We start from the raw sequence: 125,272 nt of genomic DNA, 5'->3' as shown, positions 1-125,272 counted from the left end.
ATTCCTAGGTGACTCTGAGTGCACAGGAAAGCACATTGAACGGTCAGCAGCAGTGAGTGTTGGCGAGTGATGCAACATGACGTAGCAGCAGTGCTACAGCTGTATGTGTGAGTCTGTTGACTTAGGTCAAACAGGAAGTTGAGGCCAATCTGGAATACCCATACTCACACGCATACACACATACGTATACAAGTCACGAGGCTCCGATACACTTGTGGGTTTTACAAGCTTTTCTGCAGCACACATAGACATAATTAATAGCATAGACATCTGTTTTTAATAAACTGGCTCAACAGTGTTTTTCCTGCAGAGGGTGACTCTCCCCTCACAGTTACATTCACCACTCTGGATCCAAAAGCCAGAGAATTTTACGCAGTATGAGTTTATTATGATTCACACACAGCTTTCATGGAAATAGACAGTCATAACTACAATAAAACAGAATTTAAAGTTCTTTAAAAAAAACTGGAAAATATATTTCTTCCGGCGCCCCCCGTGTGTGGCAGCCTGTTACAGTAGCTCTGCTCGTTCTGAGTTATCTTATATATATATAATGAGTAAAACCATACATTGCACAAATGTTTGCTTCTGTTACATCGGTGTATTTATGAATTTGTTTATTTTCTGACAGGGGTCAGAAACAACTTGCTTTAGCTTGAGTAAGGGCATAATTTTACTTTTTCTGGATTTCAAATCCAAGTTTTTCACTAATATTGAAACTACACTTGGCTTCAATATGACTGGCACAACCATACCCAAGCATGGATCTTGAACACTCCCAACAACAACAGGTAAAGGTGCCTCCGTGACTGATAAAAAAATAATGAGTAAACTGCCCAAATAAGCCGCATGTCTGTGCTTCACCACAGTTTTTCTTTAGCACAAACTCAGTGAAATTGAATTCTGTTTTATTATATAGCACCAAATCAAAGCAACCGTTGCCTCAAGAGAGTTTAGATTATAAGGTAAACACAGTACAATAATTCAGAGAAATTCCCTAGATTGAAACAATCCACTTTGAGCAAACACTTGGCGACAGTGGGAAGGAAAATCTCCCTTTTTACAGGAAGAAACTGCCTGCAGAACAAGGCTCAGGGAGGGTCAGCCATGTGCAGCGACTGGTTGGGTGGTGGGGGCTCTCACATTTTAATGAAGATTGTGCACGAGACGCAGGGGACTGCAGACATGAGGACAGTCACAACCATGCCTGGTGTCCATATGACCAGGAAGGGTTGTGCATTAATCATCAGATGATTAAGGGGACAAATTAGTTTAGAAATTATAATCAACATCTGACTATGTGGGTTTTTTCTCTGCAAGTCAGATCTGATCAAACCACAGGTTTACTCTTTAATAAAGCTGATTGTTCAGACTCTAAATGAAACGCTATCAGTGATACCCACTTTTCTTAACCTTAACTTTGAATCCTACTTATTTGGTAATAGTTAATAAAGCAAATCACGTTGCTGAAAACACTTCATTTAAGAAATTTCAAAACTAATTTAAGTGTTTATGCAATAGAACTCTGATGGATCCAATGCCAAATAATTAGCTAATTGTATCCAATTACACAGAATATTAACTATAACGTAACAAAAGCAGTTTTCTCCTTTGTGGAGCTCCCATTAGTGGCATCAGGCCTGTTCTTTCTGAGGAAAACCAGACTAGCTGACCATCCAGTCCCGCCCACGTGCCCACGTACACCATGGAATCCTGGGAAAGAGGCAAATCATCATGAGACAATGTGGATGTTCTTCCATCCTTCGTCAACAACAAGCCTTCTATCATACAAACAAAATGTGTGTGTGTGTGTGTGTGTGTGTGTGTGTGTGTGTGTGTGTGTGTGTGTGTGTGTGTGTGTTGGGCAGAAAAATGAAAGTGTTCTGAATGAGGTCAACGCACCAAAGAAATGTTGCCGTCCTCTCCTGTCCTCGCTTACAGAAAATGTCAGACTGTTCCAGGAGCTACTGAGTGAAATGGTTATTTCTTTATTATATGGGTCTATATGAAGGCAAACAGTGCATTGTAAAAATATATAAGAGATTCATACACCTGGAAGAAAAGTGGGGATGAAAAGTTTTTTATTGTAATTTTATTTGTATGACTTTTTTTCTCTTTTTTGCACATTTATGTCTGCTGTACTTGTGTCTGAGGAATGAAAGAAAAGGTGGAAAAAATTAAATGTTGGATGCAAAATGTTACTACAAAGGTTCAGGTCCAGCTCCTCTCTACTACAAGCTACTACGAGATGTTACATTGGGAACAAAGCCTCATATCAGTTTTGTCTCTACAGCTTTTCTCTTAAAAGGTTTTCTATTTGGTTAAAATTGTGTCAACTTGAACCCAACCAAAAACCCTGGCCCTGAACCGACATGGACTGATGGTGACCTGGTTCACTTCCTCCTGCAGTTCCTTTGAAATTCCTTGAGAAAATTGTTACTGATGTCATCCCTCTTGGTTGGACAGTCATTAAGGAGGTGTTGAAATGTGCATCACAGCAGATTTTTCGTGTGGGTCTGATGAAATACGGGCAATCACTTATTATTACTTATTTTGTTTTGCTTCTCTGCTTGCGTGGTTTATTACCTTCTCTCCTTTCTGTCTTCCCCCATGTGACCCAAAAATCAATCTCAGTGCACTGTCATCAAGGATATCTCATTTCTAGGAAGCAAGAAAGAGGAACTAGGAGTGAAGATGCACAGACTTATCCTTCACAGAAGTCTACTTACTAAGACTTAGTCTTTTACTAAGAAATTACAACACAACAGGAACACATGATACATAAGAATACATAAGAATGATGCGTCACCTTCTGAATACAGTTAAAGATAAAACGTTTAAATGTTTAATTGACATTTCTTAAAGGTGATCGCTACAAAAGCATGGCTACTTAACTTAATTATACTTGTTGCTTCAGTTCCTCTCTCCTTGTGTCTCCGCATAAGGTAAGTAGGTAAAGAAAGAACTCGAGGTTGTAGAAACTGAGAAATGTAATGGGTCTCATTATATACCTCTGCATCATGCATTCTGAAGTGCATTCCAGCTCATCCTCACCACATTTCATGTTATTCCTTTTGTTGTTCTCTTTTTTGATAGTAAGTGCTTTGGATCACCATCATTCACCGTGTCAGGCCATGACACGTCACAGGAAAAGTGATAGCGACCTCTGCTGGTTCAGAGTAGACCTTTGACCAAATGAGCTGATGCTGTAGAGCTCAGGGTAGCGAAAGGGCTTGGAGCACCAACCTGGATTTAGTTGATCTTATGTTTCTGGGATTTTTCCCCCTTTAGATCTTGCGAGACTGACAGGTGGACACTTCCCTCGGATACTTTGAGGCAAATCTGTGCAGGATGACTGGTCTCTATGGCTACAAGGTTGTTTCATTGTTCATGGTGTTTTTAAGGTGTGTGCACTGATATCAAGTACAAAATCACCTCTTAACACACCTGTGTACACCCACCCACACAATCATAAAGGACATATTAAAGACATTGCAGCCGACTCACCGTGAGAAACTATTTTGTTTCACATCACGTGTTTGAGTGGAGACTTTTCAAACAATCAACCCTGATAGGACGTCCTGAGCAGGTTATTGCTTCAGATTTTTAAAGCTTTGTTTCAGCTTTAGGCCATTTCAACCATGAAAGTGTAGAGGTGGAAGAACTGTAAAGTTGATTTTTGCACTTGAACAACGTTTTTTAATGCTGTGAAGTCTGGATTATTTATTAATTATGTAGAATTTTATGTGATTCAGTCATGGCCAGTTCATCAACAACCACTAATTAAGCTAACATGCATGCATGCCTTTGGACTGTGGGAGGAAGTCAAAGTACCTAAAGGAGGCACAGGGGAAAATACCACAGAAACTCACTTCTTTCACACTGGGTTCATTTTTCAGCCCTGGAGGCACCCTTGTGGTTTGAAGTTACCTCTTTAATTCCAGCCCACACAGGTGATTCTCAAGAAATCATGTAAGGGGTTTACTTTTCAAATATTCCTCTGAAATGAGAGAGACATACATTTTTTTCCTCTTTCATTCTGAGATGAGTGGGAAAATTATATGACAAAGGAAACCAGAGGGGATGACTTCAAATGATTTAGGAGGAACTAGACAACAAATGAATCCTCAGGTGCATAGGACTTCTGTCTCCTCCTGGGGTCAAACAGAAGATCTCTAGCATGTTAGGCAAATGTGTAAACCGCCCCACTAATCTACTGAATGAGTAAGATTTGATTTCTCCTTTTTCCTAAATAAAAAATAATTTTGTGCAATTTATATATATTTTTAGTCTGTAAATAAGGCTGTGTGTACATGGTATCTTTGCCTCTGCACATTTAATCAGAGAATCTTTCCCAACCAGGTCATTTTCATCAGTGACCTGATCACTTTTGCACATATGTGGAAACCAACATATCAATGAAACATGTGACTCTTTCTCTCTTGTATGTGGCCAGATACATATTGTGTGTTAGTACTATGCCTTTTTACTATGCCTACTTTATAACTGACATATCTGTCCTGTAAGGTAGATTTCTGATCCAGGTGATGTGTAACAGCCTCTTTAGGCACAAATCTTACTTCATATGTTGGTGCTACAGCTCCACCTGCCGAATCCAACAGGTAAAACAATAAAGTGGATTATTAGTATGGGTTAATTTTTATTCAAAATGTGCCAAATATAAAGGCGTAATAATTCAGATTTAAAATAAGAACTGAGAAGGCTTGATCCAGGATCACGCACATCAGATTGGTAGGTTTGATCGAAATCTCCCTCGCTAATTATCACTAAATAACAAACTAATAAAATATCAGACTTGCTAATCAAGAGCAGACAGTTACTTCCGATTACAAGTAGAGAATAATAAAACAGTTCACCCTTAGCAGAGTTATGAAAATGGAAACTGTCCAAAGAAGCCAAAATCGATTTTTGTACCAGAGCGTAAACATGTTTTTTTTGGGGGGGAAAGAGACTGGAATTCATTGTATCAAGTTATCATCGATCAAAAAATAAGCTAACATGCATGCCTTCGGAATGTGGGAGGTAAAGAAACCAGAGACAGCACAGAGGAAACATGCCAACTCTACACGGCGGTAATTTTTGGTCCTGGAAGCTCTGCAAGCAGGCGAACCTTATGGTTTGATGTTACCTTTTTAATTTCAGGCCACACAGATGATTCTGAGGAAATTGAGCAACATGGTGTAGGTTTACGTTTCAAATATTCCTCTTGAAATGATAACAACAGAAAAGTATACATCTGATCTTTCCGGCTGCCCAGTTTTCCAGCCACATAACTGACTACAGATAAATATATGAACTGCTCTATTTATAAGTGTTTAATACTTTGTTGCCCTGTTCAGAAGTCATCTTTTTTTGTAAAACAACCCTTTAGCAGTCGGTTATCCACATTACACTAACATCTGCATGGAGCAAGGCATTGCTGGAACTGTTCCTGGCTTTTTGATGCCGTAAAGTTGTGTCTTTAGTACTTTTATAATCTTACTGATCAGTCAAGTACTTTTAGCAAACCACATTTAACTACACGTACATACAATGCATACAATACATATTCATTTTTATTTATTTACACCTTAAGCACTTTACAGCTCACATCCGTGGAAAATTTAGCACCAGATACTAGTAAAACTAACATGCATCTTTCTGACTCTGGGACGAAGCCATCAGGAGGGACGTGGAAAACATGTCAACACCAGATAAAGGCTGTTTTTGGCACTTCCAGATCGGGTTGGATGGTTTATAGTTACCTTTTGAAATCCAGCCTACACACATGATTCTAATAAAATCTTTGAACATGGTGTGGATTTCAGCACATTTTAATATTAGAGCACATTTTAATATCATTTCAATATTTCCCAGAAAGCTTCAGTTTGTCAACCATATCACTTACTTCAAACATCACTTTGATGGACCATATAGACCAGGGAAGGGCAACTCCAGGCCTCGAGGGCAGGTGTCCTGCAGGTTTTAGATGTGTCCTTGATCCAGCACAGCGAGTTGCCCACCCCTGATATAGGCCCTACATTTTTTCTACATTAAAAAAAAAAAAACTGTTCTGGGCATTCAGCCAGAGACGTGTAGCGGTTGATAGGCAACAGTTTAGTTTGGTTGTGACGCACTTTGACGTCACAACCAAGGGATATTATATCTCTCTACCTCTATCTTGCTATATATATATATATATATATATATAGATATAGATATAGGTGTACATATATATAAATATACAGCACTTGTAGGGCAATTGTTCAACAACATTACACCTGAGAAGTGGGATGAGTTTCTGTCAGGTTGCCCAGACGACGTCACCACAGAACAGCTCTCTAATTTTGTAGGAAACATGGTGGACCTGTGCTCGCAGTCGACAGCTGCAGATCTGAGGTCTTCCCAGGGCACCCCTGCACTCGACGTCTCCTCTGTCACTGCCACTGCTGGCAGAAAAACAGTCAAGCCAAGGCAGACGGTTCTTGAAATTGCATGTGGATGTTGGTTCAAGAATAAACTCAAAAACCTGTGGCTGTGCTGCAGGCAACAGTCAAGTCCTGCCAGCCCCGTAGATGCAGTTGACCGTGCCACAGGATAGCCAATCAGTGTACCAACTTGGGAATTTCCTAAGGATTACGCCGTACACCTAGACATTTTGATGGTGTCATTTTACAGGCCAAAGAAAAAGCAGTGCTCCTCCCTGGTGAAACTTTCAAGGTACAAATGTTTGACAAACTCTGGCCTGAAGTAGAGTCTAAAGAAATGAAAATCACTGAAGACAATATCGAAAATGTATAAACAGATATAATTACAATAATCCATAATTATGTGGATATGCATATTATACAGTTTTTATTGAAATATAAGTCCTCCAGAAAGGCAGGAAAATCCCTGTAACTTACTTTAAAATGAAATATGTTCCCTAAAACGGTAGACAGAGCTACAGACCCAATGGCACCCTTAGCCAGTTAGCTAGCAGCTATGACCAGCACTACTTATACTCCCGAACGCTATCGTCTACACTGTATACCCAACTTACTGTTTTTGTTGTATCAGTCTGCGTCTCCCAATTAATTTCTGTTTCTCCTGCACCGCTTAGATGGCAAAAATGCGCGTGCTCTTTGCGAGCTCGTTCTAGCTCGTAACCAGCATCAAGGGTGATCATTGGTTAATGGTAGTCATGTGACTGATGCAAACCAGATCCTTATGTTCAGCAAAACTTTGATTAATAGTTAAATATTAATAATAATAATTAATAAATCCTGTGCTGTCATGTAACCGGCTCTCCGAACACACATGAGAACAAACTGATTTCAAAGGGGGGAAAAAAAAAAAAAAAGAAAGCTCAAATTTTAAAAATTTTTTTTTTTTTTTTTTTTTTTTTTTTTAAATGCATTACCTCCTTAAGTCATTGTATGACAAGATGGATGGTGTCATAATATTTTAGTATACTTTTGAACTGAGGAGAATAAAGAGTATTTTACTTACCAATGTTGTGTACTAAGCACAAATTAATTTAAAAAGTTTCAATTTGAGTTTCAATTTAAAATTTGCCAAAATGTTTGAGCAAATGTTGTATTAGGTCATAATTGTAAGGTTAAGGATATAAAGAAGCACATTTAATGAGTTACAGTGAAAGGAATTGCCTGTAATATAAACAGAACTTTGGATTTTTCTATTGATGGAAAAATTCTGTTAATGATAAAAAAAATATATATACTGTGAATAAATGGAATTTTCTGTTTTATAGCTGAAGGTAATGTCCATAAATAGTACAGAGTATACTGTAAATGTACAGAATTTTCCATTTTATCATTTATGGAAAAGTCTGTTAACTTCCTTAAACTGAACAAACAAACAATAAGAAAAATCATTCAAACTTCTGGGGTGTGTGAGCTGTTTTAGCAACACTTTGGTTCACTATTGCATGATGTAGAAGGCCTTGATTTTATTTAAGTTTTTGTTGAAATTCAAGCAATTCAAGTCTTTAAAAGTGTAAAAAGTGAGTTCAAGCGTGAATCAAAGTAAAATAAAATTTCAGGTCAAAAAAGAAAACAACCAAAACCTCTATAGTTCCTGGGCTAAAACAAGTCATCACTGAAATTATGTTCACTGCTCTCTTGGCAAACACACTGTGCTGCTGCACTTCTGATATATTAATGAGACAATACTCTATTTTTGGGAGGCTAATGGATAGAAAAGGTGAAAAGAAGAGAAGTAACAAAGGAAGACCGGCCAACAAGGACACAGTGGCTTCTTGTTTAGACAAACTTTACTTTATATGATGCTATTGCTCCACCTGCCATAGCCAGCCAGCAGGTACCATCAGAGAGATTAATTTAATTTGAAAGTGGTTTTCCAAATAAGGTTGATACAGTCCAACCTTGATACAAACGCAAAAAACAAAAACAAAAACCCAAGCAACATTTTGTATTTAAAATATAATAAATGCATAATAAGGACAATGACAAATTAAAAACAAAGAAATTTATTTTAGTATCACAAAAATTTTTTGCAAGCTTTCCCTAAACAGTTACATAAAATATATAAAATCATTTATTTTTCACTTCACCATTTATTCACAAAAGAACCTGAAAGACTTTCTCGTGCATTTTAAAAAAGAAAAAAAAAAAGAAAAGAAAAAAAAACCACACACAACAAAAACAAACAAACACAAAACAGGAAAATAGGATGGTAAACTTTTAAATATATTCACGCTGTCAGTCATAAACAACTGTTCGAATCTGCAGTTAAAACTTGGTTTTTGGGTATACATTTTAGAAGGCATGGCTGGGGGGGGGGGGGGGGGGGGGAGCAGCAGCATTTTCATCTTTGATTTGCAAGTCAAAATAGTTTTACAACAGGTGTTGCTTGATGTCAGAGGTGTAGATTAATATAATATCAACTGGAGTGAGAATCTGCAGTATTAGAGCAAATATTTTGTATATTGGGGCAACATTCACCAGACATCCCACAGCTCAGCCGCTTGCTAAATGTAACAGAATATGACATGCAAACCCAAAGTTCACACATTTAAAGGCGATTTTACCAACATACCCCCGTTTTGCCTTTTCAAAAATGAGCTGCATATCCTTGGATAATTTATAACAGTTTAGTTCATAGTACTCACAGCATAGAAAAACAAATATGCATATATAAAAAAAAAAAAAAAAAAAATTCCTTGTCAAAGAGGAGAAGAGTTAAGTGGATATTGATCTAAAACTAAATGGATAAGCCTTCAAGTCATTCCATTGTGGCTATGAAGAATTAAGCAGCAGATAACTCGAACCCTAGACATATTAAAGTAAAACTACGTGCATGGAAAACCCTACAGTGTTGATGCTGAAAACACAAAAATGATCCAGCATCTATGAAAATGCAATGTGCGCAAATTGCGGTTCAGGTGATTTGCATGAAACCCAAGCTGCAGCTCCAACTAAATGAAACCTGTTGTTAGCAATACACGTATGAATCAAACGTGCAACATTCACACTTCAGGTTTCACCCCTTTAAAGTGCTCAAAGTTTCCCGGGGGGGGGACTGTGCTGCAAAAATAAAACAACACACGTACACAGAGCAGAACAAGGAAGGAAGAAGGCAATAGCTTGTGGTAAGTTTAAAGAATCTCGTGGTTAAAGTCAGGCAACCAGACCAAAACTATAGTCTATAATAATGGCTTTAACTTATTAAATGATAGTAACAAAATTGCAAAACAATTCTTTTTAGCGGTTAAATGTAAGCCATGAAGACTTTAACATGCATTTTGAACCTGACAACCAGTTTTTGCTCTTAGTGCGTCATCCCTCATCTTTAATATAAAGCTTTTTTTAAAACATCAAACACAAAGATTTGCAAAAATGCTACAATGAAAATCAACTGGATCTACTTTCTTTCCCACTACTGTCCGTTCTTGACCATTTCATGGCTTGAACAACAAGATGTTATGTTAATCAAGTTATCAACAGCAAGCTGATCATGTAGAGCCTTTGGCACAGGGGAGGCAGATAAAAGTGCATTGATAGTTTGTAAAACTAAGGAATAAAACAAGAAAAGATACCTGGGCAGTTATTAGAAGCTGAAGTGTTATGTTCACGATTAAAAGTCCACCTTCTTCTAGCTTCTCAGTTGTCTTTATCCAGTTTCCGCAGTTTTGTATTTAAAAAGGAGCTCTTTGCTTTGAAGCTCATTGGCTAGTTATAAGCTGTTTAATCCAACACCGCCTCAAATAGTGATGTTTATTGCACATCTGGATCAGTCTTTAAATAGCAGCCGGAAAAGCTGTTGCTTTGTGTGATTAAGGAGAATTTTTTTTTACGTGACATGACACCAATTTTTATAAAAGACTTTGCAGGACAAGATGTCACTCAGTTAATTGCGGAAGGTGAGGAGGAAGATAATGACACCAGTCAGAAGCACCATCATCATCACCACAGATGTTAGGAGTAAGGCACGACACACCGGGTGTCTCGTCAGTCTGAACACAGTGCCGCGTGAATGACCGTGACCTTCTGCGTTCCCACTGGGAATGCCCACGTCCAGAGAGCGGTGGATGGATCTCAGAGACGTTAGCGACTGCCGAGGCCACCGACGTTGTCCGTCAGTAGACCTTAAAAACAAAAATTAAATAAATTCAAACTAAATGTTTTATGCATTTATTTAAATAATTTAGTTCTGCGCAGTTACCAGTGCAAAAATATTTAGAAAAAAAATACACAATCCATCTATACACACACCTTTTGCTGATTAATAACTGATATATTGCTCCGACCCAATTTCACAGCTCTACTATCACCAGTAAAATACATTTCAGATAAACAGCGCGACTTGTTGATTTCACTCCAAAACAACATTAAGATTAATATGAGTATTAAAATATTCCTGCTATTCAGTTTTTCCTTTGCAATACTGGGGAAATCTAGTAAGAAAATAGTTGAACTTTCAAAGAACCACTTGGACAAAAAGGCAAGAAGAAGGCTTTCACCCTCACTGACCTTTTGACCTCCAGCTTCCCTTTGCTGCGGAGGAAACGGATGCTGTAGACTCTCTGCATAGCAGCTGGAAGGTAAGACAAAACATCTGAGTCTGTGGCCAGTTTTGGCAGGCCGAGGGAAGGCAAGGGTGTAAAGCTGCGGCACAGCGGACACTGAATGGCGTTGGGCTCGGCCGACTTGACGTTCATGCGAGCCAGGCACTCCAGACAGAATGTATGCTTGCACTGCAGCATCTTGGGGCAGCGGAAGACATTGTTGAATTGACTGAAGCAGATGGCACACTCCAAGTCTGGACAGTTTTCCTCAGAGCACTGAGTTGGGAGGGGAATGGGATGGAGGTCTGTGGAGGGGATGATCACAGAGATCTGATATGAAGACGGGGTGCCAAACGCAGAGTAGGGATTTGCTGTGAAACCAGGTTCTGGGGTAGAGACTGAAGCTAGATCAGACTGAGACCTGGCTCCAACACTGAAGTCTGGATTTGAAGCTGGAAGCGGGAATGTAGAACTTGGCGATCGGACCAGGGTTTGGGGACCTTCTTGGTCTGATGAGGCCTCGCGTGGAGGAATGTTGTGGCCTGAAACTGTAGCAGAACTATTATCTGGGTGGATGACTGGAGAAGACTGATCGCACGATGGCGCTAAAGCCAATTCGTGGGGTGAACTTCGAGATGCTGCGGCACCACTCAAATGAGAATCAAGATATTCATTTCCGTAGGGATTCATGTCTCATGTGCTGACGCGCTGACAAGCTGACAACACAGGAACAACAAAGCTGCAACGAGATGAAGCTTGAGCCTTCAGCAGTAACCAGGGACGAGACGCATCAGTTATGGATTAACAGACTGGACAGAGGGATGCTGCTGCTCCCTAATCTTCAGATCATCACACCCTTTCCACACTCTAAAAAGGAAACACACTGTCAATAACCAAAACTACCACTATTAAATCTTATTGCCTCAATTGAATCTAAACACCGACATTAGCATTTCCCCTGTGTGAACCATTAAAATAAAGTTATTCCCAGTTTGATGCCAATGTTCCCTGCCCTACACTAATATCTTTTTAATATAATTTATAATAGAAATAACATTTGGACATTTTCTTCAGTGTGGTTCTACCAGCAGAGCAACAGCCAAGGTCAAAGTCAGATACCTGTAATATCGACTGGATATTTTGTAACATAGCAACCAGAGTGTCTCAGCTGACAAGATACTCCAGATTCCGAAGCACTCACAGCTGGAGTTTTTCAGCATGGTCAAAAAAATGTTTTTGTGTTAATGCACTCTTAGAAAAACCTCTTTAAAGAAAAAAAGAAAAAAAAAAAAAAAAAAAAAACCTCTAAAATTTTTTTTTTTTTTTTTTTTTTTTTTTAAAGGGACAGGGATAGCTCAGTAGGTAGAGTGGTGGCCCCATGATCAGAAGGTCGGGGGTTCAAATCCACTGAACGGCTACCCTGAGGTACCGTCCCTACACACTGCTCCCCGGGCGCCCAGTGGCTGCCCACTGCTTCACTGAGTGAATGGGTTAAATGCAGAGAGGAATTTCCCCACGGGGATCAATAAAGTATACATCATCATCATCATTATTATTATTATACTGAAAGACCAACTGTGACCCAAGAAGCGAGGTTAACACAATATTTATGTAAACACAGGTATCGAGGGGCATAAATGTGTACTGGATACTATTGTTTAAATACTGCAATCTGAAGAGGCAGAAGTAGCTTACGCATCATATTTATGGCTGTTGTGGGCACTTAACAATTTTGCTCACCTATATCAGTGCTGCTGCTGGTGAAGCAGACACAAGAGTGCTTCTCCTTAAAACATCAGATCTGCATAAAACTATATTCAACTATTTTAAAACTACCAATTTCCAAGGGCCTGTGCATAAAAAAATACGCCACTTTCTTAGAAACTACAGAAAAGGACAAACTGACAGTTTGCGAATTCAAAATGCAACAAAAAGCACCAAAAAGCACAAAAGCTTTTCACTGAAGCCATTCCAGCTTTGCAGGCAAAGCACACTTCTACATTCACATTCATGCTGTCTCAAACACAAAGTCCACATACACTTCTCTACCAAACTTTTGACCACACGTTTGATCTTTAAGACCTCAGTCTGAAATTGATTGATTGATAGGCAATTTATTTCAACATGTGAACAATATACAAGTACATTTAGAAAAGAAATAAGAGAGAAAAAAATATACTATACAAATTACATACAAAAAACTATTCTGATTAATTTATATGTTGAAAGGGAGTGGGAAGAAGTATACACTTATTTAATCCCACCCCTTTGCCATAAATTATCAGTGAATATTTAGTCAGCTTCCTTACTGATATAATTTGTAATAAAAATAGTGAACAGATTTCTGATATACTATATACTATAATATCACATCATGAATTTTTGTTTGTTTGTTTGTTTTTAAATAGAGACATTCACTTAATTTAAATATTTTCCTTTTCTTTATAGATCGAGAAGATCATATTTTTATAACTCTTTTTGAACAGTTTTATGTTTGGACATTGCTTTAATTCCATATTCAGACTGTTCCATAGTTTCACTCCATGAACAGAAACACAAAAGCCTTTTCTTGTAGTACGTACCTTCATTGTTTTGAAGTTACAAAAACCCCTTAAATTATAACTTCCTTCTTTCAAAAAAAACATACTCTGAATATTACCTGGCAGTTCTTTATTTTTTGCTTTGAATAGAATTTGTGCTGTTTGGAATTTCACTATATCGTCAATTTTCAATATTTCAGACTGCAAAAATAGTGAGTTTGTATGTTCCCTATAACCTGCATTGTGGATGATTCGAATTGCTTTTTTTTGAAGAGTAAAAAGTGAATGTAATGTGGTTTTATAGTTGTTGCCCCAGACCTCTGCACAATAGCTTAAGTATGGTGAAACCAGTGAACAGTAGAGAATATGAAGTGATGTTCTGTCGAATACCTGTTTTGCCTTGTTTAGTACTGCAATGCTTCGTGATACTTTGGAATGAATATATCTTACGTGAGCTCTCCAGTTAAGTTTTTCATCTATTATTACCCCCAGAAATTTATTTTCACTGACTCTTTCAATATCAACACCATTTATTTGAATCTTTGCATTTGTATTTAAACTACTATTTCCAAATAACATAAGTTTAGATTTATTCAAATTTAATGATAATTTGTTTTTATCAAGCCAGAACTTCACTTTACTTATTTCATTAGTCATATCCTCCAATAAATTCTGCAGATCATCACCAGAGCAAAAAATGTTTGTATCGTCAGCAAAGAGAACCATTTTTAATACTTTGGACACTTTACAGATGTCGTTAATGTACAAGTTGAAGAATTTTGGACCCAAAACTGACCCTTGGGGTACACCACAAGCAATGTCCATACATAAGGAGCAACCACCATTTATTTTCACAAACTGCTTTCTGTCACTTAAATAACTCCGGACCCAATCTAAAACTACCCCTCTGACACCATAACGTTCCAGTTTTCTTATTAATATATCATGATCTATAGTGTCAAATGCCTTTGTCAAGTCTATGAATAACCCAGCCACATATTGCTTGTTGTCTATGGAATTTGTGATGTATTCTATTGAATCTAATAGTGCCGATGATGTTGATCTGCTTGATCTGAATCCGTACTGACTCTCAGTGAGTAGTTTATGTTTATCTATAAATTTTTCCAGTCTGTTTTTAAACAGTTTTTCAAGAACTTTTGAGAATTGAGGTAGTAAAGAGACAGGCCTGTAGTTTGTGAAATGGTGTTTGTTTCCAGATTTGTATAGAGGTATAACTTTTGCTATTCGACCAGTTTGAAATGATAAATTACAGATGTATGTAAATGGTTTTATAATAGCCTCAATGACTCTTTTAACCACTATCATATCAATATCATTACAATCCAAAGATTTGTGATTTTTACATTTTTTGACAATTTCAAGAACTTCATTTTCATCAACGGCTGTGAGAAACATAGAATATGGATTTCTGTCAATCAGTGTATCGGGTTTTTCCTGTGCTTTCCCAGGATGAGTGATTGTTCTTGCTAAATTTGGTCCAGCAGTTACAAAGAATTCATTGAGACTATTTGCCACAACATCCATATTGTATTCTTCATGGTCATTACAAATGAAATACTTGGGATAGTTCTTTTGTCCAGTCCCACATTTTATAACACTGTTCAGGATTTCCCATAATCTTTTATTATTATTATTTCTATTTATATCTAATTGCTTCTTATAGTATTCCTTTTTACTAAATCTAAGTATATTAGTTAACCTATTTTTATATCTTTTGTATCTGATTTCAGCATCTTTAGTTCTCGTTCTTAAGAACTCTCTGTATAGAGCATTTTTCTTTATACATGCATTTTGCATGTATAAAGAAATTGACACAAATGACTTTAAAAATATACATATAGGGTGCTCAAGACACCTGGAATAGTTTTTAATTTTCAAAACTAAGGATTTCTAGCAGTCGACATTAAAAAAAACAAACAAAGAAAGCGCTTACCGGTACCACCTCCTGTGGTTCTCTCACATCAGCTCTGTATTAAACTGGCAACATGTTTCCACTGGTTTGCATAGCTTTACGTAAAACTGAATTACAGTCTGTGTTTTAATAAACAACATGGTGCTAGAGCCACGTTCCACAGAGTATCCAACTGCACAGGAATTTGCATTGTCCGGTTTATTTACAAAAGGCAAATGTCATGCAAAATAACACCGGCCTGCTCGCTGTGACAGTCTAAAGCACACTGAGCAGGAATCACCTCAGATGCTTTAACGTGTAACTGAACTCCAAAAACTTTTACATGAGTCATCCTCTATGAGGTTAGTATTTTTTCGTATTTACATAAAGACTGGCATTTCCTAAAAGAGTGGACACAAATATGAATGAGTCACAAAAGCCAGTCTGTGTGGCGTTTTTAAAATTACCCCCATAAGGAGTTCATCAATATGGATACATATAAATAATGTTGCGGCATTTCAGATGTTTTCTTATATTGCAGTAGGCCAAGTTTTCAAGATGGAAACGATGATCCACAACAAGGTGTTAGGTGAAGAGTTAAGTGGGGCATAAAGTTAGCTCGGAAAACCAAAACAAAACTTGAATCTTCATCAACAACAAAATCAACACATTACACTCTTTAACCATAAAGAGGATAAAACGATGACACCATTTACTTCATGTAAAACAGCTGGAGTGGGAATTAAAAGACAGCAAAGATCAGAAACGATCAGTTCTTTCGTCACAACTTTACACAACACAAAGCCGAATTCGACTTAAACCTCTCTCGATGTGTAAAACCTCTACGACAAGTCGTTCTGCCCAGTGTATGCGCTGGTGTATAAACAACAAACGTAAAATTGTTTGATTTATGAGTGAGGTGTGGTGAGCGTGCAGAGAAAACTGCTCTTACCGCTCATAATCATCGCTATTTGCAGCCTTTTCTTGCCCCACGCTTCACCATTATGAGTCGGTGCCTCGGATAAAACGACCCTTCGGGTTTAACTGTAACTGCCAAAGTTGGTTTTGACTTCTGTCCAGCTCAACTTCTCGCTTTCGTATTTGAATGAAAGGCGGAAACGGCTTTAGTCAAATCACCCACTGGCCCAACACTCCGGCTAGGCTGTTTAAAAGCTCATACACACCTGAACACAGTGATGCTGATTAAAGGATCAACGGAGAGGAGAAATTTTCCTCCTGGTTTCACACCAAGTTTCAGCTTACGCTCAAACCAATCACTTGGAAATCAGTGTATTTCATTTCCTCCATCGTTTCCAGGTATTCATTAAAGCGAGTTTTACTACCCACCTTCGTAAATGTCATCATCTTTATTCACTGTAATATTTAACTTTTGGGTGACAGCACAAAGACAGAGGGAGGAGAGGAGAGAGCAAAGAAAGACAGAGCAAAAAGAAGCGGGTAAGAGTCGACATGTAGTCAAATTCTCCAATTATTATAAAGCTGTAGCTTCTATTTCACCCACATTCAATTCTGATGATTTCACATAACTTAGCAGTGTTTTGTCCTGTTGTCAACTGTGGATCCCCCACTTGCTCTTATAATCTTAAGATTATATTTTTGTTATTTTCTAGTTTGTAGCTGAGTGAGGAGGATGAAGAGAGGGAGAGGAGAGAGGTTGTACCAGGTGATTGAGGGAGGAAATACTGAAGCTAGCTGGAAAAACAAGAACTAGTTTTCACAATGTAGTTTTTCATGCGTTTCATGGATGCTTTGCGTGCTTTGCAGTAGCACACTTAAAAGAATGCCAATGGACACTGCAAACAGAGCATACTGATATGGATGGCAGCATTTAACAGGATTAACTATAAACAGGATGGCTGCCACTACATTGATGCCACGGACTACAAATCTGTTCTCCATGTGTGAAACTGTGGCACATGATGCTCTGTGCTTAGTCTGTGCAGTAAAGGGAGGGTTTGCATCAATTCAAAAACTTTAATATGAAACAACTCTGTTACCAGTTTGCTTCGTGTGCAGGTCTGTGGAGTGGCAGGGTGATTTTCCAGTGTCTACTGAATAATGTTACTTTAAGTGCTTGATAATTTAGTGGACTGCCTCTATGTGATCTCATCTCTCGTCTTATCTGCTTTGCCACAAATGGTTCTTTAAGTTTTTCCTCTGGTTTGACAACTAAAAGCTCCACCCTAAAACAGGTGGATTAGATTGAAATCTGATCATTCGCTATGAATTATTCTTAGACGCTAAAATATCCAACTAATTATGTTGCTTTTCAATGTAACATTGTGATATTTACCCAATTGAATTGAGGTTTGCAAATGTGAAAAGGGTTGATTACATAGTATTAATGACAAGGTACATAGTGTGTTTGGTGACTGACATAAGGAGAAGGATTCATGTAGTATCGCCCACTATCACAACTCATCTATTCTACTTTAAAACTTTTAGAGAAAAGATGTGAGGGCCACTTTTCAGATTCAATGTATAAAATCTATAGTGCTGCTGAATGTTATGGAACTGAGTGACACTGAATGACAATGAGGGGAACCATTATTTTGATTTAGAGAGGGGACTGTCCCTTTGAATGATGCTCTGCAGCTTTAGTTAACTACCTTTGTTTTGGGTTTTTTATTATAACGTCTCAGACAGTGTATGTTGGCAGGAGCTCTCTGTGGTAATTTATTAAAACAAATGGAAAACAGCAAGCAAAACCAGAAAGTAGGCAGAGATCAAGGTTCACAAAAATGTCATGACATCAGAACAGGTTAAAAAATCAGCAGGTTAAGGAACATTTGAGGCGGTTACGATAAAACGGCTGTTGTAGACTGAAAGACGAAAAACATCTTCTGCTTTTTCTTATGTTCCAATTATGTGCAAGTATAACTGCAGTGGAAGAAAACTCCAGCTATAGTGTCACTTTGCAGCATTTTTATTACTTACTATTAACTTACTGAGAAAGTAGTGCAACGTATTAATAACAAAAACAAGTAAAGAGTGTAACGATGAAGTATGTTGATCTTTCAAATCTTTTTATTGCAGTAAAAACGTTTTAAGGTACAAAACAACATGAAGGAGATATCAGAAAGAGCAGTGCTAAGTTGATTTTTGTCATGTCTGAGAAACAATTGTCAAAAATCCCTTATGTTACACTCAAGGCAGCAGATGCAGTAATAATAAAAACAAACTCATAAATGCTGGAATTTATATGTATGGCTACCATTTTTTTTTTTTTTAATATACCACTTGGAAAAGGTGTTTTGGACTGCGACTACCCTTAATTAATTTATTATGGATCAATAAAACAGACAAAACTCTGTTAAATTATGTTTAACTGTTTATTTTAACAAGATTCTTCCCTCTTCCTAATTAAAGATGCCGTCCAAAATAAAAGCCATGCTTGTGACACGTGCACAAGCATCAAAGAGCTCTGGAGGATTTGCATTTTATTTATTTACTAGATGTCAGAAAAAATGGGAAGTTGGATCTAATGTAATGAAATTAGAAACATCTGACTCAAAGCTCAACTTGCTCTGTTGATTTTGACTTTTGGCTAAAGGTCAATTGCAGTATCATTTTCCAAAACAACAGAAAATGTTTTTTCCGTTTATACTAACTCTGAACTGTTTCTATAAAGAATGCCTGTACTGTAAATAATGTAAATAATAACTGTGATATAAACCAGTTTCACCACACTCACTTCCAGCATTAATTTCTGTGTGACTTTGTAGTTTATTCTAAAGTCACAATGTATGAAGCCTTTAAAAAGTATCGTTGGGGGTTAAATTTTACAGAGTCAACATTCACAACCGGACAAGGAACAAAAAGGGGAAATCGGACATTAAACATCATTAATTTACAAATACCAAACCAGTTTTGGACCACTGTTTAAGCTTTCAGTGATCGTTAATATAACAAATAATTGAAAATCACTGTATAAAATAACATTTTTCCTTTTTGAACTTAAAACATCTGCAATCAGCTTTGATTTGTTTTTTTAACAGCTTTATCTTTGATCAAACATTCTTAGTTGCATAAAATAAGAAAAGTAAGAAAATATCATTTTATCTGAATAATAAGGCAGCATGTGCGTTTTCTTTTGCTCCAATTTTTAGCAGGCTGATACAACACTTGAAGAAAGAGATGGTGATAAAGACAAATGCAGACATACATTACAACTTAAAGCAAATACATGAAATTCAAATGAAAGTGATTACCAAGCACGCGATCTGATAAATACAATGAGGTATAAATATTATTATTTATACAGCACAGTCCATAGGAATGATCTGAGCAGTGTTTTTAAACCCTGTTCGGTTTTAATGCACGAAAAAGACAAAAAACAAAACAGGTGCTCAGTGGCATGAAGACAAATGTGAAGCCAAATGTGTCCCTGAACGGATTAAAGGATTTCTTAATCAACTCTGTAGTGTGTGTACATTGTGATAAACCTCCCAAACACAGGTAGATGTTATCAAGTTTCTACAGCATGTCTTACTTGGATTAGGTTCTATGCAGCCATCAGAGTCCACTTTCTTGTTCGATGAGGAACAGGTTCCCCTTTTGGTTTTGCTAGTTTAATGGCAGAGGAAAATCGGACATTAGTGAGGAGGCACAATCTGCCACAGAAGGTGTGTTTCAGACACACCGGGATGCCGGAACTCAATTCAGTCTGTTAGAAACAAGCTCCAGACAACATCTGGATGCATCAGCTGCTGTAACCAAAACGTAAATCAAAAGGAAGGAATATAAAGTTGCACTGCAGAAAATTGAAGACCACTTTGTGGAAACATAAAGAACAATCTGTCCTTTAATTTTTGGTAAAAAATAATAAGCCGGTAGACCGGAAACCTTTGGGTTGGTATCCCCGTGCTGTTCAAGTAGGATATGCCCTTTAACTTATTTACATTACCACTATGCTCCACATGTTGCACCATTTGATGACTACAGCACAGCCACATAAACATGAAAGGGTTTGTTAATGTATAACTGCAAAAGTTATTTTTGGTCCACTCTCTTATAATGAGATAAAGTTTGGGTTGATTTTGATTTATAAGATATTGACGTAAAAGCCTTGAACACCATTCCCACATTTGTCACCAAGCTGGGAATGTTTGGAGTCATTCAACCAAGGAGTCATATCTTCTCGTTAATTCTGTTTACACGCTGATGAATACTGATACAATGTCCAAAATATTTGTATGTACTTTTCACATATCTCTTCAATTATCTCGTGAGTTCCTCACATTTATTTTGCAATTTATCCTTAAAAGCAGCAGACTGGGATCATTGAACAGGTGTTTAATATCAATCAAATGTGGCAGAAATCAAAAACGGGCAGTGGGCTGTGGGGCTTCATAAGAAATTGACCTTTACTAATAATTTGTTTTAGGTAAGCAATAACTTACTTGAAGCAAAGAGTATACCTCATTATACTCCAGGATTTATTTTATTATTTAAATATCTAAACAGTTTGGATGTAAATAAAAAAAAAAGATATTTTTTGCCAAGTTTTCCCAAATTTGGCAAGTTTGGTGAAATGCTTTCAGCACACAAGAAAACAATAAACACAAATAAAAACAAACAAACCACAAAGTGTAAACCTGGAATATTATGGCCATATAAACATTATTATTGCTTTTTATTTTGGTGTATTATGGGGTATTAACAGTGGTGGGTAGTAACTAATTACATTTACTCAGTTACATTTACTTGAGTAACGTTTTGGAGGAAAAAAATGCTTTCAAGGAGTTTTTCTACACTGTACTTTTTACTTTTACTCGAGTAATAATATTATGAAGTCTTGTTACTCTTACTTGAGGAAGAAATTCTTGCTACTCTACTCAGTGTGAGTAACTTAATTTAATGAATAATAAACAATAATAAACAAAATAATAACCAAAAATGCACGAGACACAGACACAGACCTACAGTTTATGTCAAAGTGAGACTTCTTGTTTGTACATAAGGTTTGTTGTTTTAATGTTATTCTATCTGCTGAGCCTGTTGTGCCATTTGGAGAAGTAAAGTATCACCATGTATTGTTACTGGAAGTACTTTACCCAATTCTAGCAACATTTATATTACCATCTCTAAATATTAGTTTCATAATGATTTTGAAAAGATTAGATTTATTATTTTGTAATTATGTTTTTTTTTTTATATGTAGTATTTTTATTTTGCTTTTCAGTATTAAACTTCAGATTTTTGTCTGTCTGATTGGCTCATTTTTAAACATTAAATCAGATGTTATTATCAGTTACTCAGTACTCAAGTAGCCATTTTCACTAAATACTTTTTTACTCTTACTTGAGTAATTTCTTGGACGGCTACTTTTTACTTTTACTTGAGTAAAACTATGTTGAGGTAGTGCTACTATTACTTGAGTACAATGTTTGGCTACTCTACCCACCTCTGGGTATTCAGGGCGCTCAACTTTAATAAAATAAATAAACTCATTATGGGGCAGAGACCTCACAAATTTAAATTTTGTACAAATGTTGCTACAACGCCAACGACATTTCTCTCCATTGAAATGTTTTAATTCATTTTTGGATCAATAACAGTGTTTAAATAAGTCTCAACTGACTCTATCAACATACCAAAATCTACTTTCTGTGACTTTTTGGTTTTACCAAACCTTAAATTTAAGTGATGCGATTCCTTGACATTTCTCTTATAAATTTATGAGTTTTCTTCTCTGAGTATTACACCCCGCTCCACCCCTGGGCCCTTAATATGGTATTGTATTAGAAGAAGCAGTTTATGATACGTTTGGTTATTCCCCACTGCCACTGTGACACAGCCAAAGTGCTGACCGCTTGTACAGCTTTCAAATTAAGAAAATAAAATGCTTTAAAAAGATTTTAAAAAGTCAATATCTTGTGCAACATGGCTTTGCTCGTTATTTCCTCTGCAAACACTGCTTTCCAGCTGGACTCCCAGGTGGACTGGGTAGCCTGTAAACATGATGACATATTGTTTCCTTTCCTATTTGAAGACAAAGCACCCGGTTGTTATCTATATTGACAGAAAGCTTTCATTAATCACCCTCTCATCCGCTGGCATCTTAAGAAGACGATTCATATACCCATCATAAGTGGCTACATTTGTTGCTGTAGTTCCCTTTGATGACACCATTTCAGAGAAAAATGTAAGGAGCTAAAGTCATGTACTCTTCAAACCTCGTCTTCTGTGTAGGTATGAAAAATCTTTGACATGAACTTCTCTGGAAAGCCCAAGCAAGCTCTTCATTGCAACAAATAGGACCTTTGAACACTTCTGGCTGCCAACATCATGTAGCTCTCCAGTCAGTAGTTAATTATTTGCTCCCAAATTTCTCCACAGAGTCCTAAATGTGCTGTCCATCAGGGAGCAGAATCTGTGATTGTCCTATACATCTGCAGGGAAGTCACCTCCACGTCTGGGACCTTGTTATTCTGAGGACGTCCCGTTGGGCTGTAACCGGCCGATCGTCCCATTGGACTGAAGCTAGTAGTGGTGCGGCCTGCGTGGGTGAAACCAGAAGATCGTGTCAGGGCAGGACGCCGCAGGAACCGACCCGATGTCACCAGGTCCCCATAGCCCTGTGCGTGCGAGAAGGCGTAGCCCGAACGGCGGGAGCTGGTGCGACGGATGCGGGCACGTCGAGTTGGTGGAGCAGGTGTTGCTTTCGCCTGCCTCACTTTGAACATAACCTAACATTTGGGGAGGAAATGAGACAGTTATAATGCAGGAGTGGGTGTTTTAAGGAAACATTTAGTTAAATAAGAAGCCAGAAGGTCCATCTTAAACATATTGTATATGTGAGAAAACCTTTAAAAAGACAAATCCTTTGAGAAACTCCTCAGAGAGCCGTGGGTTTGAATCTCAGGAGTAAACACATCTATCCAAATAAACTAGTTAAAGGATGAATCACGTCTTGTTTGTCTATCTTGTATCTCAGGTACACAGAATTCAGGTTGCACCCTCAAACTGCAATTCAACTCACTGACCCTTGATTCTCAATAAGCTCTGCTTTTTAACCTGTACTTGTTTTTGGCAAGTTAGCTGTTGAAGTACGATGAATTAGTTTCGAGTAGTTTTCTATGCCATGTTTCTAGATTACTTTGTTGTGAGTAAAACGTTACTGTAAAATGACCTTTTCCCTGTTTTTTGACACTTGTTTATTAGCAATAGTTTAAAAAGGACACTGAAGATGATTTCCTCAGAAACCGAAAGTCACACTGAGAGGAGGAAGCGTCTCACTGCCCTAAACCAGCTTCCCGGCAGATTCTTAAAAAGTCTAACACCTAAAAAAATGGAGGTGTGAGTTTCCCATGATAGTCAAGCACAGCAGGTAGAGCTGCATCTCCTCTGCTACCTTATCATTGATGGTGGGGCAGAGCTGAATCATCAGGAAACGGTTGGTAATGACGGGAAGGACACACAGGATGGAAGTGAGGAAGATCGTCAGCCAAACGTTGGGCTGGTTCAGGGAGTTTCGTGCTGTTCCTGAATAAACACACACATACATAAGGTTTGTATTATTACAGGTGTGAAGAGTTTTTATTTACAGTACTCCTGGCCCAGACTTTTATCCCTATATATGAATTCTGTTCTATTTTATGGATATCAAATTAACCTGTTAACCCTCAGAGCAATGAAAACATGAAGAATATTGGATTATTCTCCTAACAACAGATGAGTCATTAGAAAGGATAATTAGTATTCGTGGAGTCCACAAATAAAAAAAGGTAATAGGTGTAATAGCTCCACTTTACTAAAGGTTACAAATGTTCATGTTGAGGCAAAATAATCAAAACAAAAAGAAAATAACTTGGGGTAAATATCATTTTAAATGTTTAGACACACGTGAACATTTAGTAAGACCAGGCTGTCCTCACATCGAAATACTCATTTTAAGAGATTGTATTACAGGTGATGTGTTAGAGTGCAGTATCTCTGTTCTCAAATTTATCCTTTCCCCCCAAAGAGGTTTTTTAATTATCTCTTATAAATATCTTGTTATTAAAATCATTTTAAATAGTCTTACAATTATTTTTCCTAGACAACAAGCCAGGTCGCCACAGATCATTGTGACCCAAAAAGGCTCCATTGCCTTGTCATTTCAGACCTCCTTAAATACTGACACCTCAGTATCAGAATCAGAATACTTTATTCATCCCGAGGGAAATTAGGGGTTACAGCAGGCAGCACGCTAATGGCGCATGCGCACTCACAAAGGAACCTTCTGACCAACTTTACACAAACATCACATTGGGGAGACATGTCAGAAAGGTAGGCTGATAGGAAAAAACAACGAAAATACACTACATGAGGTAAGAGGAGGAGAAAAAAAAACTCCACTCAGACTGAGCTCCTGGTGGGAGAACAGTTTGATAACAGAAAAAACACCTCAGCACAAAAGCACATGACTATCAATACACCATAGAAACACGAGACAAGCAACAGGGGCGGGTAAAGGGTAAGAGAGAGCCGGCGTAGACAGCGCATCCGGTCCTGCAGCATCTGCGCTGGTCCAGTTGACTGCTATCTTCCCCGGTAGGGCACAAGCATCGAAGGCGTTGGAAAGGGAGGGGGATGAGTGAGTGCTTGTCAGTGTAAGTGTGTGTGTGTGTCCAGAGTTCAGCGGAGACAGTGTCCTTCGCACTATCAGGCTAAGTAAACAGTCTGCCAGCCAACCCAGGTGGCCTTCATGGGACGGGAAGAATAGTCATCACACAGTCGTTATCAGGGAGTTGTTTTGGTGGGCTCCAGCCTTATATATAGAGGTATCTACTGTAAAACACCAGGGTGAAGCAGTGAAAGCTCTTAAGCTGGGCATGCACTGTGCGATTTTTTTCAGTCGCGTTATTCAGCTCAAACTGTACGATTGACTCGCAGGGGTTAGAAGTTCGTAGGTCACGATGCAGGGTCTCCCACTATACACTATGCCACTATGCTCTGATGCGACCTGAGTGCTCACACTGTGCGTCCATAAAATGAAGGTTATAACACAAAATCTGCCTCTTGCTCTCTGTCTTTCACTCACACAGACACGCACACCACCACCATCAACTCTGCTAAATTGCTAATGAAAAACATTAATCGGGCAGCTGTGATTGAGCAGCATTGTCCATCCAACTATTTTCATGGTTGTTGTGGTCGTGATAATTTTGTGAGGCCACATCGAAATAGCTCAGATGAGCTTGCCAAAGTTCTACAAGTTGTGCTTTCATCGCTTGTGTCCAGATCACACGCCGCACTGCCGTGCTGCGCCGTCTTTTCACTTTCATTTCTGTGTTTGCGTGTGCGCAGTGTGAGAGGCTGCGCTGACACCCTCACGGCGGCAGACAGGATTTCAAACAGGTTGGATTTTCTTACGACCAAACGACTGATGATCGGGAGCTGGTCGTGAGGTGTTAATCACTTCTCGTTACCCCACGTATACTACACGATGCACGACACATGATGAAGGCGAAACTCGGGCCAATCACCAAAACGGTCGCACGACTGAAAAATCGGCTCAAAATGGGCCAGAAATGGCACAGTGCATGCCCAGCGTTAGAGGATTGTGTGTTACTTTAAACGGTGTCTCAGCTTTTCCCAGTCTAAAGACACTCAGACTGTCAAATATTGTTGCACATTGTGGTAGCCTAAAAAGAAAGGCCTTTAAATCAAGAAGGAGATTTTATGTAAAAAAAAGTAATGTTTCAACATTTTAAAGTATTAAAACAGAACTGTTTCAATTTAAGAAAAATTGAATGTTGATTTTGTATATAGAGAATAAGCGGGGAAAAAAAGAAGTATTTATCCCAAATTTTACAACTTTCCAAGACTATGTAGATCAATTTAGTGAGAAAAACAAACATGTTGAAAGCCACTACCACGTGACCTCATAAAGCAGACGTTCTGCAAAGATACCAAACACAATTCAAACACTGTTAGTCTTATTTGAATTACTTGAGATTAACTTTAGCCTCATATAAAAGAGTGAGCAGCCGGAGCAGACATGCAGTCAAAAAAAACACATTGTTACATTTATGGATTGGATACTCAAAGCTGTCAGAGATGGCAAGTTTGTCACTCACCTATGAAAGGGAAGGCTGATGGCAATATGGTGAACATGCCGTTACTGTACATGGTGAATGTGACAGCAAAGTACATCGCCAGGCTTCCCAACACGAAGAACGTGTTAACTGCCGTCCAGTAGGACATCTCAAACCCCAGCTATGGGCAAAGACAGCCAGCAGGTTCTATAGTTATATACGTTTTATAATAAACAAATAAACATTTGAAAAATTATGCAAAAGAAAGGTTTCTGGATACCTGGATGCTGACGGCAAACAGCAGACATGTCTGAGTGAGGAGGGCGAAGGACTGGTAGTCAGCGATGTCCTTCCCATCATCCCTCACTGTGTCATACATAGCAGCATAGGGGATAAAAAAGAGCACCAAGGAGCTGTAGCAGCTGTGGAGGGCGCATTTGAAGAAGGACTTCTTGCTGAAGTACAGGTTGAGTTGACCTGGAACATAGAGCTGAGGATGCTGGAAACTCCACACATCATTCACATCCTAACCAGCAGGGGGAGACAAAGACATTAGATCCTTTTTTAGTTGGTTTGGGTTTGTTTTGGGGGGTTTTCTTTTTCTTTCTTTTTTTTTGGCGGGAAGGAATTCATTTGAGCTCAGATTTATGGCCATGATATTTTCATGCATACAGATGATCCCATTACCTGATCAAATAGACTCATTCCCAGTACAGGTAGTGCTGTGTACATCAGATTGTAGAGCGTTATAAACCACTCATCATACACAGTCTGAAAAGCAAAAACAGAAGTGGACCTTTAACCAACTTCTTCAATTTTGGACTCAATTGAAATGAAGTACATTAACAGACTTCACATTATCATTCAAAATGTGCAGCATCATATTTGAAATTTGTAAACTGATGTTATTTTTTGTATCTCTTATTTTCCTTTCAAAATAATTTGGTATTTTTCTTATTTACACTGACCGTACCTAGGCTCTGGTGTAACTGGTGTTATTCTGCTTCATGTCTCATTTTTTAAAATTACTGTATAAAGACAAATCGTTAATAATATGTCTGCTGTTCAGAGTTTTAGTACAGTTTGGGGGTTTTTCTACCCCTTCCATTCTCATTTACATACTAAAATTCAGATCTCACTATGACTTCTCTAACTGGTTTGTTCTGCCTTTTCATGACACACAATGAAGTGAGTGTTTATATATAATTATTTACAGATTGAATGTCATATTATGTTTAGTCTAACTTGACTACAAGGAAAATGCAGGTTAAAGGCATTTCTGCAATGGCTCGATCATAATTTTGTAACTACTCGTCTCTCACCTGCGCAGAGAAACCACAGAAGAAGGCAAACCAGAAATGGACGAAGGTGAAGGTGAAGTTTTTGTAGAAGAAGTAGCGCAAGAACTTGCACATGCGCAGGTAGGACCAACGGCCGTGCACCAGCAGGAGGCGCTGCAGGAAACGGAACTGGGCAAAGGAGTAATCGCTGGACAGCACAGCCTGCATGCCCTCCTGGCCTGAGATGCCCACACCTATATGAGCCGCTGTGTGGGGAGAAAAATGAGAATGAAGAAAGACTAATTAATATATATATATATATATATATATATATATATATATATATATATATATATATATATATATATATATATATATATATATATATATATATATATATATAAAAACAAACTTGGGAAAGCATTGGAGAACAAACAGGAGGTTCATATGAAGCAGTTTGAGTTTCTTCTGCTACCTTTGATCATGCTGACATCATTGGCTCCATCCCCAATTGCCAGTGTGACTGCCTTCTTGTACTTCTTGACCAGCTCGACCACCTGAGCCTTCTGCAGAGGAGTCACCCTGCAGCAGATCACTGCTTTGCACATGCATGCCGTCCTTAGGAACTCCAGCTCCAGGCTGTGCTCCAAAGCGTATGCCTGAGGGACAGAGGGGGTAAGAAAAAGGTGAGCTTAGAAGAAGACAGGCAATAAAAAACGTGTGACTGACAGAGCCATGACTGTTAACAAAGACTGGAACATGAGCACAAGAAAAAGGTCGGGCTTTTTTTGCATCGCTGTTTGATGATTTTAAATCATAATGTCTTTCAAAATAAAGTTTCATGGATAGAAAAAAAAAGTTCCCCACTGTAGCTACAGTACTTTTATTTTATTGGACTTCCAGAAGAGCTTGTTTCATCAAATAAACACATCTTTCATACTCAATAAAAAATTAGGCTCTAAGTAAGAAACTGAGGACAGCATTTGCATACGGCAGCAACTCGCCAGTTACAAAGTAAGCACATCTTTTAAAGTTTGAGAGTGACAGCATGCACATAAACTGAAATTGTATGTATGTACCAAACTATGTCCATTGATGACCAGGCCGTACTCCCCATTCACCACCTCATCTGTGACCACTTTCACACCTTTATCCATTTCGGGTAAAAACTCTGAATTCTCAGCTGCATCTGGCTTCATGGAGGTTCGGGCATTTCTAGAAAAAAAATCAACAGTATATGAAAACCTGTCATAATGAGATAGTAAAACATGTTTAGTCTAAGATTTCCTCTGACCTCAGTTCCTGCTGGACATCCTCAAGTGAGTTGCCCGAGATGATGAAGACATCATTCATCTCTTCCCGTAGCAAGTTGCATGAGTAACCAATGTTCTCTGCGGTTTCTGCAACACAGACAATCAACATCACCGTGTGTGGACTGGAGTCTGTTCCCCATACGCATTAACTTTCATCTTATTCAAAGTTATGTACCTTGCTTGTCACCGGTCAAAACCCAGATTTTGATGTCAGCCTTAGACAGCTGCTCGATAGTCTGAGGTACTCCATCTTGCAACTTGTCCTCTATGGCTGTTGCTCCAAGCAGCTGAACACACACAGAACACACACATAATCAGAATGCTGTTCATTTTACCACACAGTTATGTTTTTACAGTATGAGCTGCCTTTATCGTCTTACCAGGAGATCCTTCTCTATCTCCTCATACAACTGGTCCAGTTTGCCCTCTCTATCCTCCAGTGCAGTGTTGGCCTCATGGTGGCGCTGTATCCACTGGTTAAAGTACTCCTCATCCAGATCCTTGTAAGCAAGAGCAAGAGTCCGCAGCCCATCCCCTGCAAATTCCTGCAGAAATTCCACATGCGTATACTTATATGGATGAACGCTGGATACTAGAAGGTACACACACACACTAATACACAAACGCACACACAAGCTCAAGGCATTTGCACATATAAACAAAAGTCAAACTCTTGCTCAGTTCAAGATTAGAGGAGCAAAAATGACAGCGAGAAATTAATCAGAACTTTCCCAAAACTTCCCTAAAAGAACAGACGTAGAAGAAGGAGGAATAAAGAAAGGCACTTTGAACATGGCAGCTTTTTCTGACGTACCTGCGCTACAGCTCTGGTGTTGTCCAAACACAAATATTTAAAACAAGGCAAATAAAGTCAAATGAAGCTGTGGTGGATATCTATCCCCATTTATGATGACTATGAGAACTGCAATTTATCTTATATCAAACCCACACAAACAAACTCCTTCCATAAAGCATGAATTTAAATCTTTTATTTCCTTTCCTGTCAGTAAGACAAAGAACGTACCGACACGTTTGTTTAAAAATAGTGCTATACTTACAGCACTTTACTTAAAGTATTATGTGAGAGGTTGTGCCTGTTACCTTTACAGCCTTATATTGCTCAAGAATTAATGTGTACTCAACTCCACTTAACAATCCACTAGTTTGAACTGCTGCTTTAAAATGAACTTAAAAACATCTATTATGTTATGTCTCTTTATTCTGTCAGTACGGCCTCAAATTTGGGTCATTAGTGGAGATTGAACCTGGTTATCTTTGCACTCGCTCAGACATTTTGGACAGTGCAAAGTATTATACAAATTAAGGTTTTTCATCATGATTATCAGAGATACTTGTATATAAATTTAATAATTTGTTGCTCCGGGGAAGCAAGTTCATCCCAAATCCAAATGCATGTAGGGATGAACTACGTACAAATGCAGTTGACATAGCCTAGCAGAGTCAAATATCTCTCTTTGAACACACACACAGAAATAATACTAACATTAAGATGCTCTGTCGTGACATCCATCAGCTTGCTGCAGGACTGGTGCAGCCTTTCGTAGATGATTGTGTCGGCACCTTTGCAGTAAAGAGACAGCTTGCCCTCTGGACTCCTCACTGCATACAAAAATGTACATACATGAAAACAAACAATGTTTCAAATTGCAGTGGAAAAAAGAGCAGTCTGTATGAGAGCTAAATAGGAAAGCATATACAGATATATAGATACATATATAGTATGTATATACCTATGACTGACATCCTCTTGCGGACATTGTTGAAATCCAGGATGGCCAGGAGTTCATAGTTGCATTGCTTTCCCATTTCCACGATGGAAATACTGTCTGGTGTTCGTGAGCGGAAGACAAATCCAAAGTTTCTGGCTGCGGTCACCAGAGCCCCCTCATCTGGCGACTGGGCCTGGTAGAAAAGCTCTCCTGGAGAACAAAAAGTTTATATTTAGCAGGGCAAATATGATTATTTATTAAAGTTCATAATTCTAGCTGCAGCAAAAAATGCTTTCACGTTGATCAGTTTCAAGCCAGAGCTTCTTTCATTGGAGGACCTCTACAATAAACTGCTGAATAAAAAAAGGACTGGAAAACACACATACTGCCTTTTAACTGCTCACTGAAACATCTGTACCGTCCTCACCTTCTTTCTTCTCCTCGGCCATGACAGTGTGGCAGAGAGCCAGCAGCCTGAAGAAGGCGTGGACCTCCGTGTTCTCCAGCTTCACCGCCTCCACCAGAGAATGGTCGTGGAAGACGAACCGAGAGTCGGCTAACGGATTGAAGGAGAAGTCTACTGTGTCTGTATACTGCAGGAGTAAATGTACAACAAGAAAAAAAGAAGTAAGAAAGAAAGAAGGATAAAGCAGAGAGGGAAAGAAATGTAACTGGACCTGCTTAGGCTGATGAGGAGAGGTGAGAGGAGTGCACACTGAGTCTGTTATAAGAACACTAAAATGTGTCAGAAACTTTAACTAATTTAATAATATAATCCTGTGAAATCACTGTAAACCTGGTAAAGAACTAAAGTTGTTTAACTGTCTAAATATAGAAATCACAGAAAGTAAAGGAGCAGCAGTCTAAAAGGAAAACTGTTCAACATACCAGGGACCAGGAATTCTGTCCAATGTTTCTCTTAACTACCTTCCTTAAACCTATCCAAAAATTCTATTTCAGGGAAACCAAACTTTACCACTGCATTGGAGACGCCATCTGTCAGTCAGTCATATGGACCAGTAAACTATTTTTTATTTATTTAATTTTGAAATCTGCATATGTAAACTCACCTCATTCATTTCTAGTCTTTGGCCTGTGTAGTCATAAACATCTCCTGCAGAGCAGAATAACATTTTTAATCAAACTTTATTATACATGAAGAGAATGTATTGAACAAAGCATCAGCTGACGTAAACCTTTGTGTGCGTGAAAAACCATCCAACTTCTCCGAATAAGGAATCCAAAAATGCATTTTTAGAAAGTCTCAGTAGAAAGTCTTCTTGTTTCAGCTTCATGACTAAAACTCTTACCATAGCATTTGCCATTAATAGTGCACTTGTTGAAGATCATGATATTCTGGGTGAGTGTTCCAGTTTTGTCACTGAAGACGTATTTGATTTGGCCGAGCTCTTCGTTCAGAGTGGTGGTACGAGCCTCAGCAGGGGTGTCATTGCGGGCATAGTACATTTTCCTGTCCCAGTCGATGTAGAAGCTGTTCCCCAGACGAATGATCTCCACACTTCAAGCAGATATTGAAAAGAGGCACGTGTAGTCATATATGCGTTTTTTTGCATTCATTTTGTTAAATTCATTGTAAAAAAGTAACACAAGGTAATAAAAGCATCATTTCACACTTATTACCTCACATAGAGAGAGATGGGCACCACAGTGTTGAGGATGATGACGTAGGACCAGAATGTGAGGAAGGATGAGAAAGCAGGATCATCCTCCAGCCTTGGCAGGAAGACAGTAAACTGTGAGCCCTCATTTCTTTCCCAGATGTAGTTTCCTATCGCCAGGACAGAGCACATGAAGGCTAGGAAACCAAAAATCTGCAGAAAGAGTAGAAAGAGGCTTTATTTTGTCATTTAGGAATACAAAAAAAACCTGTGTTGGTGTATAAACTTCAGCTACAACTCAGAAACACAAATGTCGTAGATCCAAAACAGAGACAACCATGATCTGCTTAAGCTTGAAATAAAAAGACGTGTGAGTTTGTGATGATGTCATCTGAGAGGAGTTTCAGATCTAAAAACAAATGGTGCAGAGTCCCAGGTACTCTATGACCCCTAGTGGAGGTCGTCCTGAGGGTCGTTGACCCACTATTGATCATGTGAGTTGTCACATGAGCCATGGTGTGAAAAAAAGATGTGGGTCAGTACCATCACCACGGGTTCAGGGGGAAACCACTACGGGATCTTCCTCGACCTCATCATGTGACGTTGCGCATACAAGCTTGTATATAGATGTAGAACCATCTCTCATTGCCGGTAATGATAAACTACCAAAAACATGATAATTTTTTATTTTAATCAAAAGTTTGGAGTTACTTTGAAATACCATTATAAATTTTTTAAAGAAAAGCTCATTTGTTTCCATTTAATAAGTTTATAATTATCGAACTACCTCAGCACAGATGAAAACTGTTCTGTTGTTTAAAGAAGCATTTGACTAATTAAGCATGTGGAGCATCAGTGTTTGTGGGAAAGATTACCAATTTAAACTGACCGACTTCAAAATAAAAAAAATGGGGTGATCTTGTTTAAGAGGTTAAAGTTATTTCATGCATATTTTGCACAAATAAAGGGAACATTTCATACAACCATGTACAGAAATAAATACATTTATGGATGCTTTATTGATTCCACAAGGCAAATTGTAGTACTTAATGTAATTTAATTATGCGGTTAAAAAAAGGGCAGACTGTAGTTTAAAGTTTGGTTTAAAAGTTTTACATTTTTAAGAATGAGTGGTACTGATTTATCCAACTAAATTAATGGCTTTGTCTTCCTTTGCTGTGGTAGTAGCTACTCCATTGCACCTTGAAGCTTTAGCAAACTATGCATGCATCCCCTTTACGGTCTCGGATACATCACAATTTTCTTGCTTTCTCCTGTTCGCGCTGCTCTACTGCATCAGATCTTTTGATTTTAAATAAATCGTTAGTGTTGGTGAGGAGAATGTCCAATAAAAAAAAAAAATTGTGGTGCATTAGCAGAAGGGAAATAGTGTAATGAACTGATTTAACTGTAAACTTAAACTTCAGTACCTCAGCAGCAGTCAGCTCATTTCTTCACAAATCTCATTAAAAAACAATAAATTATTGATGACCCTGAGATGTGATAAAACAAATGCACTCACAAAGAGGACTAAGATATTCATTAGACGGTCTATACTGGTCCTCTTGAACGTGCTCTTCCCACAGTTTTGCATCAGCTTTGTTTCTGGACCTGCAAAAGAGAAACAGAATGATCTGAAGTCACAAGTTTCATAATTCCCACTACAGTAGTTCCCTATTAATGTGTGTCTGACCTCCAAATAGCACCAGTCCAAAGCACCACTCAGTGTTCCTCAGGGTGCAGCCTCGCAGCAGGATTTTCTCATTGTCAAGTGAATATTTCTGACCTGCGAAGCTCAGCACTCCTGTGAAGCGGTCGAGGCGGTTGTTGGGGGGTTCACAGCGGACCTCACCTTGAGGAAAGGAAAGACACGGCCAGGTTTAGATTTAGAAAGAGTATGACATCTACCAATTTGAAAAATCAAAATACCTCCATAACGTTCACAAATTGTCTTCAGATGAATTAAAGTTAAATGAAGGTTAAAAAAAAAAAACATGGGTTAGAAAATACGTGAGCCTAACATGAACTTTTTCTTTCTTTGCGTTTTCACTTATTCACTTTCATCTGCTTATCGTTGCTTTATTTCTGGCACTTGCTTAATTTTAGCTCTTTTTTACTATATAAGACGAGTTCAAGATAAAACCTTGATGAGAATAAAGAAACAGTGTAGAATAACTATAACTGTAATAGTAACCGTTACATGCCTCGGCTTTATTTAATTTTTTCTCTGTCTATTGTTTTGGGCATAACTGGTTTAGAAAATTACCAGCGTTAATAAGCATTAATGGAAAGAGTGGCATTGACTACATTCATAAACATGTATTTTGTGTAGTCAAAACATGTAAAACTACAAGGAGGCCATAAACAATAAACAACATTTCCAGATTTCTTTACAGAAACTGTGAATGAAGTTTAACTTATTTATTATGTCTTACGTTGAGTATTGCGTTGGGTAGGTTGCCATTTATTTATTATATAAATAAAACCTTCTATGTATACTGTGAGGAATAACCTTAACAGGGTAAGTCATTTTTATTTATATAGCACATTTACATTTAACATCAAAGTGCATTACACTGAAAAAATTGTGTGTGTGTGTGTGTGTGTGTGTGTGTGTGTGTGTGTGTGTGTGTGTGTGTGTGTGTGTGTGTTTACAGTCTCACCGTTAAAATCTGCCAGTTTTTCAATATCATCCCCCAGGTCTCCCGTCACTGGGAGGGCCTGTCTCACCTTCAGGTTAGTTTCTCTGAGGAAGAGAAGCCGAGAAAGTTAAAAAGAGGAAGAAAGAAGACGGCTGCATAAAGCGGAAGTGAAAACAGAAGGATGTGGTTAGATGTGGAAAAGGAGGAAAAATAGACGAACCCATCGAGTTCTGCAGTCTCAATGTACACAAGGTTGAGTGGTTCACTGCTGGAGAGCAACAAGAGGTCTGCCTGAAATCACAAAGAATTTATGAATGGTAAAAATGTATGTGATCAATGACAGGATTTTATTACTCAACTAAAAACTTACGTTAGGTTTACTGACATCTCTGATTGTTCTTTTGTCTTTTAGAAAACGTCAAAATTACAATATGAAAAACTTCCCCTAAACCTAATTTGGTTATGAGTCTGTTCCTTTGAACAGACATGCTAAAAGTTCACCGAGTCAACCCACAAGAACAAAATAAAACATCCAGAGGAAGTCAACAATAAACTGTAACACAATGAAGTACAGTTTATATTCTATGTGTTGGGGAAGAGAAAAACGAACAAATAAGAAGTACTTCCACCCTCTGATGCTCTACTTACTGTAACAAACTGGTTGTTTTCTAGTTTGATGATGTCTCCCACTTGCACATTCATCCATTTCTCACTCCGTAGCCTGAGAACAGGGAGAGGTTGGTAAGTGTGTGTGCACAGTATCACTTTCCCTTTTCTTTGAAGATGGTCAGGAAACAAATGCTCTGAGGGCTCACAAATAACCACTGAACACCAAGGTCATCCTAATATTAGTCATTTTCCTTTTGCTGGATGTTCCTGCCAGTGTCCTGTATTATCTCTCTGTGTATTTATCTGCCAATAATAGCCAGAGTTTTTAATAGTTGGCTGGAACTGGATGCTTTGCCAAGTTTCCCATTACATGTTTCTGCTCATATTGGTGTTTCAGATTCCCACAGCTGACATATTTTTAGGATGATCTCTTTCTAGTTTGTAAGTTTTCTTAATATTTGCAGTAATCTTTAACATGTCAAAACAACGTAAAGGAATAATTTTCACATCAGTTTTTCAAAGATTGTAAATAATTTTCATGTATTTTTTTGTTATCATTATATAAACAGTACAATATTTTTGTTATCAGGGTTTTCTGTGTTTTCTGTATTACTGTAGGTCTTTACCTTACAATAAAAAGCACCTTGAGGCTACTGTTGCTGGGATTTATGTATTGAAAAGGTTTCTTGGATACTAATGGCACTATTGAATTTTTTAAACCATTATTACTATTTATTGTATTAATAAAATGATTATTACAACCCTGTAATCAGTTCTTTTTAATAGTATTCAGCATTTTCCTTTTTCTGATAGGATATACTTCATTTTTCCTCAAAGTTGCAAAAAACTGAAGTACAGGAGCAAATATTAAACACAACTTATAAGAAAATGGAGCTTAGGAAATTACAATAAAATATGACAAGAAAAAAATCACTCAGTAATTTACTGATAATTTCTAATTAAACAGAAAAAAAGTACACAAAATATAGGAGAGTAAATCTAAATGGAAAAACAGAACAGAATGTAAAACACAATAAATACAGGTACTGTGGTATGAGTTTGTTTCTGAATCTCAGTAGCACAGCTGCTTCCCCAGTGACTAAACACAGAATAATGAACGGGACATATGCTTTAGTGAAATAAACTATTTACTCCAGTCCTAAAAATGAAGTGATCTTTATTTTGCGTATTTAACAGAAGGCGGCCTTGTGTCAGCAGGAAGTAAACTTTTTCCTGCAGCTGCTTGTGGACTAAACAGTGAGCAAGGCAGCCAGGAGGAAATGAAGACATATAAGTTAAAATATTTTTATCCACCACACCTTTCCTAAGTAAAAATACAAATGGGGGCTTTATCTCTTATTTGATTATAACATCATCACATCATGGTATACAGGCCTTGTGATAACATCCCATACGGCAATTTTGAGACCTTAAAACAATTAGAACCTCACTTGATGTATAATGTTTAATTGTTCTGATAATAGCCAAGCGCAGTGGATATTTTTGAACCTGTATTTTCCTTTTTGCGCTCCAATATAGCCACAGGAAGCAGCTGCAGGATGGTGGGCAGCACTTGTTTTGTTGTTGCTCTTACGTCTACTATTTCAAATATGTGAGCTATGCTCTATTTGGGATCTCACAGGCACATAAGTGACATTCCACCTTCAGAGCTGAAACATCAAATACTTTGAATCCGTGCATGAGGATATGATTCATAGCACCCACACAAACACACACAAACTTACTTTCTATCAATAAGGACTTGGACTTTTCGGTTGTTAACTCGATTGTCGCTCCTGTGGCGATTCTGGGAAACAGAACAAAATGACAGGACTGAGTCAGAAAAGGTCACAGGAAACTCAAACTGAGTTCACTGATTTGTTGTTGTTTTTTTTATGACCAAATTTCTCTTTAAAGGTATCAGTCACCAACTAACAGAGTATGCGAGAAGAGATGATAATGCAGTGACTGTACAAAATGAAGAGGGTTTTAGCTGAGTTAAACCTCAGACTCTTAGGCAAACGTCTACTTCCCTCCATGATGACACTTCTTTGTCTCGTCTCATAGACTTACTATTTATTTCTGTATGTGAGACAGAGAGTCTGCTACTGAGCTAAAACTGAAGGGTGGCTTCCCTTCTGAAATTATATTCAGATTACAAAAGGGTTAAATGTGGTTTATTGATTGGAAACATTTACTGTTACTACTTGTTTCAAATATGAATAAGGCCCAGCTCAGATATGGCAAACTCAGTGAAGCTTTGCACAGAGCAGAAACTCATCTGTACGGCAACACATTAAAGAGATGCTGATCAGGCTGTTGAAGAGAAAATGAAGGTTACAGCCACAATAAAATAAAGTTAATGTTGAACTTGTTCTTTCTGTGTTACAACCTGAAGAGGTTCTGTCTGGATTTTATGTTCTGCTTTCTGGGAAGTCAAAGTCTTATTTTTTTTCACCTTTTACATTCCACCTTGTTATCACCCGACCTTTTTATTCTAATTCTTTGTGAAGAGATCACATCAAGATAGTGGTTATCCAAAACTGTTAACTTCTGTTGTCAATTCTCTGGCAATTGCTGATGGCTGTTGATCAGTTGAATTTATGACAGTATTTTTTAAACAGAAAAAAAACCTGCAATTAATTGTTTTAATGTAAGTAATTTCTAAAACCAACAATTAGTTTTCTAGCAACAACTCATATGTGAATTCTCTCATCTCCAATTATCTCATTTTTTTGAACAATTTCTTGTGTTATATTGAGTTCCTGTACTTTCTGCCGTTGTCTGATATTTTTTCCTAATGTTTTGATTATCTTGCTTCCTATCTTTAGCTTTTTTATCTGCATTTGTAAGTGTTTGCCCTACCTTTAATTAGTTTGTCTTGTGTTTAGTTACTTTTATTGTTCATTTACATGCCTTTGTCCCTTTGATTTGTCTGTATATCAGTTTTCCCTCCTCTGCTTGGATTATTTGAACACGTCTCCCTCAAGAGTCATTCTGTTGGGTCTTTTCCTTTTGTGAAAAATTTAATGGCAATTTAAGTGATTTAATAGAATAGCCTTTATTGTCATTGTACACAGTACAACGAAATTGGAGTGCCACTTCCTTGGTGCAAGATTCAATAATAAATATAAATGTAAAATATAAAAAGTACAATAAAACAATCGCAAGTACTCAAACAATAGTAAGTATGATATATACTCTCACCAGTATAAAGCAGGAAGATCGAGCAATAATTACTCACTATTGGGATGTAGCATTACTTTAAATTCATTATTACAAAGTTTGAAATCTCTGCAGCTGACTTGAAACTAACTTGTAAAACTCTCCTTTTACAACTGCATTCCAAACACCAGCCATAGTTTGCTTTTGCAAGGTCATCTACCTCACCACACTTGGTCACACCTGGAATGCTGAGATCAAATTAACCCTGAACCAAGTGACCCTGTGAAAGTAGCAGACGTTTACCAGTCAGGATCTCTGCTGCTTAACAAAAAGACTTCTGTTTCTCTTCCTTGAGCCAGTCTTAATGGTTTGGCATTAAGTCCTTTTCCACTCACATGCAAACACCGGCACACATGCACATTTGTCTGGTTGACCTTAACTGCTGAAATCATTGTTTTACAAGTGCTTTTTTTTCTGGTTTGCTTCTCACAAGTTGATAAAAGAATAAGGAAACATTCTGACAATTAAATAAAAAGCCGTATCCCTTTTGAACTTGCAGCTTTCGGTCATTTGTGTTAAGCACATTGGGTTTTGTTTAATGAAATGTGCTGTCATTGTTTACCTGACTGGTAAACTGTCATTGCCATTTGTAGAGTAGACGTAGAGAGAGGGGAAGTTATTTCTTAATCAGTTTTAACTCCCAGATGACGGAATTGGCTGAAATTTTCGCAAAAATGTCTGAAGAAATATTCAATTGAGCAACAGTTTGGACATGCGTCCAATCTCTTGATTAAAAGACTGGCTTGAGTGCAGACAGCTGAAGGAAGCTGAAATAATGAAAATGAGTTGGCTATGAGAATGTGGCAGCACGCCTCTTAACTGGCACTAGAAGGCATGAGCAGATCACTCCTGTCCTCGCTAACCTTCCCGTCAAATATCACTTGATTTCAAAATCCTTCTGCTCACTTTTAAAACTCTAATTAACCTGGCCCCTAGCTACTTAACTGGTCTCCTTGATCCGTACAACCCAAAGAGAGCACTAAGATCCTCCAGCCAACTGCTCCTAATGCAACCAAGGTCTCATTTAAAAACCAGAGGTGACCGTGCATTTGCCATCCCTGCCCCTAGACTCTGGAATAATCTCCCAGTCGAAATCCGTACTTCGGAATCAATTCAATCGTTTAAATCCCATTTAAAAACACACTTGTTTAACTACGTTTTTGAAACAAATTAGTTTGACTTTCATTTGGCCTGCACTACGCCATGTCAATGCAATTTAAAGTATAATTGTACTATTTGTTCTTTGTTCTGCCCGCGCTGCGGTTTCATTGTGAAGCACTTTGATGAACACTAGTCTTTTAAATGTGCTATGTATATAAACTTTGACTTGACTTTGACTTGAATAAACAGTAAAATGATTACACTGAACAGTAAGCCATTAAAGCGAGTTGGAGTCCAGAGTAGAGTTACAATAATCATATCTACTCTTCTCTCAGCTTCATTGGCAGCTCCCTCTCCTCACTTCTTTATGTTGCTGCCTTTATTCAACATGTTGTTGAATGTATGTCTTTTAGGCAACAGAAGTGCCTGGATAGAGTGGAGGCCACAAAATAATGTTAAATTTACCAAATATTACTTGCTCTAGTCTCACATCAGTACTATCTAATATCACACAGACTATGCACTAGAGAGATGGTAGATTATAGTGTGAAAAAGGTAATTTTATGGTAGGACAGACAGCCACTACAGCAGTTTTAAAGGACAAGTTTAAAAAAAAATCGAGTGAAACACAGATAAATAAGTCGTAGACAATATGTGTATAATGACAATATGTCAGGTGTCCTCTTTTTGTTAATGATTGATGCAAAGTCTGAAGTGAAGCGAGGTGGGATTCTCATTATTCAGTTTCTGAAGGAGATTCTAGTTAAAGTTTGACATGGGGGGCAACGCATAATGAGTGACTAACAGTTAACATCAGATCCAAAATCCTATTATTAAAAAGACAGTTGCATAAAAGTTGTTACCTGAAGAGGCATTGAGCTTGAGATGGGCTGTTTGATGTTTATATAAATTGACTGAATAGAGAATCCCAATAGTGATGGTTGTATGGTCTTCTTTTGGGTGTTGGGGTGCGTGGGGGATGTGTTTGCATCTTCTGACATGCCTGTTTTGCATTTGGAAGCTTAAAAGTTAGAGTGCCAAATCTCATCACAGATACGGTAACTTTGCAGATTGCAGTCGACTGAATTCTGTTTTCTTACCCCTCTTAATTCAAGCTACTTGGCTGCTGTAGAACAAACAACTCTGGCAATATGCCGAGTGTCCAGGTCTATTTACTCCAGAGGAGGCTGTAAAGATTTGTGAATGGAGTCCAATATGAGTGGATGAGTCAGTGAAGCTCACTCCTGTCTTATGACAGTGACAGTGAGGTGAGTTGCTGAGGATTTCGTAAGCTTTATTTTCGGTAAGTGTTGCGCTCAGCCTCTGCTAGCTGCTGTTAGACGGCTTTAGTGAAACTCTCTTTGAAATGGATCTAACCTTGTTGGACTCAGAGGGAAAGTGTGATTTTTAGGACGCTTCAGTCTAGCATTTGCTGCCAAAAGTTAGCTTATAACCAGCTATTGTCTTTGTTTAGCCACTCGCTGTTAGCTGTCTGGAGAAGGGAGGGTCGCATGTCTAATCTACTGACAATAAGTAACTGTGACAGTTAGAAATGAATTAATTCTAAGTTTATGAGAAGGATAATAACAACTGATAACATATCTGTACTTGAGGTTTAGCAGGGTGCAGAATTTAAAATGTAAACTGAGAAATCTGTATTGCAAACTTAGAAGATGTGGATACAAACGTAACCTTTTTATTAGTTTCTAATTTTTCTAATAGTACAATAAAGGACATGAATTATTTTGGTTGTAGATGTTGGTTTTTTCATTGCTATCTAGCCTTAAAAAAGCAGAAGACATTTTCAAATGTGCTCACAATGTCATCAGTTGCATCCTTGGCAGCGGTGACCGTCAGCACGAGGATCAGGGGGACGACAGTGGTGAACCAGGACAGCGAGGAAATCTGAGGAATCACCTGAAGAACACAAAACGCAGAGAAGAAAAACTTTATTTAAACTCAGGTTGGAATAAAGTAAAGAGCCATGGGCGTATGTTTACTTACATAATGAAAAGAAAGGTGTGTATAAAAAGGATTGTGTGCATTATGCCCATTTTAAACTTGAAAAGAGGATCTTACTTTGTCAACACAACTTTTTATTAAACAATATTATTGCTATTTTTTTCTGTTTAATTATACATGTGTGTTGTGTTTGCCGAGTAGTGTTTGAGTTGCCAAAATCTGCTTCCCATTGAAATTTTGTTTCAATAGGAAATCTAAATAAAGCTATTTTCTGTTTTGTGTACTTTGGTGGATTAGATGCACTTATTAAGAAAAAAACAGATGTTGGTTATTAATCAATTTAAACTGCAGTGTCTAAGTTCCTTTGTTATGGTACAGTGGTCACTTTAAACTCTGTCGTGCAACGTGACTGTTTAGCACATAATGAGGCAATTTCCTGTTTTTGGATTACTGCACACCCTTAAATATCACTGCAGTGCGAACCGTGGACAAACCTTAAGATTCCTTTGATGTTTTAGGAAGTGATTCTGACAGTAAAAGCAAAACTGAACATATATCAAGTTACTGATTAAACATAAAGAAGTTGTTTCAGAGGTTAATTTTTCTGGTTTCTTGGACAAACTGGGAGAAGAGTTGGAGTCTAAGAACAAAATCCTTTTTCGGGAATAAGTCATTACATCACGTCTTTGTGTTATCTGTGGTTCTGTTGATTCGTGCGGCTGAGGATTGTTTCCTGTTTCTTTGCGTAATTATTCTGTTCCCCTTTGTTTGCATCACGCTGTCTCTGGGAGTTTGGTGTTATTCCCTCTTTCAGTTTTATTTTGGACGTCAGATCCTTATGTGGGTTTCTGCATTTTTAATTCCTTCTGTCTTTCTTTTCCTTCTTTAGTGAACAATTTAATTCATGTATCCTTCATTGTTTTCTTTGAGAAGTTAAAGATTAAAGTGTCATACACACTCCGTAATTAGTGTGTCAGGCAACTAACAGTGAGACAGGTTTGCTTAAAACTCACCTGGAGCACCAGCAGGAACAGGAAGTAAGCGTTAGCAATCCTCTGGAACTGCTCAAACAAGTTGAGAGGTAGGAAGGTGAAGAAGTTGTACTTGGAGGTTTTGATGGCATTTGTCTGTAAAAGACAGAAAGAAAAGGAGATGTGACAAAAATTTAAGAATAAAACTGACAGCAGAGTTACTTTTGAGAAATTCTGGAGTTTGTTGAATGAAAGTATTTGTGTCATTTTTTAAGGAAGCGCAAAGTGTTATTAAAGTTATTAATAGACCTAGGAAACAAAATTAGCTGTCCCTACTGTGAATTTGATGGTGAGCCTTCTGTTTAAATGAGGGTTGTAGTTGGAGAATGATGGGTGGAGGTGTCGGGTAACTCTGGACGAATGGTTAAACAGCCAGAGCGTTTTGTGAATCAGGTCAGTTTAGGTGGACTGATCTTGTAATTGCATCTTGGGCTTCCCCGTACTTGCTATGACATTTCTGCTGCATGGGCGCATGAGACTGAAAGTCTTCTGATGTGGGGGTCTACACAAAGTGCAAATGCAAGTGGTCAGTGTGGGATTTCCACAGAGTGATCTGTGTAGCCCGAGTGCTTGAAATGGCACAGAGGTACACAAAGAGATGAGCTTGACGGACAAATTAAATAAGATATGGCATGGTTTAAGCGTTTTCTGTGAGGAGTTACATCTTGGAAACTACTGGACAAATAAAGCCTTATATCCGAAGCATCCGGTCACTGTGTGAAGCTCTTACTCTGTGGACTGCACTTATATCAATCTATAAAACCTTAATGGCTTGCTTTATGGAAATTGGGCTCTAAGTATAAATGGTGATAAGACAGTCAAATGGTAGGTAATCACATTTAAGGCTTTTAAGAAATATTTGCCTGTGCTTTTGGTCATTTGGAAACTGAATGGCTAAAATTATGTTTGGGTCCAAAGGCAGGTAGCATAAAGGAGAGTGAGAGTACAGCTTGAATATTCCTGAAAAGATTCTCAGTAACACCAACTAATTTAATAATCAGAGCACTCTGTAATCAGCCTGAGAAAGTAATAAAGTTAGAAAGCACCTGTTCTGAGTGAGACCTCATATCCCTGATGCAGTTCTGTGTCTACTCTTCTCAATAAGACATTTTCCTATGTTTTATTCAACAAACTAAAAAAATGAGCCAAGCCTCTCTGCCTTATTTCAACAAACTTCAGTGACACATCGTACCACGGTCGCGACACCAACAGAGAATGTTTGTCATGGATTATCCTGTTACTCTGGATCTTTACTGAAAAAGCAGCAAGTCCAGCAGCATCTGCAAACCAATGTGAAACATTATATTGACTTTAAGCACAGTCAGACTTTGTAATTATTGATTAAATTAGTGACTGAAGATGAGATTAACTCATTACCAAAGGGTAAGACTTTGAGCAAACAGCCACAACTGTAGCCACACAGCTACAGTTAAGTAGCTAGGGGCCACATAAAACATATATGAGCATTCACTAATTTGGGTTGTCTTACTATTCAGTTCAGTTAAGGTTTATTTACATCAGGGGTCTCAAACGTTCGGCCCACGTCACCTACTTGCGGCCGTATATTGACGTGAAGAACTATAAAGCAATTTGGCCTTTGAAGTTACATTTTTGTTAGAGAGGATGTGTTTGTTGCTGAGTGCAGCGTTAAAATAAGTTCTTTAAAAAGCAAAAAATGATATATTAGGAAGGCAATATGAGCAGAGAGCAGAAACATGTTGAGGGATTGGTACTACTTGAACACTAAAGTGGCCTCATGTGAGATGACAGTGCCAGCAGAGGCCCCACAGCTTGAGTTTGAGACCCCTGATTTACATGGTGCCAAATCACAACAACAGTCACCTCAAGGTGGTTTATACTGTAAGGTAAAGTCCCTACAGTATTTAGAAGGAAACCTTAACAATCCAACGACCCCCTGTGAGCAAGGACTTTGTGACGGCGGGATAAAAAAAAATCTCCCTTTTAACAGGAAGAAACCTCCAGCAGAACCAGGCTCAGGGAGGGGCGGGGCCATCTGCTGCTACTGGTTGGAGGGTGATGGGAAAGAGAAAAGAAAGAAAAGAACTTTCAGAAACAGGACAAAACACAGACTAAGGGAAAGAATGTAATTACATGTTTGCAGTGGTATATACAAAAACATGGTGAATGGTTCACTGCTTAATGGTTTCCTACCATGTTTTTGTCTATGTGATTACAAGTCATCTGTGATTAAGTAGCAGCATACACACAGTAATTTACTTATCAGTAAAAGTGACGTGACTGAGGCTAAAAGCAGAGGTTCTACAGAAAAATAGATAAATAAATAAAATAGAAAAATGCTTTGCCTCACAAACGCTCGAGCTTCTATCACTGGTAAAAACAGATTCCTTAGCTGCTCAATGGTTATAAACTTTAGTGTATTAAACGATTCATTTTGCAACCTGTTTGTGGCATTAACCACTCTCAGCGTTGCTCAATTTATATTTTTTTGTAGATATTTTTAGGTCGTTGTAGGACAATGTCTCACTGATAATTACACTACATTTCCTAGGAGCATCTCTCAGATTAAGTAAAATTAACCCATTTAAAAATGTTGAGGTTAATCTGTTTGAACCAAAATACATACACAGGATTAAATATCCTCAGAGAAGTCTTTGTCTACGGTTTAATCAGATCAGAATCTGTAATGAAACTCCTCCTTAAGTATCACAGGGTTTTTCTAATGGATGTTATGTGACTTTTCTGACGTCCCTACAGATATCTGAAAGAGTGAGAGGCATTTTGTCTGCACCAGGTGGATGTTATCAAGAAGCCCCACCGCCTCGCTGGACTGCAGCTCACGTGTCACGCTATCTCTGCATTTCTTCCCTAAGAACAACCACCCACACGCTTGAAAGTTTGTTTTGACTGTAAAATGTACAATTACCCAAACAGAGGAAATGACTGTTTATGTCTGTTTTCATTTATTTGCTAATGGCTGTGTCCTCTTTAAGCCGAATGTTAGCATACAGCTAACACACAGCTTAGCGTTAATAACATCTATTTGAAACACCTTTTGAAAATTTTATTATTTACAAATTTTTTATTCTTTTTTTTTTCAAGTAACAGCATCCTCCATAAAGAGGATTCTAAATTCTAAAAGAACACACTTTATATGATGTCTGCTTTGGATACATTTTAATGATTATGTTCACAAGACTAAAAGAACTTCTTGTTCGCGTTTTGGTTTTTAAAGCGTAACATTTATTGATACACTGGTTTGGCCTTGACAGCAGCAACTCAGAGCAGAAAATGAAGGCATTTACTCAACAACAACCTCAGCTCTTTGGTTTTGGCTGACAGCCCGTATCTTGATAAAATCCAGACACATAAACACAGCCCCAAGGAGGTTTTTTTCCTGTTGTTAATATCGAGACTGACAGAAATTGTGTTTAACAGTGTTTTGTCTAAAAGATACGTGGGCGACAACATCTGTTGTTGATCTCCATCTCTATTTTAGTCATGTTTGTAGTGGACAATAGAATTTCACTTTGATGAACTGTGAGTGGAAAACTCACCAATAACACACACGCAGTGTATACTCTATTCAGCACTTACCGCATATTTAAAGGAGAGATTGTACTCGCGGTCGTTTGCTCTGATTTTCCTTTCCAGCTCTGCAAAAGAAAAGACAAAAATGAAAAAACAAAAAGCACGACCATAATTGATTTGTATCTAAATATTTTTTTTAACTGCGAGTAGATTTTTATCTTTTTCTGGCATGAAAAAATAAAAAACTGTGTAGAAACTATAAATGCTATAAATTTGTGAAACGCAAATAGCAGTGATTTTTTTCCCCCCACTAGTATTTTGACTTGTCAACAATGCAATAGGGCCTTGTTTAATGATACACTGCTTTAGTGCCAAATTTAGAAATTCTTTCAAATCCAGTAATACAGTATAACTTGTTATAGAAAAACTAACTTTTATGCCCTCTTTTTTACCCCTGTTCCGTTTGTTATGATGAACGCCTGTAAAATTGGAGGCAGGTGCTTTGGAGTCTGACCTGAACCCCACTGGAACCTATTTTATGCTGAATTGGTGCTTTTGGTGGTGCAACACCAGTTCTGTCCTCATGCCATAATGGAACCAGTCCATATTTCAACAGGTTTGCAGCATTTTATAGCATCTCCTAATCTTTGCTAATTTAGGAGGGGAAAAAATAGCAAACTGAATCTATGAGCTGCCTCCACCCAGTCTTCTGTTTGCTTGTCAATAACCCAGCTTCCTTTCAGTCTGCCCCGAAGCCAAGCTAATTGAATAAACAGTCTCGGGACCTGTTTATCTGCCTCAATGACTCAATTAGGGTTCACCAGAACGATCTGCTGTAAAGCAAGTTCGACATAGCTGGGCTATTTTTGAGTTTGCTGGCTCGAGTATGCAATAGTAGTTATCAATTTCTTAGTAAATCCAGGCTTTCTGCTAGTGGGCACACTAATGTGCAATATTAATGTCTATATTCCACATTTGTCCACACAGTCTACCACTTTGTGTCTTCCTTTTATATTTTATTTTTCCTTGCTGTAAGAGCTGTAACACCGAAATTTCTCATTCCTGGGATAATAAAGGTTTATTCTATTGTATTCTACTCTATGCCAAAGAAATTTTTTGTACTGAAAACATGTATAGAAATTTATTAGTGAAAATGCATTTTAAAGTGAAACCTTCAACCTAACTCCAGTATCATTTGTGAGACTGAAATCTCTGGCTTTTGGCTTAACGTACCTCACTAACCCGTTACTCTTGCTTCCCTGACACTAACAAAAACAATCCCAGGTCATCAGCTGAAGTTCTGGAGCTTTCACTTACTGCCAAGTTTTTCGCTGTTGATGAAATAAAGTTGCTGTCGAAATGTTGTCAAGCACTGTATATAAAACAACAATAATGTTTAGAACTCTAAATATTAGAATTATTTAAACGCCATTATAAAAACACTAAATCTGCAGGGGAAGTTCTTCCAAAGCTTTAGGCTGAGACTGTTTTTCATTTTATTTTTTCAGTAATGTCAGTAGTGAAAATACAGACGGTAAATATTATGGCGATCTGCTGATATTAATAAACTAAACCTGCTCAAACCTTACCCCTCTCTTTCTTCCTGACACAGTCCAGCCCAAAGAATGACATCTTCTTTTCCTCTTCTTCCTCCTCCTGCTATCTGCCCATCATACCGATCTGTTAAGATCAAGAGAAATCGTCATAATGTGGCTTAACAAAAGATACAAATGAGTCACTAATTATCTCCCTTACAGGGAAGTAAATTCACTCTCGAATATATTACTGCCTTTCTCCTGGAAACTAAGAGTTGAAACATCAGTGCTGTTAAAGTAGGAATTGCTGCCAGCCGTCATTAGAGCATTTTCCCGTAATGTGCTCTATGAGGTAATCGTTCCTCAAAATGCCCTTTAAAAGGCATTTTGTTTCTTACCGGAAACTATTTTCAGGCCAGGGAGAAAAGGTTTAGACATCTAAATGGAAGGTGTGTTAGGAAATGGTTACGATATAGGGGGAAAAAACTGAAAAAACACAGCTCTTAGGCTATCTAATGAAGGAAAAGACGTCTTTTTTGTGCCAAAACCCCTTGCTCTAGGTCTACATCAGGCCTCTTCATACGTTTCCCATGCTGGACAGCTTGACTCAGGGGGACACTCCCCTCTTACGCCACAAATCCACTTCTTCTTTTCTCATTCAGGGCAGGAAGAGGGCAGAGCCAGGAGCAACATCTGGACGTGGTATCTGTCTCCGCCAAGTGAGGAACACCATGTGTAGCTGTTAATGCCAAATGCCGAACCTAACCACATGGATTATGTAAGAGGATACGCAAATCCCTTTAAACCAGTAACTTGTCAAAATGGATTTAGTGCAAAATAAATAGACAAATTTTATATGCAACAAGAATGATATGTCATTACTAAATCATAGAAATTTATGTAGATTTAAAAAGGGTTTGCTTCTATGACAAAAAGGTGTTTGTAATTCTGGTGGGAGCACATGGCACAATTTTAAACTCACTGAAAGAAAATTATTATTAGGATTTAATATTATTTAAGAATTTGATCAACAGCAAATGCGTAAAACTCTAATGTTTCAATAAATTTAACATCCCAAATTGAATTGCAAACTTGTAAGAGAGACCCATGATTACAGAAGTCGAGATTATTACCTCTACCAAAGAGCTGAGGTTAGGGTTGGTCGGTTAGTTAGTTGGGTTAGGGTATGGGTAAAACACTGGAGATTTTTTCAATAAATTTAACATCCCCAAACTAATTGCAAATTTATAAGAGAGAATCATGATTACAGAAGTCAAGATTATTACCTCTGCCAAAGAGGTGGGGTAAGGGTTGATTGGTTGGTTTGAACTAGAGCGTTCTTTTGAAACATGCTTAAAAAGTTTATAATGCAGTAAAAATACAGCATTTTGGGGTCAACTTGAAAGAAAAACAGATGTGAAATGCAAAAGTTAGAACTGTGAAATCTGTAATGTGATATTTAGAGTCACTTTTTGCAAGTATCGTGTCCCAAATTTTGCCAATACAAACAAATGCAATAGAACTTTAAGTGTGGTTTTAAAGACAAAAGTTTGACCTTATTTGACTTTAAAGAGGCAGTCATAGGTCCAAAGTAGTGTGATACTTAGAACCCCCATTTATCATTTCCTGACATTCCCCGCTAACATTTTTTCTAAATATTGTTTGATGTGACATTTAAACTCTCAAAATGCTGAAACATTCTTAAAAAGACAGGATTTTAAACAAACAACTTGATGCAAGTTAAAAAATGTTATGTGGAAACATCTCATACAGTTGAAGGAACCATAATGTCAGTTACACAGGAAATTATGCAACTTCATTTCTATAAGCAGCAGTAGGAATCATAGAGACAGTCATGATGACTGTTATCAGCTATCTCACAGCCTTGCTTATGGCAGAGCTGGTGTTTGTCAAAAGCAAGGCGGCATTTGTCAGAAAGGTTTTGCTTTTTCTCCCTTCTCAATGTGGGACTGCATTGCTGTGAGGATGTTGTGTTTTAATGCACTGAATAAGAAAAAATCTGCTAATGTTAAAAAGCAAATATACAGCTTGTTGTGTAGTGTTGACGTGTGACAGCGACAAGACTGACACACCCACACATACAGTGCACAAAACATTTAGCAGGTTCAAGAAATGTACAAGAACAGAGCATAAATGTGGTTATGAGAGAGAAGCAAGCGTGTGTCACAAAAGTAGTTGTGGTTTTTGAATCCCGCCTCTCAGCTTTGGTTGCCAAGGTGACGTCAGCATTGGAGCTATAAATATCAACCATATGAGTTTGTTGAAGAATGTGAGGAAAGTATGGAAATACATACAGAACACACAAATACAGACACACACACACAAAGACACTAATACAGTCGGGGTTGGGCAATTTAACATAACGAAATACAGTGTTCACATGTTTTTATTTTCTTAGCTAACGTAACATAAAAACCATTTGTAAACTATTTATTCACTGATTGAATAAAAGCTGTAACACCTCTCTTATCATCACAGGATTTTCTGTAGTGTTAACAATCACAAGATTGTGATTGTTGTTGCTAGTAACATTGTCTCAGTGTGACCCCTCTGACCAAAGTTCTTCACAAATGATGGTGTCAGGAAGTGACTGATGTGCAACTATCTTGATTTCAGTTTTGATCAGATAGCCGCCCATCAATGACTTCAGCAGCATGCATGCTGGGAAATATATGAAGAGTAAAAAAAATAAATTAAAAAAAACATCCACCGGATACTTATGCAATGCATTGTGAAACATACTTTCATCTCCAAGCATCGCACGCTGACGCTTTGTTTGAGGCATCGCAACAAAAAGCATCAGACGTCCTTCGGCTTTGTTGATTCGTAGCATCGTGAGAAGCAATATTTGATGCTGTGAGCTAATGGTCTGTTTTAAGAAGCCAGGGCCTCAGTTTTCACACAGTTTTGGAGTTTTGTGTTCAGACTTTGTTTTAGGATACTTTTAATTTTGCTTTTGCTCGCTGGTTACAGTTACGTGCCTAAAGCGGCTCGGTGTTAGTGCAAAGCAGTCTGGGTTCATCTACTCCCCTTTATCAAGATTACCCTGCAGATTAATGTTGCACATTTTAATTGCGATGTCCTTTAAAATCTCATGACCCTGAGGTGATATCGATAAAACAGAATTATTCAAATGAGAGTGGGGTAGAAAGACGAAATTAGACAATGAAACTATTTGAACGATCTTAAATCTGAATGTTTTCACATGAGGCTGTTTTTCCCACTCTACATTTGGATGGTCTCCTAGGCTGGTTAATTTGTCATCCATCTAAGACAAAAACATGGCTGATTTACTACTGGTAAATCCCTTTGCTCTCACTATGAAAATCTGGTCACTGCTGGTCTTCAGCGTCATTCAGCTGTCTCGAGTCTTGAGTCCCAGTGTCTGGCAAACTACCTCCATTAACTTGAACTGTAACTCATGGTAATAGACCTTGTTCTGCTCTGTAGGTCCACCTCAACCCGGTGGATCACTCTAACCAGACCTTGATTCATTTTAGAAAGAGTAGTTGTGCCTCCTTTTACACACACAACCTTGCTACAACCACAAATGATATATCTAATTCTATGGAAAACATTGTGGGGCGGTACTCCAGCACCTAAATCTGAAAGGTCTGTTAATGCATACTTAGAGATATTTGCAAAATAACAAGAAAACAGTGACATCCCACAGTCCGCCTAAACCAAGACATTCTTCTTTCTTTAGGCAGTCTGGGTCGGTTTAATCCAGGCTAAACTTGGTAGTTTATAGCAATGTGGTAATAATGCTCTGTAATGCAGTGGTACAGAGCAAGCTGTGGTTTTCATGGGAGATGTGAGGCACACCAAGGGTAGCAGACATTTATATTTTAGGTGATATTGATTAGTTTCGCTCACTGAATTCTATCTGTTATTCTAGCTTTAGGGATATCTTCAGTTTTGGAAATCATCCATGTAGCTTGTGACATATCTGGTTGTATCTTGTGGAAAACTCCACAAAGAGCAGTGAATCTCGGAATAGCAGCACAGGTGAATGGATCACAGCCTGTACACAAAGAACAAATGAATTATGTCTCTTATTTATAAATAATTCGTTTGCCCAACTTCCAAATCCCACTTTAAACTCTGCTTATAATCTTTTTTTTTTTTAAGAAGAATTTAATAGGAAATTTTACGGTGGAAATGGTGCGCTGAAGTAAAAACTGGGTTTGACGCATTGCCCAACTAAAGTCAACAGAGCTTACTTGCTTTGTAATCAATGATAGATTACAAAACAACACTATCAGGACTCACTTTCACTGTGATAACAGACTAGTTTTGTTTGATGGAACAAGTGAGGTTTCGAAGGAAACTTGTTATGTCATTATTTACACCAAAAAAAAAAAATACCAGGAAGCCAGAGTTTCTCCACGTGTGCAGCTGTGAGAAACACAAACACTTATAATGTTCTCCCCTTAAATGTTCCAAAAGGTTGATTCTGCTCATCTGGATGTAACGTTTTCAGGGGGAGAAACATTTTGTCACCCATCCAAGTGACTTCTTCAGTCTCAGCTGACTGCAGGTTTCCCCAACCTTAAAAAGTACATTTGCACAATAACTCAAACCAGCCTACTGAAGGAGCAATGTCTGTGAGGTCTGAGAAATGTTTCTCCCACTGAAAACGCTACATCCAGATGAACAACCTTTTGGGATTTACTTACTTGGATGATTGAGCACGCATCAAGACCCCTTAAATGCTGGGAAACAAACCCCTCATTCATTCACTAAGTGACTCAGTTGAATAAAAAAAGAAATCTGTCTATTCTGCAGACAAACACAGAAGTCATGTGGGTCGACAGCGAGACGCGTGTCCAGCCTGGTGAAAGAGGAAAAAAAGTTTCATTTTATTCCTCTGCAGCCATCAGGACGACTTAGCAAGATTTCAAATGTCAAATGGCGTGGATTGTTCAAGTTTCTCTGATCCATGCAATTGGTTTTGGCAGACTGTGACTTTGCAAGTTTTACTGCTGCGTTGACACACCACAAAGACCAAACTGATTCCACTGAATAAGTTATGGATGGTCTGAGAGATTTACCAGCTGTTTTAGCTTAGAATGTCGCTAAGATCTGATCAATTACAACGTACAAGTACTGTTAACAAAATATAATTAAAGTTACTTGTACTCTGTAAACTGTTCATGTTTTTTAAGGATATTAATGCAAATTTTCTTCATCTAGGCACTGCATGAGTCGCAAGATAAATATAAGGGTTTCTCCTACAACTATACACACCTGTATTGAATTAGTGATAAGTTTAGAGTGAATTTTCTTGTGAATTATTTTTTATATTAACTTTTTCTGATCTTTAAAAGAGATCTGGCCCCAATATGATGTTTCATAAACTTTTTTTTGGAGTGACGCATAATGTTTCTGTGTTATTGTGCAGCGATATCAGAAGCATATTCAAGAATTGCAAAGAGCTTCACTGGTATAAAAACAAATTTAAGTGCAGACATTGACAGTATCAGCACAGGAGAATGTGTTTGTATCGTGTTTTAATTTTCAGAGCAGACTTATCAGTATATCCTTATCCTGTGTTAGGTTATATGCAAAGAAACTTGTGCAGCCATCACTGCTGCACAAAAGTCTTTGCATTTAGTTTTGACTATGTCTTGTAAATTCTTAAAGAAAGGCCCAAAGGTTTTATATACACACCTCCTTTTTCCAGAGGAGCACAACATTTTCCTACGTTCACTTCTTATGTAATCACAGTTTCATGGAGATATTATAGTGGTTATAGTTTTGCAGAACATTTTTTAATGTAAGTTTTCAGATTTTCCATGTTTTTATGGATCCTGTGAAGCACCAGGCATCCACTTTTGTTATGTGTATTTTGTTATATGACACATAAACAAAACAAAACATTCTTTTGCGTTTAGTTATGTAATTCAACCTGCAGGCTCATGAAACATGCTGGAGTTGTGTAATCTCTTACTGTAAATATCACATGTTCACTCACTGATAAATCATATCAAGCACGAGAAGAGTCTGATAATTGCTTTTTATACAGTACGGTGCAGATATGGAAGCCAATAGTTTCCTGGTTGCTGAAATTTCAGGTACACGGGGGCATGGATTGCGAAAAGCTTAGCTATGTAGGGAAATTCTTACAAAACTGAATAACACAAATCAAGAACAAATCTTTCAAATCCTTTAAATATTCATCTGTCAACAAAGCCAACCAAAGAGTCGAAAAGTCAAACATCCTTAAAAACTACATTTCACATTGGAGTGGATGAAGACTTCCTCCAGTTATGGTACTTGTGCTGTTTTAATCATTTTGAGACTCACGTTTGGCTTTAAAACCAAAGTGGAAAAGAGATAAGTGAGTCAAGGGGAGACTGAATATAAACATACTGTGGTTTAAATAAAACCACTTTCACAGATGAATGCACTACTGTTTGTTTTAATTATCTTCAACGTGCACACACACAGACACTCAAGAATCAATTACACTTAATCATCATTAACATAACTGCTAGCTGCCCAATTTTAATTTACAATAAAACTTGTGCTAAACTTAATTTTATCCCAACCTTCATCAGATCTTCCCACTAAAATCGTCCAGCATAGATCATACATATATAACGCACAACAGATTTATGAATCTACAACACACAAACACACACATGCACACTTTCTCTGTGCAGTTCTCCTCTTTAAAGTGCAGCAAACACCATCATCATGCAAACAAAGGTGTGTAAGAGTATCCAAGTTGTCAGAGTCACCTGTGGCCGGTCAGAGGTCACACAAATGAAAGGCTGTCTTGTCCAATCGGTGATCTCTGGTTTCTGAGCTGAACAGAGCTCTATTATCAAAACAGACTGCTTGATTGCAGCTGAAAGAAAGACTCTTTTCCTCTGTGTGCATGAATCCAAATTACAGAAAAGCTCCCTTTGTATTTGTCCAGTCTGAAAAAGGATGGTTTTCTACTACTTAAGGCTAACAAAGCAATCAAATGACTAATTACAAAAGCGACTTGTGGATTAACAAAGGTGGTGTCTTAGTTTAAAACTTCAAAACATGTTTTTTAAAGGTTAGAGGAAACCAAAGAATTCCCAAGATAACATACGTCAGGCTTAAAATGCATTTCCGCTTCACTGAAGCGCTGTGGTTATAATATTTATGTCAAATTTATAAAGCTTCGGTAAAAGCTCTCCAACAAGCTATCAACATATCGCAAACATCAAATGTCAGTGCCATCCTGAAATAGACATCAACACTGCACATGCAGATGAGAGCTGTTGCAAAACAGTTTCCATAAAAGAACCAATCAGACGATGACCTGCAGTAACAGATAAGCCAATGCGCACAGCTGCTGTTTTTTCAGAGCCCTAAGCATGTTCCCTCTCTGTGTGTTTTGTCTAATGGCAAACAGAGCTTTGGATAAATGGGCCCTGTTTTCACTGTGGAGAAAAGGTGTGTGTAGAAAAGAAGGAAACATTTACAAAAGTTTCAGCAGTGGAAAACTCTTAATGGCTATTAAATGTTATCACAAGTTTAAGAGCTTCTCAGTCAAAGATTAAAGGAATATAATTGTTTGTCAGGTGTTTTCTGTGTCTCACAGTAACGCACAAGGTAGACTTTGGTAGCAGTACGTCACACAACACAAAGAGCTACAGCGTCTCTAAAACAGAGACATTAAAGATTAAATGAAGAACGTTGGACTATTTTACGCTTTGTTCGACTCATTTACATCCAAACTCTTCTTAGCTTTATATACTAGTGTATCCATGTGGTTGAGACGTTTGCCTAATAAGAAGAGGATCCCAGCATCTGGTGTACAAATCAGACAAAACAAAAGTGTGGAGTTATGCTATGAAGACCCCATGTGTATGAAGAAGATGTTGAAAGTAGCTGTTAGATTTATACACCAATAAGAAAAGAGTGTGCTTTTGGTTCAAATGCATCTCATTGCAAGAGTAACACTGACTGATGAAAAATGATGCGTTGGAAGTGACAGAGCCTTCTCATGAATATTATAATCCAGTGACACTTTGCCACACCAGTAGTTTGACAACACTGCATTATCTGACACACAATGATGTGTGAGATGCCTGAGCCTTCCTACATCAGCTCCTCTGAACAAATCAAACTTAGTTTAGTTAGTTCCCATAGAAAGCATCGTGTAACTCTTCCTCTAATCGCCGCATGGTAGTGGTTTCATTTTAACACAGTAAAAAAAGTGAAACAAAAAACCCAGCAGACTTTTGATGAGACTGGAGTTCAGCTCTTGTTCTTGGTTATGTTTTGCTTTCACTCGCTGTTTTACTCTAGTGACTTCCTACCTGATTATGTTTAGGGATGGGAAAAGCTCACAGATCAAAAGATGAAACAAACAATGCTTAAAGCATACCTACACATCATAGGAGCAGGATGCACAAAAAAACTTTTGGATTGTTTTCTGGGGGAAGACTAGTTTGCTTCCTACACTGGACGAATTCAGACTTACCGTAGTAAAGACACAAAATGAGTCTGTTGGTTTCTCATAACTGATGCGATTGTTTTGGGTGTTTGCGGTTATTTTTTTCCCCACCTATGTATTTTTTATCAGTCATCTCTCTGACGTTGTTTTTGATTCTTGTCTTCTTATGTTTTACTGCTTTTTGTCTCTTTGTGGTTATTTAAACCTTTGAAATGACAGCAGAGATAATGGTGAATTATCTTTGCAGTCATTTCCCACCTACTATATTTGTAGAAGGTGTCATCGTGTTCAGTTTGCATATCGTTTTACTCTGAGCTCTGTGACTTTGTGACTTATAATCTCAGAATGATTAACAGAAAAACTGAAATTTGTCTTTGGTGATCCTGGTTTTCAGGGGTCAGCATTCCCAAACCTCCACCCTAGGTTTTCTCCTGTGTCTCTATCAGCAAGTACTTGTGTTATCTGTCGTTTTGCTAATAATAGCTGCCTTACAGTCTGAATGTTTCCGTACACTTCAGCCTTTTGAGGTAAGTAGAGCTGCAACATATAATTGAGTCAAAAATTAGCCAATCACCTAAAACTATTTGGGGATTAGGAAATTATGTCTGTCTTCTTCTGTTTAGCTTTCATTGTATTCATTCATTTATTCAGTGGGTATATTGGTTGGTAGGTAACTTCAATAGATGGTAATACTCTGGCATTAACTCGGCCTCCATTAACATCATGAGGAATCTCAGAGACATTTTTGACCAGGACATGTCCTTCAGTGTGCATATTAAACAAATATTCATTCCATTTGTGCAATATCACTAAAATTAGAAGCATCCTGCCTCAAAGTGATGCTGAAAAACTAGTTCATGCATTTATTACTATTATCAGGATGTCCTAAAAACTCCTGAAAAGCCTTTAGTTAATTCAAAATACTGCAGTGAGAGTACTGACAGAGACAAGAAAGAGACAGCATATTTCTCCTACACAGACTTATCTTCATTGGTTTCCTGTTAAATTCTGAATCAAATTTAATTTTATTGAATAAGCAGAAGCCATCTTATCTTAAAGACCTCCTAGTACCATATCACCCCAATAGAGCACTTCGCTCTCAGACTGCTGGTTTACTAGTGATTCCTGGAGTATTTAAAAGTAGAATGGGAAGCAGAGCCTCAGGCTCCTCTGTTTTCATTTGGAGACAGACACAGTCGCTACTTTTACGATTAGGCTTAAAACTTTCCTTTTTGGCGACCCTGAATCCTCCCTTAGTTACACTACAATAGGTCTCTTCTTCACTAACCTTTTTATGTGTTTATCCACCACTCTGCATTTAATCATTATTTATTGTTCATCTCTGGCTCTCTTCCAAAGTGTGTCTTCGTACTGTCTTTCTCCCCTCACCCCAACCAATCACAGCAAATGGCCGCCCCTCCCTGAGTCTGATTCTGCCGGCTCAAGAGTTGGGAGGTTGCTTTGTAATCAGAAGGTTGTCGGTTCGAGCCCCGGCTTGGACAGTCTCGGTCGTTGTGTCCTTGGCCAAGACCCTTCACCCGTTGCCTACTGGTGGTGGTCAGAGGGCCCGGTGCCTCTGTCAGTGCGCCCCAGGGTGGCTGTGGCTACAATGTAGCTTGCCATTACTAGTCCTTAGGGACCAGTAAAGCACTATACAAATAAATTTTTCCTTTCCAGCGTCGCCAAAGAGCTTGCTCAAGAGCTTTCTTAATTTTTTTGTATTATTGCCAGGTCTTTTCCTTACTATATAAAGCACCTTGAGGCAACTGTTGTTGTGATTTGGCACTATACAAACAAAATTTTATTGAATTGAAGTAAAGCGCTTTACCAAAGCAGAACTATACAGTGTTAACTACGCTGTGCAGTCCCATGAAAAACTAAGTACACCCTTACTACTTCTACAGGCATTAAGAGGGGAAGTAGCAGCCAGGTGCTGTTAATAAAATGCACTTGATTAACTGATCATCAGCCAGTGCGCACACTTCTATAACAGCCATGTTGGAGAAAGCCAAACACAGGATATAAACAAAAACCCACACTGCAAAGCACGGTGGTGCAGGGGTGTTAATGTGTACTTGTTCTGTAGCCACAGGACCAGTTATTTGACGCAACTGTGAACTTCTCTGCACACCAAAGTATTCTAAAGTCAAATGTGAGATGTGATTTATATTTTTAGGAATTCGACCTTCTCTCTGTTTTCTTATTCTGTTCTTATGGCTAGAAGGAAAGGCTCCATGGTTTTATGTTTTGTCTTTATAAAACCTTCTGTGTTAAGATTTACTCATCTGTACAAGTTGTCATTTGCGTGGAATGTTCTGAGTGCATTCTGTGGCCATGGTTGGTAGATAACTTTGTTATTCTTTGTCAAATACCAGTAGTGCTGCTGTACTCTGTATTGTTATTTGACCCCTTTGCAAAGGTAAATTATAACCTTACAAAGACAAGCCAACTGGTTTCAGCAGATGCCGCCCACCCTGAGCCTGGTTCTGCCGAAGGTTTCTTCCTGTTAAAAGGGACTTTTTCCTTCTCACTGTTACCAAAGTGCTTGGTCATAGGGGGTCATATGATTGTTGGGTTTTTCCTCTGTATATATTGTAGCGTCTACCTTACAATATAAAGCGCCTTGAGGCGACTGTTGTTGTGATTTGGTGCTGTATAAATAAAATGAATTAAATTGAACTTATTTCTCTAGATAGACATATCAGATTTTAAACAGCAAAATCTTTTCCAAAATTATGTTATGCAACAGGGCAACGATCTCACCCCGGCAAATCTACAACGGAATGACTGAAAATGAAAGGAATCAGGGTGTTGCAATGGCCTACTAACAAGCCAGACCTCAGACCTCGAAAAGCTGTGGGATGTCAAGAGAACCCTCAATGAACTGAAAGAAAGAAGAGTGTGGCAAATTTCCTCCGCACAAATAAGAGCCTCATAAAGTCAGACAGAAAACAATTAAAGTTATGGGTGCCAGTGGTGGTGTATTTAAGGGTTGAAAAGTTAAAGAAGCAATGTATAAATCCAGCCTGATGTTACGCTACACACGAATGATCTTACCCTAGGGTGAAGAATAGTGCTTATTAATTTAGCCCACTACAAGTAAGAGAAGCTGTTGGGGGGGTATATTTCAGATTTCTGTCCCGAAAACTGTTGCAGTAACTCAACAATTGCTGGAAGTAGTGCGATCTTGTAAAATGCCCTCAACAGCAGAAGATGACTATAAGCCAAATCAGATAAATTCTGAATAAGTCTTAAAGACCAACACCCTTTCATGCTTCTACACACACTGACAGAGACTGTTATTTTAATCTTTCACTCGTGAAGTTTTTAACAAAGTGATTCAACAAAGAAAACATTTGTGCATTTTTGAGACCTCACAGTGTTTCACACTGGTCATAAAAACCAGGAGATATCAAGAGATTTATCAAAACAAAGAGATGAAGTAGTGATAAAACAATAAGAATTCTAAAGTGATTATCAATCTTTTTTTCCCCACTATCACTTTATATCTGCAGGAATCAGCAAGGTTTTTGGTGATTCGATTCTGAACAGTACATTTGAACCCACTTCCTGACAGAATGAAACCAAAAAATGCTCATTAAAATGTATCTAGATCATTGAGTACAGCAGTTTGTAAAACTTTCACTCGGGCTCTGGATGTCACCTGGCCGCAGGTAAACCACAGGTTCAGCGAAACTGACACTGAGTTTGATGACTCTGACGCACGGTGGTCTGGATGGAGTCGTAGAAAACTAGTTTCATTTACAAGGAAAGAGTAAAGAAACTACACAGTGAGTGAAATTAAGTGATCCCCTGCTGAATTTGTAAGAGAAATGAAATTTTTTTTATGGCAGCTTATGTTAACATCTCAGGAGAGATTTTGGCCCAATAAGACCTCGAGGTGCCGCAAGATTTCAGTCCATTACAGCATATTGTGTTGCTAATGGTGTTTTTGACTTCTGGTCCCAGCTGGCTTTAGATCTTTCACAAGCTGCTTTTGTGTAGGTTTGGCTTGATTCACCACTTCCACGTGGAAGTGCTCTTGTAACGTATTTTAGCTTCTGAAAACCAGTTATGTTTCTGTGGAACAGCTTGTTCCAAAAACTTTAGTAATAAAGTTCTTTAGCCCTTTGTTACCTGCATTTCCATCGTGGGCTGAAGCCCCGTGAAGATTAAAGACATGAAATAGCTGATCTTTTAAAAAAAACACTAATCTTTTTGGTATTTTATTCATGCAGCAATACAGAACTATTATGGCCAGAGGAAAAAATAATGTAAATGTTAAAACGCTTGGGGAAACCACTACCATAGTGGAAACATTTAGCAATCTCTCGCTTTAATTTCCCTTAGATGCTTATTCCTTAGCTGCAAATGTCTACGAGGGCAAGTGAAACCACAAGTAACCAGACGCGTGGAAATAACTGTTGGAAAGATTCACCTTTGCAAATATCCAACACCAGCAGATGCATTTCTACTGTAGGAAGCTGTGCATGGTGAGATGGCATGAAGTGTTTAATTGAATGAAATCCATCCATCCATCCTCTTCTGCTTATCCAATTCAGGGTTGCGGGGGGGCTGGAGCCTATCCCAGCTTAGGGCGAGAGCTGCGATACACCACGGGCAGGTCACCAGTCTGTTGCAGAGCTATTGAATAAAATATATGACCTAAAAAAGTTTTTAAAAAATAAAGAAAATGCCTTTTTATGCGATTTTACTATTAATATGTTTTAATAATATTTTGTGTATTTAATTATCTGGGCTGTATTTGAATTTTTTTTTTAAAGAAAAGAAAAAAAAAGGAACCAGAAGATGCTGAACCAAGACCAACTTCTTGGGTGGTGGCTATTGCACTGTTTCCCTGCAACCAAACCACAAACACCTTATCCGAAAATATTGGTGTCTGCAAATTCTGAGAAAATAATAACAATAACGTCAACTTTAAACATAGCGAATAGTAGAAAATAGCACCTTAACAGTTTTATTTACAAGTCAATTCAATATGGGATATAGAACTTTGTTAGTGTTGCTACACAAAGAAAAACCCTAACTTTTTTGGGGGTTTTTGTAATTAATTGTACAGTGCAGCCTGAGTCGGTTCCTGGCTATTGTTTGTTAATTTCCCACTTATCTGATTTCTTTGTTCCTCCTAACGTCAGTCACGATGTGGTCAACGGACCAAAAAAAAAGAAAGAAAGAAAATTCAGTATGACCGGGAAATAGGTTGAATAAACAAATAACAAACTGGGTTATATGTTGGTTTGTTCAAGGTTCCTGTCAGTTAATGATTAACATCACTCTGCTCAGTAGCTCTGCATGAATCTGTGATCACATTCTCATGACTGAAAACGATCACATCTCTCTGACTTACATTTTTTCTTTTTAAAAATACAAAAAACCTTTAAACAACATCCCTCCATCTTGAGACAACGATGCCTTTAAAAGCCTTAAAAAACTGAACAGATTTCTTGCTTGTTATTTGGATAGAGGTGCATTTACAATGCAAGCCTATGCAGTGACCTGAAAAAGACCCACTGGTGACAGACATTAACAAAGCAAGAATGGGAAAGTGTTATGACATAAGGACACAATACAGTATCTGTGCTTTGAGCCCCGAGAGCTGCACCAAAAGACCCAAACAATTAACCTCTGAATTATTCACCTGACCTCTCAGGCCACCGAGCCACTCCCCATCTCCTCTTACATGATAAAACACTGACATTATGACTGACCTTTTAAACCTGATAAGATTCTCATTGTAGCATAAAGACTCAGATGTTTTAACATTAAAGACCTTCAACATGTGACAAAATGGATTTTCATGCGTGATAAATGCATTTGCGTAAGGCTGGACATTACTGAGACCTCACGTGACCTCAGTCAAAGTTTAGTCGGGGCAGCTGACGTTCAATCACAAGTTTCACATCTCGTAGCATTTTCTGATTAACCAAACAGCTTCAGTTTTCTCTTCACACAGAATCAGTTTGTAAAGTTTTTTTTAAAATCACACTTCTGTTCATGACCAGCTTGACTAACTATGTTTTGACACCGATTGCTAGCATCATCAGACTGTTTATAGACACACTTCTTTGGCTCAGACAGAAATTTTTTCAGCAACTTCTAAACAATTCGTGAAATGTTTCAACAACATTTTCTCATCACTGTCAAATATAGACTTTATCCAACACTTTCATACATCATATATTAACAAAACTCACCAAAGCTTCAGATCGTCTTTGTTGATATTCACATGTTCTCATAAAAGTTGTTAAATCGGGCGACTGTGAGGTGGTAATGGCGGGGATGTGATGCAATTTTACGTTGGACGCAACATTAACACTAATTGCTCATTTGTTTTGGGGGAACAGAGAGCACAGCAGACCTGATTTTGTGCACGTACACAGGAGTACGAAAAGAAAGAGAGATGGAGAGTTTATTTTCCACTTCATTATAATGAGAAAAATGTATTGATACCAACAGGAAAGCATCGACTAATACTTAACCTTGTTTACACACAGCAGTGAATGATTAAGCCTACTTTGCTAAGTAGAGTATCAAAGGATAACACAAATAAAACAGTATGAAACTATAACTTCTGCATGTTCCTTTTTTAAATGTTTTTTTATAGTTTTTTCAATATGTTTTATATGTAAAAACAGTTCACATGAACAGTGGACCAGCAGGGGAGTCATCTTAAGTCGAGCATGCCACAAGACAGTTGCAATTATTAGCGTGTCAGCACCGTGTATTTGAAAACATAGACAAACAACATTACATCTCTTTATCATCAGCATTTAGCTAAACTACAGAGTCACGTAGTCATGCCATCTTTCCTGTTTCACATTTGAGTCAAAATTGTTATTAGCACCAGAATTAACGGGATCACTGTGGCCCTCTGGATTATTTTTCATCTCTAATAAAAAGATGGAGCAAACAAAGCATTGTTGTAGTCTCGTGACATCTGTGTAAGTGAAGAGAGACACTGAATAAAGCCTGACCCCATTCACTCATTTAAACTGTGAATGGCTAAATGGCTCTTTTCCTACACAACAGAAGACTAGAGTTGGGTCATAAACTAAACGCACTTAACTTGGTTACATAAGTAAATTGCAATATAACTGCAACTACAGATGGATTGGGCAACCGGTATGAAAAGAGTAAACATTTAGAATCTGTGACAATTTTTAAGTGGCCAGTCGGAGGAAGAACGGGGTTACAAAATAGGCCTGATTATACAGAAGTAGATGTGAAATTAACCTTAAGTCTCACCACGTGTATGACCTTAACAAATCCTTTCCCAATGAAGTCTTATTTGATACAAACTGATGTTTGGTTTGTGATTAGTGGTTTCATGGAGAGCAAAATAAACAATAAAGCCCGATATGCTTTAAAAGTGGGATCATCTTGTGACTGATTGTCATCTCTCTTTTCAAAACACCAAGATGACTTTGACTAAAATACTTAGTTCAGAACATTGGGTCAGATAACTGAGGCCAATGCAGAAGACCTTAAACCTCTTTCTTTATCTGAAGGCCAGCAGCTGGCAATAGCTGTTGTTGCAAAAACACTTCCAGCCCAATAAAAAGTCTATGAGAAAACGTCTTTCTGTCTTGAAATCCATAAATACTTTCCTGTTAAGTTTATGGGCTCTGTCACTCATTTTTGGCCACAATGTATAAAACAATAATAATATCCATCCATCCATCTTCTTCCGCTTATCTGGGGCCGGGTCGCGGGGGCCACAGCCCGAGCAGAGAAGCCCAGACATCCCTCTCCCCAGCCACCTCTTCCATCTTGTCCGGGGGAACACCAAGGCGTTCCCAGGCCAGCAGAGTGATATAATCTCTCCGGCGTGTCCTGAATCTGCCCCGGGGCCTCCTCTCAGTAGGAGATGCCCAGAACACCTCACCTAGGAGGCGCCCGGGAGGCATCCTTGTCAGATGCCCGAACCACCTCCACTGGCTCCTTTCGATGTGGAGGAGCAGCGGCTCTACTCTGAGCCCCTCCCGGATGGAGAAACTTCTCAGAAATTCTGCCCATAAAATTATGAACAGAATCAGTGACAAAGGGCAGTCCTGGCGGAGCCCATTACCCACCGGGAACAAGTCCAACTTATTGCCAGCTATGCAGACCAAGCTCTTGCAATGGTTGTATAGGGAGTATGGGGTCCAGACACCCCATAATAATATGTCCATCTTTTAAATCTTTGTACTACTGTGTTAGCTGTGGTATACTATGAAACCAGCTCATTGGATAACAGCTTGTCAATCACAATTCGTTAGCCAATGAGCGTGCAATTTGACAGTCAGGCCCATCCTTCCTTGTCATATTTTTTGGGTATGGCAGCCTTCAAAGATGTCAAAAACCAGTGGATAACATCGCACTAACTACATCCATCTTTTACACCATTTATGGTTTGAAATCAAAATGAAGGAGAGACCGACCATTGAACTGAGAAATCAGCCTGTTTTATACAAACAAATTCAGAAAGAGGCAGCGAGCTTGCCTCATGCTGAGTGCTGATCAAAGCTTTTTTTTAAGTTTCCTTTCCATGTAAGTGGTTACACCCTAAAACATCAGGCAGGCTTACTGTTCAGTGTTGAAAAGTGTTTAAATGCTTTCGTTTTTATCTTGTATGCAGTATCAATCAAAACCACACTTTAGTTTATCTTCATTCAAAAACTGAGACAGGATGGCTGAAATCCAGACAATCCAACAGTCCATTTCTAAACCAACACAACAGTCCTGGTACAATGTAAACAAAATGTTAATGTGCCTGCTGTAAAAACTCCTTTTTAGTTGTTTGTTTTTTAAATGGGAACTCCATCCATTGAGCCAAATGTTGTTAATTTGGCCTTGCAGTTGTTGAGATGTTTCTGGGTGAATTTGGGAGATTCAGGTGGTAATTTATAGGGCTTAACGTCCAGTTACTTTTTTGCTACGCCTCTGTGTTTTGAACATACACCTCCTCAAAGTCACAATTAACACTTTAAACACCTCAGTGTTTGGCTGGGAATAGAAAAGTAATGCTTCTGCACCGTAAACACAGGATGACTTCCTCGCAGTCTTCCGCTCTAGATGATGAAGAAATTACTCATCACTGACATCAGTGCTAAAACCGCAAAATGTGCTGACACACAATGTACAGCCATATCTTCTCAAATGATCAGTGTCACTACAGTTCCCAAGAACAAGAAACAATTCTTATTATACCAGGTGGTTTCTTTCTGAAACCAAAGAGGACTAAACTCGGGATCTGACAGCTGAGCAGTGCTGCGTGCTCAGACACCGTCTACAAAACAACAAACACACTCTTACGAGGAGCGCGCTGATAGAAAGTTGCCTCCTGAAACAATTTTCGGAAACAGCTTTTTGCTAAACCGACACAACACAGAAGTAACCCATTGTTGTGGAAGCTTTCACGATGACTGCTACTGCAGTGAGGAGGGGAAAAGAAAGCGAAGCCGATATTTTCCCTTTCGACACCCAAGAATGCCAAACTTTTCTCTCCCACCAAAATCTTTCCGTTACTTTTTTGGGTTGCTTTTCCCTGGAGAGCGCAAAGGCAGGAAAAGCAGTGGAGAGACAGCTCTCGCCTGTTCACTTCAGTTTCCCGTTCAGCTATCTCGCCTTTCTTCTCCATCTCTTCCCCCAACTTCATCTCGACACTCCCCCACCCTCCAGCGTCTCCTTGACTCCCAGACAAGGTCAGCAATACTTGAGCAGCGACGCGGTACTTACCGTGCGTCCTGGCTTGGTGGAGGTGCAGTCTGAGCTGTGGCTTCCCTGCCTCTTCGACAGTGAAAAGTATCCCAACTACGTGAAGGATTGAGAGCTAATGTTTTCCTCCTGTCCACCAACTCGCTCCTGCCTCATTCCCCTCCTTCTCGTACGCTCTCCCCTCCTCTACTTCCGTCTCCATACACTCCTCTGCGAGGGCGCACTGTTTATTCGCTCAGATTCAACTCACCAAAACACGGAAATTTACTATGACAGAAAGTTCTGAACGGAGAAGAGGCAAAGCAGCAGACTGGTCACGTTGTGTGAAAATTTAGTCAATCGTTGTGGCCCAATTGTGACCTCTAGTTGGCGAGCCTGAAACAAAACTTTTAAAAAGAAAACAGGATACCGGTTTCCTAAAAACCCACTTCTTCTAGAGGCAAAGGCAATTTAATGGTTTTCTATATGAATCTATAGGCAGCAAAACGGTGTCACACCCCCGAATAAAGGCTAAGGGACCAGGAACCAGGAAAAGAAAAAGCCAAAACACAGTAAAGTGTAAAACAATAAAGTTTTATTGACAATGACTCAACTACTCAAAGAAACACACCGCTATTTCAACCAAACAAGAGACCCACAACCTAAAATATCCTGCTAAAAAAAGGAAATGATTCTCCAAGTAAAAGGGAAACAGTCCTGCTGCAAGAAGAGACTAGCTATTCACTATGCTTGTGTAGTCATCCAGGTCATGGTTGACTAGCTAGTCACTAGTTTCAGACATACCCTGTAAGCCAACGCTACAAGGTGACCGACTCACTGACTGAGCAGCTGTTCGCCAGCTTTTATTCTGCTGGGTGGCTGAATGAAGCCAGCTGTGCACTCCTGAGCTCCTCCAGAGAAACAGGTGGCAGCTGTGTTCAGGAAGAGATCGGGTACACAGGCCTGCCTGCTGGACTGTAAGAACCAAAACTCAAATGAAATTCATCTTTCAAAGAAAAAACAAATATATATCCAAAAATGTTATTTTATATCAGTGTTTATAAGTCAAAAAAGAAAGAAAGAAATAACACGTCTCTTTAATGCTGTTTTATAAGAATCACAGTCACTGGCTGCATGCACATAGTAGCTTGTTTAAGTGGTCGCAACTGATTCTTAAGGATGAGTGCTCTCATTTTAATCTTTATTGAGATATACTTTGTAAAAAATAAATGCTAATAATAATCTCCCCAAACCTCAGCTGACACCTTTCAAATGCTAAAGGGGTTTGAATAACTTTAACTGAAGGAGAGTTCAGTTAAAGTTCAAGAAGGAAGTGGTGGGAGGACTAGCCTCTTTAACCTGCACACCTGTGACGCTCATTTCCAGACCTGTTTTTATTCTTGGTGTGTAGAGTATCTTTGCCTGATTCAAAGTTCAAAATAATCCTTATTTATTACCTGGCTGCTCCAGACTGCTTTCCGTTTAAGCCAACACTCTGACTTGCTGCAACTTGCAAACACAAGGTTTGAACAGCAGGTGGGTGGAGCTTCACGGCCTGAGATGAAGATTCAAATATCTCCTTCTGTTTATTTACTGTGATACAAAGTGAAGAGTAGGAAAACGTGAAACTGAACTTTTAGAGCAGAAACAAAAACATCTTTATTTTATCATATTTGATAAAAGCACCCACATAGGCAATAAGGAACAACATGTCAGATGCATTTTAAATGTTTGTCTTTTTAAGGAAAGGCAAGTTTTCTCACAGGTTGCTAAACTTATCTGACGTGTAGCTCCTGTAGTAAAACAGTGACACATTTAACTGTTAAAATACAGCTTTTATTCCAGATTTGCCAGCTTTAACAGTTCTTTTACTTTTATTCTACTGCAGCTGTGGTAAAGAATGTTTCATTGTGGTGCTGTACAAAGTAAAAGCTGACCAGGTTTTCTATTAGAAAACTCGTATTTGTTAAACTGGTGCTAAATGTAGTGTAAAAATGGCAAACGCTATCCGAGTAGTTAAATTGTCTTTCACTTTCTTTAGCTGCTGCACAAATCTGTTTAGTACATTATTGAAATCTTCAGGATGTCTTGACAGTTTCTCAAAGTCTCTTCTTTCTTACACCTTCATTTCCTGAAACTGGCATTTACGACTTTGTTTCCTTTTGTTTTTACACCACTGACATGTTCCTTTCTTTTTCATCTCAGTTTTGTTTGGTTGAAAGTTTCTGCAGCATTTCTCACAGCTCCCTGTCTGAGGTTTCAGTTTCCTGAATACCAAAGGAGGAAACCACTACTGCTTAAAGCCTAAAGTCTAACGCAACTCCAGAAAACTCAGAGAAAGGTTGCAATGTTCAGCAGCTGCAACTAAATGATTTTTATCAGTAATTGATTATTATAAAGGTGAAACGTGCCACAGTGATGACTGCATAGAGTATATGTACCAGTAGGAAAGGTTGAGGACAACATTTTATAAGAATGTATAAAACAAAGAAATTAAATGTTGCCATATATTGTAATCTAACAACGTATTAACACTGTTGTGTTCGTGTGTGCTTCTGTGAACTGAGATCTCTACTGCAACAACCTTCTCACATTTTGGCTTTTTTATGGAATTCAGGCTTTCACGTCACTTCTCGTCATAGACCGCCATGCACAATGCTGAAAACAGCATTGTGCATGGCCACAAGGTGTCGCTAAAAACATATTTTTAAAAAGCACCTTCATGTTCAAAGTTTCATATGTTTTATTCTTCATTTGTTTTCAGTAATCATCCTTTTCAGATGGCTCGCCTTTACTTTACACACATAAATTATTATTAAAAACATAAAAATCCATCAGCAGTCAGTGACTGCAGCCGGGAAATTCTTAACCACTTTGGTCATGGTCTTCCTCTAATTCTTCTTTGTCTTCTTACTCTTTTCCAGGAGTGAACACGTCATTCAAATAAATCATTTGGACACATTTGAGTGGTTAAATGTCTCTTTAGGTACTTTTTTTTACTAGTAGCTTGCCACAAAAGACAAAATGTGTTCCCATTTCTTTAGTTGAATCTGATCAAAATGCCAAAGATAGTTTGACAGGAATACATTAGTATTTTTACACCAACAAGGTGATTCCCAAATAGCTATTCACAGAACATTGTGTGTCCTTGAAAAATATTTAATGAAACAAGTGAGTGGCATATTAAAGAAGTGGCAGGGCTAAAAGTAGCTGATGAATAGTATCTGAAAGTCAGGTCCTTGAGAAATAGGGAGAAAATCCAACAAGGACAAGTTACAGAACCTGAGAGATGCATCAGGCCTTCAGTTGATCCATGTACAGTTCACTGTAGCATCATCAGAAGGGGTCTCAGTGGAAGTGTGGCTGTGAAGAAGCTATTTCTAAGGAAGGGAAATGGGGAAAAAAGACCGGGTACACCAAATTATACAAGAACTCAACTGAAAATCAGTGGCGACTCATATTGTGGAGTGACAAATTATGAATGCAGAGAAGTACACTGAAAAAGGAGACTGGCTATTTCTTGCAAGTTGTCTTGTGTTTTAAAGTTAAGTGTTAATTTACCTCAGTTGTTTAAGTTGCTGCCAAAGAAAATCATTTGTGCAACCAATGTCCACTAGTGAATTAAGTAAATCCAACATGTTCTTTTTTTCAGTGTATGGTCAGAATTTTAATACTATCACTACTATCAGGAAAGCAAATGATGGACCTTACAATGGCTACATTTTTCAGCTTGACACAATGAAAGAATAAATAATAAAGGTTCATGTTGTTCAGTTCCTCGAATTATAGAAACAGAAACATGTGCGAGCTTCTTCACAACCCTGTGAGGAGGGCTAGGTAAGTTAAATAAAAATTTGAAGGAAGTTTAAATTAATCAAATGAATAATGTGGCTCTTCATGTACTTCCAGGTTTTTCTCTAAAGAGAGATTTGTGTTACCATTACACATCGTACAGTGGAGAAGATTATAAAAGGATTGGTGACAAAACACTTTATTTCTTCATCACGTCCTCTAAAGTCTGGAGAACTTTTGTTTTTTATGTTTAGAGTATGATCCAAAATAAAACAGAAATAAGAAAAAAGTACACACAAATTAAACAAAAAAACAAATAAAAGAAAAATGTATTTAGAATATACTAAACACCTCTAAATTCTACGTGCAAACATGATTACCATACAATGAAATGAACATATTGGTTTGTTTGTTTGTTTTTGTTTCTCAAATATATTCAATGTAACAAAGCCAAAGAGGTGTCTTTGCAGTATTTCCATGGATGAATGAGCAATATGTGATTCTCTGTTGAAGACAAGTTTAACTTACAGTGAGATGCAGGAAATCATGCATATCTTTGCTAAAACAAGACTTGTTTAAGGTTAACATGAGGAAATAAAATGGAGTGATAGTGTACAGGCATCAGTATACAATCCTCTGAAAACAAACTAATCCAAACAACATCTGATTAAAGGTTGAAAAAAAGGCTACAAGTTACTGTCAGAAGGATGGAGGAAGGCAACAGTTTTAAAAGATGTTCAAGAACTAGAAGACCTAAAGGTGGGAAAAGAAGGAGTGCAAAGAGCCTGAAAACAGGTTCAGATAAGCTGTCAGATGGGCCAGAAACATTTTCCAGCCTGATCTCAGCGGAGAAAACAAAAAAAGTTTTCTGTCACTAATTACAAGTAAATGCAGAGAATTTAATCCTTTCACTGCAGTTTTCACATTTTACAAATCCATCCAGTGAACTGAATTAGATCCTGTATGGGTGTAGCTGCATGCCTGAAGGCCTTTATTATGTATATACACAATTCTGAGCCTCATTTTTACTTAGAATCATTCGATTAGAATCATTCTCATTTCCTTCACTATTTTCACACCAGCACGTTAGGCTGCATTCACCACGGTTTGACCACTAGATGGTGCTCTGCCCTCAATAATTGCATTTACATACAATGTCAACAAAAAAGTAATTCAAGATTAAAGTAATACATTTACACACGTGGTTCTATTTACCAGCATCTTTTCGTTAAAAAAAAACGTGTAAAAACTAAATTTTAAAACGTTTTATGTATTTTCTCAAAATGCTAAGAGGCATGTGTGTTTCAGAGATTAATCCTTTCATTGTCTTTGGTGTTGTATCTTATCCACCGGTGAGTGTGTCTAGTTTGGCATTCAATTCACTTGTGACCCAAGGTTTTTCTTCTTGCCTCAAATATTCAGTTTGCACAGCTCACAGCACACAGAGGAGTGTTAATAGCATTACTAGAGACAGTAGATAACATTAACATGCATTGTATTTCAAATCAGTGACACTACTTACCCCTTCTAATCTCGTTAAACTGATTTCATTAACTGTCACATTGTGCATACTGCGATTACAAAGGTTCTGTAGACTAAATCATTGACTTTAAACACATTTCTCTGTATTCTACTTATTTTGATACTGCTTCACAATTAAGACAGTTGATACTTTTATGACTCAGTTTGGGTTTTTCTGTGCCATAGAGTAGCTAAATATACAACTTAACTGGTATTTTCTTCAATAAAAATGAAGTTAAAGACCACGTTAATTACTTTGTAACACTGTTTATCTTTTTTCACAATAATTAAGTTATATATATATATATATATATATATATATATATATATATATATATATATATATATATATATATATATATATATATATATATGTGTGTGTAATCGTTGTGGGAAAATATCATAAAAGGTGATTATTGGATGACTTGTGTATTTAAAATTTGTTTATCGTGAATGTTTATCATTCATGCGTTGATTTTCGTCTGCTCCCACACGGTCCACCTTTAAAAGAAATTTCGTCAGTCGACCTTAAAAAAATGAAACTGTTGGGGCTCGGCCCAAGTTTTAGTGACGTAAACGCTTCCGATTGGGTGATATTTATATGTAAATTTGGAGGCGGGCTTGTGGAAACGAGTAGGTGACGTCAGTTCGCCTGTTGGCAGAGAGCGAAACAAACATGGCGATGGATTCGAGTGGCTGGGGATTTACGTTAACTTTATTCGTGTTTTCATACGTTTTTGCGACGAGGCTGGTTGAAGCTTCGGTTTCAGACTCGAGGGAAACCACGCGGATACTCGGCATGAGGCTAGAGAAGAGCGACAAGCCAGCCGAGACCACCGAAAGGGGAGATATTCAGGTGACCGAGGGGAGCGACATCTCCTTAAGGGTCTACGGGCTCCACTTGTTCCCCAACAGCTCGGATATCATCGGGTTCGGTAAACTGTTCGTCAGTAATAAAGAAGATGATGATTTCTCAGATAAATGGTTAAACAGGACTTGTCCCAAAGATCAGAATGATATTGATGTTAGGGGACCCATGAAGGTAAACGACGAAAACACCTCAGGGACAGTCTCCCTCAGCATCAAGCAGCTCCGTAAGAATGAGATGGTGAAAGTGTTCGGCTTGTGCGTCCTGGACGCCCGGGATCAGAAGTGGTACCTGATGGACGAAGAAGACGGCAGGCTGCGCGTGGTGGAAGCGAAGAAGTCCCTCCTGCCCATCTGGCTGCAGATTATCCTCATCTGCTTCCTGCTGGTGCTGTCCGGTATGTTCAGCGGGCTCAACCTGGGACTGATGGCGCTGGATCCGATGGAATTGCGCATCGTGCAGAACTGCGGCACAGAGAAGGAGAAGAAGTACGCGCGGAAGATCGAGCCCATTCGTAGGAAGGGCAACTACCTGTTGTGCTCACTGCTGCTCGGTAATGTCCTGGTCAACACTACGCTCACCATCCTCCTGGACGACCTCACCAAGTCCGGGGTCGGAGCAGTCGTCGCCTCCACTGTCGGCATCGTAATATTTGGCGAGATTGTCCCCCAGGCTCTTTGCTCCCGACACGGATTAGCAGTCGGGGCGAACACCATCGTCCTCACCAAGCTGTTCATGCTGTTGACTTTCCCTCTGTCCTGGCCCATTAGCAAACTCCTCGACTGCGTGCTGGGCCAGGAGATCGGCACCGTGTACAACAGAGAGAAGCTAGTGGAGATGTTAAAAGTCACCGAGCCCTACAATGACCTGGTGAAAGAGGAGCTGAACATGATCCAAGGAGCGCTGGAGCTCCGGACTAAAACAGTGGAGGATGTCATGACGCCAATCAACAACTGCTTCATGATCCACAGCGACGCCGTGTTGGACTTCAACACCATGTCCGAGATCATGGAGAGCGGCTACACCAGGATACCCGTGTACGAAGACGAGCGCTCCAACATCGTGGACATCCTCTTCGTCAAGGATCTGGCCTTCGTGGACCCAGACGACTGCACCACCTTGAAGACCATCACCAAATTCTACAACCATCCGGTCCACTTCGTCTTCCACGACACCAAGCTGGACGCCATGCTGGAGGAGTTCAAAAAAGGTTTGTGGAAATCTTGGTGCTGGTGATATGGTGTGATAACGCAGGAGTGAAACCTGTGATTTGGTTCAGCAGTGTACGGTGCCAGCAAATGTTTCTGGTACAGCTTCATCCACTTCTTAGGTGCATGGAGGAGACGATGAAGTAATCAGAGCTCCAGCAATGTTTTTGCTTATAAGACCTCTGAAAGCCACATGCTGAAAAATGCAGTAGTCAAGCTGGTGTTTTGGCATCTTCAAGTCAAAGTCAGGGGAATCTGTACCCACAGAGTCAGGGGTTAAGTTTGCTCTCAAAAATATGACTGGTCGTTTTTTCAACTCTTTTCAGTAGAAGTGTGACACTGGTTATTTAAACCTTTCCCTTTATCAAATCGCTTAATTTAAGAGTAAATGAAAGTTTAATTCCTGAGATGTATCCTACCTGCACCACAACTCCTGCATGTGGGTCAAGTATTTTGTCTAGAGATGGTCTCTCAGTGGTAGATGCCCTTTTTCTTGAAAAACGTATTCGTTCAAGTTTATCAAAGTGTCGTCTTAATCATTTGCTATATCTGTCTAACAGAAGGTTGTTGTGAGGTTCCATAAGTAGGTTTATTTCTCGAAGTAGTTGTAGTTCTATTGATCACTTGACAGACAGAAAGTTCTCTGTTGAAAGCTAGGCAGGTTTGTGTTTTGAGATACCATAACACTTCCCAGTTTTACTTCTCTCTTTTGCCTCACACACACACACACACACACACACACACACACACACACACACACACACACACACACACACACACACAGGCTCACGTGTTCACACTCGCTCTCAGGACGATTTACAAACACTGACGCTATCTCCCGCTGCAGTATATTTTTCCTTCCTCAGGCTTCTCATCTGAAGGTCAAAGACACAGACACACACACATACACACTGGCTTACTGTGTCTAAATCTTGTAGTATCATTAATATCCTGTCATTGGACTTTGTCGGCATGTTGTCTCTTTCACTGTAACAATTCATTTAGCTCTAATCAAGTGTTGGAAATTGAGTTTTGAGTTGCTGTAGTGGTGCATAGTGTGATATTTGGCCAAGATGTATCTGCAGCTCATCGAAGTGAGCTCGGCTGGCAAGGTGGGAGGCTATGGTAATAAACTGCAGTGCATACAAAAACACACACACTGTAAATCTAGGTGCTTACAGTGTTGAAATCTTGACAGAGAGATTTTCTTTAAGTAATTTTGACAATATGAGAAGTTTGTGTGTTTAAAGTCTTCAGTTTGAAGGTTACAGTGGAGAAAATGTTCGGGCCTCTCGTTGCTGCTATGAGTCATAGTTGATTCCAGTACCGGTACTTATTATTTTTGCTCTTCTTTATTTCTCCCTCTATTGTGACAGAAAAAATAACCATACATTAAAATAGATTTCAAAGACTTTGATCTCTTCTCTTTATCAAGCCATCTTGTGATTAAAAATTTGAGCCAGAGCAGAACTGATGTAACACAACAGATAAACATCTGTTTATGACATCTGTACAAGTCGTCTTATATGCTGACAAGCTGATGAGATTTAGCAAGGGCAATAAATTTGTGCATCTTTTTCTCTCGCCCCCGCTAGTTTCGGCAGATGGCCACCTTCCTGTTAGGTTTCATTTTTTCTCCCTGCTCTTGCTAAGTGCTTGCTCATGTGAGGTGGACGGATTGCTGGGGCTTCCGTCTATAACCTTCTATGATCTTCACCTAATCCTAAAAAGTGCCCTGAAATAACTGTTGCGGATTTTTGGGGGAACTTAACTAAACCTGTGCAGAGTTGAATGCTGGAACAAAAGAAACACAGCAGTCTGACCTTAAGGTTAATCATCTTTTTAACACAATTAGAAACACTTATAAATTAACTGGAGTATTGTTTTTTTTTTTTAACCACATTAAAATGTTAAGTCAAATAAGTATTGCTCTGCCAAGCAAACGTTATAGTCAGTGTAATTTAATTAAGGACATAATTTGAAAGACTCTCAGCAGAAAGTTAAACCAAGTACTTTCAAATGTCATGCCTTTTATGTAGATTAGCCTGCTGTGAGTAAGACTCAGTGCTAGTCACTGCATTTCTCCTTGATGACATCCTAGTCATGCAATGTGGAGGGGCCAGGATTTGCATGTAGGTTGTTGGGAAAGAGGCTTTTTTCACACAAACTTCAGCCAGTGTAGAGAAAATCTGGGTTAGACATTCTTTGAAGCTGCTCTTTCCCCACACGTAACACAAAACCTTCAGGTGCATTCTCACTACTGTTTGGTTTATGCTAGAATGTCTCCTAGAAAGAGCATCTAGGTGGCAGGGCACTTGATGCCCATCATCCTCTTTGTTCTTATATCAGAAGCTGGCCGTATAATGTCTGCTCTGACTAAGCTGAACATTCGGTTCTCACATCTGCTTTTCTGGGAAATGCAGAGAAACTTTCAGGGCTGCGGTCCACCTTGATGTGGTGAGCGATTTGTTCCATAAAACCTAGTGAAATTTGTCTGTAGTCACGAAGAACCATATCATTTCTGAATCTGTACTTTGGGTCAGTTGGAGTGGGGGTTCACAGTGGGATTCACGGAAACAGCTGAAATGCATACCTAGCTGTTCTGTTATGGTTTCAGCTAATTCAAGACAGGCAGCACAAGTAATGTTATTTACAGGAGATGATAATCTGTGGTCTGAGAGCTGCTGTTATGCGAGTTGATGTTATCTATTTCCGCTAACACATATCTGTTTGTTTTTATATGACTATTGGTATGAAAGCTGGACAGTTATAAAAAAAAAAAAACTCAAACGTTCTTTAAAACTGTTTTTAACAGTAAGGGATGATTTAATATTTGCTATGTTGACATTCTTGCAAATACTGCAAAAACACTGCAGAGTCTGAACATACCTCAGAGTATTACCTTTACCATGTCAGCCTTCACGCTGTGACTGAGGAGCCTATGTTCAGGCTGTGGTGGACGGCTTTAACGTGGTTATAGTATGTGCAGGCTTAATTTCCTGTGCACCCCCTGCTTCTCCTGTGACCCGGCTCCCTGCCTGCAACTCGAGTTCCTCTCACTGCAGCTCGGCATCAGTTACCACAGCGATGGCATCCTGCAGCTTCGAAGCGCACACACAGATTTTTCACAGGGTTTTGCTCCACGTAATCAAAACCACTGAATTTACATTTTGATTTTAGAGTTTGGCTATTAAGTCATAGTCAAGACTGTTTTGAATAGATACCAGTGTCTGTTACACACTCACACACACACAGGAAATGAGTGTGTGTGTTATTCCCACTAGCCTTTTCTGTCAACATGACGTGACATTTCAGATGGACTATGAAGTGACCTTATTAGATGAGATCAAATTTTAATGACATACTGGAAATGGCAACAGCAGACATCAAAGGAAACTTTTATTTATACATGATATTCATCCTCATCGCAACATTTTCTTCCGCTTATCCACGTTGCGATGGCAGCAGGTTAAGCAGACATTTGTTTCCCTAGTAGCATTTTCCAGTTTCCCGTGGGAGATTTCTGAGGTACTCGCAGGTCGGATGAGATTAATAATCTCTCTAGTGAGTTCTAGATCTACACTGAGGTCTCCTGTCAGCTGTGTGCCTGGAAAATCTCCACAGTGGAAGGTGCCCATAAGACATTCTGATTAGATGCTCCAGCCACCTCAGCAGGCTGCCTTTGACACAAAGGAAAGGTAGCTCTCCTCTGAGCTTCTGGATATCTGGAGATCCTGGTATCTCAGGAGACAAAGATTGCACTCACTTATTTTACATAGCCCAGCCGTCCTATAGAAGAAACTAGTTGCTTCTGTGATAATTAACTACTACAGACATAAGTCCGAACACTCACTGGTAAATTAAAACCTCTCATATAAGTTTATGGAACATGGTTAAAGGCCATACTTCTATTACTCGTTCCTCTATAATTTAATGAAAAGGTGATGGTAAAATGGCCTTGCTTGTGGCTCTTGTGTAATTGGCTTAGTGCACACTGGACATCAGGCAAAATTTAGAAAGCACACAAACACAAGTGAACCGCGAATTTCCTGGAGATCCACGTGCACTCTGTCAACAGACTCTCACATGTTGTAATTCGTGTATTTTATTGGCTTGCATTTTGCCCCTGAGGAGTTGTCTTTTGAAAATGCCATTAGGATTAAGTGACAAATGCTTTAGAAAATCTTTATTAGGAATACTAATCTTGTCACAATGAAGGATCGCCACAAGCAATATCATCATGCACGAAGTTGTCATTTTAAGTATGAAGTGAGTTTACTAGTAAAATCATTATATTTTGATACTTGAATTAAGCAAAATGATCTTTATAACCATCCAGTGAAGTAACGGCACTGTGGAAGATTGATTGTGTGTAATTTATGACATATAGATTGTTGCCATCTAACCACAAGCTCAGTGATGCAAAATCTCCACCCAGTAACCACAATAGCATTACTTTGTGGGGTTTTTTCTTGTTTTGTTTGCATGTCTGGAGACAGATTTTTGTCAGTGCAATAGTGTCTAGTAGTGTGTAACTGTGCAATATAACTCAAGTTAGCCTCCTACAAAAGCACAGACCTGTTTTTCCAGATGTTGTCCAGGGTTCTTGTGTGAAATGCCTCTGGTCTCAGGTGTGTACAATAATTCAAAGCCAGATAAAGGTTTGAGTTTGAAGATGGGTGTGGCTGGACACACGAATGCAGAGTAAAGGGAACCTGTATGTCCGTCCTATGTTCTCTTTACTGTATTTGTAATTCTTTGATGTTTTCTGACTTGTGTATAAACCTATAGTATTTTTAACGATGGGTATGATCTTGAGTCTCTGGTGCTTTTGTTGGTGGTTGTCAAGGCCGTCCACATTGTCTGCAGTTTATCGGCGTTCGGGCACTTATCTGCCCCTCCCACCCACCCTGTTATTGTGTGCTCTGGTTTAATGACCGTTTGTCTGTTAGGCTGTGGGTATATTTCCAAAACAGATTAAAAATGAGATTTTATGGGCCATGTAGTGGTTAGAGTTTGGTGTAAATGAAGGATTTCTAAAATAAATTCATAAGATTAGCTTGAAATTCAAACCCTGTGAGGTGAGTACTTTTAGAACAGCTGACAGCTTTCTCCACCTCATTTGGACATAACAAGAAAATCGAAACTTCAGAAGTTTGTGATGGTGGGTTTGCACTGTTTGTTTACTTTTTTTTTAAAATCCGTGAATTACTCGGGTAACTAAAAAAATTAAGAAATAATTAAGTAAGAAAACTATTGGCAAATAAGGATGTAGTTAAAAGCCACAGATGTCTGTATGCGTTTCTAACATCCACTGTATAAAAACATTGGATTTAATATGAAAGGCACTGATGATGTTCCATATGTGCACATAGTTTCAACCACCTGACAGCACGAGCAGCTCCTGGGACCACTGCGTTTGGGTCAAAGCCATGAAAAAGAAACAAGAAGAAGAAGAAGAAGAAAGTGTGTACATTATTGTACTTTATTGAGCCCCGTGGGGAAATTGCTCTCTGCATTTAACCCATTCACTCAGTAAAACAAAGTGCTGCCGATAAAAAGAACAGGGCCAAGGACTCTTATTACACTGCATTACATTCTCACATGAATGCAGTAAACAACATGAATGTCAGGTTCACTTTTCTAGCAGGCGGTTTGTTTGCTTTGCAGACAGCTCAGCGTGAAATTAAGAACTGCACGCTGAGTCCACGCTGACCCTCGTGGTCCCTCGCAGAGGGGCGAGGAGGATATTTGTTTTCTTTTTTGTTTAATCTAAACTTAACTGTTGGCTTTGACGTGCCCTGACACATCAGCCTCTTAACTTCTGTGCCTGTGAAGCAAGCACAGATACACTCGTGCTGGTGCTTGTGATACTCCCTGCACATTTGCACAGACATGGATATACAGTTGTGATCAAAGACATACACACATCACGGGGTGTTCAACAAATCCTTCTTAAGATGGCAAAGAGAAACTATTAGTTGTAATCAATCATGATCACTAATGAAAAGTAAATAGGTCTTGGCCTTGTATAGTTAAAAGACCTTGTAGAACCTTCAGCACCATTTAAAAAGGATTTAAGTGAGTGCATGTATGTAATCGAGCCTGTACGTATGGTTTTGATGCTGTGTGGATTAGAGAAAGTCTGAAATAGCTGTGAACATGAGCCCGGGAACCTGCAGTATTTACAGCTTCTATTTGAGCCTCTAAGGAATGTTTTATGATGTTGAGTAAAAGATTACCCAATCTCAACATGATAGGGCTGTCAGAACAAACCTATGTCCCCACTCCTGTTTTTATGGTGGGTGTGTCTCTCGTCTCCCGCTTTCTCGCTCTGTGCCCCCCCCCCCCCCCCATCACTGCCTCCAGTTCTTTCCAGTTTCCTAGTTTTTGCCTCTTCCCATCTGTCCTTGTTTTTTTTGTTTTGACTTTCTAGAGAGGAAGAGTTCCTGTAACTCCTGGTAGAGATTGGGTTTACTGGAATACAAATAGTGTTATGGTTCTAGAAAAATGTGCAGTTTTGTAGAAAGCGGTGGCCAGGTTGTGCAATGACTGTTAGTTACAACTAAAAGCTGGAATTGTACAGATAACTGAACCTTGTACAGACATTCACACAAAAAAAATTGGTTTTTAATTAAATGCTGTTTATGAATCACTTTGAAGTTGGACCTACTTACTGCCCTTGCATTCGTTTTGCTTTATGTGTTGTAAAAATATTATTGTCTTCTCCCACTCTTTTTATAACATAACAAAACAAACTTTAATCTTACATTATATTCATATTTTTCTTTTATTGCTAAATGTCACGTCTATAAATATGTGAATAGTCCACTTTAATGGAATGCATTTATATAGCGCTTTTCTAGGCACCCAAAGCTCTTTACAATTCCACGATTCATTCACTCTCACATTCACACACTGATCCAGGCAAACTACAGTTGTAGCCACAGCTGCCCTGGGGCAGACTGACAGAAGCGAGGCTGCCATATCGCGCCATCGACCCCTCTGGCCAACACCAGTAGGCGGTAGGGTAAAGTGTCTTGCCCAAGAACTCAACGACCAGGACAGAGAGAGCTGGGGGATCGAACTGGCAACCTTCCGGTTACAGATGAGCTTCCCAACCACCTGAACCACGGTCGCCTCCCCTTTAAGACACCTACATATTTTACAGTCACAGCCAAAAGTTTTGAAAAATGAGTTTGCTGCTTCAGTGTTTTTAGATCTTTATGTTGGTTGTTTCTGTGATGTATCATGGTTAATTACACGCACTTTATAAGTCCTAAAGGCTTTTATTGACAATTACATCACGTCTATGCAAAGAGTCAATATTTGCAGTGTTGCTCCTTCTTTTTCAAGACCTCTTCAAATCGCAATGGCATGCTGTCAGTCAACTTCTGGACCAAATCCTGACTAATGGCAACCCATTCTTTTTTTAATAATCAATGGTTGGAGTTTGACAGAATTATTGGGTTTTTGTTTGTCCACTTGCCTCTTGAGCATTGACCACAAGTTCTCAATTGGATTAAGGTCTGTGGAGTTTCCTAGCCATGGATCTGAAATATCAATGTTTTGTTCCCCAAGCCACTTGGTTATCACTTTAGCCTTATGGCACGGTGCTGGAAAAGGCATTGTTCTTCACCAAACTGTTCTTGGATGGTTTGAAGAAGTTGCTGTCGGAGGATGTTTTGGTAGCATTCTGTATTCATGGCTGTGTTCGTTGGTAAAATTGTGAGTGAGCCCACTCTGTTTGATTAGAAGCAGCCCTACAAATGGGATGCTTTACTATTTGCATGAGACAGGACTGATGGCAGCACTCACCTTTTCTTTTCCGGACAGTCCTTTATGCACTTACCCCAAACAATTGGAAAGGGGCTTCATCAGAGAAAATGACTTTAACCCATTAGCAGTCCACTCGCTGTATTTTTTGCAGAGTACTAGTCTTTCCCTGATGTTTCTTTGTTGTTGTTGTTGTTGTTTTTTTCCACAGCGGTGGATGCTCACATTAAACGTGGTCAAGGTTTCAAATGATCGGGTCAGTGTTTGTGTCAGCAATCCTAATGAGCCAAAAGCTCAGGCTTCAGACTACTCTAATCACTGTTTTAGATTTCAAGCTAGTTTTTCCCGTACTCCTGTCTCTGTATGATGTCACAGAGAAAAGGATATGCCGCAAATGTCAGTCTCAGACAAACCACAATCTTCCTGTTCAAATCTTATCTTTGAATCATGCAAGTGATCAGAAAAAAGCCGGCCTAAAGGAAGGGGTGGCCTTAAACGGAGATGAGCTGCGGCACTGTTTGCCTCTTTGCACCTGATTTCCACTAGCGACAGCTGCGACCTCCAGTAACAACTCGCAAACTTCTCAGCAAATACTTTTTTTTTTTTTTCCATAGAAACCAGTGTTTCATTTACTGGTCTCTAGGCCTTTTTAATGGTTCTCTGACAGGGCTCGTTTCAGGTAGTGAGCGAACAGACCAGTTGCCCCAAATCCATTGAAAATAAAAAATGAAGTCCCCTTAAAGAATTATTTTGAACTGTACCGTGTATTTTGAATTTCCCCTATAAATCTGTAAAGGTCCTGTTATTATTTGGTGGCTGCACATACTGTTCTGTCTTTTGTAAGAAAAAAGAGCACCTTTTCTTTTTCTGCTAGCCAGAGCTCACCATTTTTTATTTATTTATTTTTTGGTAAGTGTGCATGCTTGGCACTTGTCCATGTACACACACAGACCTGATTGCAGTTTGCAAATGGGTATGTGCAAGGTGGTGGTTTCTTGCGGTTGCCCGCTAAATGGGTTCCTTTGGTAAGATAAATATTGTTATTTATCCAGGATTTTGTGTCTTTTTAACATGGCAGTAATGGAGGATTACTGGTGTCGAAGCCAAACAAGTTCACACTGTAATGCTGAGGTTTACAAAACCATCTTTAGCTTCTGAAGTCTGTATATTTGGCCATGTTAGAGTTTTTGGACAAAATATTTACCTACCAACTAACTACCCAGCTGGCGCTCAACTGCAGTCTCCAGTCCTGTCATTTTTTTTAACAGGTAGTTGTGCCTGTATTCATCTGTTAACAAATATTTGGCTTTCTATTTTTAAGAGACAGACCCTCAGGTGTTCTGCTGAGTCACAGAGCGTAAATGCACACAAGCACACACAGCGACGCATCGAATTTGACTCGCTCACACGCTTGTCAGCTGACTTTAGTGTCTACAGTGACTGAATATCATTTATGGGGGATTAAACCCACGTGAATGATGGGTCTACAGCCATTTTATGGCTCTCTCCATAAAAGGTTGCTTAATCGAAAAGACAGTCAGCCATCCAGACGTGAAAATATTTGATCTGTTAAATGGGTTCAGTGGAAGATGAATTCAAAACCCGTCCTTACATTACATTTTCTATTTTTAGGCTATGATGCTAAGCATATTTCTCTCATAGAGCAGTGTTCCCATTATGAAAGAGACCAAGTTCTTACACATCTATAAGGTCAAAACGTCATGAACACTTTTGAACAAATCCTTGTCTGTGCTGGCTTAAAATTGACATGGAGAGTTCCTTCTTGTACTTGGGAGCAGCAGTCATAACAAACTTACTACAACACGATAAGCGTTATCAATGTACTGCATTAAAATTGTCACTATTTGCAGCGGGAGACAGAAGTGGCAGGGAACTTGTGGAGAACCTTTGTTTTGTCTAATCAGCACTTATGCAATCAACAGAGTTTCTCTGTTCTTATCAGCCATCCCCGTCTTTCTCTCTTCCTGTCTTGTCCCTGTGGCTGTGGCTTGAGGTGCTGACAGTGCGACTCCAAGTTGGTGTATATGTTTTGTGCACGTGCGCGTGTAAGTGTGTCACATCAACACTTCCCGGCTTACTGCCAAAATGATATCAGTCAGCACGAAGAAAGAGCAACTCAGCAGAATTGTATTGTGTCTCAAACATAGCCACACATGATTGCTTTGTCTGTCAGTTCAAATTACCCGTAAGTGATATAGCATGTAAAATAAACACAACATTGTCATTCCTGACATGTTTTGGATGAGAAGAGTGAAGGTTTTGGTTTTGGATTACACCGGCTTGTTTGTATTTGGGAGTTTTTTGGCATGTTATAAGTTCATGTGCAGTTTGGCCTCGAGGGCCGGTGTCCTGCAGGTTTTAGATGTGTCCTTGACCCAACACAGCTGGTTTAAATGGCTAAATTAGCTCCTCAACATGTCTTGAAGTTCTCCAGAGGCCTGGTAATGAACTAATCGTTTGATTCAGGTGTGTTGACCCAGGGTTGGACATAGAACCCGCAGGACACCGGTCCTTGAGGCCTGGAGTTGCCAGCCCCTGGTCTAGTCCCGCTCAAGCTGGTTGCTGAGAAGATGCTGTCCAAATCTCTAATCAGTTTTGGACATTCTCACCCATTACATCACTCTGTGAACACCAAAAGAAGCTGTTTCAGTCACAGACACCTACTTTGTGCCCACTGTCATTACGCCCACGTATCACGTCCCTGAAGGGGCTTTCAGACTGGATGCTAAAATGTCACCTTTGCACTACGAAAATTATTATTTTCAAAGGCTTGTGCCAAGCAAGGTGTAAACATGTTGTTTCGTGAGGTTCGGGAACTCGTATGGATCAGGATTCGCATAACTTGAGCTTAGACAACTTAAGAATGAATCCTCCGTAGTCAACAGGAACATCCAGGGCATCCAGCCGACAGCAGGCAGGGGGGACAAAATATATACTATATGTGCGAGGTGGATTCTCATGCTAAGCACAGCCAAACAGTCAAATGATGAGCTCAACATATCTTCATATAATCCCTATTCTGCTCTAATTTTTGGTTTCAGACAGATGTTCACAGATGTTTGATGTTGGAGAAAGGGGTTAATGCATAACACACCTTCAGCTCTGCCAATTGGAACAAAGTTGGCTGAAAGGGAGGGTGGGAGGCAGGAGAATGATTTCATTCAGACAATGAATGAAGTGAGGGTACCATCAAGTTCATGTTTGAGATAAATAGGGGTTATATTTTGAACTGTGAGCCATGCAAAAACTACTCAAGTAGAGTCTATGAATAAAAGCTTGAAGTGAGCTTAATAGATCTCTCGTTCAAGGCAGGATGGTGGAGAGTGGACAGGGAAACTGGGAAAGAGAGGTGGGGAAAGACATGGAGTAAAGCTATTAAAACGTATTAATTAAGATAATGAGCAGGAGAATTATAGTGCGGTGAGCCCAGTGATGAGAGGCGATACATGTATCGTGTCTGAAAGCAGTTAACATGTCATTCTATTTTTTATTTTTCATAAGTAATTTGTCTCAACACTTGGTCATATTTTTAAATAATCTTCTACACTACAGTACTTAAAAGCCATTTGTGTTTATTACCAGATTAAATTGTTTTACTGTGCGAAGCACTCTTAATATTCGCTGCATTTCATTGTAATTTTGCTGCTTAAAGTAGAAATGCTCAGGAGGGTGAATAAAGTAGATTCTGTCTCTCTGTCGAGGGTTTTGTTTATAAAAGAATCCGCTATGCTCAGCAGCCATTACTTTCCAGCCCTGCTGTTCCCTAAGATCACAGTAGCTCTATCTGCACGGGGTTCCAGTTTTAACTGGAAAAACGGGTTTGAAGAGTTTGACCTGTCCCACATAACGAGCAAGTGTATGCATGTGTGAATGTGCGTACATGCGTCTGCTGCCGTCCGGGTTTGTTTCAGCCTCTCACAGTGGATATGTTTTGAAGTTGTTGGCTGTGGTCCTGCTGATATGTGGTGGGGTGTGTTTTGTGTGTGGGTAGAATAAGTGTGGCATTCCTTTCTCATTGCTCTCCCCCTCATCTTTTTGTCACCAATATTTCATGTCAACAAGCAGGCCTGGTTCACAGGCTGGTGACATAGAAGCTTGAGGGCAGAGAAACGAACTACACTGTCATCTGACCTGCTGGGACTGTGTGTGTGTGTGAACGCCATTGATACATTCAGTTTAATTAGTGATCTATCAAACTGATAAGAGCAAACTAATTTTCAGATGTCGTATGAAAATAGAGCAGCTGCATTAAACACTTTGGTACTAAATGCTGTGGAAGTGCTCCACAAAAAAGGGAGAAGCTGCAGTTAATAGTTGAGCAGAGCTCAGTTCTTATGGTAAAGGTCAGATTGTTTCTCAGTTCCTGTTTTAGCAAGCTCTCCTCCTGTGCTTTCGCATGCTTTGCTTACTTTATCTGCAGTTCTAGAGAATGTCTGTGATTAATGTTTTTTCTCAGGCTCAAAAAGAATTTACACCATCTGGCTGTGGTGGGTTTTTTGGAGGGTACAGATTTATCAAAACAGTCTCCTGCTTTGTAGCCTGCAGTCGTCCTATTCAAATGACTGAGGACATATTATGTTCTAGCCGTTTTTTTTATTTTATTGTTTTCTCTTTTTTTTTAATAACGAGGTTCATCCGTTTAGTGCTGCAAGTAAATGGCATTTTCAAAGCCACTGGACAAGCTGAAAATAAAAGCTGCAGACACACTTGTTCTTTGTGAGAAAGAATTCACTGTCTTGTCTATTGGATTATTTTCTTTGAACAGGCCATTTGGTGGGTGACATTCACTTACCAGCACTTAACTTTAACCACACAAACAAGGTCTCCACAACACAGCACTGGCTAGACATTTACTTAACTGCATTTTATAAGCTAACCATTGTGATTTCTCAGGGTAGGGTAAATCACTAAATTAGCAAAGTTAAAGACAAAACGTCCAGAAAAACCAACCTGGGCTGGTAGCTGATATATTTGTACAGTTGTCCAATAAATATTGCATAGATTTGAACGGTACTGACACTTTTTTATCGATATTGCATAAGAAATTACCTTGTTACCTGTAATAGCTGAGTGCTAAATCTGTTTAGTCACTTGTAAATCACTGAATTCAGAGTTTGTTCTCTGCCACCCCATTTTCACATGTCCAAGACTATGAGAAACTCAGTTAACCTCAGTTTTTCCCATTGTTGTTGTATTATTTATTCAATTCAATTTTAATTTAGTTTAATTTAATTTGTATAGTACCAAATCACAACAACAATTGCTTCACGGCAGTTCATATTGTAAGGTGCAATATAACCCTAAAATAATACAGGAAAGACTATAACAATCAGATTAAGAGCATCGCTTGACAACAGTTGGAAGGAAAAACTCCCTTTTAACAGGAAGAAATTTCTGGCTGTATTTTCACTTTTACTAAATAAAATAATTTAAGTCATTTTTTTTTGGGGGGGGGGGGAGTCAAAGTCTAAAGTTTTTAAGTTGTCAAAGTCAAGGAGCTCCTAAGGTGTCAACTATCACTTCAATGTAACAGTGTCTCTGTGTAAAACAATGACAGAGGGATGGATTTTTATTAGAAACACTCTGCTGCCATTTCTGATTCACCATTTGATAAGTGAGATCTGAGTGTTTTTGTGGGAGCCTGAGGTGAGAATGCTGCTCTGTTATCCTCTTTTTTTTTTTTTTTTTTTTTTTTTTTTGTGACAGATCTCAAAAGAAGATCAGCTGGGCAGACAGATGGTACGGATAGTAGCTACGTGTGTTTATTTTTTTTAACCGTAGCCTCAGCTCACACAGCTCAGATAATGAATGCATTAAGCAGCCAGTGTTCGGATGAACCTCCTTGTGTGCAAAGTTTTTCGTGTCTGTTAATATCTGTAGACTCTCCAGTGACTCTCAAGTAACTGGGGCTAAGTGTATCTCCTGGGGTCCTACTTCCTCTGAAATATTGACTTGCCAATACAGTGTGGGGTCACACACACACACACACACACACACACACACACACACACACACACACACACACACACACACACACACACACACACACACACGGAGCATCTTTTTCCATTACAGTGCTTCTGTTTTCATTGCTGCAGTGATCTTCTGTGGAAAGAGCAATAATCAGCTAAAGAATGTATACTTCTCAAATACCCAAACCACTCTGTTACCAACATTTTTTCCACTCATATTTCGGGATAGTTTCACAGAGAACAGTTATAGATAATATGGTGATCTCTGCAGCTCTGAGTGAGCACAGAAGCCCCGCCCATCACCTCTTCAAATCTTCTGTTTTCAAGGGGCAGCCAGTCAGAAGAGAGTTGATGTAAAAGGGAGGGGGAACCAAGGTCTACTGTAGGATGGATAAGGATAATACTGAACTGTAGATCATGCAGATCGACTCAAGCACAGTCCAGTAATTGATACAGGGCTAAATATAAAGCGATTAGCTTATCTTTTCTATTGAGGTTTCTTAAAACTATAAAACACTACTGAGTTTGTTATTTTAATTAGAGGTTGGCTAAAATGTTAATTACTAAAGAAAAGATACAACTGAAGTGCTGAAGTAGGTAGGATAGCTACTTTTGAAGTTAGTTAAGCTGCTCTCATATTACCTCAAACTCAAAGTTTTATGGCTTCTTTTTCTTTCAGTCATAACACTTTTTTGTTTCTTTCATTTTCCCATACAGTTGAGAAAATGTAATCAGGAAGAATTTGCGTGGGAAACCCACAAAAGGGAACATATAAAATATTGTGATAGATAAATGATGACTCAAGATGAGATCCTGCCAAGATGAGAACTGCTTGCAATTTCTGTGAGCTGACATTGAACAATGTCTTCCGTCTCTCACCCCAACCGGTCTCCGCCCCTCCCTGAGCCTGGTTCTGCCGGAGGTTTCTTCCTGTTAAAAGGGAGTTTTTCCTTCCCACTGTCACCAAAGTCCTTGCTCATAGGGGGTCATATGATTGTTGGGTTGTTCTCTGTATCTATTATTGTAGAATCTACTGTACAATATAAAGCGCATTGCGGCGACTGTTGTTGTGATTTGGCGCTATATAAATAAAACTGAATTGAATTGAATGTTGAGCTTCCTCATGAGCATCCAAAATAAGTAGACAGACATCATCCACCCACCCCTACTTGCCATGTCTTCATATCAATGACTTTTACTGTAAAGCCGGCCTAGTGGGACACATTCTTCAAAGCTCCTTTATTTTTAATCGTGAGTTAAAACCAGGCAAGGTCAAAGCTGAGACTGTGAAGTGTGTGTCAGTGTGCCAGCAGCATCCATTTTGCAGGACAAACAGCAAGGACATGCTCCCGGAGAGGATAATCCCAGTGCCTTTGGTCTACATTTAATCGCTGGTCATTTGTAAATTCCATTCATCACACGCTTCCCAACAAAGACCACTGATGGACCTGTGTGGTTTCTCGCATTCAGAGCCTCTTCTAGTGTTTCATCCTTTATCACAGCTTAAAAGCTTGAAGTTATGTGAAAAATGTGAATAAATGTTGTATTTATAGTGTAGCAGATGGTTATTTAAATGTTATTTAATTGACCGTAAAGATAGCTCGCCTTTTATTTAGGAATTAAATTGTCAGAGTTGTTGGCCAGCAGCTCAGATCTAATCTCTTAATGGCTTGTGTGTGTATGACTGTGTGAGAGATGGAGTACTGCAAACTAGCAATTTGCATGTCAATCTCTATGTTATATATGCAAGAAAAATAAGGATTTGAGTCCAACTTTGACATAACACATCTCTATCCAGTTGTTATTAAACACATTGGATTTGAAGTTATGTGGGGTGGAAAAGTAAGTTAAATGGTAAATGGACTGATTCTTATATAGCGCTTTTCTACTCTTCCGGAGTACTCAAAGCACTCTACATAACATGCCACATTCACCCAATCACACGCATTCTCAAAAGCACTTTCTCTATACATAGTGTTTTCTAAGTACATTCACACACATCCACACCGAAGGATACTTGACATGCAGACTGGAGGAGCCAGGGATCGAACCACCAACCTTCTGATCAAAACTTTTATTTATCTATTTTTTACCAGCATAACAGAAAGGAGAAATTTATGACAATTCACCCCAACAAAATTGTTTCATCTGTATTTATGGGATGTCTTGAGGGCCCTCTTCAGGTTGTTGCGTCACAGCTGGGTACAGTCAGGACTCTAGCTGTTCAAAAACATTTATTGCAGGCTTGGCCAAATCAAGGCTTCAAAGGCCGGTGTCCTGCGGGTTTTAGATCTCACGCTAGGTCAGCACACCTGAGTCAAATGATTAGTTCATTATCAGGCCTCTGGAGAACTTCTAGACATGTTGAGGAGCTAATTTAGCCATTTAAATCAGCTGTGTTGGATCAAGGAAACATCTTAAACCTGCAGGACACCGGCCCTCGAGGCCTGGAGTTCCCCCACCCCTGTTATTGGTTTATTTATGTGCTTTTTGTCTTGTAGCATTAGCTTCTCCCCCTCTTCATTTTATTGAACTGACCAATCAATGGAAAGAATAAACTTTGTCAGCCATCAGAGTTTGTATGCCTTTATTTGAATAAAGGCTCAAGTTTGTCAGTCATTGAGACTTTTCCTGCCAATTTTGGTTCTTCTGGGTAGAGTCAAGGAATTTACCCACTTGGGGACCATTGCTACTATTCTCTGATGCTTCTCTGTCAGGGTGGTGAATAATTCAGAGCTTCCCAAGGCTTGTTTGGCACTGCTGCCAACCAGTGACCATCTGCACTGTGACGGGTTCTTCATTTTAGGAGTTGAGCAGGGGACACATGTCTCATTGTGTACGTGTGTTCTTATGTTGTATAGTAACATTCATGACCAAAGTCCGGACCTAACTTTAACTGCAATGACCTGTACACATTAACAAGCTATTTGTGGTGCAAGAGAAAGGTGTGGGTCAAGGAGTTCATGTTAGAAAAAAGTTGTTATCAGATAGGAATACTCCGAAATGATTGTCTTGATAGCGAGACTCTGACGGGCTTTTATGTTGCAAGATAAAGCTAGACGTTGTGTCGCAAATATGTTTTTTTTTTTCACCCTCAATAACTATGACTGAAAAAAAACAATTAATACAATAATAAAATAAAATATTGATATTTTATATTGCATGATCGTTTAAAAGAGCATGAATGAACCAGTGAGCATGCATATTCTTTTTAGAGGTTAGATAGAGCTGAAACAATATTTAGCTGTTAACCTGAATTTATTATGTCAGCATTACTAAGGCATAACTACATTGTTGACATCATAACTAGATTTTCACTTTATTACCTATCTCTGATTTGATATCGTTCCCTGCTGCTGTTTGTGTAGCAGTGCGGTGCTGACATCATTTATGGTGCAGTTTATCGAGTGCCAAATCAAACTATCCTCCCTCATCTTTTTTTACTCTGTTTACAGAAGAAACCAAACATCATGGGATCATAAACAGTGAGAAAGGAATTTCGAGTAAAACATGTGTGGTACTAATACTGTCTGTAATATTTTAAATCATTGCATCATAGGTAAAAGAGCTCCATGCACCTCTTTGTTGCAACTCTCCTACTCCTACTCTCCTGCTACTCTATAATTAAATTCATATAAGTTTTTAATCAGTTACAATAGGACATTTAGAAGATTAATGAGGGAAGATGTTTTATCCCTATTCTTACAACCCTTCTTCTTGTGGATTTAATTATAATGCCTTACAGAATGGTTAAAGTAATCCTCTGATAATCCAACTAATGAGGCTCATTCTCTGATTTAGGAAAATCCCACCTGGCCATTGTCCAGAAGGTGAACAACGAGGGGGAAGGAGATCCTTTCTACGAAGTGTTGGGGTTGGTCACCCTGGAAGACGTCATAGAGGAGATTATCAAATCAGAAATTCTGGATGAATCCGACCTTTACAGTGAGTTTGCTTTTGTTTGTCTTCCTTTATCACTTTATACTAAATTTGTCTTAACTTTCAGTTTAAGTAACACTATTAAATCTTTGAAGTATTACTGTTCAACCTTTGGGATGAATACCTGACAAATGTCAGGTTTCTGTTAACTGAATGAAGTGTAAATTTCACACACGTGTAGATATCCATATTTAGTATACACATTCAGTAATGCGCATACACTCTTATATTGTACATATATTTATTCATATAATTCTCAGATTTACCCGTTCTTATACTTTGCCTGTTCTTATGTTATTGTATTTTTACACACCTCTGTTGCATGTGAAGCTTGCACACAAGAATTTCAGTCGCATGTACTGTACCAGTGTACCTGCACATGTGATGTGACAATAAAAGTGATTTGATTTGATCATTAATAAATGTTGCTTCTTCTGTTTTTGATTTTTTTTTGCTCTTCTTAGCTGATAATCGCACGAGGAAAAAGGTGGCACCCAACAAAAACAAGAGAGACTTCTCTGCCTTTAAACATGAGAGTGAATCTAAGGTGAAGATCTCTCCTCAGCTGCTGCTGGCTGCCCATCGTTTCCTGGCTACAGGTGAGAAAGGAAGTGTGGAAACAGGAAATGACACACATTCACTGTCAGTAATCGCAGTGTTACGTGTACTCAGTAGATTTATGGTAGGCTTCCTTCATTTTGATGGATGTGTTTCAAAAAAACCATCATAATGTAACTTTATTTTATTTTATCATATGAAATGCACAAAAAACACCTTTGGGATGTCGGTAAGTGAAGGATTCTGTCATGTGACCATCTGACAGGAAAGACAGGTCTATGCATGCAGTGATGAGTGATTTATTTACTTTTAGGATCTATTTAAGACCGATCAACATGTCTGCCTGTGCCTGCCATCAACTCTGGACAGACTCTAGCCAGCTGCATGTAATGCTACCAATGACACACATCTCTTGAGAAGTCGTAGGAATCTATCTGCTAAGTGTGTGTTAGCTGATATGAAGCAGTGGCTAACTGCATCGGGCAGTTAGCCACTGCATCTGGCAGTTAGCCACTGCTAGCATGACATAGCACTTCCTTCCCTGGCACACACTGTGGTATTCACGTCTGCTTTGTCTGGAGGCATAACGTCAGTGTCTGCTGACTTAGTTTCTGTTTTCTTTCTGAGGATCTTGGTCTAATGTTGCTTTTTTGATTCATCAAACAGGAATAGTTTTTTTGTTTTTCCATTTATCTCTGTAATGTGTTAAAGTTTCCATGTTTATTTGGTCCTTCTTTGTTATGTTCACATTAATGATTCTTTCCCAGCAGATTTGAGAACATGTCTCTAATGCCTTTGTGCACTGCTGCTTTCCTGCAGTATGACTGATGGTCGACAGACACATTTCAGACAGTAGAACGTGCATTATCACATAAATGCTTCCGTGTGGGTTTAAGGACTAATAACTGTTAGCTTCACCAGTCTTGACGACTTTGCTTTTTGGGTTTTTTTTAAGGATATTAAAAGCCATTAATAGTAGACATAAAATTTAAAAGCTACACCTTTGATTTACGAAATCATTGAAAACACTGAATCCCAGCAACAGCAACAATACAGATGAACACTCTGACTAACTATGTAAACCATAGTGAAAGGAGGTTGTTTGCCTTTCCGATGATGAATTCCAACATTGGCAATATACAGTATGCCTCACTTCTCAGTGTGCAGTGACCATGGCTTTGTTTGCAGTTTGGGTGGGGACCAAAGCACTTACAGCTGAGCTCTGATTGCAACAGCCTGACGGTTGAGAAATCCATGTAAACCAAATATATTTCAACAGTTCTTCTTCTTTCTCATTTACTTAAAAAAAAAAAAAAGGAATGCCAAAAAACAAACAAACAAGGACACCATGCATTAAACATCTCTGCAGCGTTTTTGCTCAATAAACACTTAAACCAAGTGTTTAGTTATCAAAACAATGTATTATTTTTATAAAACTTTATTTATTTTTCATTGAAAAAGTGTTTCAATTGTAGTTAATTCAACTATTCAAACGCTAACATTATTTTAAAAACAATCCTTTGACAAAAATGTGTCGCAAAAACAAATCTTATTAGATTGTTGGACCATGAACAAAATGTAATTATCAATTCGTCCTTACCTGAATAATCTTTAAACCTTACAGCTGTCACCAGGCGTTAAGAGCCACACATGGGTAACACAATAGTGTCATATTGTGTTTGTTTGTCTGCAGTTTCAGAATTGTTGATTTTCATTTAAGTACATCTGGATCCTTTAATTGAATAGTTGGTGGCCTACCTACTGACAACGTAACATATGATGCACCTTAAACTCAGCTTGAGTAACCTGTGTTTTCATTATGTTTATGCTGGACTGTAAATTATAGGTTGGCCTAACATGTGGATGAAATTAACCAACACTGTTTAATTTCATGTTTACTATTTTAAGAAATGCCTTGGTCTGTTTTGGTCAGACTATATACTTAAGAGTACTTACATTTAAAAAAAAAAAAAAAAAGTGTCCTTTAGTCTTCACTAATAAATGGTGTAAAATATCTGTTGTTCTGCTTTTTCTCTTTCGGCAGAGGTGAGCTTGTTCAACCCATCTCAGATTTCAGACAAGGTGCTGCTGCGAATCCTGCGTCACCCCGATGTGATCCAGGAGATCAAGTTCAATGAGAACGATAAGCGGTCGTCCCATCACTACATCTACCAAAGGGGCAAGCCGGTCGACTACTTCATTCTCATCCTGCAGGTACTCAGTGATTCAGGGAAATACATGTGTATTTGACTCCTTTGTTGCTTCAGGCTAGATTTGGAAAAAGATTTGATTGATAGATTTGGTTGGTCCGAATCCAAAAATCTGTAGTTGCTCACTCTGCTGTCAGATATTTGCTTTGAACTCTTCATTGACAGCACAGCACCAGGATTTTTTTGCATTTTATTTAGCTGTTGTGTCAGAAAGACCTTAGAAGTACCTGTTGCTGAAGGAAACTGTGGTGTTCTATATGACAAGAGTTTTATCAGCAGATAGCATTTGTTGAATGAAAATATTGTATATCTTTACTTGATTAACAATTAAATTAATTATTAATGATGATTAATTAAGCTAGCTGTTCATCTCTGTAGTTAGGCATAGAAGAAAAGATTTTTGCCCAAAGCTTTAAATATGCTTTTACCGTTTAACATTTAAGCAACATCTTCACATCAGTGGCGGGAAAAAGAAACTCAGCAGAGACATATGATTCGCTTACCTAGGCATAAGCTGCTACGTTCATGGCACACCTGCAGTAACAGGAGATGAAACATGAACCGCACAGTTGAAAACTTCAAATTTTTCCGATGCTTTTCGTCCAGATTTTTCATGAAATATTTCAGCCTGTGTTTCATGCTTCTATTTATCAAGAAAAGACTTGTTACTCTTGTGGCAAAAGGTATAGTAGTATAGGGAATGAAAAGAAATTTGCACCCAAAAGTACTGGGCCACACGCCTCTTACCAATAGCAATAGCAATTTGTGTTTTCAGTCTTATTGCCATAGATCTGTAAAATCAAGTACCTTTCCATTCAGTCTGCTTCAATTAACATTTGTTTCAATTCAAGCTTGGTACTGTAATAAGATGGCACTGTGGCAACAAGGGAGCTTGTGAAATTCCTACTCTCCTAAATAATTTATTGTTGACTTCAACTGGTGTGGTTCCAAAGTGGAAGCATTTAGGGACAGAGCAGGGTTGCCAAATGTTGAGGATTCATCATTTACACTGCAGAGTCTCAAACCTCCTCTGGTGTTAACATTAGCCCACATGCTTCATTTCTGGATTTCCTGTAGGTGTAATGTTTAGATGACTCTGTACTTTTATCCACAGTGGGAATGTGTTGCCATATTGCCGTCTGTAATTCAGTAGTAATTATAAATAGTGACCTAATAATCAGGTTTGATTGATTAAAAGGGTGAAAAGAAGATTTCACAGTGCAGTGACCTCGGACAGACAAGCGGTGCCGGTAGTAGGGCTGCATTGGGGTCCTAGACGACATGCATTATATGCCTGGAGGAACTGATTACATCACAAACTCGTTGCTGTCAGATTGCTTCAATACACCAATCCCAAAACTGACATAGACACAACCATTTTCATCTTGAAAACCACCTCCCTCTACACGTCCATACTGTAGCGCACAAAAAAGTAACTTGCCCTGATTTTGCACATCTGCTGCACTCTGTGTACATATAGACGTGCACTCAAATCCCAAAGGGTGGGAAAACTACGCTTCATTGTCTTAATGTCACTCTTTCACACACACATATTTCCCAGAGATCGTTTATGTCATTGTTCCCAAACAGTCATTAGCAGGGTTCACTAATCCGGAGATCTATTTCAGCTTTCTCCCCTCCATTCTCCTCTGTGAGATTTTCCCGGTGGGAGGCCGGATACTGTAGCTTTTGTGGACCCCACATGTGGAATAAGTCGGTGGCATTTACTGTAAGCATGCTTACAATTTTCCACCTCTGGTTTCTGCATAGAAAGATACCACAGAAGCCTCTAACTAGGGACCAAGCAGTAATGCTGAACCCACAGTACACAGTACAGTACTTTTCTGATGTGTGCAAACACAAAACAGAGATTTGTGAAGTTTGATGGGTTGCCTCAAGTTACCAAAAAAAAAGAAAATCCAGGGATATGGATTTGGAAAGAGCTGAGATTACTTAACCTACAACATCCACACTAAAACATGGGCAGGTGCAAGCAAAAGAAAAAAAATGGCTTGCACTCGCCGGGGTTCCGCTTTAATTTATTTATTGCCCAAATAAAACTGCAACACATTGTGACACATCGGACTTTCCTGGCTCGAGCCCTCATTAAGCAATACAGAGTACATAACACCAGATTCTATAGTTGATCCCATACACACTATATAAAAGCGGGACATAGGAGATCGCCCACCGATCTGTGTAGTCTCATTTTGAAGTCTTGAGCTGCCATAATGGTTTTCTAAAACCAGATGCAGCAAGCGAGAAGTTGGTCTGATTGAGAAACCAAGGATATTACGTGCTCATGTGGTCATGACTTGCCAGTCTCAGCGTAGGTCTGGCCTAAAGCATGCTGTGCTTTATTGTCTACTTTGCTCTAAATGGGACCAAAGTTTAGAAAATGAACATTGTGCTATACTAAATAAGACTTGCAACTAACATTTGAGACTTCAAACTCATGAGAATGTTTTACTGAGATTATAAAGCAAGTGAGAGACAGTCGTTTTCCCTTTTACAATCTGACATGTCTTTGCAACTTGAGAAGGACGTTAATACGATTCTGCATTTGTTTTGTTTTTTAACCCCCCCCCCCTTAAATAATGTGTGCCTTTTAGCTTGTTTCAGTCACAAGGCTGTAAAATAAAGTCAGTACCAGAAACTGCAGTTCCCTTAATGGCCACTTGAAGCGAGCCCTAAATGCGAGGTCCCATTGACTGCCATATTGAAAAGGTCGTCCATGAAGTTTGCTTTTGTGTGTAAAATTCTACTATTTTATTATTGTTCTTCAGCAGTTCATACGACTTATTGACCAAGCCCACTCGCCTTAGCTGATAACCATCTTCTTATCCAAATATGGTCTTTTCTGACTTCAAAATGCAGAGTCCAAAGACGGTTTGGGACGTCTTTAGATAAGGGGAGAAATACTTTCAATAAATCTCTGCTTGTTTTCATAGATTGACTCACTGCACATACTTTGAACTGTATGTTTATATGCAGACGTAATTTTTTTTACTCTTATGTTTACATCAACATCCAGTGTGCGGTTGACTCGTGAGAATAAAAAACCTCAGATATGATAATTCGCTGCACTTGTTCCACTCCTTTTATAGGGTCCACATGATTACTTTGCATATGTGTGTGTTTTCCTGGCAGTGATCCTTGCTGTCAGCAGACAGCCTATTTGTTTATGACCCGAGTGATTTATGCGTCTATAAAGATGCTTAGTGATTCTCACAAAACAGTCAGTATCGCAGCCCGAGTCCAACTTCTGTTGTGTTCGCAGGGTTCACTCAGCTTTAGGAGATGTGCAGGCATCATCTGAACATTTTTAGATGGTGTTTTATTTCAAGTATAAATTTTCCTGTTATGTTTTGATGTTGTACAAGAGGTTTGATCATTTTATTTTTGAGAAATCTCTGTTATGCATTTGTTTCGTGGACAAACTAGTTTCTGAAGTGCTGTACACGCAGTACATTCCAGGGTAATTACATCACATCATTATTAGAGAGAAGCTCCTTCCTGTTGTGAACAAGAGATGGAAAAATGGAGTCCTGTGAGAATAAGAAATATTCCTACACTTAAAAGGAGGCAATCTTTGTGTGTGAGTGTTTGTGTGAGAGAGCGAGAGATGGAGCCTACACCATCGACACGTTAGGCTGGGGTTGAGCTTCTTGTTAGTTGACACTGACTCACACTGTTAAATCCCACTGAGGAAATGTTTGTGTGTGTGTGAGTCAATCAGTTTGCACAAACTGTTGGAGGAAACTGTTCAGTTTGACATCAGCAGTTCATTTTATGACAAACACATGCTTGCAAACCACTAAACACAAGAGGCTGGCAGGACATACTAGGCCTCGCACGTGAAAGCTCACAACCACAGTCTCCCTCTTACACACACACACACACACACACACACACACACACACACACACACACACACCACAATCAATGTCAGGTGGTGCATGTGTGTGTATGTGTGTGGTTTGAGGCATAGCCCCTGCAGGCTTTGTTATAAGTTATTAACAAACCGGTGACAGTGAATCCTCAGACCTCTGCAGGGGCTCTACTGAGCTTCACACAAACACAAATGCAACCTACACAGCAGGAAGGATCCTCAGACAGTGTGGGTCCTTATCACCTCAATGTGCCTCTGAATCTATTTTCCAGAGTTGTAATAGTCACACAGAATGGCATTTACCTTTCTTTGTGACTGCAACACACAATTCCATCCCTCCTGTAAGGGATGCCTTCTTGTTTGTGACTAGATGGCTGCAATATTGTTTATTGGTTTTCTCTCTTGTGGGAGACATTATGTTATCCCAGATAGGGCGGTTCAATATAACGATATATATCGGATGACGATATAAAAACATCTATTGTTTCATTTTACGCTATCGTTTGTTTCGTGGTGTCGCAAAATAAACTGTTTATGGCAATATTTTTTGATCATTTTGATGGTCGCTGTAGTGGCTATATTAATGTCCTAAAGTTCTCTCTTTCTCTTATATTTAATATAACCACACTACAGATGGACAAGCGCCTGTTTTTATGCGTTGTCGTTAGCAACAACGACGGTAAAACCATCGCGTGTCCACTTGTTTAGTTTCCACATAAACCTTTCACAATAAAGCTCAAGAGACTTTTCAAAATAAACTGAATCATGTGAACTAGTATGCAGAGTATTGACGGATGAGAAGCAAAAAAGACCGTCAGGTGCTAAAAAATAAACCTTAGACTCAAACGTTAGAACAGGCTTTTCCCCGCAGCACGCCGTGCAATAAATACTCACAAAGAAAACGGCGGCCTTTACAACTTATGTCTAAAAATATATATTTTCACGCTACTCCAGGTACACCACGCCCAGCTGGAAACACTTCACGCAAGTCGAGCTGCCTGAGATTCACAGAATTTACAGAAAATGTTAAATTTTTGTGATTTATATCTTGTTATCGGGACGATAGATGTCTTATATCTGGATATGAGATTTTGGTCATATCGCACAGCCCTAATCCCAGAGTGTAAAAGTAGGAGTGAGGGTGGAGATGGCAGCAATGATTTTCCTTGACTATAAGAAACAAAAGCAGGTAGTACAAAAATAAGAGCTAATTAGAAATAAACTGTTGATATACTTCATATTAGGTTTTAATAAATATTCTGCTCTACGAGGGTTGTCTCCTGTGGAACTGGCTCCAGATTTGGGTTCAGGAGGCCTCTCTATTTGAAGATTAGGCTTGAAACTTTCATTTTTGATTAAGCTTTACAGTTAGAGCTGCATTGGGTGACTTCTGCCACCCAATGCAGCCACCCTCTGTTACACTGCTATAGACTTAGTTGCTGCGGGGCTTCCCCTGATTTCTGATAAAACGCTTCCGGTCGCCGTGTGTGTATCTGAAACTGCTTCTCTTTCCTGAACCTTAAATATGTCACAGCAGATGGCTGCCTTTCCCTGAGCCCCTCCTGTCTGTCCTCTAAGGTCCTCAAAATGTTTCTTTAGTGACATCAGGTCCTCATTTCAACTCTGTGCCAGGACATCCTCTCTCACCTTGCTCTCTTAAACCTCTTAACCTCTGCTGTCATACTTTCACTGACTCCTCCTTTCTTTTTGAAGTCCTGCTTCCTTGACAGTGCCATTGCTATGCTTTGTCACTGAAGTGTTTAGCAGTCGCAGCACAACATAAATGATCATTCAAGTTCACAAAGATCGGTTTGATGCACAAGCTGTCGTTACTGACAAATATCACAGTGCTGATGAGTCCTAACGTGGCCGCTTGAACTTTGGCCAAGACCCACCTACAGTTCAGCAAAAACACACAACCAGAAAACACACCTTCGTTGAACTTTAAGCTGAATAGCTGAACAGCTCAAAGTTAGTTAGAAATGAGCACGAGATGTGTTGCTCTGAGGTTTATTACCACCCTCACCCAAATTGTGGTGTACTAACACATTGTGTTGTGGGTCTCTTTCTTCTGCAGTAAGGCCCATATGATGTGTATGTTTATGAATTATGGCCTGTGAGAGCTCCATGTAGTGACAATTGTTTCTGTTGTCCTTTTGGAAGGACAGGCTCCGTCTCTGAGACAAAGAGAAGTGTGTAACTGTTATAGGACACTTTTTTTTTTTTAATTTTTCCTTTTTTCCTCTCAAGTATCACTCGTCAGTCATTCAGGAACTGTGTGTGAAGAAAATTTTAATCAAAGTGGTTTTCATGTATTTGGTGAAAGGACAAGGTGCTAAATATTAACTAGAAAACAAATGAACATAAAAATTAATCATTGTTAAAACGTCGCTTTTCACGAATACTGGATCAGACATTCTAAATTCTGAAGATTATTCCAAACTTTCCTTGAATGGTGATCTTCAGTGAAGTTCCTTTTAGCCTGAGATGGGCCTTAATTTTCAGCTAGTTGCTGGCTGAAAATGTACTAGCTGTTTGAAACTAATATTTAGGGGAGAAATATTCAAAGCCAATCTTTTCAGCCTTTTTTGCAGGTCTGCTAAATATACACGTGTTTTATGCATAATTCCTTCATCCACAGCTTGACCGCAATTTCCAGTTTGACTTCTACTAGATTTTTAAATAAAGGTTTAAATAATCGTTTGCTTCACACAGTAACATGGTCATTTTTTTACAGTTTTGGTTATTTAAAAAAAGATGATCGGCATGAAAGTGTTTCTGTGCTGCATTCATTTTTACAGTTAGACTCTTAAATGTTTCCCTTGTGTTTTAAAGCAGTGCACCTGCCTACTCCTTGAGCCTTTCTTAAGAGTCCTCGAGCAATGAAGCACGTCAGAAAGAAAACATTTTGTGCAACAGGGCAGATAAGACTGATTCACCTGTGTCAAAGAATTTGATTTATGGAAGTCCAGTGAGTATCAAGATATGTAAGAGATAAACACCAGAGAGAATATAGTTCCTAATAGTACAGAGTGCTCACAACAACATTTAAAGATTTTTTTTTTTTTCTGGAAATATAATGTTACTGCTCTTAAAATGTATTCTCAGTGGTTTGATCACCACGAGGCTAGTGTCACTTATGGTTCTCACTCACTTTGTTTTGGGCAGACTAGAGCAGAAAGTCTGAGCTTTTATCTCATACAGGAGCTTAAGAGGGTTTCGTAATTAAGGTTTGAGACAGTTTTTACTGCAGATCTGACTGAGACTTTTAAGAAAGACTTTCTTCTCATATCCCAAATCTGAAAAAAATGACTTTGATACCTAATAAACCAGCACTGGTGGACGGCTAATGAAAGTGCTCTGCTTTCATGATGTTTTCATGTCATGACTGTGTTTTTGCTTAACGTCGGTCAGTGCAGATCCAGGAAAACGGGTCTGATCAGAGCACCGGCAGACTTTACACCTCTCGCGTTTGTCCTCTGCCTCCCTCTGTTTCTATTCTTTCTCTCCTCCCTCCCACGTTAACCTCCATTTAAATTAAACACCAACCGTCCAGCAGCGTGTGTGGCTTATGTCGCTCGGAGTCAAGCTTCAGCATGTTTCTATGTGTGTTTCTTTTTTGTTTGTTTGGTTTGGTTTGGTTTTTAGCATGCATATGTTTCAAGCTCACTATTTGACCTTTGCCAGTATTCACATACACACAGACATGACTAACATGCCAGGAGATGATTGACATCTTTCACAGCTCTGATATACTTGTAAGAGGCAAAACGCTGGTGGCAGAGCAGGTTTAACAATTTCATTAGCAGTCATAGAAGGAAGTCTCGCTACTGTAAACCTTGTATACTTGTGGGGCAACGGTAGAGGAGTTGTTCGAGGGATGTCGAATCTTCCTGGTGGTTGTTTGTTTTCTTTTCTGCTTTGCCAGTAAAGGAGAACAGTTAGAGGAGGCTTGCAGCGAATGTCTGCTCGTCTTTCAGTAGCGGGTTGTCCTTGATTAAGGCATTTGACCTCCGATTACTCTGCAGGAGCCTGTGGGTGCAGTGAGCAGGTGTGAATGATTCTAACCAGACAAATTTGGACCAAGACATTTTGCCAAAGGGAGTCGTGCCAAGTCAACGTAGCCTTCAAAATAAAGCTAAAATGAAAATTCGCCCACTGAGAGGAAGGATTGTCCTGATTTGGGAAATGTAGTTTGATTTTGCCCCCATCCACCCAAAACATGTTCTTGAAATACAAATTTAATCTAAAAGGTCAAATAGCATTACATGTTAATGTTGGCTTGTAAACTGTAGCATGCAGCCATGTGGGAGTATCCAGGACAAGCCTGAAGGTGTGACTGTACCTGAATACCAGTCACCAAAACATGTTTAACATTTGCACAGCCATTTGATCTGACTTTTGACTTCTCCCTTATTCACAAGGAGTCGCCACAGCAGGTAGTGCTGCATATTTAATTCTCTGCTAATGCAGCCCTAAATGGATTCATGTCTCCTCCTGGGATCGAACACGTGATCTTTCATTTGTTAGATGCACTAGTGCAAAACTATAATTTGTAGGTTTTTTTTTAATCACAACTCTCACTGGAATACACTCAGACAGGTCACTGTCAGGACACCCCCACTTCAAATACAAATACATTTTCTTTAAATGAAACTTTACCAACACCCTCATTCAGTATATAGAATAAGCTTAAAGCAAATAAAACATAATGATTCAAATAACCGTTACAACTGCTGCTTGTCTTTGGCATCCATGAATCGTCCTTCGCGGTCTACGTGGGCCTTTGATGAGCGAATAGGTCGGAAGTGCAAAGCTGTGAAATGGGACGGTCTAGCCTTCAGATTTGCGTCACCAGCTGTGTCTGTGGACTTTAATAAACTCAGCGGTCTGCTCCTTGCTCCGTAATATATAACAGGACACTGGAGCAAATTCTCGACCATCTCGCACTTCTGTTTAATCAGTTTTCTGTTTGACGTTTATTCAGCTGTGCGAAAACTATCACCGTCATCTCTTTGTGCTCAAATCTGCTAATCTGCTGGCACTATTTGCAGTTATCCCCAGTAGGGTGATAATTGGTTCACTTTTGTATGACATATGATGGCGTGATGGTTAAAAGCTACACTTCAGAAAAGCGTCTGCCAATTAAAAAGTCGCACATTGTCTCTGGGATGGGGAAAGGATAAAAATGCTGTGCAGTTTCAGATAAAGAGGAACCTCGAGGCACCCTGTGCTGCAGTTAGCAAGCAAACAAAGTGTCAAATAATTAATCACCTGACAGGTCAGCAGATGATTGGTCATTGTTTATTGTCCTTTAGATGTTACCCCCTCTGCACCCTCAGTTCGTCAGCTCGCTGTATAACACACAGTTTCACAGGAATACACATCAGCACCATATGTAACGAATTTAACCCAGTTAACCTCAAATCGTGTGTGTGTGTGTGTGTGTGTGTGTGTGTGTGTGTGTGTCTTACTGTTACTGTTTTCTTTCACTCTTTCTCTCATCTGTGTTTATGTTAATCAGCATTTTTATCCATTCAATCACCAGATTAATCATTTAATTATTTGCAGATCAAATAAAGAATTGGCACAGCAATGATGAAATAGTCTTTTTTTTTTTTGAGAGCAAACAGAGTATTTTAGGAAGAGCGAGACCTCAAAAAGGTAAACAAGACTAAATATGGATACACGAATCAGGTTGTATGTGGTTGGTGTCCTAATTGTTTCTAGAGTGTTAGGCTGTGGTGTAGATTTCTGTTCTGATCACTTTTGACATCAGTTGTGAAATGCTTCAGACCGATGTTGTAAGTTTAATTCACCAGAGAGTTTGCGATCGAAACCGCCCACCTGCTAACTCCAGTGACGGATACACTCTCTCTCCCTCTCATCTCTTGTAACAACAAAGCCAGGTTTCTAAATTGGCACGCGCCCTAAAATAGCACAATGGATGGTTATATCAGATTAATTGTGTTTGTTGGCTGCTCGTGGTGAACCAGGAGGTCTTAAAGGGAAATCCACAGATAATTAAGTTAAAACAATCATTTCTGATTGTTAAGTTTTTATGATTTTGATTGCTGAGTTATTAATCTGTGTCTGCAGGTTTTACATGCTGATGATATGCATTTCTATCCACATAAATCCTTAATAAACTCCTGAAACATGAATGCAAACCTGCATTTTTAGAGCAGTGCTTACCTTCTGTTTTTGGTAAAGTTGACACTTTATTAATGTCATTTCAACATTAAACTGAAATATTAGCCAAAGACATAAAATATTTTATGGCTGCTGTGTTTGGAAGCTTTAAAATCTGCACAAAAATTCCAAATTAGGTTTAATCAACACTTAACAGCAAGCTCATTCAGATGTTAGAATTTAAGTCCTAAGCTAATTGTCCTGCTGTATTTGTCACTGCTGTAAGCACGGCCCACCCTCTGTCCTGTGCCCATCTCCTTCTTTTGTTGTCCTTTTATTTTACCACCTGTTATGTTTTCATCAGCTCAGTCCATTTGCAGCGGGGTGGGAGGATGGAGTGAAGGAGGGATGGCAGCATGGATTAACTGTGCTGTGTTGTTGCTGCAGTTCACACATTCCAGCAGGACGATCCGGGCCAACAGCCTCCAACACAGAGGCCTCCTTAACCCCCTTCTGTCCTGTCCTCTGTCCTCTTATCCCTCCATCTCCCTCTGTGTGCCCCTAATCTCTCTTCCATATCTCTTTACAAAGAAACTTGTGCTACTCTAACTCCCCTTTCTCTCCATTGCATCACATCCTCCCTCTGCAGACAGCAGCACTGCCAGATGTGTATCATGTTTCACAGTGTTTATTGACGTCTGATCAAGCCCAGAGTAAACCTATTTCTTCCCACAAGTGATGCAAAACATCTCCCGAGTATGGTCACTAATAACTGCTATACGGTTTTTTCACCTGCTATTGCACCGCCCTCTAGAGGCCAATTTGTATAATTTCACAGAAAAGAAAAGAAAGGTCAGGGCTGCTCAGCAGAAATTATGATCTTCCAGTGCTTTAGGACTTAATTAGGGGAAAGGATTGACTGATTTAACAGAAAGTAAATCAGTATCTCCAGTAATATTTTTAATCAAAATGACCAAACATAGCCAGTGAGTCTGTTTTTAAATATCAGGAATTCGTCCTTTTTATTGTCATACATGATGGCAAACTGGATAAGGCTTTGAAATACTTGATGGACAAAATCAAAGTAAATTTTTTATTTTTAAGGTGCGCCACACACACACACACACACACACACACACACACACACACACACACACACACACACACACCACTAGGGCTGCTCAATTAATCGAATTTTAATCACGATTACGATCTGGGCTTTCAACGATCATTAAAAATGACTGAGCCGATTATTAGCCCCTCCCTCATTTATCCGCGACACCTTAAAGGCCGGTCCGTGAAAATATTGTCGGGCATAAACCGGTCCGTGGCGCAAAAAAGGTTGGAGACCGCTGATTAAGAGGGCCCGAGGGAAGCTCGGAAAGCTAAGCAGAAGTTATTTGGAGAGTGACTGCCGTTGGTTGAAAAGAGAGTTTAAAAAAAAAAAACTTCAGTGGTGTTGCACACTATTTTATATTATTTTTTAAAGTCATTGTTAACCCTTTAAAGCCGGTCAGAGCAGCACGCTCCGTTTTGCGTAACTATTTTTAAATCCCTGTAGAACCTGAACCGTGTAAGCTAGCGCAATAATTTGTTTTGCATATGAAACCGGAGGAGTTGTACTTACATCTGATGCCATCAGCTTGTCCTCGGTCACGGTTTCGTTCCACATATAGCTTTGCAAAAATTGCATAAAAAGCGCTTGCAGGAACAAAAACATAATATTCCAGAAACACGCTTTGCCGTTCCTATCAGCTGTTCGTAACACTTCCCACAGTGAAATGATGCACCTGCTGTTTTCTTTGCAAATTTGCATCATAGGATTGTTTTTTGTTTTCCTGCAGTGTATATAAAAATTGCTGTATCTCCAAAATAAAACTATGAAGACACTCAAAATAAATTTCCTGTGGTGGGAAACTATTTTTTGCAACTTTATTGTATTTAAAGTTTTGAGGGATAAGCCTCTTAAATTTCTCCAAGTAGAAATATATGTAAACAAAACAAAAGCGATTTTCAATTTTTTTTGTAGTTTATTGCACTTTTTTGCAATTTATGTAATTACTATGGACTTAATGCATACATATTATTAAAATATGGGCTATAACAGTTGTATTGATGTATAGCAACTTGAAATGCTCCCACAAATGGCACTACAGCATGTAAAAAAATAATATAAGCTCTGGTGGACTTGGTTCTATAGTAGGTCTTAAAGGGTTAAATAAATATCGTCAAATAATCGTGATCTCAATTTCAGTGAAAATAATCGTGATTATCATTTTTGCCATAATCGAGCAGCCCTACACACCACTGCTGTGTTGTTATATAACCGACACTGGGGTTAGCGTCTTACCCAAGGACACTACAGCATATGCAGGGACTTCAAATTCAAATTTTATTTGTCACATACGCAGTCATACACAGTACTATATGCAGTGAAAATACGATAACAGTGACTTGTTAGCCTGTGATTAGCGAGAACAGGAATAATAGGAAATAAATAAATGCCTTTTAAATAAAAACTCTCTCTCCTTCTCTTTCACACATATGTTTAATCAGTTTGCTGAAAGTTTAGTTCTGTCGTGAGGATATGACCTTGTCTAATACGCACAGCCCCAAAGGATTCACTACAGAACATTTACATGCCTCAAGTCATGAGGCAATTTTAGAGCCACGTTATGTTTCGCTGCATTTATGTCAAAATGAGTAAGGTCTTTTGTATTATTTTGGCATAGAAACATTAGCTTCAGATTAAATGGATAGCTGGAATCTAAGAACATAAATGTTCCGAAATGCTGCGGTCATTTAAATAGAAATAGATATTTTAAATCATCTATTATGTCTGCCTTAATTTTTCATTGGTTCTGAAATATTGCATGTGGCTCAGCACAAGGCTTGAGGATGAGTTTTCAGAGTAAATCCACATGAACAGTTGCAGCCTTAACTGTTAAAAAACATAAACGTCTGTCTTGATTTTGCAGGGTCGAGTGGAGGTGGAGGCTGGAAATGAGAACATGAAGTTTGAGACCGGACCTTTCTCATACTATGGTATCATGGCACTCAGTGCTCCCACACTGGGTGAGTCCAGAACACATTACTGTATTTCACACACACACAAAGAGCATTACACCAATATCTCAGCTGGTACAGACGGACAGCTTTGCAACATTATTATGTGGCCCAGGATTTCTTTTTAGTGCGACACAGCATGTTGCTTATCATATGTAGTATATGATAAGCAAATTAAATACATTTAACAGCTGACTACGTAAAGTTCTATTAGTTAGTAGTATTAGTATTAGTTAAATAGCAAGAAGGAACCACTACAGAGCAAAGTGTAAACATTTACAGGGACAAAAAAGAAAAAGCATCTAAAAGTACACAAAAGTACACAGCACTCTTCTTTGGCCCGTCCCCCAGGTTCCTGAAATTCAGTCTTGTTTTTAAAAAAAACAAAAAACAAAACATACATATCACCAGTCAGATTCCTGCACTTTATTCCCACCTTGGAGAGGAATTAGAAGTCTTCCAGCTCCACCTGGTGCACAGTTTAAAACATTACAGTTGGCAACTTCAAAGGGCTCGTAAAATACAGTCTGGTGGCAAATTAAAGGAAAAAAATAAACCCGTGAAACTAGAGCGAGGAGAGCTTTTTGGTACCGTGTTTTGTGTTACTGCAAATCACTGACCTTTAACTTACATTGAAACATTTTTAGCTTGATGGGAGTGGTGTCTTCCAGAATCATAGCACCACCAACATCAGGACACTAGAGGTCACTGAATGTTTTGAGTATGAAAATGATCTCAACCAGTGAATCACCTGCAGGTCCCATACGTTAGACAGCAGTCTAAGGGATGCACCAATGTGTGCTGATACCAGTGTTTAAACATCACACCTTGACCAGTGTTGAATGTTATTCCCACGTGACTTTAAGCTCTTTACCGCACAATACTTAAACATAAACAAGCACAACTGATTCAGTAACAGATAAATATGATGGGCTCTCTCATTTGCAGATACCGACTGATATATCAATAAATATGGTGAATATTGGCCAATAACAATATTCTATTGACATTTGGTGCCTCTGGAATCTGTGCCGAAGTCCAGTGAAACTGATCTGGATGCATGAACACAGTTTAAATTGTTTATTATTCAAAAAAAATTAATGTTATTAAAATTGTTGGCTGGCAGGAGGGAACGTGCAAAGCAGCTTGTCAACCATCATGTGTCACAACAGGAAACTGTACGTGTGCGAGTTTCTATTACTGCTTTTTTTCATGCACACAGTCACAAACGTTTTGTGCTTGAGACATTTTCATCGGATTCACATAATTTGTTCATAAACACTTGGTGCACCTCATAGTAACTTATTACATGTTTCATATTTGAAAAACAAATCTGAAAACTCGCTGTTTGTCATACGTGAACTGCTGGTAAATTAGAAGTAACCATAGGTCACGTACTTCATGTAGCTTAAGCGTTACAAACATGTAATGCACGCTCACGTTTCTCACATCCCTTTAACAAGAACTATGTCTTCATTGTACCATGTGTTTCTGCACGTATTCAGCATTAAAAAAAATAATGTTCTGGGTTCACGGAGGCCATGGGATATCACATGTATCTGAAAGGAGAAATGACTGCAACAGTGATTGTGAAACAGCTTTGTTGATGACTTTTTTTTTTTTTCCTGTCACGTTTGGCTATTTTGCCATCAGAATTATTGTCTAAAGGCGAAGAAAGATGCCCCACGGATTTACTTTACCAAATGGACCATCCCAGCCTTGCTGTAATGGTCTATTTGATTCACCTTTTATTGTTTATTTTATTTTATTTTCACTTGTTAAATATGGGACCGACTTGACTGGGGAAAAGAAAGGGAAAGAAAAACAGCAGGGAAGAGGGACGGGGATAAAGGGCAAAAAACAAAAACCAACAAAATAAGCAGACAAAAAATACATATATCGATCACCTGGATCACCTGTTGAGAAAGAAAAAAGAGAAAACAAGCAGGAGAAAAAGAGAGCAATACAATAAACAACATCACGATGATCTATGGGAATATAACAGTAAATACTAAATATTAAACATTATTGTGCAGCACGTAAGATCGACAGCGCACAGTGTGCTGTGAGGTAGGAGCCAAAAAGGGTGTAGTTTGTGTGTGTGTGTGTGTGTGTGTGTGTGTGTGAGCATCCGTGTGTACACCTGTGAGCATGAGCGCGCCACAGCCCCGTCCTCCGGGGCATGAAGCAGATATGGAGGAGATCAAGACTCCAGACATCCAGAGGCCCCCAGAACACAAGAGACCAAGGAAGACCAACAGAGGGGCAGCCGCGCCACTGTCCCAGAAAGAGCTGAGGAGAGCCCCAGACCCAGGTAGTGTTACCCTTTTCCCTGGGGTGGAGAGAAGCAGACTGCCCTGGCTCGGCAGCAGCGGGGAGGCCCCACTTTCCAGACCCCGATCGGGCGGCCATCTCCTCCTCCTAGCCCCCCTGCTCCGACAGGCCGCAGAGAACGGGGGTGTGTGAAGACTCCAAACCTCCTTCCGCCCGCTCATATGTAGTGTTGATGCATGTGTGTTCTAAGGTGCATTTAAAACCCAGGAGGGCATTGAGCTACCTGCCAGAGAGCAGCAGGTAAGCGCATAGCCCCTCCTGATGTTGTTGATGACTTTTGAACTCTCTCCCTTCTATCATACAGTGTCTCATAAAGTCATGCTTTCAGTTCATTCAAAACTTGTCAAGAACCGTAGTTCAGCAGAGACAATACGCCAAGGTGCACGCAAAATAAACTTTATTTCTAACTAAGCGTGTCCCAGAAGGGTTAAAGGAAAACACGCCGAGTAAATGGGAAACAAAGGGGCCGGGAGATAAGCAACTCGGGAACGCCGTAATCAGGACCATGAGAGCCTGCAACAGAACGAAGAGGGTGACTGGGGAGCAGGGGAATAACAGCATACACAGGGTAGAGTTATTAATCTTACGATCAGGGCTGGGCCGTGGGAACCGGAGGGAGGGGTGAGGGTCCGTGGGAGAGCTGCAGGGAAACAGAGGAGATGATGACCGGTGGTGATCCGAACTCCAGGCGGGCAGGAGGAGGCTCAAAACATGCCGAACGGTTACCTGAGCACACAATGAAAGGATTAGCGTTGTTCAGAGCAATCAGAGTTTCACAACCACCATCACCTGGGCACCAAGTTACCGCTGAAAGGTGACTAACGGACTGACGTGAAGCAGCTGGCTGAGCGGGGTTAAATAGTCCACCTGATGACTTCCTGGAATGGGATGCAGGTGTAGAGTCGACAGCCACACCCGTGGGCATCCCATAAGCTCCTTGGACACCGGGCCGCGGACCATGACAAAACTTCCTTCCTTTCTCTGCCAGTTTTATACACAGTGTCTATTTCTGCTTGTATTCAGTTGCCAGCTTATATCTCTGCTGTTCAATCGAGCCGCATCAGTCTTTGCAGCACATCTGTTCAGTATCTGCGGGGAAAATCTCGGTGTGCTTACCTTCGATGCTGGGGTCAGACAAGATATCAGCCTGATAGCAGCTTGATCTGACAGATGTGGGACGTTGCATCAAAAATCTCTCTAGACAACTTACCAGAACCCTTTTTACATAATCCAGGAAAAATACACTCAATCTAAAATACTGCGAGGCTGAACGGGTTCAAACTGAGCTTTTTCAATGTGTTTAGCAGAAAAGCAATATAACAAAAAATGTACATTTATAAAACTTAGATAAAAGAAATTAGCTGGTAATATGCTTTAAGGACTAAAGAAATAAATTCATTCTGATATTAAATGAATTATCATTTAATGTTATACTTTTTTTCCCCCATAACTCTGTTAATATATTGGGACCCAGATGAAGAGATAACACTGTGTTAGTACTGTGTTACTATGATTTAAAAAATGAAGAACTGAAAGTCTTTTGTTTTCATTCCCAACAATAAAAAGTTGTGAGAGAGAATCAGTCAGCTTTCTAAAATCATCATATGCACACACATGAACACACACTGGCATTATGAAAATATTGGACCAGAACACCCCTTCAAAGCTCTACCTCCTCCCTGTATCCTGCAAAAACCATAGCCTTGATTATTTTTCGTCATGTTTTGAATTTGAGTATATTTATCATGACGCTCAAAAGTATTGACAGCTATTGATTACTGAAAAGTGTCAAATGTGAGCACCAAATTAATGCCGGGTTAGATTTACAATGTTTTATTATTTAGTACTTAGTATTATTAAGAAGCTCTATAAAATAAACACTGTTTTCAAATGTTGTATTCATTAGTTCTGATCTGATGATCTGACATAAGATTTTCAAGTTGACCGTACCCTAACTGATTCTAATAGATAAAAGCTTTTTGGTGCTCAAATTGGCATGTGAATAAAAGTTAAGCTCCAATTCTGTCTGCTCGCCATTGCACGGAGACTGTATGGACAAAAGCTAAAGGCTACCTAAACATTACACCTATAGGAAGTGCTCAGCCACTGACTGACTGTACAGCTTTTGTGCTGATGTTAATACCAGAGAAAGATGGGAACTGTGTGGTTATTGAGTCAGCAGACCAGTAGCACGTACACACTAATGCTGCGCCGCAGTGTCATGTGGTCTGCCACTTTGTGGCTGATTTGCTGTGGTTCCTTTATCTTCTATTTTGGTAATACCACTTACAGCTGAGAGTGAAATACTCAGAAGCATGGCCCAATACTTGCATCCACATAGTGTAGGCTGTGAAAACCCCAGAGCAGTGATTGAGTTTCCGTGTGTCTAACATTGCCACATTAAATCACAATTTAAATCACAATGAATCAGCATCTAATCTGACATAAATAATCTGATTTCTCTTCTGTATTTCCTTTCAGTTCCATATTCAGAATAAGTGGTTTACTCTCTCGATTGCCTCAGATGGTGAAACATGTGAAATACTTGTATTTTCTTATTTTCCTTTGTCATCTTCTGTCACTCATTTCATCAAATTTCTGATCAATCAGACTTTCAGAAGAAGCTGAGTAACGAGAACCTGAAAATTTCACTTCACCTTCAAACGGTGTAACCCGACGTGTGGTGATTCTTTCAGTGGAGCAGAGTTTCTCCCGGTTTTGCATGTCCTTGTCCAGACTGGAAGCAGATCTGTCTCTCACTGACTGTCCCTCCCTCGCCTTCATTCCTCTGCCCCCTCTGTCTCTCCTCATCAATATTACCTCCTCTATCCTTCTTTCCTTCCTTCTCTCCTCTCCCAGTGGCTGCACATCGTCCTCGTCGCCTCTCCTTTAAGAGGTTTTCTCTGTTCTCTCGGTTGCCAGGTAAACGCCGGCATGTCTGGGTCCTTTAACACAAAGGACACATGGGTACTGGGTGGATGGGTAGAGCTTGAGTAGAGGGGGGCACTAGCTTTGACTCTGTTGTACATGTTGGGCGAATTGATGCCGGATCACTAAGAGAAGAGAAATTCTCATGGCAGTGCTCTTTGTGGGTTTAAATAATAGATCACAGATAAGACTTTAATATACAGTCCTGTAATTTTTGCTCAGTCCTCACCTGTCCTCACATCACCATTTGATTGCCCAAAGGTGCAGCACGTTGAGGTTTCAGCCCACAGATCAGAAGTACAGCGTTAGCTTTCTTCTCTGTGTGATTCAAGGCGGATTTGCCCTTTAAGGAGAGCAAAGATTTAGAGGTTAACAGCTACTTTTTGGCAAAGAAACTCTTTGATCAACCAAAGCAACCTCAGATCAAACTACATCTGTATTTTATTGTTACAATTAGAGATGGACCGATCCGATATTACGTATCGGTATCGGTCCGATACTGACCTAAATTACTGGATCGGATATCGGAGAAAAATAAAAAATGTAATCCGATCCATTAAATATCACGAAAGCACCTCACAAAACTTGCAACACGCCGTAACTCGCCTCAGAACGTCGGAGCAGTATGCATCACGTGATAGAGCAGCTGTGGCATGCGGGACCTGTCGGTGGTCTGGATAGCATTTGGAGCTTCGCTAGCAACCTGGCATTTCATCTCCGACAAAGTTATCCCGAGAGAAGTAAAGCAAGTGTGTAAGTCCATCTCTGAATGTTTTTAAAGCATTCCCACGTTAAGCTTAACGAGCGACTGCCTCTCGCTCTCCGGCTGCTACTTCAATCGTGAAACTGCTTAAATGATCAGCTGATCGGCTTTTCTGTTGTGAGTCTCTTTTGTTTGTTTTTGGTCCACTTTGCGCCAGAAAGAGCAAACCAGCGGCTGAACAACAGCAGCACGTTTAAGCTTGATCAGCTGTTGTTACAATTTATTTAATATTACTTTCTACTCGAGGATCTTTTTCTACGTAGCTGACGGCTGGTAACTGTGCAGGGGCGGATCTAGCAAAGTTTAGCCAGGGGGGCCGATAGGGCATTAACTGGGAAAAGGGGGCACAAAGACATACTTTTCTTTCTTATTCTCATTTAAAATGTCTAGCTTTTAATAAATAATTATCTGACACCCAAAGTTTTAATTTGATGTAAAATGAATAGAAGTCAATTACTGTATATAGTGACTATTAAGTCTAATATATATACCCTAGTAAGCTATAGTACATTTTCCTTTGGGAAGGTACCATCTGTGCAGTCTGCAATTTTGTTGAAGAAAGATGTTGAATCTATTTAATATTTCTTGAAAAATAATTGATTTCTGTGCATTTTTTTTCACACTGCATCAAATTAAGGTTGATTACGTTGATTAAGCATCATGAGGTGGAGCGTGAGGGGTGGTTCCCTATTTTTTATTTATTTATTTTTGTTGTTGCTGGGAGTTGGAACCCTATTAGTTAGGTTGCTTAATATTTACGCTAAGTACTCTTTAAAATACCAGAATAGGGAGGATGGTGTAGGTCTAAGTTTATTAGATTGATCAGTATTGCTGAACTATGAAATATTTTTTTTGTATACAGGTATAACAGAATAGCTTTAGTGTAGTTGTTGTTTTAAACTTGAGTATGAACTTGCAGACTTGCAAAATGCAGCAAGATATTTTAAAAAACAGTTTTGTTGATTAAAAAACACTATATCGGATTCATATCGGTATCGGCAGATATCCAAATTTATGATATCGGTATCGGTATCGGACATAAAAAAGTGGTATCGTGCCATCTCTAGTTACAATTTTGGGCAGTAAATGAGCAGGAGGAAAGAAGAAGATGATAAATCAGTGTTTTCTTAATGTAGGCCAGCATTAAGTTAAATTTACTTCATTATAAACAACTTAATCTCTGTTTAAATTAACTTATTTGTAAAAATCCGTTAAATCTTTTTATTTTTTTCTCTCTCAGCCTGAACGGTGTTGGTTTGTGTTGTTACCACAGCCCACTTTGTGAACTCGAGAATGAGGCAAAGTAGGATTTTTAAATTGATTGAAACCCAGTGAACTCGATGCCCCAGTCAAAAGTCAGGTTTTCTGGTAATCTTGGGAATGCATTAACCGAGGAAGTCATCTTGGATTTTCACATATATTATCATAGGTGAATCTGCTCGGAGGCTAAGGGACAGCACGAGCGACTGCCAGTATTTCTAGAGTGTTATGCATTCATTTAAAAGAAAAAAATGATTTTTTTTAGTACTCATAGCTTTGTTTAGTCACAGTCACATGTGTAACCAAAATGGCAATAACTTACCTTTTGACAACCTCTACACCAAATATTAGCCATAGCTCGTTTTTAACCCCTAAATATTTGAATAGGCTCTGCTTTCAAAAAGCAGCATCAGTTATTTCAATTATATGAAGTGTAAAATAATCCCAAATTGCCTTTTATTAGTCTCAAAAGTGTCTTTAAGGGTGTTTTCAAAAACGTTTTTGGATAGTTTGCTTTAGGCTGTTATCCATGTAAAGTATGTTTAGAGTGTTTTAAACTAGATTGGAGAGACTTGAAGACGGATGATGGAGATGTGGAATATTGTGACTTGGTGGTTAGAGAAAAAGAATGATTTTGGTCTGTACAGTAAGCTAATTTTGCACATTCGTTGATTCATAGTAGCACCGAGGCGATGCAAGTGTGAAACTGGCGTCTGTCGAAATTTTTGAAATAATGAAAGTTGATCAAAGAGTTTATCAACCAGAATGTCAGCACGCATCTTAAACTGGGAGGGAATGCGGGGGGAATAACACGATCACGTGGCATATCTAAAATAAAACTCAGAAGGACGGGACAACATCATGAGATGCACAGAAGGGACATGAATCCCCTCGGGGGTTAAGCTGTCTGCTCTTTGCACACTGCTCCTGATAGCTTCAGATGGGGTTGTCTTCTGTTGGCATCGCATGAGTTTTTAAGTATAACTGCTAATGCAATTTAAAAAAGAAAAACACAACGAGCTCCCAAAAGATCGATTCTCTTCATCTGGATGTACTGTTTTCAATGGAGAATGTGGAGCTATTAAGAAGCAGCATGTGAGCCTTTTAATTCAGCTCTTTTTGTTGTCCTTGACCTGACGATGTCACGAAAACACTCGTTTCAAATCGACTAAAGAATATTAATAGCTGTAATAGACTGTAGTGTTTTTAAAGCACAGTAAGAAAAAAAAATTAAAATGGGTGTATGGTGATTGTTATTTAGAATTTGGTCCAATCACTTGTCTGCCTTACTGTTAAAAGCACCGATTCACTGTGCGAGCACTACTTCACAGGTAGAGGGTAGTTCTTTTAAAATTTTCAGAGTTTTGTTCTCAAAGATCCAGTAGGAGACTTTTTGGGGGGTTTGACACAGTGACCAGGGCCCGTATCCCTAAAGAATCTTTGTGCAAAAAGTGGCTCCTAGCGGCCAAATTCTAAGAAAATTCTCAGAGTCATGACGTTTTCTTAGAATTTCCCCTAAAAGTGACACGACAATCCCAGTTAATATAAAAGCTATTCCTCAAGATTCCTAGCGCTTAAAAGGGCTCCTAAGGCAAGATCTGCTAAGAGCAGGGAAGAGGACTTTTAGTGGCTTAGGAGTTCCCCTAAGCAGCTGCACAAAATGGCCAACAGAAGAGGCAGGAGTGATGTCCTGCAAACACTGGATGACAGGGAATTATTGAGATGCTACAGATTGGATCGTGCAGGAATCATGTTTGTGGTGGATCTCCTTAGAGATGCAATTACTTCACCAACTCGACGCCACAACGCTATTACACCGGAGACGAAAGTAATCACAACCCCGAGGTATTTGGCAACCGGGAAAATGCAACAATGCAGCAGTGATGACTTGAGTCTGCAATCACAGACATTGCTAAAAGCTGAGCCATGTTACCCTCGTTAAGACCACACTGGACTTGTAACGTTGTGATTTCTACTTCATTAAGGACAGCCCCTTGAGATAGGCCATCTTGTTTTCAACGGGGTCCATATGGGAGTGAAAGTACAAAATATGCCAGCTAGGATATTTATATGAGCAAATAAGACACGAATCATTATTTGAACAGGGTGTAATGAGTTTAAGTTTTCACATATTTTAGATTCTAATGGCTATAACCCCTACAGCTTACTATTCATTTTCCAGATATTTTCTTGAATGTGAAATATTATTTACAATTACAGTCAGCATAAGATTAGAGTATATAATATGTTTATTGATTTGAGGGTACATCCTTTGCTCATTATCACCAAAAGCTCATTTCCATCAAACTTGTAGGATCAACCAATCACGGCTTTTGAAATGATGACTCATACCTAGCAACGGGGTCAACCACACCTCCTCACTAAGATAGGATTTTCCATCCATTCCTTGCTCAGAGTTCACTGAAAATGTTCTGGAATCACTTCTAAGCTAAAACTCCTGGCAAGGAATTTTTAGGTTAAGTTAGGAGCTCTCTGAGATGATTCTCAGAATCTTTAGGGATACGGGCCCAGATCTCACAATAAGGTTTAAAACTTTTATGTTTTTAGTACACGTGGGCACAGTTTTATAACATCAAAGCATCATTAATAACTCAATCCAGACTAAAGAGTGGCTCTGTTCATCCTACCACTGAGCACATTTTGAACACAGTAAGTCAAGAAAAAGGTTAAAAATGACACTTACTTATGTCATTAAATGAGTAATAATGAGTAGAGAGCTTTCACTGTCCCCACACCTCTGAAATGGTTGTAAAACTATGTATGTGCTAGGCAAACAGCATGATTGGTTCATACTTTTCCCATTTAGGCTTTCAATTGTGTCTTTCCAGGGAGGGCCGGGGTATCGCTATCTTTAGCACTTGCGTTTTTAGCTAGCAGAGAGCATATGTATGGGGGAGAAACTTATGACCTCATTAAACACTTTCCTTATGAGCTTCCTGTTTCATTTTCAAATGTAATTTTATACATTAAGAAAAAAACCATCATGATGTATTTAGGAAAAATTAGACAATAAAGCCGGATATGCTTTATCATTCCTCTCCCTTGAGATAATCAGATCCACTCCTTCATTGTTACATGACAGTTTCACAGAACTAAGATGATGCAAGTTGAGAATTCATAATTCTCACAGATCAATGGGATAATGTCTTTTTTTTTTATAAGGTACTTTTATATGTAAAGAAAGATTTGAAATTAAATAGGGTGCTAACTTGTGAGTGGTTGAGTGTCGTTTTCAGTTGTGGCTGCATAATAAGTTGACAGGATACAACTAAAGAAAGGTTCCCTACTGGATCTTAAAATGATTATTTTAGACAATTATTGTTTCCTGATGAAGTGACATCTAACCACTAACTTAAAAAGTAGCCATAGACAACCAGGATTAACTTTAGAGCTCAATTTCTTGAAAGCTAACACACTTGACATGTCTAGGTAAAACCGTTTCCTATGACTCACTGAGGCCCCCTACTGGAAGACTCACGCCAACTGGTAATAACACACATCTGGTAATGAGCTTGCGTGTGAAGCGCGTGTGTGACACATCCAGGAGTATCATCAGCTGGATGACGTCCGTGAATGTCATCATTGTGATTACACTATGAATGAGCAGAGGGTGAACATAACAAGTCTGAGGGAAGTGGGAGGTGCATGCTGCATGTTATGGCCATCTAGAGCTAAAATGAGCTGAACTAATGGCTAAGCTGTACTGGTTACATTATGATTGTTATTATGTGTCACTTTATAGAGTTCCGTGGAGGTTATTGTATGTAACTCTATACGTCATATGCTCTTGAGTTGAAATAATGTGTCATTTAATCCATTAGTTTATTATTGATTAGCTCTGACTGGGAGTATTTTATGTTTTTCTCAGTTTTATTTCATTCTAAGTCAAATCTTTTACATTTTTCAATAGGACTTAAATTTCTGTGACTCTCAACCAGTTGCTCTTAGAACTGAAGAAGCTTCTTGGATGAACTGTCTTCAACAAAATTAAAGAAGTCCAGTCATTTTTTTTAATATGTCACACAGAAATATTAATTATTCTAAACACAGAAACCTTTCTTCTATCAAAAATTGAATGTAGGAAAGTTTTGTCCAGGGAATTTCCACCTGGAAAGTTTTACAATTGTTGACTAACCAGTGAACAGTAAAATTTGAGGTTTTCAGCAGTTTGTTGTGAGTTATCACTTGAAAATGTGACACATATTTAAACATTGACTCACACTTATGTTTAACAGATTACAGCGTCAAATATTGCTTTCAGCTCTCTTAATAAGTCCTTAATAAGTTTGATGGTGCTCTTGGAAAACTTTTAGATGTTGTTGGCTTTGACCACAGCAGGATGCACGTCTTTGCTTCGGTGCTTAGAGTGGATTAAATACCTAAATATTAACTACCTTTTTTCTCCTTTACTTTCATAGGTTTAACTTTATTTCTGTTTAGGTGTTACTGCTGCTATTGCTGTGCATCCATTACACATTGTGTGTCAGTAATCACTCTCACTCGTTAATTATTCTTTATATTAACCTGCATTTGAAGCTACACTGCATCTTGTGCCTCTGAGGTCTCCACCATCAAAGGCTTTGAAACAGTAACATCAAGCCCAACCAACGGCATGGTTGGCCCGATAGGTGTTTATCACACAACCCTGTCTTTAAATGCGTAACAGGACCTGGTGCTATTAACCTTTCCTGCATGTGTGTGGGTGTTTGCAGAGTTTCGTTCACCATCCCATATCAGCGGCTTGAACCGAACAGCCTCGATGAGCGGAGCCGACCGGATGGAGTCACTTTCGGTCAGCGGCAGCAACAGTCAGCTCAACAACAGCATCCCCATGCAGCAGTACATACCAGACTTCTACGTCCGAGCCCTCACTGACCTACAGTTTGCCAAGGTTGTTTTTTGTTTTTTTTTCTTACCTCCAAATTAACAATCAAGGCCTTTTGTCACCACATAATCTTTCTCCAGGGACTAGAAACCTTTAGGGGAAGTCTTTCCGCCATAAGGACCAGAGTCTAAATTATGTTTTAGAATTCCATTTTTAACTTTTTAACCAGTTCATGGGGAGTGGGTGGAGTGGGTTTGAACAAGCCTTTCCAAAGTTCATGCAGGATTTATGGTCCTGTGTTGGTTACTATCTTTGGCTATCTAAATAGTGGTCATTCAACCAATGCAGTAGCTTCAGAACATGATGGTGCTATGAATATTTATCTCTGTGAAGGTTCTCAGTCATCCGGGTCATCGTAATCTAAGGAGCTTGGAAAGAAAAGCGTGTGGACTTCTTTGAGTTGCTTGAAGACGTTTCACCTCTCATCCGAGAAGCTTCTTCAGTTCTAGGGTCAAATGGTGGAGAGTCCCAAATCTCTTAAACACAAACTTAACAATGTGGTGTATGCTGTACAGTGCAGTGAGGAATGCCCAGACCTCTACATTGGAGAGACCAAACAGCCACTTCATAAACGTATGGCACAACATAGAAGAGCCACCTCCACGGGACAAGACTCGGCAGTCCATCTGCATCTAAAGGACAAAGGTCACTCTTTCGAGGATGCCAGTGTTCATATTTTGGACAGAGAAGACAGATGGTTTGAAAGAGGAGTGAAAGAAGCCATTTATATCCACTGTGAGCGACCATCTTTGAACAGAGGCGGGGGTTTACGACACCAACTGTCTGCCATCTATCATCCAGTTTTGAGATCCCTTCCCAGACACCTTAACGCCCACTCACATCCTGGACCATCTGACCTCAGGAAATCACGTGATGGGGTGGGGCCAGTTTTCACAATGAGCTCACCTGAAACCCTGGCTGATTGTGACCCACGCCCATTTTCAAAGGGGTTGAAGAGGAAGAAATGCATCAAAATCATATATTAGAAGCAAAGACTGTAACCGCAGTGGACACTTTTAACGGTTGGTTTCGCATCACTGCAAAGAAATATATCATAAATATTTTCTTCTCTGCAGAACAGACCAAGCTAAAGGACCTACACCAATACAGTGAATGAAATGAGCTTATGTTACCAGTTTTTCTGGAGATTTGTGACACTGGTGACGGTAAACAGCTACAATATGTAGACATGGGTCTATGAAGTTCTCAAAAGTATAGGAGCTCTGGGAACAAGTGCTAAAAATAGTTCTGATTTTTATATCAGGTGGCATTTAAAATAAAAATAAGGCTTTGACCTATCAGCGAAGCATTGCACTTGATTTACACTCGCCATTATTGCCTTCACAAACAGATGTGCATGCAAGAAGTGACATCACAGCTGCTGGAATGGTGTCTTTGGTGTCGTTTTTTACTACTTTTACTTCTCATGCTCCTCTCAGTTCTGATTACCTGGTGCAACCGACACAAATGCCTGATTGTGTGGGTCTTTACCAGCATTTCAATGGAGTTCAGAGATTCCCAGTTGATACAGATGGATTTGAGAGTGCAGCTTTCTTTGCAGAAGACTCCAGCAAGTGTGGTGAACGATGGCAGTGCTGTGGTGATGTCCCACAATCAATATAGTGATAGGGAAAAAGTCTAACAGATGGACTGACCAGAAACATACATTTCCTTGCAGCGTCAGGAAAAAACTTTTCATCACACGCAGCAAACAAAGGGAATGATTCACTTTAGCCTCTTTGTCAGTAAAGAAGTACAGAGTTTCCTGCACAAATCACACAGTTACGTGCACTATCCTTACATTGATCCAGTTAGACATCACAGTGACGTTATCCAATTTCTCGTAAAGTCAGACAGAAATTCTGTTTAAAATGCAGGCACACCTTTGGTCTTTAAAATTGAAATTTCCAGGACATACAGTTCTGAAAAGTTCTGTTGGCATGCAGTTTTAAAAGTACTCAGTAACTGATAGAAATACAACTGTGCAGGTCTTTGCTAACATATTAAGAATGATAACTATTCTCATTATCCCTCATTTTTTCAGATCACACGAGCTCAGTACCAGAACGGCCTGATGGCATCTCGCCTGGACAGCACGCCGCAGTCCCCCGAGAGCAGCCACAACACTATTCGTATGGATCAGACGCCTCCCACCACCATCGGTAACACCACCATTACGGACCTGGGAGCAGACTCCACCCCTACGGAGAACGGCCCGGACGAGACGACGCTTCTCCTCCTCAATGAGCAGAACTCGCCACACACAGGCAACCACCACAGCCAGGTGGAGAACAGAATCTGACAGCCTCCACTGGTACCAGCCCTCCATACTCCTACATTGGCCCACGTGCACTACTACGCCCGGTTGTATGCCGAGGAGGGGAGGATTGTGTGTGAGTGTGCGTGTTTGTGTGAGTGGGAATGCAGGCACAAGCTGATGAGGCCCAAAGAGTCAAGCCACGTTCATACTGTGTAAATATGCAAAGATTAAACACACACACACACAATCGCGCACACACACAGAGCAAACACACACTGATGAGCCAAAACATTTTGACTGTGCTTAAAGGATGAACAGGATATTTACGGCCATAATGTTTGGGCTCATCGGTGTACACACACATACCAAAGTCTCCACACCTCTACCGATCGATGGAACTAGTATCGCGTGAGTGTTTGCACATGCCTCTTGATCTGAAGGACCTGTTTGTCTGGACCAGAAAGCTCCTCCATTTCTCGTTCAGAGGTGTTACCGATTATTTAAGTGTGTGTGGTGTAGTGTGTGTGAGAAAGAGTGTGCGTTGCTTCTAAATCACTGTCCCTAATCAGAGACTCAGGGAGACTCCGCCCTCCTCCTCATTTCCGGATGTATGTAAAAGCAAGTGTGGTCGAAAGCCCCAAACCAGCCCATCGCCGCATGTGTAGCAACCTGCATCCCCCTCCTCCATACAGCTAGAGGACAAAGACAACCCGAGCATGTCTGCGGAGTTCACACAAAGTAATACGTGTACCATAGAAATTTATAGTGAGATATTTATTGGGGGGATATTGTGGTTAAATGAGGATGGGGATGGGGTGGATTTCTATCTATAGAGATATATTTTCTCTTCCTTGTTTCCTGCATAGAAACAGCTGGTAGCCCAGAGCCTTTATCCCAGAGTTGTTAAGAGATTTGCCGCTGATAGACCACCAGTCTGTATTGTGAACAAGACAATCAACATGAATATTTTGAATGTGTTAAATTAAATATGTAGGGTACGTTAACTGTGGCTGCCCTGCTCTCCAAATGCCATATCTGTGTCACCTTTAATTCTGTTCCTCTGAGGACAGACGTGGAGTTTCTAGATGGGTTGCAGAGACGAAGGCGTTTGAGAGCAAAGAATCCTTTCCTACTTTTTTTTGGGTTTTTTTGTTTTGTTTTGTTTCTAAAGACGATGGGTAGTCTGTGTCTGTGCGTGAGTTTGCGTGTACGAGACCAAAGCTGGCCATCATCTGACTTGTTGGGAGCAGAAACCAAAAGTGAGAAGCTTGATCACCTCCTGACTGGAAAATACTTTAAGAAATCTGAGAGTTTATTTATTGAGTTTAATGTCTGTGTATGCGTGTATATATTCCTGTTGATTTGAAGGGGAGAAAATGCAATTTTATTTCACCGTTTTGGGAGATTTTACATGTTAAAATGTTTCTTTCCATTCAGTGATTATGTTCGGGTTTGCTTTTTGTTTTTAATGTAGGAAAAGGGGGTCACTCTAACATAGTTTTTGTATTTGTGTCTCCAAATGCAACATTAGCCACATTCTGTCCGGTTTTTTTGTTTGTTTGTGTGTTTTTTGGTTATATTTTACCAGTTATATTTTACTGTACGCTCAGACAACGTCTTAAAGAAGAATCTGAAAATCTGTTTTCTGGTGGATTTTTCTTTCCCTGAACTCTAACAGGAGCACAACCGTGTTTCGTGGGTATTTCTTTATTTTGTGATACTCTGCTGCTTTTAAGTTGTAGAATTTTATTTACACACTAACAACTACATGTAACAGATGTTCACTTTTTGGTACTTTTTATTAGGCTATACTTAAAAGATGGTCATAGCCTTTAGGTTTGAAACATAAGCCCAATGTGGAAGTGCCTTAATCCTGTGTTCTTTCTAATGGCCAGCAGGGGTGACTTCTCTGGTTGCAAAGAAAATATAATTATATAAAAGTTTATGAGGAAATAAATCTACTTTAAGACCACAGCAAAAAGGTTCCTTTTGAGTTTGCAGTCTGAATTGCAAGTTTTTTATTTAGTATAATTTGATGTTTGTTTAGTAAAACAAGGTCCCAATTAGAGTAAAATTGTGAATGCATTAGCTCATGGCTGTCTTTTGATAAACAGGTTGGCAGTCCTTGGGCTCGCAGTTCCTCCAGTTGTCAACAGTAAAAATAAATGCACAACTTCATTGAAGATGAAGATGATATAAAGTTTATGGTTGCACCGCCTTTACTTTTTCTGTCATCTTTGAGTAGCAAAGATTTTTTTACAAGCAACAAGTTTCCAGCTTTGCTCTAAAAGATGTGACCAAGTCTTCTGGGATATGCAGGACACCAGGAGTATGATACGAAGCAAGCGAAAGGAAAGATGATCACAAGCTGGTGTTAAAAAAATTTATTTTTCCTTTTATTGTTGCGGTTTTTGAGATCGGGAGCATTAACATAACACCCAGCAGCAAAAATGATTTTGAAATTTGAAGAAATTAGTATTACTACATCTACTACTACTTGTTTTCTGGATGAGGAAATCTGAAACCAAAAGCATTTCTGTTATTGTGGAATTTCCTATCTTGTTGAAGTGAGATGTCAATGAAAGTGAGTTTCAGCAGTGGTGGGAAAGGCCAGAGAGGTCAGTAAATTTCCAAAACTTCAGCAAGTGCAACACATGATTAGAATTTTAGTGTCTTTAGAAAATAAACATTTTTGACGTAGTTACATGTAGTTGACTTAATGTTGTTTCACAAATTATTATTATTTTATTTCTTTCACCAAATACAAAAGTGATCCTCTAACATTTCAATGTTAGATGATGCATTTTATGTCTCAGTTGGCAAACCTACAACTTTTTGCACCAAACCAGGTGCTTTGTGAGTGTGACTTGTATATTTGAATCATTTATTTGGCAGGTTTAATTGCATGTTACTGCCTACCAAAGACTAAAGTACAGCACTGATGCTGCTTATAAAGAGGCTGTGGCTGTTGGCTGGCATCTTCTGTGCAAATATTGCAGCTAAACAGTTTTGGGGAAATGCATTTCAAGCAGGCTGTGAATGTATTTGAGCACATGGAAATATATTTAGAAGGAAAAAAAGTGCTGCTTGAATGAGATTTTTCATCTCTTTTTCACACTTAAAATGCCACTAGATAACGCTAATGGGAAGGATTGTCAATAAATGGTAACTGAAGTCATCTATTTAATTATTCATCAATCAACTATCCAGGTTAGTTGACACCAATTTAAATCAAATATTGAAAGAAAACCAGCAGCCTCTCCAACGCTTTAATGACAAGCCCCAGTGAGTAAACACTAGTTCTACTTTTGAATCTGCATTAGCTTCATGTGCTCATGTTTTACTCCGTTTCCAAGAAATGTTTGTATTTCTTGTCTTTTAGGCAAAAAGTAAGAATTTTGCAAGTGACAAAGATTCAAAGAGTCCATGGTTTTTGTGGTCTAAAAACAGAAGCAGCACACAACACACAGTTGTGTCACAATGCTGCTGGTAACCCAAATTTCATAATCATATTATCACTGACTTCATCAAGTGACTGCAATAATTTCACTCCCCTGTCCACACAGAAGCTAAAGGACTTTCTCACTGCTGTGTTGGCTTCACTACTTTTTAATGACTGTACT

At 39.0% G+C, this 125,272-nt stretch overlaps 3 protein-coding genes and 2 long non-coding RNA genes across 6 annotated transcripts; 2 read left to right on the top strand and 3 right to left on the bottom strand.

The window, feature by feature from the left end:
- Positions 1–5,558: 5,558 nt before the first annotated feature.
- On the bottom strand, positions 5,559–7,316 carry LOC145432475 (uncharacterized). The gene is made up of 2 exons (XR_013912767.1): positions 6,530–7,316; positions 5,559–6,449 (listed from the first exon to the last, which is right to left on the bottom strand). It is a non-coding gene; the product is annotated as an uncharacterized LOC145432475 (long non-coding RNA).
- An 816-nt stretch (positions 7,317–8,132) lies between these two features.
- LOC113033060 (uncharacterized) lies at positions 8,133–16,653 on the bottom strand. The gene is made up of 3 exons (XM_026186340.2): positions 16,434–16,653; positions 10,995–11,896; positions 8,133–10,609 (listed from the first exon to the last, which is right to left on the bottom strand). The coding sequence occupies exons 2-3, from the start codon at positions 11,717–11,719 to the stop codon at positions 10,372–10,374; spliced, it is 963 nt and encodes a 320-aa protein (XP_026042125.1). The 5' UTR covers positions 11,720–11,896; positions 16,434–16,653; the 3' UTR covers positions 8,133–10,371.
- Positions 16,654–16,676: 23 nt separating this feature from the next.
- On the top strand, positions 16,677–23,410 carry LOC113033061 (uncharacterized). 2 transcript variants are annotated; one of them, XR_013912766.1, is made up of 4 exons: positions 16,677–16,798; positions 16,883–16,939; positions 17,113–17,165; positions 22,844–23,410. It is a non-coding gene; the product is annotated as an uncharacterized LOC113033061 (long non-coding RNA). The 2 variants fall into 2 exon arrangements; XR_003273995.2 differs by lacking the exon at positions 17,113–17,165.
- LOC113033059 (phospholipid-transporting ATPase ID-like) lies at positions 18,508–66,559 on the bottom strand. The gene is made up of 28 exons (XM_026186337.2): positions 66,286–66,559; positions 48,138–48,228; positions 46,615–46,673; positions 43,021–43,134; positions 41,864–41,962; positions 37,465–37,526; positions 35,759–35,831; positions 35,331–35,401; positions 35,132–35,214; positions 34,162–34,320; positions 33,991–34,079; positions 32,491–32,681; positions 32,160–32,368; positions 31,920–31,963; positions 31,277–31,442; positions 30,871–31,059; positions 30,624–30,739; positions 29,500–29,664; positions 29,295–29,406; positions 29,101–29,206; positions 28,886–29,021; positions 28,282–28,465; positions 27,849–28,072; positions 27,214–27,297; positions 26,807–27,052; positions 26,569–26,707; positions 23,859–23,989; positions 18,508–23,193 (listed from the first exon to the last, which is right to left on the bottom strand). Exons 2-28 carry the CDS (start codon positions 48,178–48,180, stop codon positions 22,864–22,866), a joined length of 3,624 nt encoding a protein of 1,207 aa, XP_026042122.1. The 5' UTR covers positions 48,181–48,228; positions 66,286–66,559; the 3' UTR covers positions 18,508–22,863.
- A 5,626-nt stretch (positions 66,560–72,185) lies between these two features.
- Positions 72,186–122,676, top strand: cnnm4b (cyclin and CBS domain divalent metal cation transport mediator 4b). Its single transcript, XM_026186219.2, has 7 exons — positions 72,186–73,634; positions 91,203–91,346; positions 91,805–91,939; positions 93,943–94,112; positions 107,111–107,207; positions 119,217–119,395; positions 121,434–122,676. Exons 1-7 carry the CDS (start codon positions 72,233–72,235, stop codon positions 121,689–121,691), a joined length of 2,385 nt encoding a protein of 794 aa, XP_026042004.1. The 5' UTR covers positions 72,186–72,232; the 3' UTR covers positions 121,692–122,676.
- The last annotated feature ends 2,596 nt before the right edge of the window (positions 122,677–125,272 follow it).

This window comes from Astatotilapia calliptera, chromosome 12 (assembly GCF_964374335.1).
Source record: "Astatotilapia calliptera chromosome 12, fAstCal68.1, whole genome shotgun sequence".
Lineage (NCBI taxonomy): Eukaryota > Metazoa > Chordata > Actinopteri > Cichliformes > Cichlidae > Astatotilapia > Astatotilapia calliptera.
Note: the sequence above shows the minus strand (reverse complement) of the source record. Positions and strands in the feature narration are given on the sequence as shown.

Coding starts and splice junctions, on each gene's coding strand:
- LOC113033060 (XM_026186340.2), bottom strand. CDS start 11,719: ATGAATCCCTACGGAAATGAATATCTTGATTCTCATTTGAGTGGTGCC. Junction 10,610..10,994: donor GGGAAGCTGGAGGTCAAAAG/GTCAGTGAGGGT, acceptor TTTGTTTTTAAG/GTCTACTGACGGACAACGTC.
- LOC113033059 (XM_026186337.2), bottom strand. CDS start 48,180: ATGTCATTCTTTGGGCTGGACTGTGTCAGGAAGAAAGAGAGGG. Junction 43,135..46,614: donor ATCTCTCCTTTAAATATGCG/GTAAGTGCTGAA, acceptor TGTCTTTTACAG/ACAAATGCCATCAAAACCTC. Junction 34,080..34,161: donor TGGACTGGTGCTATTTGGAG/GTCAGACACACA, acceptor TCTCTTTTGCAG/GTCCAGAAACAAAGCTGATG.
- cnnm4b (XM_026186219.2), top strand. CDS start 72,233: ATGGCGATGGATTCGAGTGGCTGGGGATTTACGTTAACTTTATTCGTG. Junction 91,940..93,942: donor CCATCGTTTCCTGGCTACAG/GTGAGAAAGGAA, acceptor CTCTTTCGGCAG/AGGTGAGCTTGTTCAACCCA. Junction 107,208..119,216: donor ACTCAGTGCTCCCACACTGG/GTGAGTCCAGAA, acceptor GGGTGTTTGCAG/AGTTTCGTTCACCATCCCAT.